The sequence below is a fragment of the Pteronotus mesoamericanus genome, unplaced genomic scaffold, assembly GCF_021234165.1.
Source record: "Pteronotus mesoamericanus isolate MK-2021 breed Mesoamerican mustached bat unplaced genomic scaffold, CSHL_Meso_final scaffold_165, whole genome shotgun sequence".
Lineage (NCBI taxonomy): Eukaryota > Metazoa > Chordata > Mammalia > Chiroptera > Mormoopidae > Pteronotus > Pteronotus mesoamericanus.
In genome coordinates this window covers 6907733-7049857 of record NW_026555307.1, presented here as the reverse complement: position 1 = coordinate 7049857, position 142125 = coordinate 6907733, and the positions used below count along the sequence as shown (strand labels likewise).

The following is a 142125-nucleotide window of genomic DNA, read 5'->3' as shown; positions in this document are numbered from 1 at the left end:
GCTCCCGGGCTCCGCAGAGGGTTGTCGCGCACCTCTGTCCCTGCGACTCGTTGGGGAGCTAGGGCGAGGGGTGGCGGGGGGCGGGGGGGTTGGCGCAGGAGAAGCATGGGGAGGAAATGCGGAAGCGCCTGGGAGATCTGAAACAGGAGGGAGATCGCCTAAGAAGTATGTCCGAACCGCGGGAGCAAACCCCTCAAAAAGTAGGAGGAAAGACAGGCGTTGGTAGTAGTAATAGTAACAGTAATAACAGCAGCTTCCGCTTACTGAGCCCTTCCCCTGTACCACGCTTGTTGCGTCGTCTCATTGACTTCTAAATAATCCTGTGAGGCAGCCTGTTACTATCTCGGTAGGAAGCAAAGTCTCTTGCCCCACAGCGAGTATGGGCATAGCTGAGACTTTGAACTAGTTCTGGTGATAGTCCAGCATTCAAGGTACGCTACGATTAAATAGGGTTGATCTTGTAGATGTGGGATGGGGTCTAATGTGGTTATGTTGGCCCTGGTGTACTTCATCTATAAATGAGGGGGGTTTTTTTGGTTACTGATTTTTGTTTTGAACTTGAATCTGATCCTGAAGTCTACAGCACTCAGCACATATTTGCAACTCCTCAAACAGTTGGGCAAATGCATTTGCATTCTAGAAAAGGATATTTTTAAAAGTCAGCCGCGTAATATCTTTGCCACTTACGCTGAAGCAGACGAGTTTTAAATACTTAACATGCATCATTTGATTGAATCCTCATAACAAGCTCTATCAGATATTTTCTGTTATTTTTCTCACTTCACAGATAAGCAAATTGAGGTTGAGAGAAGAAATTGATTTACCTAAAATCTCACCAAAAGTAATTGCCAGAGCTGGAATTTGAACTAGGCTTGTTGCAATCTGACTCCAGAGCTTAAGCTTCTAACCATTGGTATTCACTGCCTCCCATCCTAACAGCTACAGTGTCCACAGTGGGCACACATGGTCCTGAGCAATCCTCAGCCACCCTAGGAAGAGGAATGATGACAAAACCCATTGGAACAGACAACCAAGATGCAAGGAGGTAAAGACACTCAGGTCATATAGCTGCTTCTTGGCAGAGCAAGGAGTAGGATGATGCATAAACTTCTGAATTCAAATCCACATTCTTAATCAGCCCTCTCACTGCTCCTTTCCCTTTTGACAGATTAACAAAATTAGGCCCTGAGCAGAAATCAGAGCTGGAATTCAGGCCTAGTTCTATCAGACCCAAGGGATCATGCCCTGAAACACACTTTGTCCAGGAAGTACTGGTCTGGTAGATCCTGGGTTGGATCAGGTGAGAAGTCCTCTCATCCAGCCAGTCTTGTGTGCAAACAATGAGTTAATAGGCTCCCAATTTTTGGCCCTAAAGGTGGTTAGGAGTGTTTATATAGTCTCAGGACCATTGGGAGCTTCTCATTGAAAGGCCCTACTCATAATAGTTACCATTTATCAAACACTTCTTATGGGCCAAGCAAGGTGGGAAGCATTCACATCATCTATGCAGCATCTCACTGAATCCCTATAATAACTCTAGGACATAAGTATTTTTATTGTCCCCATTTTACAGGTGAGAAAACTGAGACCCAGGAAGGGGTATAACATTTTGTTTATGGAGATCGTGAATGATAGAAACTGGATGGGAAACCAGAGAGCCTTACTCTAGAGTCCTGAAATCCAGTTACCCAGCATGTACAGGCATGAGAAGATGAAGTGACGGACTCTGGGCTTTGGCAAGGTGGAGTATAAAAGATTATTTGCTTCATTCTGGGGGTTGGATTGTAAGATTAGGAGAGTCAAATATCTGAGAACAGTAGAGAAATGACTAGCTCATTGAGTAATTACCCTGTGCCAGAACCTATGTTAAATGAATTTTAAAAACATCAAAAAGCAGAGAGCCTTTTGTTAAGAAGCTGAAAACTAGATCCAAACTGCCTGGATTCATATTCTGGTCCTGCTACTTACTAGTTGTGAGACCTTTGGCAAGTCACTTCACCTCTCTTAGCCTCAATATTCTCATCTGTAAAATGGGGATAATGACAGTTATCCTGCCCCTGTCAGGACTGTTGAGAGGATTAAATGAACTAATAGAAAAGTGGCATCTCTCCTCTTCCCTGATGCCCTAAAACTGAGGTGCTTCCTCACAGTCTCCATTGTGTGATTTGACTCTGGTGTAGACAGTGAAAATTAAGGCCAGATATCTGTCATGGGAAAGTTTGGGGGAAGTATGCTCCCAGAAGAGGTAGCAAGTTGCAAAGGCCTTGAGACAGGAGTGAACTTAGTATGTGTGAGGCACAGCAAGAAGTCAGTCTGGAGCCAGGCAGATGACTAAAGCTCAGGAGTTCAGTTCAACTGCACAAGTGTTCATAACAGATACAAAAATGATCCTGTACTTTTCAGAACATAAAAGTCTTTTCCCGAGCTTTGATCTCTGGATAAACCCAAGGCCATAGTTATTTTGAGGGTAAAGCTTAGAACTCAGGTCTCCCTGTTCTCTATCCAGGGCTCATGTGTAAGGGTCAGCAGACTTGCATTCATTCGAATGTTAAAGACTTTATTATTTGCTCCTAGAAAGACAGGGAGGGATGGAGAAAGGGAGAAATATCCATGTGTGAGAGATACATCGATTGGTTGCCCCCACCTCCTGCACACCCCAAGCCAGGGAATCCAGCCGAACTCAGGCATGTGCCCTGATCTTTTGGTTCGCGGGCCTGAGCTCAATCCATTGAACCATTCCAGCCAGGGCTCAAATATTTATTAAACTCTGTGAGCATACCCCATCTGTGCTGAGCTGTGGAGAAGACCAGTCCCCTTGAAATCTCTAAATTCAAAGATTTACCCTTTTAGAAAGGAATTATCCTTCCAGAACCAAATGAAAAGTATAGAAGCTAAAACCCATAAGGGGCACTTAAGCCAGGGAAGGGGAGGGAGAGAAGTGAGGGAAGACTCTCCAGAAAAGGTGGTGATGCCTGAATATATAATTTTGGAGTACTTACTATGTGCTAGACATGGTGTATAGCACAAAGTATATAATGGCAAACAAGAAGTCTGAATGTAGTAGTTTTCTATGGCTGACATAACAAAATACCACAGACTGTATGGTTTAAACAACAGAAATTGATTTCTCTCAGTTCTAGATGCTAGAAGTCCAATATCAAGGTGCTGACAAGACCTTCCCTGAGGCCTCCCTCTTTGGTTTGTAGATATCTGCTGCTCACTGTCTTCATATGGCCTTTTCTCTGTGTGTGCACACTCCTGGTGTCTCTTCGTCTTCTTATAAGGTGACATAGACTGAATGTACGCTCCCCTGCAAAAACAAAAACAAAAACAAAAACCCATATGTTAAAAATCCAAATGCCCCATGTGATGGTAATAGGAAACAGTACATTTGGGAGGGAAAGCGGACCCTCACCAGGTCCCAAATCTGCTAGAGCCTTGATCTTAGAACTTCTCAGTCTCCAGAACTGTGTACAATAAATTTCTGTTGTTTATAAGCTACCCAATTCATGGTGTTCTATTATAGCAGCCAAAATGGACTAAGACATAAGAACACCAGTTCTATTGGATTAGAGCCCTTCCCTTATGACTTCATTCAGCCTTGATTTCCTTCTTAAAGGCCCTATCTCCAAATGCAGTCACACTGAGGGTTGGAACTTCAACATATGAATTGGGGGACACAGTTTAGTCCATAACAGTGAATATCTGCCATTGAGGGCCTACAGTCTGGTATGGGAAATTATTATTACTTCAGAGGGAGGGAGCAGAACAGAATGGTTCAAATGTCAGCTCTGACAGGGTTTGGGTCCTACCTGTACCACTTAACTGTGTGACCTTGAGCAACTCTCACTTTCTGTGCCTTGAGAAAATCAAATGAGCAGACAGCTGTAGTACAGAATAAGTGCTCATTAAACGTTGGTTATTGTTATTAATTACAAGTAGAACTGCACTAAGTATTATGTGGTGGGGGGGCGGTAAACCACAAGATGGATACTTTAAGAAAGTAAAACAAGCCCTGGCTGGTGAGGTTCAGTGGATTGAGTGCTGGCCTGCGAACCAAAGGGTCCTCGGTTCGATTCCCAGCTAGGGCACATGCCTAGGTTGTGGGCCAGGTCCCCGGTGGGGGGCACACAAGAGGCAACCACACAGTGATGTTTCTCTCCCTCTCTCTAAAAATAAATAAAATCTTTTTTTTAAAAATTTGAAAACAGTAAAACAAGACTCTGGTCTGGCCAGGGTTTTTAAGGATGACTTCCTGGAGGAAGTGATGCTTGCACAGAGCTATGAAGGACAAAGACTAACCAGACTAGGGATTGGGAAGAGTCTTCTAGGCAGTAGAAAATTAGTCTCCAGAGCTTTGGGGCAGGAGGAAGCATGGCCTGGAATTTCAATGTTGATGGAGCAGAGAAAGCAAAGCAAGGGGAAGCAGGGAAGAGTGCGGCTGGGGGTGCCTGGCAGGATATAGCCTGGAAATCCATGCTCAGGATTGCTGGCATTCTCCTAGGAGCTGTGCAAAGTCACAGAATGAAGCATTTTTTAAAAAATAGAGAATGGTTTAATGGACCCCTATGTACCTATCACCCAGTTGTTAACAATGATCAACATTCTGCCTTTCTTATTTCATCAATGCTCCCTCAATTTTTTTTAATTGTTTTTCTCTTTGAACACATTCTAGTAATGAGAACTATTAGGACAAAAATTTCTTGAGAAGGGGAAACATAAATAAACATAGTTGACTTCATTATTAGGCAGTGATATGATTAATAGATAACAATGTTTCTTTTTACTGGTTCTTTTGGATTTTCTACACAATCATGTCATCGTTGAGCAAACAGAGTTTTATTTCTTCCTTCTCTATTTGTGTACCTTTGTTTCCTTTTTCATTCTTACTGCATTAGCTAAGACTCCCAACATGGTGTTGAAAAGGAGTGGTGAGATGGGACATTCTTGACCATTTGATCTTAAGTGAACAGCAAGTAGAACTGGAATACTAGGGACCTTCCTTTAATTATGTGTCCAACAGTACTGACGTAAAATTCTGAAGAGACTGTTTTCTTAAACTTTTACTTTTTCTATTTCTTTCCATTCCAGTGCCCATGTCATCTGAGAAGACATCTAAGAGGCAACTAAAGTAGTCTTCACATCCTTAATACTCCTTCTTGGATTTTGAAACATGAATTAGTTAGAGCATTGTTTCCTTAATCTTCTATGATATATGAAATTTTGAAAAAGATGCCTATTCATAGGAGAGCTTTTTGGTTACTGGAGGAATGGCCCAAGGGCCAGGCTGCTAATAGCATCAACTGTCTCCTATGTGGCTTCATCCTGGGAACAAAGGCTGTTTGAGGAGATCACAACTGTCTACACTCTCAGATAGAAGCATTTGTTTGACTAGGGGACTGATGGCATCTTTTTATCAACCTGCATCCCATGTTTGGTAGGTTGATTGTTAAAATAGCCTCCGTAATTCTCTTTCCTTTTGCACACCTCACACACTAATCCTGGCCCTAGCCATTGACTTGTTTTGACCAATTGGATAGTAGCAAATGTGATAAAAGCAAAGACTTAAAAATTGCTTGTTCACTTTGGAACTTTTCCTCTCTTGTGGCTCCTTGGGAACCTTGCAAGCACCACCATGTGAATAACCTTGGACTGGCCTGCTGTAGTCACATGATTCAGTCAGAGCCATCACTCCAGCCACCTACACAAATTGCCTGCCAGCCAGCTGTGAGGGTGGCCACTATAGACCAACCAGACCCCAGTCTTCCCACTAGCTGACTGCAGCTGCGAGTGAGCTGAGGTGAGACTAACAGAAGAACTGCCTGGCTCAGCTCAGCCCAAATGGTCCCATAGAATTAGAAGCTAAAAAATAAGTATTTAAAGCCACTGTGTTTTGGGATTGGTTAACAAAGGCTAACTAAATTACCCTGGACAAGAGTAGTTTCTAGGCAACAAATATCACTTGCCTTGACTCTGGGTATAGATCTTGGAAGTTCAAAAATTCCTTCAGTTTCTAGACTTGTCTCCTTAATTTTATTAATGAATTTTGTATTTTTTAATCTTTAAAAAAATATTTATTTATTTATTTTTAAAGAGACAGGAAGGGAGGGAGAAAGAGAGGGAGAGAAACATCGATGTGTGAGAGATACATCAACCAGTTGCCTCTCACACACTCCCAACCAGGGACCTGGCTTGTAATCCAGAAATGTGCCCTGACTGGAAATCAAACTGGCTACTCTTTGGTTCTCAGTCCACTGAGCCACACCAGCCAGAGCTGAATATTTTATGAGATGAGCTTTAGTACCAGGGATATTTTAAAAAAGATTTTATTTATTTATTTTTAGAGAGAAGGAAGGGGAGAAAAGGAGAGAAACATCGATATGAGAGAGAGACATCAATCCATTGCCTCACATACATGCCATGACAGGGGGACGGAACCCGCAACCCTGGACATGCCCTGACCTGAAATTGAACTGGCGACCTTTCACTTCACAGCATGATGTCCAACCAACTGGGCCACACCCGTCAGGGCCAGACTTTTTTTTTTTTAAATCATTTTCCCAGCTGGACTGAAAACAGCTCTTTGAAAAGCCCATTGCCTCTCTTTTGCATCTATTTCCATTTGCAGAACATCTGAAAAGACAGTCAATTCAGTGAGAAATCATAATTTTATTTCATGTTTTCAATAGATCTCTTGCTTGGTTTAAGTGAGGTGTCCCTAGCTGAGCTCAAGAATGTGCTGAAGGTGGTGGGCTACAAGGTAGAGAAGAGTAACAGCCACCTACTGGTCACAGGCAAGGTGGAACGAGAACAGAGCTTCGGAATCTGGAGAGGAGACTCCTAACTCCTGCAATGTCCTTCCAGCGCCCTCTACAGACAAGGTCTAACCTTGTGCCAGCAGATAAATTTTGGAATTAAGGCAATAAATTTGGGAATTGACACAGGTGACTCTATTATTAATAAAAATGACAGTGATGATATGGCTAACATTAAATTCTCAGTGCTTTCTGTGTCATTTGTCATCAGGTGGTAGGTTGATGAGAAGGGACAGTGGTCCTTTCTGCCTCCGGGGTCTGTTTACTTGTACAATATTATGACTGATTTAATTAGATGTACAGAGCAAAGTGTGTTATTAAGATTAAAAATATTTGATGGTACTTGCTCTTGTGTTTTGAATATTTTATTTATGAAACACTCAAACACTTTACAAAGTGCCGAGTAGGTAATGGTGATTCAACTTGTTTGCTAAATGAACATTTGTTTAAATCTGTACAGCTTCAGTGTTTATTTACACAAAAAAGTGTACATACTTTCAAATAATTTATTTAAAATGCTTTATATTATTTGGTTAGAAATTTCTGTTTTTAATAAATGTGAATTTTTTTAAAATAAAGATTTTTGCTCCTCACCCTGGCCCCCAAATCCCCAGCCTGATCCCAGTAACCTACTCCTCCCTGCTCCCAGCCTGGACCATTGGATGAAGCTGACTCCATTGCAGGGCACATGTCCCAGGAGTGGTCAGTCAGAGCTCACCACCCCCTTCCCCTGCCATGGCAAGGGACAGCACAGGATCTAATGAGGGTGATGGGAAGCAGCCTAGAGGGCGTACATGCCACTACTGGGAACTCACACATCCAGCCAGGATGAGGAAGTGGTGATGAAAATCCCTGCCTCCCTTCCGCACTAGTTTTTAAAATTCTTTCATTTTTACATTCTATTTTTCTACTTAGCACTTCCTACTTTTTAACATATCTATTTCCCTTATTGGTTTTCTCTCTCCTCCTCCAGAAGGTAAGCTTTATAAAGGGAGAGTGAGGTCTTGATTTGTTCCCTGCTGGATCCCTCAGAACCTAGAACAATGCCTAATGCACATGAAAAGCAAGAAATAAATATTAGAATGCATGAGTTAATGGTATTCACAAATTTATGTGAAAGGTATTTACAGTTTTACCCCCTGGGAGCGGCAGAAGCAACCTGTCTTAACAAAGCTTCCTAGGCCCTTTGGCATATGGGTATCAGTGACATTGTCTGCCTAAGATAGGTCTTCAATGGATCTGGAAAGTTGATTCTTATAACACTACAGCCCTTGAATCCCCAGGACTTATATCATCATTCTGGAAAACCTTACATGACAGTGTAAGCTTTTCTACATAAGGTAGGTTAACCCACACTGAATTCCTGCTTTTTACCCACAGCTCAGGATCAGCAAGGTTACATCGGAGAGCCAGCAAAGTCAGTGGCCAAATTTCCTGAAGGCTATTACTGTCTTCAGGTTCCTACCCTTTTGAGAAGCCTGTTGCCTATTGTTTGTCTTTGATGAAGGACACTTTCAGCCCAGTTGTTCTGAGGGGACCAAAGTTAAAAAAAAAAAAATCCATTTCCTTACAATCTGTGGAACCATTTTGGTTTATACTGTTAAAAGCATTTTTGATAAACTTAATGAGTGGGCCATTTGGTGACTTGAACATTTTGTGAGTTGGTTTCTAGTGAATTGTTTCCTTACTTTCACTCCATTCCTCCGCCTTGTATTATTTCTATCTGCAATTCAAAATGAAGACATTTGGATTGGAAATAATGCTATCAGATTAAAATTTTCAAATAATGACATTAGATACTCTGAAAAAATCATGATGCAAGTGTCAGTATAAAGTATTTTTAAAATATTTATCAACTGTCAAACTGGATAATCTTTCCTGAATTAAGAAAAATTAATCATCACAATAGGACAATTTACACAGGACAAACTTCTTTTCCTCCTCTTTTTATTGAAGGTTTTATTTATTTACTTTTAGAGAGAGAGGAAGGGAGGGAGAAAGAGAAGAAGAGAAACATCAATGTATGAAGAGATACATTAATTGGTTGCCTCTTGCCTGCCCTCAACCAGGGAGCTGGTCCGCAACTCAGGCACGTGCCCTGACAGGGAATCGAACCAGCAACCTTTCAGTTCACAGGCCAGTGCTCAAATCACAGAACCACACCAGCCAGGGGTTTTCCTCTTCTTTAGAGATCTACAAATATAGAAACACACAGCCAGGTTTTTCTTTTTTCCCATATAAAATTTTTATCTTGGAAGAATTTTAGATTTACAGAAAAGATGCAAAGCTAGTACAGAACACTTCTGTATACCCTTCTCCCAGTTTCCCCTAATGTTGGCATTTTACATAGCCATGGAACATTTGTCAAAATCATGAAATAAACATTGGTACAATGCCATTAATTAAACACTAGATTTTATTCAGATAGTACTAGTTTTTCCACTAATGTCTTTTTTTCTCTTGCAAGATCCAATCTAGGATTGCATTTAGCATACATTTAGTTTTGCACTTTGCCTTTTTCTCAGTGAACAATCTATCTTGGAGACGGTTTCATATCAGCAAATATGAACATGGTGATCTTTAAACTTAGCTACATAGTACTCCATAGTGTGAAGAAAAATTATATAACTGGTTTCCTTCTGACATGATTTAGGTTGTTTCTTAGTTATTGCTTTTCAGTTACCTCTGTACATAGGTATTTGTACAAACTTGTAAGTGTATATTCAGAATAAATTTTCAGAGGTGGAATCAGCTGTGTCAAGGGAAACATGTTTCACATTTTTGCCGTTGTGGAAGGTACAGTGGATGTAGACAGAGGTGCGTTCCTGCTTGTTTGCTATATAAGATTGTAGTTTATTCTCAGATGGTGAAAGAAAGATTGGTTCAGTAGGGCAAGAGAGAGAGATAAGCCTGGGGATGTGGCAAGGAGACAGGCCATAAGGGCCATTCAGGGCATGACTGAGGAGCTGGACTTTGTGCTGAGGGCACTGGGGAGCCATGTTAGGAACAGCCATTGAATGACTGTCTCTCTTATGTGTCTTCAAACTCATGTCTTTATTCTCCTCTCACCCACAGAAATGGGCCTCTGAGAGAAGGGATCAGGGCAGATAAACCTGTTTTGCTAGCTGAGGCCCACCTTGGACAGGTCAAACTGCTGCCAGTCTGGCTGAGCCACACTCTAAAGGTATGTGGCCAGATGAAGCCAGAGAAGGTAGTGGCAGACATGTGACTGAGGCGGAGAGGACTGCCTAATTGCTGCACAGAGGACACCTTGACTCTAAGACACAGCATCTGGCAAGGCCTGACCCATCTTGACTACTCATTTAAAGTTTAAAAATATTTAGTGATAATTTTTTTTTCTGAATGCCTATCTCATATCCAGCAGTGAGGTTTTTATAAACATTCTTTTTATTTTTATGGGAGGACAAAAGCAATAATCATCATAGGATATTTGGAAAATACCAAAATGCAAAAGGACTGAAATAAAAATCCCCTGAAAATGTCTCCTCTTCCTTAAAGACCAATGTTAACCTTTGGGAGACTTTGTTAACAACTTTAACGCAAATGTGCACATATTTATATTTTTTATCAGAAAAGCAATCACACTTGGCATACTATTTTGTAATCTTCTTTTTTCACATACCAATTTTAGAAGTATATTCCTATGACATTAAATATTCTTTTGCAGTGTAACTTTTAAGGGAAAAGCTGGTTTTATGCATATTAGTCTCCATTAGTTCCAAAAACATTCTTTAAAGATCCTCAGCCCAAAAAAATCATATTAATTCTAACATATGCTGAGATAATCTCTCAGAGAAAGCACCAGTCATTTTCAAGTATGACTTTACTTTTAGAAGTGCAGATGTCTGAGTCACTTCACTGAATCAGCTTCTATATGAGGATGATGGAGCCCCAAACATTTGAAATTGGGGTTTAGCAGAGACAGGTGCAACCTCAGCCCTCAGCATACAGTTTGTTTTGGCATTTGATTCTGATTACACAGGACTGAGGAAATTCCTGATTCATAATAAAAAGGTCTACCAGTTCCTGAACTCTTAGAATGTTTGGGCTGTGCGCTATGAACTAGGGACTGTGGGAACCCCCATTTCTCAAAAGGGCACATTGAGGCTCAGGGTGTAGTGGGGCTAGTGAGAACTCAGTGCTGCCTCTTTGCTTCTCTCAGAAATTCCTGGTCATAGACTACGTCACTGTGAACTTGTTCATGAGAACATATCTGTATTTAAAAGTAAGCAGATTAGGTCAGAATTCCACCCCCATGCCCCTTCCATTGACACTTCTACAAGGCAGCCAAATATGTCCCCAGGGATTGGGGAGAAGTTTCATTCCAGGGCCTGCAGAAAAACCAGTTAGGCCAGTTAACCTGGAGGGGCCCTTGTGTGTTAAAATATGGTGCATATCACATCTAAGTGGTGTTTTAAAATTCTGGCTTTGAAAGTAAAGCTGTATATTATTTAGTATTTTAGAAGCCCCTTTACTAGCCTTCATTTTTGAAAAGTAATAGATGATCTTTACAAAAATAGTTTTAAAGATATATATATATATATATATATATATATATATATATATATAAATAATGTGAAAATTCCTCCTCCTTTCACTCTCCATCCACTCCCCTTCTCAAAGGAGTCCTTCATGGGAAATATGTATACATAATTTTTATAAAAATAAAATCACTTATGCATACTGTTCTGCTCCTTGTTTAGCTTATCTAACAACAGATCATGATGATCTATGATACAGCTATACTCTGAAATATATTGCAATAAATAAAAAAAAAGAGGTGAATTCATATATACTGACAAGATGACCATACATATAGTTAAGTGAAGAAAGCAAGTTGCAAAGAAATGTTTACAGCATGGTTCTGTTAAACGTGTGTGCACTTATATAAGTATATCTAGTTCATATAAACTTTTGAAAAGTCAAAAAGGAAATTTATTACGTGTTAATAGCAATTATCTAGGTAGGGGGTTGGACCAGTCTTGGGGTGGGTGGAATTTACTATGAAGTAGAACATGGGACACTTCCATTTCTAAATTTTTATAAACTTTTAAGTAAAAAGGTTACATGTAATTTTTGTTTTAAAAAGTATTTTCCCTATTCTTTTAAACATTATTTTCAATACCTTGACAATTTTTTTAAATAAACAACCCTGCATATGTATGTACAGATATAAAAGTACTGTTCATGGGTTGCAAATTTTTCTACTTTGCATTTCTTGGAGATTTTTCTTTGTTAAAATATTATTTTTTTAGTATTGGGTGGTGTTCCAAAGTAAAGACATAGTATAGCTAATTTTACCCTACTGGTGTTCATTTAGGTTACTGTAATGAAATCCTTATATATACTTTCTTATTATTTATACCTTTATGACATCTTTTTGCATCAGCTCACATAGATCTATCATTTTTTTAACAGCCACAGAGAATTCCAGTCCAAGGATATAACATGAGTTGTACAACCCATCCCCTGTTGATGGGTAGTAGGCTGTTTCCAACTTTTCACCCGGCAGACTTCTTTGACCATTCCAGGTTTTTTAAAGCTGATACCTGAATGCAGCATTTGCAGACCATCAGCAGACCAGTGGAGTAAATGAGGACCTTGAGAAACTTCATCTGATGGGGAGGGAAGCCAGGCTCTCCTGGCAAGGTCTAATTGCTATAAAATGGCCAGAGGATGGGCTTACTTCAGGGAGGACAAGAGAACAATGATGAGATTCTTAAAGTTTGTTCTGTGTCATGTACGCCTTAGAGAACTTGCCAGATGTCTTAGTCCCTGATAGGAGGATGTCTATCACCTGTGCTGGCCCATCAGTCCTGCACGCTGATTTTCCTTTGGTAAACAAACCCTATCCCAACACCACATCCTTAGCAGGATCATTAGTCCATGTGCTCTTCCTTTCCTAAACAAAGGGTGGGCCTGGAACCTAAACCAAGACAGTGAGATATAATCCTTGACCTAAGCTAAGGCTATTGGGAACAGGTCCTTTCTCGTCACTGTGTTGCTTAGCTATAAAGATGTACATCTGGAGGATGTTGCAGAGAAATTCTGTTTTAGAATGAAGCAGGTTTCCTGGAAACCTAGTCTGAACTCCTGGATCCAGCCCTGTTAACTCAGTTACGTGAGCCAATAAATTTCATTTTATATTTCAGTCAGTACCAGTTGGGTTTCTGACACTTTTTTTGGAAGAGTTCTTTTTCATTCACCTTTGTCCCAGAAGAAAACAAATTAACGCCTTCGAACAGTATTTATTGAACATCTGTGCTCAGTCTAGTACTGGATGATGCCAGGGACAATAAATGACCATGAATTTGTCCCTCCCCTCATAGCAATCACAGTCTACCAGAGCTTATACAGATAATCACAAACCACTCAGTTACAATGGTAATATCCACCATGAAGGAGGCATCCGTGAATGGGGTGGTGAGGTCAAAAGACAAGACTTTAAATTGACACTGATATATAGGTCAAGAATCAACCAAATGAAATGAGGTTAAGAGCTAAAGGTCCAGGTGTACATATGCCCAGGTGTTTCAGGGCATCCCCAATTCCTAGCAGAACTCAGAAATCTGGTAAAATATATTGGGAGTAGAAGGAGGAAAGGGTGAGGGAGGTGGAAAGGGGAGAGGTGAGGCAGCCGGCCAAGCCTCAGCCGAGGACGCAGGAGCAGGAGCAGGAGCAGGAGGAGGCTGAGGTGTACATGGAGCCATCCCTTCTCGTTCCTCAGAGTGTGGTGTAGAAATACATGGCTATCAGCATCACAGGGAGCTGGAGGAGGAGGCCGCCCAGTTAGGAGCACTCCAGCCCTACACCCACATACCACCCAACCACAGGCTCCCTGCTTCTCACCGTCCACATCAGGATGGCAAATCCAAACCACGAGATGCCCCATGTGTAGCTGTCGATGGCATGGCCAATGTGTTCGAAACAGCCCTGGGCACAGGGAAAATGAGAGTTTGAGAAAACTCCCAGGGAGGCTGGCTGCTGAAAGCGACTCCGACAAGTCCTCAAAGAAGTCACTTCCTTCCTTGTCTTGTCTTTTTCACTTGTGCAATGGGGACCATGGCAGTGTCTACCTCATGGGGTAGTTTCAGGGAGCAAGGGATGTGACCTCGAACCCAGGCCCTGTATAAGTAGGTGCTACCCTAGTGGTGATTACGACAGCCTGGGGGTGATTTTGTTTAGAGCTGGCTTTCCATGCTGCCCACAAGTTCAATGGGTTTGAAACATGCCTTTAGGATAACTCCACTTGTGACATCTCCGTATTGAGAGAGAACGCTGAGTGGATCCAGAGCCCCACATCTTCACGTAGACCCCTGCTGCAACTTGGAAGGAGCCAAGAACAAAGGTTTAGGGTGTATGCCCTGGATTGAGCAGGGGGCTAGCTCTACCCTTCATTGGCTATGGGGAGGGAGTACATGTGACTCTGCTCCTCTGAGCCTCAATTTTCTGATCTGTGAAGTGGTGATCTTAACAGCACTGCCCTCCGAAAGCAGTTGTGAGATTCACTGAGAATGCAAGGTAAGCACTCTGCACAGTCAGGGCCGGGAATATGCCTGTCTGATTTTGAGGGTGACGGTGGTTTGCACACCTGATCTAAGACTGATGGGCCCCAGGCAGCCAAGAGCAACCAGAGGGCCACTGGGACCCTTTCTTCTAGTCCAACCTCCTCTGGTTTCTTTCTCTGTCTCTGCACTTCCTTTGCAGTAGTTAAAGCACCTGGTTTGAGCCTAACTACCTGAAATCAAACCCCAGTTCCACCCCTCACTAGTGAGTTACCTCTCAGTTTCATCATCTGTAAAATGACATAATTATCATCTTTACTTCATCAGGCTATGGTGATAAATAAGATAAAAACTTAGCTCTGGCTGAGTGGCTCAGCTGGTTAGAGCATCATGCCATACATTAAAAGGTTACAGATTTGATACTTGGTAAGGGCACATACTTAGGCTGTGGGTTTGATCCCCAGCTGGGGAGCATAAAGGAGGCAACTGATGTTTCTCTCTCTCTCCCTCTCTCCCTTCCTACCTCTCAAAAATAAATATATCCTCAGGTGAGGATTAAAAAATAATAATAAGATAAAAACCTAAAACACTTAAAAGGATGCCTGATACAAAGTTAAAGCTCAATAAATGTGGGCTGTTATTAGTGTTGTGCTGTTGCTATTATTATTGTTGCTCACATTGCCAGACAGCCTGAGAAAAGTTGCAGGTGCTAGGTCTAAATCAGACAGACCCTGTTGTACATTCAGCTGATTTTCAGAGGGAGGGAGAGACAGATGGAAGGAGAGTTGAGAGAAGGGAGAGACAGAGAAAGTCAGAGAGGGGAGGAGGAAATAATAGATGGAGGGTGGGGGAGAGAGAAGAATCAGAGAGGGCCAGAGAGACCACAGACAGGTGCAGCAGGAGGGAGGAGAAATACCTTGGTGAAGAGGTAGTCCATGTGGCCCAGGCGGCAGCCCTCTTCATTGAGGGGGATGAAGTTGCCAGTCCGTCGACAGCACAGTGGGGGCCAGGGAAATACCGCCTCTGGGGTGGCAGCCCGGAAGGCTGACGTGAAGTTCACCCAGTCCATGGGACCAGAAGTGCCACAGCACTCTTGCTGGAGAGAAAGGCAGCGGGTCAGGCTCCAGCTCAGAGCAGAGAGCCGTTTGCTGAGGTCAGACAGTGAGAAACGGCGAGGCCATCCTGTGCCACTGCTGGGCCCAACATCGCCGCGTACTGGGCCTCAAAGAGGAGGGCAGGGCCTGTGTGTGTGAGTAGGAACCAGAAGATATTTGTTCCAGGGCCAAGAGGCTGATGGGGGATTTGGATCAAGCCTACACTTGTGACTTATTTTAAAATTCTTTTGAATTCACTGTCAACAAAACCTGAGCTTAATAACACCAAATGGCAGATTTCTGGCTTTTCCTAGTCCCTGTGGGTGTTTAATTTGTGGCCCTTGAAAGATGAAAGCATAAGCTCTTTCAAACATGGGTTCCAATCCTGGCTAGCTGTATGAGCCGAATTGGGACTTCATTTTCCCTTGAATCCTCAAAATTCTCCTCTGTGCTGCCATGTCGTGTTGGATTTAGCTAAGAATGTGGTTTACTGGAAACTGGCATCTTGGATTTGAATCCTTCTGGCTCTGTGAACTACCAGCTATGTGACCTCATGCAAACCCCTCAATCCCTTGCCTCATTTTCTTATTGCTAAAAAGCTGATCTCTTTTATGGGGTAGTTGTAAGGATTAAATAAGCTTTCAAAGTTCTTTGGACAGTGCTAAACAGAAATTAGTGCTCATTATATGTTTGCTGCTGTTGTTGATACAATATAAGTCTTGATTAAGAGCACAGATTCTGGATCTAGGCTGCCAGGTTTGGATCCCAGCTCAGCCACTTACCTTGGGCAAGTCACTTTCCCTTTTTTGGGCCTGTTTACTCATCTGGAAAATGACAACCACCAGAACATCTCTCCTAAGAGCCACATGAGTAGATATCATATACCAGTGTGAGCATAGTAGGAGCCTTATCTACCTCTGTGGGCAGAGCCCCAGGCCCCCCAGGCCTCCCTGCTCACCCTTGCCCATCTTTGCTCACCTCGATCATGATGCGGTCCCAGAGGCGAGTCAGTTCTTGGCCCTGGTCTGTGCCTGCACTGTAGAATGTCAGCATCTGCTTGGTGATCAGAGATGGGTTGGATACCATCTGTGGAGAGCCAGGAAGAATAGGGTCCAGCGGGAATGGGTGGGGAGAGAAGTCAACCTGCACCCTCAGCCTGAGACCCTCACCACACTACCCCTGGAAGTCATGCCCTTCCCTTGGCCTCTGCCTGGCTTACATAGTCCCGGTGGGTGTAGGAGGTGATGCAGGAGGCGCACTCGAAGACGTAGACGATGAGCATGAGCACCAGGTACTGGGGGGAGAGAGAGAGAGGGACAAAAGAACAGCCTAGTCAGGGCAAAGCCTGTGAAATCACACTCCCTCAAGAGATGGATTGATGGATAGAGATGCAATTTTTAAAAAAATGTATAGGACAATGTGAATGGTAGCATCTATACACAAGTAAGTGTTTGCTGTTCAAGTCTTTCACATTTTCTATATGTTTGAAAACTGCCATAATAAAATCTTAGGGGAAAATGAAATGAAACATATGTAAAGTATTTCCTGAAGTTGACAATATGCTTGGATACAATAAAATAAATGTCTACTTTAGAAAGAAAAAAAGACATTCTTGAGACAAGCAGGGACATTTGAACAGAGTGGGTATTGGAAGGTAGATATGAAGGAACTAAGGTGAATTTTGCAGGTATGCCAGTGGCACAGTGACTGTGCAAAAAAGAAAAATCTCTTTGACCTGTGTTTAATGAAAATTATTTTCCTGTCCTCACCACTTCCTCTCACCCTTAAAGCAACATGGTGTGGGGTGTGGATTTGCCAGCCCCACTGCCTAGAGATGTTTTGATGTGGCATAACATGCCTGATTATTTTAAACAATATCTTTATCAGTCAGAGAAATGTGCACTCAGGTATTTATAGGTAAGTGACCTGGTGTCTGGAATGTGCTTTAAAATACCCCAGGAAAGAAAAATGTGGGCAGGCAGAGAGTGGAGTAGAGGACACAAAGTTCGCCAGTCTGTGATAGATGTGTTGAAACCAGGTGATAGGTACATAGGGTTCATCAGGACATTCTCTCTACTCTAGTCTATGTTTGAAATTTCCCATAATAATTTTTTAAAAACTTCTTTGTCTTAGTTAATGACAAACTAATAGACAGACACAAAATTTTTTTTACTAGTTGGGTGAGCTTCTAGGGCTTTGGTTAAATTGTAATGCCAGAGAATTAAATGCAGGAAAGAAATAAAAAAGGAGGAAAACAGGAAAGGAAAGGAAAAGAGGCTTTTCATGTCTCCATCTCACAGTAAACCCAAAGTCCTTACCAAGGACCATAAGACCCACCTGACAGGCCTCCATACTTTTCCTTCCCCATCCTCCACGCCCACTGCCTATTGTCCTCTCCTTCACTCCCATCTGTCCTCAACTCATTTCCTCTCTCACTCTTACCCCAACTTGGTTCCAGCCACACTGGTCTCCTAGCCTCCTCTGGTTTCAGAGCATTTGCTCTTGCTGTTCCCTCCACCCGGAATGTTCTTTCTGATGATTCACACACAAGTTCACTCCTCATTTCCTCCAGGCCTTTGCTTTCACTGGCCGCAAGGTCTCCACACCCCCTTCTCCAGTTCCAGCTCCACACTTCCCTGGTCACTGTCTCCCCCCATCAGGGAATCCTCCCAATGATAACAGTTTTGTGTTTTGCTTACTACATAGCTCTGGTGCCTAGCATAGGGTTTGGCAGGTGGTTCTTGCTTAATAAGCATTTGTTGGTTGAATAAACAGGTGCTCCGGGGAGTTTAAAGCTCTGTCAACTGTAGAGGAAGCACAGTGTTGGCTCTGTGTCACTGGGCCAGGATTGGAATTCCTGCTCTCCCTACCACATGGACTTTGCCCTCTTTGAACCTCAGTTTCCTCATCTAGTAAATGGGTAGAGAAGCAGTAACTTCAGAGGGATTCTGAGGGGATTGAGGGAGCTCATTTTCTAAACTTAGACTCATGTCAGACACATGAGAGGTCCTTAGGAAGTGTGGATATTATTGTTACAATTATTAATGTTGGCAGAGACTGAGAGCACAGGCTCAATTGCTGAACTTTTCAGGTTTGAATCTTCCTGGCTCTGTCACTCACTGTGCAACCCTGGATAAGTAACTTCACTTCTCTGAGCCTCAATTTCAGCTGTCAAGTGGGTTCATGGTGATGATGATGATGATGATGATGATGATGGTGGTGGTGGTGGTGGTGATGGTGGTATCTCATGGTGGGTTGTGAGGAATAAATTAACTAATCCATGTAAAGCACTTAGAAAGTAGTGAGCACTCATAAAATAGTACCTGATCTGCTATTATTATTGTCTTTATCAACAGCACTTATGAGACCAGGCTCTGGAGACCAACTAGCTGAGGTTCAAATCCTAGTCCTGCTACTCAAAAGCTGTCCTCCTGTGCAGAGAGTTTTCTTCCCTTCCTCCCCTGTGTCCCAGTTTTCTTTCTGAAATGATGGAGACAGACAGCCAAATCTGTTATTGGGTAATGGGAAGGTGAAATAAAATGATTTCCATGAGACCTGGGTGTGGTGCCATGCTGAACACACACTAGTGGCTGCAGTGATGGTTACTATTAAGGTTCTACAAGGACGATCTTTGTGCCCACCTATCCACATTCCCTCCTCCTGGGGCCTCACCGTGAGGATCATGGACTGCCGGCGGCAGAGCGCTGCCCCCACTCCAAAGCTGGCCACGACAAAGAAGGAGAAGCCGCAGAAGATGGCGATCCAGGCACCAGCGAAGACATCATCCTTGCCTGAGATGCCCATCAGTGGGTACACACGGTACTGGTCAGCTGTTACCCATACTGTCTCAGCAAAGAGAGCCAGACCTGACAGCTAGACAGAGAAGCCAGTTAGAAAGACCTGCTCAGGGGCAGCAGCCCCAGCTGCTTGGGCCTCCATGAGCAAGTTCCTTCCTCATTCTGAGCCCCCACTGCCTGTTCAGAAAAGTGGGCACATAAGAAGAATGGCAAAGAGCTCTGGCTGGGTGGTTCAGTTAGTTGAAGTGTCGTCCTGTACATCAAAAGGCTACAGGTTTGATTTCTGGTCATGGCCCATAGCTAGCTTTGGATGGGAGGCAACCAACTGATGTTTCTCTTTCACATCAAATGTTGTCTCACATTGATGTTTCTGTTTCTCTTTCTCTCTTCCTTCTCTCTCTTTAAAATCAATAAACATATCCTTGGGTGAAGATTTAAACAATTTATTTAAAAAGTAAGTGGCAAAGACATCACCTTTCATGAGCAGGGATGAGGCTAGGCAGAGGTCAGGAGGAGAGGGCCCAGTCAGGACCCACTGCCCCCTGCCACTGCCAGTTGCTTCAAAGATGGAAGGAGATGCCACATGCAAAGCCTAGAGCACATGACTGGCACAGAGGAGATGCTCAGTCAAGCTGCCTTCCCTTACTAGTGTTATTCCCAGAAGTGCAGAATCTGGTCATTACCAGAAAAATTTTAAATACATCAATCCTTTGATCCAGCAAATCCGCTTGGTGAAGTCAATCCTACACATACACCTGCCCATGCAGGAAAATCACAAACCCGCAAGGTGATCCCCTGTAGCACTGCGGGTAGAGGAAGCAGGATGTCACACAATGGCGTGCTATGCAGTTGTGAAAAAGGGCAGGGAGGCTCTCTTGAGGACAGCTGTGGAGTGGCCTACAGCCTGTGTGAGTAGGAAGAAATGGGAGGCATGAAAAAGGACATGGAATGAGCTACATTTTAGGCATGAAAGGAGAGAAAGTAGTTATATATGCTACTATTGCTTGCATTTGTAGCATGCTGAAAACACTGAACATCTGATTACCTATGGGATGAGGGATACAGAACAAAAGAGAGAAAATGCTTGGTGGATTCTTTTGACAACACTAAAACTAACACTCTTAAAGTACTTTCTGTGTGCCAGGCATTAGGCCTTGTAACTGGTTTCTGTGTAATAATCATAAATTGCTAACTTTAGTGGACATTGTTGTTATGGCTAATACAACGAGTAACCATGTGTGTAAAACTGGTCTAAGAACATAATCCAAAGCTCATTTTATCCTCTTAGCATTAATATTTTATCTCCATCTTTAAAAAAATTTCTATTGACTGATTTGAGAGAGAGAGAGAAGGAGTGGGGGAGAGAGAGAGAGAGAGAGAGAGAGAGAGAGAGAGAGAAACATTGCTTTCCCACTCTATCCACACATCATTGGTTGCCTCTTGTATGTGCATATCAGGACGATCCTCTAACTGAGCTACTTGGCCAGGGTGAGTCTCCATCTTACAGATGAGAAAATTGAGGCTCAGAGAGGTGACCCCAAGTCTACAATAGAACATGGCAGAGCTGGGATTTGAACCCAGGCTGTCTTGCCTCAGAGCCATGTACAAGTATCACATATTTTTTTAAAAAAAACATTGAATGTTAAGTAAAAGACTTTGTTATTATTTATTATCATGGGCTTGCTGTGTGCCAAGCAGGTATTTTATGTCCATAATCACATTAATGTTCATAGCTAGCATTTGTTAATCATTTTTTTCTGAGCTGCGGATGATACATAGATTAATCTACACAAATATCCCCCACAATGCAGTCATAATCTATAGATGGGGAAACAGGCACAGAGAAATAAAGTCACTTGCTGAAGGTCACACAGCTGAGGAGAGGCAGAGCTGAGATTCAAATCCAGGATGCTCTGACTAGAGAGCCTGCAGCACTGGCCTGCTGGGGAGTCCTGGACCCTCGCCCTCCACCCCAGGCTCAAGACTGCCCTCTTCGCCCCACCCACCCACCCACTCGGCTCCCAGCACTGGGGGATGTCTCACCAGAATAATGATGTTGCCCACGACCAGCATCCCCACCACAACCGGAGACCCCTTCTCCACCTCTGCTGCTGCAGAAGCCATAGTCCTGTCTGTGACACATGAGCAGGGATGACGCCATGCAAATGCCAGGAGGGGAGGGAGTGCCCACTGCCCCCACTCCACTCCTCAGTTGCAAGGGGCTGCTCCTGGCTCTCTGCTAGGCCCAGGCGGTACTGAGTGTGCCCAGTTTCTCACTCCCTCATAGTGGGCCATTTTAGAGTAGAGGACAGTGAGGCCCAGGCAGGGCAGTCACCGGCCAGAGCTCAGCAATGGCCTTCCTTGAGCCTCAGCCCACTCCAGCTCCTTCTGCCCATCCAAACCCCCAGAGCTCCCTTCTCACCTTCTCTACCTGAAGCTTCTCTGGCCCGGCCCTCCCACAGTGGCTCTCTATATATGCCCAGGTCTCTCTTCGGGCCAGTCTCCCAGGAGGTGAGGAAGCTATCTGGAGAAAGGGACAAGAGGTCAAACAGGCAAACCAGCATTGGAGACAGCTTTATGTGCCCCACCCGCAAGTGATTTATAGACTTGACTTTCCAGATTGTGCTAGTATCTGACCACATGAGCAGGGTGATGTGCCCCTGGGAAGGCTGCTGTGGTGTTGGACAGGAGTGGGGTTGGGAAAGTAAGTGTACCCCTTGATGTCTTTCATTAAGACATGGGCCTTCCTGGGAGAAGAGAAATCCAAGTTGGACCTGGACAGGAATCCTAAATCACAGAATTCCCTCCTCTTCTGGTGGTTCCACCTGTCCAAGGATAGGAGCCCATGGGGAGGCCCAGGTAGGGACCCTGGTGAGGACAGGGGTAGGCCGTGGCAGGGAGGTGGAGAGGAGATGAGGAGGCAGGTGGGCTGAGAAGGCTGATTTTATGGGCTGTAAGCTCAGGGGAGAGGATGGGAGGAGATGGGTGTGTGAGGGGAGTTTGAGAGGAGTGTTCAACGAGAGGGAAGAGAAGTGTGTTAGAAAAAAGGACGAGGCACACTGAATGGGCTTGGTGGGGGAAAAGTCCCCCTTCCTCCTTCTCCTCTCCCTCCGCCACCCCCCCCCCCCCCCCCAACACACACACGTAGTGAAAAAGCAGGGTTACAGTGAGGAGCCAAAGGGTGGAAACGTCTTCAGGCTGCAGAAGCATTGACCTAGAATCAAATCTCAGTTCAGTTTTCTCTGTGCTGAGCGACTTGGCCTGCCCGTTTGCCCATTTGCCGAAGGGGTGTCAATCAACAGACCGCTTTCCTGGGTGGCAATGAGAGCAGACTGCGGGGATGTGTTCCAAAGACGTCTTTCAGTCCCGGTGCGCAAGTGGCCGAGCCTCAGCAGCTGCGCTTCCCAGAGGCCCACGTTCTCTCCGATGGCGCCCCCTAGTATCGGGAGGCTGGTTCTGCAGGCGAAAGTGGTGGCTTAAGGACTCCAGTCCTCGTCCGGAATTTCTTTAGACTGGGGGTGGGGAAATTTACTGTGTTCTCTCTCTGAACAGCAGCTCGACGGGTGTATGAGCAACTGGCAAACAAATATAACTTAAAATTCTATTGTTAAGACACTGGCTTGGTATTAAAATACATGTCATGTATTCTAATTAAAATGGATAATTGGTTTTTAGTCAATTCACCTTACATTTAAAATAAGTTTTCTCTGTTGATTTACATTTATATTAAAGACTAATGAGAAATTGTAAATAATAATGTACATGACCTATCAAGTACATCTTATAAATTTTAGCTAAAATAACTTGCCAAACAATAAGGCCAGGCTAATAATATGAAATTTTTAAATTTTCAAATAGTTGATAACTGTTGGTAGTTAGAAGTTATATAAAATGTCTAGGAAAGGCAAAAGGGTGTCATCAATAGTACATTAATATATCACCAGTCATAAAAGGGATCCATCTTGTTCTGAAGCATGAAGCCAATGTACTTTGTCAAACTTGAATTTTCAATATCCTTTCTTATTACTATGTATACTATATAAGCCTGTCTTCAAACAATGCATTTTGAAGTGCTAATTTCTTCCTTTAAAAAAATATCACAGTGCCACCCTGGCTGCTGTGGCTCAATGGATTGAGCGCCGGCATGTGAACTGAAAGGTCACCACTTTGATTTCCAGTCAGGGCACATGCCTGGGTTGTAGGCCAGGTCCCCAGTTGGGGGCGTGTGAGAGGCAACCAACTTTTTGCATATTGATGTTTCTCACCCTCTCTTCCCCTCTTGCTAAAAATAAATAAATGGAATCTTTAAAAAAATTATTTAAAAAAATCACAATGCCAAGAAGTCCTAAAGATGACCTCCCTACCATTTGCCCCTACCAGATACTTTGAATGTTTTCATAATAACCCCAAACTGGAAACAATCCAAATGCCCCTTAACAGTAGAATGGATGAGTACACTAATGTACCTGTATACAATGGATACTATTCAGCAATAAAAGGCAACAAACTATTGATATATAAAACTACAGGGATGAATCTCTAAAATATTATACTAAATGAAAACAGCCATACACAAAAGACTACAACTGAAGGATACTAGATGTGAAGTTCTAGAACAGGAAAACCAATCTAAAGTGATGAAAGCCAGGGGAGAGGTTACCCTTGGGGCATTGTGACTAGGAGGGACAGGAAGGGACTTCTCTTTCTTGATCTGAACACTTGTTACACAGAGGCATTCAGATTGTGAGACTTCATCAAGCTGTACAGTTACAGTAAGTGTACGTGTGTGTGTGTGTGTGTATGTCTTCTAAAGAGGGTAAATCCTTTCAAAGAGACACAGTCAATGTGTTAAAGTGGTATTTCCCAAAGGCAGCATATGAGATGATTTTAGGGTGTCTATGGACATCAATAGAAATAGCATAAAATGATATAAAACTCAGGTGATGAGGAAATGATCAAGTTTAATCCTGATTGGTGACGTGGGGAAAAGGTCAGGAGTTTGATGCTACTGTGTCTTAAACATGTTTTTAGCCTTGCCTAGAGCAGCTCTCAACCAGCCTCAATGTCTGACTACAATTTAAAAATATATTTTCATTTTATTTATTTTTAAGACTAGGTGTTTTGTTTTCTTCTTAATTATATCTTATTGATTTTGCTATTATAGTTGTCCCAGTTTTTACCCCTTTGCTCACCTCCACCCAGCACTCTCTCACTCCCTCAGGCAATCCCCACACCACTGTTCATGTCCATGGGTCATATGTATAAGTTCTTTTGCTACTCCATTTCCTATATTGTACTTTACATCCCCATGGTTGTTCTGTGACTATCTATTTGTACTTCTTAATCCCCTCACCTCTTCACCCATTCCCCTAAACACCCCCTCTCATCTGGCAACCATCAAAACGCTCTCATATCCATGATTCTGTCTCTGTTCTTGTTTGCTTAGTTTGTCTTTAAGAGCCAATTGTTGATAGATTTGTATTTATTGTCATTTATTGTTCATAGTTTTGATCTTCTTTTTCTTAAATAATTCCCTTTAACGTTTCATATAATAATAATGTGATGTTGATAAACTCCTTTAATTTTTTCTTGTCTGGGAAGCTCTTTATCTGCACTTTGATCCTAAATGATAGCTTTGCTGGGCAGAGCAATCTTGGCTGTAGGTTCCTACTTTTCATGATTTTGAATATTTCTTGCCAGTCCCTTCTTCTGCAAAGTTTCTTTGGAGAAATCAGCTGACGGTCTTATGGGAACTCTCTTGTAGGTAACTAACTGCTTTTCTCTTGCTGCCTTTCTGAGTCTCTATCTTTAACCTTTGGCATATTAGTTATAATGTGTCTTGGAGTGGACCTTTTGCATCCATCTTGTTTGGGACTCTCTGCATTTCCTGGACTTGCATGTCTATTTCCTTGACTTGCATGTCTATTTCTTTCACCAAATTAGGGAAGTTTTCTTTCATTAGTTTTTCAAATAGATTTCCAATCTCTTGCTTTTTCTCTTCTCCTTCTGGAACCCATATGATGCGAAAGTTGGAATACTTGAAGTTGTCCCAGAGGCTGCTTACATTATTTTCATTTTTTTAATTCTTTTTTCATCTTGTTCTGATTGGTTGTTTTTTGATTTCTTATATTCCAAATCATTGTGATCCTCAGCTTCATCCACTCTATTGTTGTTTCCCTGTAAGTTGTTATTTATTTCAATTAGTGAATCCTTTGTCTCTGATTGGATCTTTTTTATGCTGTTGAGGTCCCCATTAAGTTCCTTGAGCATCCTTACAAAACCAGTATTTTGAACTCTGCATCTGATAGATTGCTTATCTTCATTTTGTTTAGTTTTTTCTGGAGTTTTGATATGTTTTTTCATTTGGGTCATTTTTTTTTTTTTTGGTCTCCTTAATTTGGCAGCCTCCGTGTGCTTGTTTCTATATATTAGGTAGAGCTGCTATGAATTCCTGTCTTGGCAGTGTTGCCTAATGTAGTAGGTGTCCAGTAGGGTCCAGTGGCACAGTGTCCTCTATTACCCAAGCTAGGTACTCAAGGTGTACCATTCATGTGGGCTGAGTACACCTTCATCTTGTAGTTGAGCCTAGATAGTTGTTGGTAGGTCAATGAGAGGGATTTACTCAGGCCAATCAGCTGTAAGGACTGGCTGTGTCCACTGACCACCAAACCAGCCCTCCATGGAGGATCAGCTGTGCAAGGGCAGGATGGTCGTGCTCCAATGTGCTCTGTATCTGTCCACCAGCTGCACAGGTTCTGGGTTTTCCCAGGTGGTGCCAGCCAAGGTCAGCCCTGACTTGTGTTCTGTCTGGGGCCACTCTGCATGAGCTATCTGATATGGCTGCTACTTGTGCTGGGCTTGGAGATTCCCAAGAAAATCCAAGCTATGAATCTAGGCTGGCTGCTGCTAGTGCTGGTCCTGGGGCCACTTAGTAAGAGGTACAAGGGCTGGAGGCTTGCTGAGGCCAGCTCTTGCTTGTTTGATAGGATTTAGGAAGTTGTGAAGCATGAGCCAAGACCAGCCATTCACATGGAAAAGCCACTTTTAACAGCTTGGGTGGGCCTATAAGTTGGGTGGGGCAGAGTATCAGGGGTTCTCCAGGACAGGGCAAACAGCATTAGCCAGGTCGATGGAGTCTCAGATATGGCACCAGCCTGCCAGCTCTATTGCTCTGTTGGCAGGAGGTGGGTTCAGAAAAGGGAATAATTTTCTCTGCCTGCCTTTCTATCTGGGAGAAAGCTGTTTCCCAGCTCTTGCCTTGATGCCATACACTTTAGTTCCTCCCTGTGTGCCACTGGTGCCTTTCAAGCTGCTACTCCAGTGCTCGAGCTCAGAGAGAGTGTGAGTAGGTCTGTGTGTGGATTCTTTAAGAGTAACTGCTTGGGACTCTAGAAGTTTCTTCCACCCAGTCCCCACTGGTTTTTGCAGCCAGGAGTTATGGGGACTTAACTTCCTGGCACTGGAATCCTGAGCTGGAGGGCCTGCTGTGGGGCTGTGACTCCTCACTCCCAAGATATCCTTCCTGAATTTTTATCCACCACATGTGGATGTGGGACCAGCCCGTTCCATGTCTCACCCCTCTGGATGGATCTGGTTTCTTTAATTCTGTAGTTGTTGGACTTCCATTCAACTCGATTTCTGACAGTTCTGAATGACTGTTGTTCTATAATTTAGTTGTCATTTTGATGTGGTTATGCGAGGAGGCAATCCGTGTTTACCTATGCCACCTTCTTGACCAGGAGTTGGTGTTCTGTTTTCAATGGTAAGTAGTGAAAGGAATGTTTTCTTAAAATGGTCAAGTATACAAGAAAATGTAGAAAATAAACTAACAACAACCTACATCTTCACCACCCAGCTTTGTCCTAAGTAATTGTCTATATTCACTGCAGATTTTTTTATTTTTAGGTGGCATACATTGCAGACAGCATTTGAAGCCACCTGATCTCACCCCAGAGATAAATTCACTACTAAACTTGGAACTCATCATCCTCCACTCCCCTTCCTTCTCTTCTTTTTCAGATCTCAGGTGTCATTGGCTGAGTTAATCCCATACCCTCAGTTTTATTATTTATTTATTTATTTATTTATTTTAAAGATTTTATTTTTAGAGAGATGGGAAGGGAAGGAGAAAGAGAGGGAGAGAAACATGAATGTGCAGGAGCTTCTTGCAGGTCCCCAGCTAGGGCCCCGCCCCGCAACCCAGGCATGTGCCCTGATTGGGAATCGAACTGGTACCTTTCAGTTCTTGGGCCAGCACTCAATCCATTGAGCTGCACCAGCCAGAGCCTATATCCTCAGTTTATAGCTCATTGTACCCCCCAGGACACCTCTTGTTTTGAATTTAATATATTCCCTTATATCCCCATATTCCAATCGTTTTCAGTGTCCTCTGCTGGCAAATATTCTAATATGTTCATATATATTTTTTTTGGGGGGGGTGTTTTTGTAAACTAGGTATCATTATTTCCTTTGCATATATTTTCTAATTTACATACCCATAATTATATTAAGTATCTCATCATAGTCTTACCTTTTTTTTGCTCAGCACTACGATTTTAAAACCCATCCATGTTAATCTGGGAATGAGTCCACAGCTTCTTGGTTGCTTGGGACACGTGTTGTGCAACCTCCAGTTTACTGTCTCCTCCCCAGTGAGGAAACCCCGGGTACTTCCAACTCCCTCTCCCCCTCCACTACCACTATAAGTAATGCTGCAGTGAACATCCTCATGCACATCCCCTTAGAGACCTATATATATGTCCTTTTCTTAGGGAGCAGAATTGCTGGGTCATCAATATGTATGTACCAGGTTGCTTTTCACAATGGCTGTCCCCTCTGCCCTCCAAATGAGAATTCATGAGGGTTCCTGCATCCTTCCACTACCACCTACACTTGGCATTATCCAACATTGTAGTTTTTGAGAGTAAATCAGTATAAAGTGATACCTGGCATTATTTCAATTCTCACTTATTACTAATGATTTTGAGCATCTTTCCAAATATTTGTTAGCCTTTTAACATGTTTTCATTTTTAACATATAGGCATATATTCATCAACTATGTATAGAATAGTTTAAGATGTTTGGTAAACTTTATACATATAGTTTGTACATATCCTCATGTAATTGACTTTTTTCACCTCAAAATTATGCTTTTGAGACTTATTCATCACATATGTAGCTGTAGCTCATCCATTTTTTTGCAAGAACACTTCATAAGTTAAATTTTCCTTTGGGGATGAATTTATTTTACCAAAGATGTTATCAATGGCAGCATACAGGTATGCAGACTTAGCAACACTCTGAAACCTTAAGTTTGGGCACTAAGGTAATATGTAAAGGCTGGGACCTCAGACGTTCCTTTGGGTCAACTGGGCAAAGGAGGGCCTAAAGTTCATTGGTGGGGAGGACAGCTAAATACTGTGGCCAAGAAAGGGAAACTTCAGAGCTAGATGGGACCAGTGTGAATCTTGAGATGAGGAGGAGAGAGGAATGAAAGGTTGGGAAAAGAGAGATCCAGGGAGATGAGGACATGGTGTGTGGTCGTGAAACAAAGGGGAAAACTCTAGTGTGGGAGTAGTCAAAATGTATTTTTATTTTTTTCTCAAATTTATTAGCACCATGTATATGATCAGGCCTACACTAAGCATTAAAGGTGTGTCACACATAATGAGCTTTCTCATGTCTAGCCCTGGGCAGGCAATGCTGGGAACACAACAGTGATCAAGGCAGCTCAGTTCCTGCTTTCATAGGAGAGAGATGTTTACCCGAGCAGGATAGCCCAGAGGGATCAGGGGAATGTTGAAGTGACCATGGCATTGAGAGAGGAAGTGCACATCAGAGTGATCAAGGCTACAATGGGAAAACAAAGGTAGGTCCAGAAGCATCAGCTGACCCAGGCTGGGGCATAGAGGAAGGCTTCCTGAAGAAGGGGACATTGGAGGAAAAGTCTGTGCCCAGCAGGTAAAAGGCAGGAAAGATATTTCTGACAGAGGGAATGTGGTACATACATACAATGGAAAATTTTAGCCTTAGAAAAGAATATTGCAATATACAACAACATGGAAGAACTTAAAGGACATTATGCTAAGTGCAATAAGCCAGCCTCAGAAGAGCGAAGTGCATAATTCCACCTGTATGAGGTATCTAAAATAGTCAAACTCATTAAAGTAGAGAGTAAAATGGCAGTTGCCAGGGCCTAGGAGGGTCGGGGAAATGGGGAGTTGCTAATTAATGGATATAAACATTCCAGTTACCCAAGATAAGTTTGTTCTTGAGAGCTGATGTACATTTTACTGCCTCTCTGTGTGTATACTGACTGTTGGAGTACTTTCCTTTTTTTTCAACTGGGTGAATATATTCATGTATTACTTGTAAAATTTGAAAAGTTTAAAAGTATCAGGTGACAAGAAATGATCTCTAAGTACAGTCATATCTCGGTATTCGTTGGCTTCGGAACTCACCAAACCCTGTACTCATCGCATTTTGACAAAAAAATGTTTCAGCACTTGGTGCTTGCAGTTGCTAGAACTTGTATGAGCCACAATACCACCCCACAAGAGAAAATGCTTTATTGTTCGGTACTCATCGGTTTCGGCACTCATGACAAGTTCCAGGACAAATTAATGATGAGTACCAAGGTACCACTGTACTATTATTAATGGATAAAATTAAGGTTCAGAACAGCAGGAACAGGAGGCTACTATGATACGTAGGCAGGTTGGAGGGAAGGTTTGCTTGCAAATGTATATCATCTTTGGAAGGGTACACAAGAAACCAGTAATGGCAGTCACTTCCTTATGGCTAGAGGAGAAGGTGAGGAATAAGCTGATTTTTCTTGAATGTTTTTTGTACCTTTGAAAGGGTTGAGATATTATTCAAATGATGTTATTCAAATGGCTAAATAGGAGTTATTCTACCATCTTCCCTTAAAGGACATTGATTTTGAAAATCACCCATGGATGAGAGGTCCAGGAGTCCAGCACAGAAGTTCCAGCACACCACTGGAGAAAAAAGAATTGAGATTAGATGCATTAAAGAGGAACACTGACTGAGGAGTTCTGTACAGCAGGGGATAGGGTGAGAAGCAGCTGGGAGAACAGCAGCCAGGGCTCTCAGAAAGCATTAGAGGGAGCTGGATCCTAGTAGCCACATCACAGACATCAGAAGATTGTGCATGAATCACTGGGAATAGAATGTTTTGCCTGTGGATACCCACAACTGGACCACAGTCATCTCTAGCACTCTGTGAACCTCACCCACACCTCTAGCACTCTGTGAACCTCACCCACACCTGTCCCCAACCCAAGGCTGGCTCCCTGTGTACATGCTGAGGACTGAGAATGAGCCTTTGCAGATAGCTAGAGAGCATGTACAGAAGTCAGCCCGCTCTGTAGGATTGGGAGAAAGTACAGAAACTTGTGCATTCAGCACAGAACTAGAGGAAGCAAGTGGGAGGCTGTCAGCATTTGGTCTGGCTTTGCAGGACTAAGAAAAGACACACAATCTTCTCTCCTCTTCAAGAGGAAATGGACACTCCGCAAGAAGGAACAAGAAATGTGGAGCAGGTGTATCCATAGAAGGGTTCTGAGAAAGCTTCAGAATCCTTACCAAGGCTCAAGTAAGACTGGAGGAATTGACTGAGTGCTCAAATGTGAAGGCAGCAATGCAAGACTTCAAGGAGTATGAAAAATCAAGGAAATATACCACCACCAAAAATTGTTAAAACAACAATTTTCCAGTAATCGACCCTAAAGAAATGGAAATCTGTGATTTGCCTAATAAAGAATTAAAAATAGTTGTTTTAAGAAAGCTTAGTGAGCTACAAGAAAACATAGGAAGACAATTTAATGAAATCAGAAAAACAATATACAAACAAAATGAGAAGTTTAACAGAGAGATAGAAATAATAAAAATAAATAAAATAAAAGCCAAACAAATTTTGGAGTTAAGGAGCACAGCGATTACATTGAAAAACAGAATAGAAAGTGCCAACAGCAGCCTAGTAAAAGAAAAAATTTGTGAAGTAGAAGAAAGGTTAATTGAAATGACCCAGGCAGAAGAGAACAAAGAAAAAAGAATGAAAATGAGTGAAGAAAGGCCATGTAAACTAGGGGATATCATTAAGAGAAATAAACTGCATTATTGGAATCCCAGAGGAGAAGGGAGGGAGAAAGAGGGAGAAAGCTTATTTAAACAAAAAAATGGCAGAGAGTTCCCCAAGTCTGGGAAATGATTTGGACTTCCAAGTTCATGAAACTCATAAGCTCCTCTGATTTCAACTCAAAAAGATCTTCTCCAAGACACATTATAATAAAACTATCTAAAATAATAAAACAAAGACAGAATTTTAAAAGTGGCAAGAAAAACAAATATCCTCACATACTAAAGAACTCCTGTAAAACTGTATCAGTGGATTTCTCAGTAGAAACTTTGCATGCCAGGAGAGAGTGGGATGATATGCTGAAAGAAAAAAACTCAACCAAGAATAGTTAACCAGAAAAGCTGTCCTTTAAAATGGAGAGATATGTAATAGATTTTCAGACAAACAAAAGCTGAGGTAGTTTATCATCACTAGACCTGCCTTACTAGAAATGCTGGAAGGAGTTCTACGAACTGAAATGAGAGGATGCTAACTAGTAACATGAAAATATAGACACACTGGTAAAGTTAAGTATATAGTTAAATTCAAATACAGTTGATTCTTAAACAACACAGATTTCAATGGTGCAGGTCCACTTATATGCAATTTTTTCCAACAAAGATACTGTTGACTCTCCATATTCCAGGGTTTCACATCTGCAGATCCAACCAACTGCAATTGAAAGCAGTATTTTAAATCTGCAGTTGAGAATTTGTGTATGTGGAGGGCTAACTTATACACAGATTTTTGACTGCAGGGTCAGGGGAGGGTGTCAGTGCCCCAATCCCTGCATTGTTCAAGGGTTAACTGTACCCTAATACTGTAATAAGTGATGTGTTAATCATTTAACTCTAGTGTAAAGGTTAAAGGGCAAAAAGTATTAAAAATAACTATAGCTAGGACTTCTGGCCTCCATCTAGGCCAGAAGTCCTTCTCACACACTTTGCCTCCTCACACAACCAAAAGAAGGACAACTTTAAAAACAAAAAATAACTAGAACTGCCAGAAAATCAAACTGTATGGAAGTCTGAAAACCAAGGAGCTCAAGAAGAAACATTAACCCAGACTGGTAGGAGGGGCGGAGAGGCTGCACAGCAAGGTGGTGGCTGGCAGACAGGGCAGTCCCACATTTGTGTGTTGATAAACCTTGAGGAACAGCTCGGGAGAGAGACAGACCGCACAATCCAGGGTTCCAGTGTGGAAAAAGAAAGCCTCAAAACCCCTGGAGGTAAAAACTTATAGGGGTTGTGACGGCAGGAGAAACTCCCAGCCTCACAGGAGAGTCTGTTAGAGAGACCCATCAGAGTCCTAGAACGTACACAAACCCACCCACCCGGGAGCACCAGATGGGCCCAATTTGCTTGGGGGTAGCGGGGGAAGTGACTGAAAGTGGGGTGAGAGCCCAGCAAGTGGCATTGTTCCCTCTTGGACCTCCCCCAGACACAGTGTCACAATGCGGCGACTGGGTTGCCCCTCCCTAGTGAATACCTAAGACTGCCCCTTCCAGTGTAACAGGCATGCGAGTCAAAGAAATATGGCCCAAATGAAAGAATAGAATCAAAGCTCCAAAAATAGAACTAAGTGATAAACAGATAGCCAACCTATCAGATGCAGAGTTCAAAACACTGGTAATCTGGATGTTCACTGAACTGGTTGAGTATAGTCGCAAAACGGAGGAAAAAGTGAAGGCTATGCAAAGTGAAATAAAGGAAAATATACAGGGAACCAACAGTGAAGGGAAGGAAACCGGGACTCAAATCAATGATTGGGAGCAGAAAGAAGAGATAAACATTCAACCAGCACAGAATGAAGAACCAAGAATTCAAAAAAATGAGGAGAGGCTTAGGAACCTCTGGGACAACTTTAAATGTTCCAACATCTGAATCACAGGGGTGCCAGAAGGAGAAGAGGAAGGGGAAAAGCAAGAAATTGAAAGCTTATCTGAAAAAATAATGAAAGAGAACTCCCCCAATCTGGTGAAGGAAATAGATTTCCAGGAGATCCAGGAAACTCAGAGTCCCAAAGAAGCTGGACCCAAGGAAGCACACACCAAGGCACATCATAATTACATTACCCAAGATTAAAGAAAAGGAGAGAATCTTAAAAGCAGCAAGAGAAATGGGAGACAGTTACCTACAAAGGAGTGCCCATAAGACTATCAGCTGATTTCTCAAAAGAAACCTTGCAGGCAACAAGGGGCCTGCAAGAAGTTTTCAAAGTCATGAAAGACAGGGACCTACATCCAAGATTACTCTATCCAGCAAAGCTATCATTAAGAATGGAAGGGCAGATCAAGTGCTTCCCAGATAAGGTCCAGTTAAAGGAGTTCATCATCACCAAGCCCTTCTTATATGAAATGTTAAAGGAACTTATCTAAGAAAAAGATCAAAAACTGTGAACAGTAAAATGACAACAAACTCATAACTATCAACAACTGAACCTAAAAAGAAACAAAAACGAACTAGGCCAACAACTAGAACAGGAACAGATCATAGAAACGGACATGAGAGGGGAGGGGGGAGGGGGAGAATGGGGGAAATGGCACAAGGAATAAGCAGCATAAATAGGAGGTACAAAATAGGCAGGGGGAGGTTAAGAGTAGTATAGGAAATGGAGAAGCCAAAGAACTTACATGTACAACCCATAGACATGAACTAAGGGCAGCAGGGTGGTGGGGGTAGGGGGGCGGATACTGGGGAGAGGGGCAGTCCAGGGTGGAGGGGAATAAAGGGGAGGAAAAACAAAATGGGACAACTGTAATAACATAATCAATAAGATACATATTTAAAAGCAAAAAAATAACTATAGCTATAATAATGTGTCAATGGATGCACAATATAAAAAGATGTAAATTGTGGTATCAAAAATATAAAATGAGAGGAAATAAAATGGTAGTTTTTGTATGCAAAGTTTTCAGCAACTTTATTGAATTTGAATTTACTGAAAAGTTCTAACACTTTTTTGGTAGTCTTTAGGACCTTTTATATGTAAAGTCATCATCTTCAAAGAGAGACCATTTTATTTGTTCCTTTCTGATTTGGATGATTTTATTTCTCCTTCTCCTTCTCCTCCTCCTCCGCCTCCTCCTTCTCCCCCACTTCCTCCTTTGCTTTCTCCTTCTTCTCCTTTTTTTGCCTAATTTATTTGGCTAGAACTTCCAGTACTATGTTAATAGGAGTGGTGGGAGTGGGCACCCTGGTCTTGTTCCTGGTCTTAAAAGAAAAGCTCTCAACCTTTCACGCTATGGCTTTGTCATTTATAGCCTTCATTATGTTGAGGTATGTTCCTGCTTTATCCAAATGTTGAATTTTTATTATGAAAGAATGTTGAATTTTTTCAAATACATTTTCTGCAACAATTGAAAATTATCATGTTTTTTTATCATTCATTTTGTAATATGGTGTAATGGAAAGATAGCTTTGTAGAAGCTCAGCATCTCACGTTCATGGATAATGATGAGTGCTTCCATTTGGAGGCACATCATGTGTGGTTGTCTTTCTTTTGGTCATCTTTGCAGCCATTGATATAAGGCTTAGATTCATTATGGGTTGCAAAATGCTGATATTCTAATTCTCTATTCTTCTTCATTTGTTGTCTGGAATGCTTTTTTAAAGTAATATAAAACCCTACTATAGAGCTATATTTAATCCTGTAAAATATGGGGTCATGTTTAGTTGAATACTATGAAATGAGGGTATATTTCCCCCATTTCCAAATGGTTGGATTATATCCAAATTCATATTATCAGTTTTACTGTACCAAATTCCTCATAGTAAATCTCTTTCCACTTAATATGCCTTAAGAGGTCTCTGTTTCCTCCACTGATCTCTCCTCTATGTAGATACACTAAAAGGAAACCCACAGCCACACAAACCCACTGGGGAACAAAAGTGTCAGTTTCCTTATTTGTAAAATAGGGGTCCTAAAAACATATGGCTCATTGAGTTGTTGGAAGGCCTGAGGTAAGTCAGGTAAGGTAATTAGCATGGTAGCTTTAGAGCAGTTTTGCAGCCTGCAGCTATACCCTGAGGAGGAGGGAGGTAGAGTCCTATGCTCAGTTGAAACAAGAGATGGATGATAAATGTTCCTTGGCAGTGTCCTGCAAGAGAGGCAAATGGATGAGAAACTGCCTCATTGTAGCTCTTTACAAGACTGCTTATATCCCTTTGTTTCAGGAGGAATCACCAGGAATTCTGGTAAGGTTCAGGTCAGGCCATATTTAAGTCTTGCCTATGAGGTTTATGTGGAGATGGGTAAGGCTATCAGGGTGCCGTGGTGGAACTGCTCCCCATAGTATCATCTCACTGGTCATTTGCCCATGGCAAAAAGGTAAAACAGATCTTTCCAGAGGAGACAGTTAGTAGCCATTACCTTTCCCAGGGATTAGACTCAACCACCACTAATAGGGCAACTCAGCATCAGGTTCCTCCTGATGGGAAGCAGTAAGATATACACAGGAAGGATTCCTGCCAAAAATACTTAACCTGCTTCTAATCAAGCGGGTTCTTCTAAGGAGCTAATTTTTGTTTTTAAGAACTACAGAAGACAGTAGAAACTAAATGACACATTGAGGAAACAAGGCAAATCCAGAATGGGAGACATTCTACAAGACAGCTGGCCTGGCCTCTTTAAAAATTCCAACTTACCGAGGGTGGGCAGGGTGGGGGGGTGTTGGCTATTCTAGAATTTTAGGAGGACTAGATAACTAAAAACTGAATGTGAACCTTGAGTGAATCCTAGTACAAAAATAAGCAAAAATAAGAAAGACTTGGGGTACAATTTGGGAAATTTGAATACAAGACATTAGGGAATTAGTTTTTCTCAGGAGAGATAATAGTATGAAGGACTATGTGTTTTTCAGAGATACACGCTTAAATATTTAGAAGTAGTGTCAAGATGTTTGGAAACCACTTTTAAATGGTTCAGTAAAAACATGTGTACACATAAACAAAGTAAATATGACACAATGTTAAAACTGTTAAACACAGGTGGCGGGAATAAAGGCAAGCATTGTCTACTTTTTATATATCCTTGAAAATTTTCATCATAAAATGTTGAGAGGCAGAGTAATACACATATTTTTAAAAACTTACTATCCCCCCTGTCCTGGCTGGTGTCATAGGTTTGATTTCAAGTCAGGGCACATGCCTGGGTTATGACCCAGGTCCCCAGTTGGGGGATACGAGAGGCAATGGATTGATGTTTCTCTCCCTCTCTTTCTCCCTCCCTTCTCTCTGAAAAATAAAATCTTTTAAAAATCAATAAAAATAAATTAAAAATAAAAATTACTACCCCAATGGCAATTGCATTCTAGTGGTAGTGGTACAATTTCAAGGATGAAAAAGTAAAATACAGGGAATATTAAAGGTTAAGTGCTTAGGAAACAGAAGGAGTGAATGGGTAAGTTATGTCTGTGGAAGACCTGAATGCAGGAGCAAGTGAGCTGTGTGGAAAAGCATTCCTGACAGAGCAAACAGCAAGTGCACAGGCCTTGAGGCTGGAGCCAGGCTGATGTGTTCACCTTCTCATTTGTTGACAGTTCCTGTCACCCTGAAGAGTCCAGGGCAGTAGGAACTGCACGAGCAAATGGTAGATCAGAGAAGTAGGAGACTATACCAAATCTTCATCAAACCAAATACATATACAATATATACAATATGTATTTACCAGATGAACCCCTGAAGTCTGCAGACACAGCTTAGATGCAGCAGCAGAGTCCAGAGCCTAAGGAGTCTCCCCAGAGAATCACAACCGTCAAAATCCAGACTGAAGAGCAGAAATTAGCCTTCGCACTGAGCTTCCCTGACCCTGAGCTACCTTGTGGGGGTCACCCTAGCCAAGTCCAGTGCACCCATAGATAGATTTAGGGCAACCTCTGCAGAGATCAAACTTGGCAAGAACAGGACAGAAGCCAAGGTGAAGTGGGACTCAGAGGAAAAGGACACTCAAGAAGGAAGAAATTTGGGGGTACATGACTCAGCTCCAAAAAGACAAACGGGAGCTAAAACAGACCCTATTAAAATATACAGATAAGGGAGTCCTGGCTAGCCTGGAGCAGAAGCTGAAGGAAACTGAGGAGGGTAGGATGGAGAGCAGGTATGTGAATCTTGAGCTCCACTTCATGGAGGTTAAGGACAACCTGGAGAAGGCCAAGGCCAGGCCTGTGCCACTGGGCACCACCATGGACACCACCCATGTGGAGATCATGAGCCCTGACCCAAAGAAAGCTGCTGCCCCCATCCCTGCTCCAACTCTGTCAACTCTGCAACAGCACTCAAGAAAAGACCTCTTTCCATTATGGTCACAGGCAAAGGTACTGTCCTCCAGAAAGCCAAGGAATGGGAGGAGAAAGGTCCAAGTGAGCAAACAAGCTTCATATAGACTCCTGCCAATACGGACTTCGGGGACAATCCTGCTTTGTTGAAGTCTGTGGTTAAGCAGCAGCTCTGTGAAAGGGAAGGTGAGAGTGACATCTGGGGCTGAAGCCAAGAATTGCATATGCAGCTTCCCGCCTCCCGCCTCTCTAGAGAAATCAAGCTACTACAGAGCAATGTTCTCCAGAGCTCCCTCAAATGGTGTGTCACAAAATCAACTTCATGGGGAGTGAAACTGAAAAATATCAGAACACGTTCAGGAAAAAAGGGTAAGCATTGTTTCATGGAAAGTTTGTTTCAGTATATGTATGTGTGTATTAGGAATGCACATTTCTGTGAGCTGCCACCAAAGAAGCTGGGAAGCTGCTCTTCTAGAGTATGCTTATTAGATTATAAGCTCCTTGTTAACAGTAATAATAAATAATGATTAATAATAAATAGAAACGCCTACATAAAATATGTATTAAAGCACTTCTAGACTGCTAATAGCAGCAGCCCCTGGGCAAAATTAGGTGCCTGGGGTCAGCGAAGTCCCACATCTTCACTTTTAACTGCATGTCCTATTTCATTTCAAATTTTCACCATGTTCCTTTTAAATCCTTCATTCTTCCCAATGTGTGCCATAAGCTCTACAGCCCCTCAAAGTTCCTATGCACGCACAATGGTCCTGTTTTCAGCCCCTCCTCCTCATAGGCAGCCATTACAGATCCTTCCCTAGGGCCATTTTCCTCAACCAAAAATCATCTCTCTGCACATTTGAATATCCTTATCCTTCAGACAAGTCTGTCACATAACCATCTGAGTGGTCTTGAAGAAACACCAATTTGGCCATGCATGGTGCTCTAGCTGGCAACACTGTCTCAGCAGTTCCCCGTCAACCAGTTTTGAGGATGATTGGTGAGAGAGAGAGAGAGGGGGCGGGGGGAGAGGGAGGGAGAGGCAGAGAGAGAAAAACCAATTTGTTGTTCCACTTATTTGTGTATTCATTAGTTAATTCTTGTATGTGCCTTCACCAGGGATCGAACCCACAACCTTGACATTATCAGGACGGCACTCTAACCAACTGAGGTAGCCGGCCAGGGCAAGAACCTTTCATTCATTCATTCATTCATTCATTCAAAGATTTTATTTATTTACTTTTTTAGAGAGGGGGGAAGAGAGGGAGAGACATCAATGTGTGAGAGATACATGGATTGGTTGCCTCTAGCATGTCCCTAACTGGGGACCTGGCCTGCAACCAAGGGATATGCCCTGATTGAGAATCAAACCAGCAACCTTTTGGTTCCCAAGTGGGCACTCAATCCACTGAGCCACACCAGCCAGAGCACATTTCTTAATTCAGCCTACTTAAATGACATCCAGTCATCACCATGCTCTACATGAAAGAGGAGGCCCAGAACACACAGAGAATTACATATTGTGCAGAAGACTGCTTATCAGATGATATTAAGTATTGTTAATTTTTTTATCAGTTTTCTTTTAAAGATTTTATTTATTTTTAGAGAAGGGAAGCGAGGGAGGGAAACATCAATGTGTGGGTGCCTCTTGTGTGCCCCCTACTGGGGACCTGGCCTGCAAGCCAGACATGTGCCTGAGACTGGGAATTGAATCGGTGACCCTTTGGTTCACAGGTCAGTGCTCAATCTAACAATACCAGCCAGTGCAGTATTGTTAATTCCTTAGGTGTAGTAACAGTAGTGTGATTATGTTTTATAAAAAACTTATCTCTGCTCTGACTGGTGTGGCTCAGTGGACTGAATGCTGGGCCTGTGAATTGAAAGGTCACTGGTTCAATTCCCCATCAGGGCACATGCCTGGGTTGCAGGCCAGGTTCCCAGTTGGGGGCATGCAAGAGGCAACTGACTGATGTTTTCCTCCCTCTCCCTTCCCCTTTCTTGAAAATAAATAAAATCTTTAAAAAAAAAACCCTCAAATACATGTATCTCTAGTAGATATATACACTTACCTATTTCTAGATAAACTATGATCTCTAAGGTTTACTTTAAAATTACCTTGATAAAATTACCTAGAGGGGGGAGGAGAATAATTAAAGATGAAACTAGTCATTTGTTGATAATTGTTGAAGCTAGGTGAGGTACTTATGTGTTTTTATTATACTAAGAAAAGTTTTAAAAATTATACAGATAATTAAGGGATCATACAGATAAATTTTAGCACATACTGGGGCTTGAGGCTATTTCATATAACCATTCACTCTATTGTCTAGCACAAGAGAGGTGGTCAAATTTTGATAAAATAAAAATTAAAAACAAAACAAAACAAAATACTCACTTAGAAGCCCCTTGTCCTGGTCTAGGTATTATTCTCAATCCAGTGTCTTAACCAATCATCCAGCTCTTTACACATACACAGTCTTACACTTTTCCAACAAGTATTTATTATTAGTTAAACCATGATTCAGGATCCTAGGGTGGGATGTGCCCAGGTCCCCCTTCACCTCCCTGGAAAAAGGATGGAAGACAGAGGACAGGTGCGGTGGAGCCACTTCAGATCTTCCCAGGAAATGTGCCTTCTGCCCGGCGGTCATCCCAGGCCGACACCTGTGGAAAGACAGCCAGTGTTAACTCCCTTTCTCTGTGAGGAAACCAGATGGGTGGACCTTTGTCTTCCTCACTTTGCCCACCTATTCATTTCTTTAGTCAGTCAACAAGTAACCCCAGTACCTACACTGTGCCAGGAGCTGGGGAACCAACAGTGATCCAGGAAGACAAGAATCACTGTCCTAAATGAGCTGACACAAGCTGGTTCCCTGAGGGGGAATAGAGAGAAGTAACATGCAGAAAAATCCCAGGCTCACTACAGGGCTGTCTATGAGGAGATATGTGAGGTACAGAGCTTCAAGAGAGTGGCTATGCCCTGCTTCAGGAACCCCAGAGCCAATACTCAATGATGTGTGTCAGAACAGAGGAAAGAAGGAATACTAGGCAGCTGTGAAAAAAGGTGGCAAATGGACTGTAGAGTGGGATACTACTGTTGGTCACAGATGTACGCATACACATAAAAAATGATGGATCGGTGTCACATTGCTAACATTCCCCAGACGTAACACTCTGCTCCTTGCAAACCCCTCTACAGGCAATTAGAAGCATATTCATTTTTATACACAGACATATGCAAACACGCATTTATATGCTATTATATAGCAGAGGAAGTGGATAAAAGCATGGATAAAGGAGACCAAATATAAATACTCATTCTATCATTTTCTAGCTGTATGACCTTGGGCCTCAGTTTCCAATTCTGCAAAATGAGGATACTGATAATATTACCTACCTCATCCTGTCTTTTTGGCATGTTTGCTCTTATGTGCTATAAAGTGCTTACAATGTCATTGGCCCATATGGTAAGTGCCATGTATGTGCTTATATTTTTTAAAAAGATTTTATTTAGTTATTTTTAGAGAGGGAAAGGGAGAAAGAGAGGGAGAGAAACATGAATGTGTGGTTGCCTCTCGAGCACCCCTTACTGAGGACCTGGCCTGCAACCCACACATGTGTCCTGACTGGCAACTGAACTGGCTACCCTGCCTGTGGTTAGCAGGCGAGTGCTCAAACCACTGAGCCACACCAACCATGGCATATGTGCCTATTTTATTTACATAGACATATGCATTGCAAATATTCTGTACTTCAAAATACACATACACATACAAGTTGGGTCATAATATATAGACTGTCCTGTAGCTTGTCCTGTAGTTTTCCCACAACTCTCAGAAATCTTTTTGTATTCTGTCATGTAGATCAATATAAATGTAACATTTTTCTAACCTGGGTTGTTTCTGAATCTTCCCCATTACAAAAAACTGCAATGGACACCTTTGCATACATTTTTGTAGGTGTCTATGATTTTTTGAAAAGTATGTCCCATCTAGAGTATGATTTTTTTTTTATTTTGAAATAGCCTGACAAACTGACCTCAAAAGTGACTGGAACAATTTATAGAACCACCAATATTTAATACTATCAACATTTATCGTTCTTGCAGCAGTCTGAAAGGTAAAAAACAAAACAAAACAAAATAAAAACATCTCTGTTGTTTTAGGCTGCATTTCCCTGAGTGGGGATGAACATCTTTTCATGTTTAGAATTCACCTATATTCCCTCATACTGGACTTGAACTGTCTACAATCCACAGTTCTCTAAGTGTGAATTTCTTAGGTTCTGAGTTTATGTCCCCACTCCCTTTTAAAGTTTAAAGGGTGAGTCTGGTCTGGTCCTTTGGCAAATAACACTTTGTCCATGTTATTGGACATCATATTTGTCCAATAATTTCTCTTCATGGATAGAAAACTAAAGAAACCATTCAAATGGAGGGGAAACTATATCTTGTATATCTAGAATCGTTTAGTAAAAAAAGGATGAGTCTAGCCAAAGAGGAAGGGAATATTTTTTAACTATGAAACCTGATGGCTACCCAATAATTGAGCATTGTGCACTGAAGTTTAAAAAAAAAAGGCAAAATTCAAAACAGTATCTAGAGTATGACTCATAAAGTACATAAAAAACACACCTACACATACACATACATTGGCACACAGAAAAGTAAGGGGAAGATTTACCCCAAATTTCTAAGGAAAGTTAATTTTAGGACTCAGAAGGGGTGACAAGGAGGCTTACTTCCTACATAAAATATAAATCTCTCATTTAAAGATTCTACAAAAAGCCAATGCTACTTTTTATGGAGAAACTAAAGATTTATATATTTGTTTATTTTTAAAAATTTTATAAGAGTTTATTTGAGCCTAACATGCCAGGAAGCAAGATCTCAAATGCTCCTAAATGTTTGTTTTTTTTTTTTAAACCAGAAAATAAAAGATGGTTGGGGAAAAAGTCTTAAATGCTCGTATAGGAAGTGTTGGACTCCTGCCCCTACCTCTCCAAAAATATACATACTGAGATTAGAGACTGAATTGATTACATTGTTTATGAAAAACAAATACAACAGCAACAACTAAACATTACTATTTGTACTTCATCACATTTTTGAAATAAAGAAGCCAGGGCTGCTGGGTATAAAGGGGCATGTGCAGAATACATTTATATCAAACCCTAATAGGCCAGACACAGTGGGCACCTGAATGGAAGAACCACACAATCTGATGATTCTCAGGTAAGGGTAGGCCCAGGTCCTAAAGAGTGGGGTGTAGGGCAGCATCAAGACCAAAAGCATGATCCTAGTACCCTGTCCAGCATGTACCCAATGCAAGCCCTGAGGTTGGAAGTGGGATGTTAGAAGATCAAAACATCATGTTACCAGCCCTGGCTGGGTGACTCAGTTGGTTGGAGTTTTGTCCCATGCACCAAAAGGTTGTGGGTTTGATCCCCGGTCAGGGAACATACCTAGGCTGCAGGTTCAATTCCTGGAGGTGGGGCATACGGGAGACAACTGATTTATGTCTGTCTATCTCTCTCTGGTTCTCTCCCTTCCTCTCTAAAATCAATAAATAGATCCTTAGGTGAGGATTAAACACAAACAACAACAAATAACAAAACCCATCATGTTACCCAAGATTACCCAGGGTTGGTAAGAAATCCTAGGAGGGCACAGGGTACTTAAGGAACATGAGACAGTGTGGCCACGGAGGGAAAGGAAAACAAAGTGGGGTGAAGAAGAATGCCATTAAGACAACTTGTTCTTCAGAAATAAGCCCCAAACATGTACATCAAGGATGCTTAAAATAGTGAAAAATTAAAACATAATCTCCATCAAAAGGGGATCAATTAAATGAAAGCACCTGTTAAGTTATTAAAATAACTCTGCATTGCCATAAAAAGAGGTTCTAAGATACACTACTAAGCCAAAACAAGTCATTGAACAAAATATATAGCATGAACTGTTCATATACATAAAGTGCCACAGGCTTATGTAAGATAAATTTATATAGAGAAAAGGGAATCGGTTAACAGCAGTTATACCTCATGGGAGGAGGACTGGGCTACTACTTTTTATTTTACTGTTCTGTTCACATCTCCTGCCTTTCTTTTTTTTTAATGAGCATTACTTTTGCAATAGTATCATATTTTGATTCTAAGACAAATGGTATTTCATTTTGACATCTCAGAAATTAGTACGCTTGTTACATTCATTTCCAGCATTTTAAAAAAGATTTGAGCACCTCTCAATATTTCTTGCACTTCATAGGGACTTTGATTTGAAGAAATATAATGTTTTTATTTTTATTTTTTAAAGATTTTATTTATCTATTTTTAGAGACAAAGGAAGTGAGGGAGAAAGAGAGGGAGATGTGCAAGAGAAATATCAATCCGTTGCTTCAAGCAAGTGCCCTGACCGGTACCTTCTGGTTTGTGGGACAACGCCCAACCCACTGAACCTCACCAGTCAGGGCTGTTTTTATTTTATTTTATTTAAAATTTTAACTTATTGATTTTAGAGAAAGAAATGGAGAGGGAGGGAGGGAGAAACACTGTTTTGTTGTTACACTTATTTATAAATTTATTGGTTGCTTCTTGTATTTGCCCTGACCAGAGATAGAAACTGCAACCTTGGCGTATCAGGAGAGAAACTCATGTTAAACATAAATCATTTATTTTAAAAGAGGGTATGGCAAAGAGTATTAAATGGTGACAAAAGGTCTGGTAAGATCAGGGCTAAAAGCACTGCCTTATCATGTTCATATTTTTTAGAGATGCACACTGAAGTAGGCAGGGGTGAAATGATATGTCTGGGATTTGCTTCAAAATACTTCAGCAAAGGAAAGAAGAAAGAGAAAAGAGAAAGATGAAGGAAACATGGAAAAATCTTGATATTATTCAATTTGGGTAATGGGTCTATTTCGTGGTCACTGAATTATTCTATTTTTATGTAAATTTCAAAATATTCTAATGAGGCCCTGACTGGTATGGCTCAAGTGGCTGGGCATCATCCTGCAAGGAGAAAAGCAGCCGGTTTGATTCCTGGTCAGGACACTTGCCTAGGTTATGGGTTTGGTCCCCAGGTGTGGCACATGTGTGAGGCAACCGGTTGTTTCTCTCTCATACTGATGTTTCTCTCCCTTTCTTTCTCCCTCCCTTCCCCTCTCTCTAAAAATAAATGAAATCTTCAAAAAAAATAATGTTCATAATGAAAAAGGACAGGAGTGCACAAGACAATGAGCTCCACAGGGACAGGGACTCAGCACTGAGTATACTCGTCTATCTGTAGAGTGCTGAGTGGGATGAATTTATCAAGGAGACAGCCCTGGTCACCTTGGCGGAGAGTCCTGACTTGCTGAGAATACTGGTGAAAGAAGGAAAGAAAGGCAGTTCTAGGAAGAAAAGGCCAAGTCCCATGAAAAGTGTGATGCTGTCTTCCCTCTGCCTCTTGCATCCAAACTTCCACCAAGTTACCAAACTCCTCTCTCCTAAGACCCCACGCCAGCACTCCAAGGGCCCCCGTAGGAGTCACTTACCCAGGATACGGGGCAAAGGGACTTGTACACACGCCGGTACCATTCGCACACGGAAACATCACCCCCTTTCGCAGTCATTGCCTTCTCACAGCGGTGAAAATCTGTGAAAAAAGGGATTCAGGGTCAGCCCAAAGGGCTAGGACACGTTTTTGAACAAAACTCACAGAAATACTTTTTACCTCACAACCAGTTACACGCACACATACACTTTACAAAGATTGTATACCTTTAGTATACAAGTATACTAAAAAGGGTAGCTATAAATCAGTAAGTTGACTTTGCAATCCCTAGAGAACTGCTGTTCAACTTGAAAACTGTGGGGTCAGGACTGGTGGGGTAAAATGACAGGCATGTGTAGGGATTATGGAAACCCAAACCAGGGCAAGGGAAGGAGAAGAGAGTATTGATCCTAAGATGCTGGAGTCCAAGAGAGGAAGACAGAAGGGGGGAAATCTGGCTTTTAAGAGCAAGCAAATAATTTTTTAAAAATTAATCCAGGTATTCTACTTCAGGGCATATTTCCTAGAGAGAAAAAAAGCACTCACATGGATTTAAAATTGCAACTATAAGAGTGTATATAGCACCATCATTCATAAAAGCCCCAAATTGGAAACCACACAAATGTCCATGAATAAACCACGGAAAACTTTACAGCAATAAAAATAACCACACTTATATGTCACAGCACAGATGAATCTTCAAAACTGTTGAATTAAAGAATCCAAACACAAGAAAACACATACAGAATTTATAAAGTTCACACAGAGGCAAACTAAACATGGTGAATAAACCAAAATGTGACTGCCTTCAGTCAGTGGGGTTACATCTCTGCTGGGGAAGAGTAGGGTGTTGTGGTCAATACAGGGTGTGCAGTAGGCAGGGGAGTTCAGAGTTCAGGCAATATCTACTTTTTTATCCAGGTTATAGTTACTCAGGTGTTCACTTCAGAGTTATTCATTTAGCTGTATGCTATGTTTTCTGTACTTCCTGTATGCATGTTCTCTCTCCCCCCCGCCCCCACACACAAATCTTTAAAAAAAGAAATCATTGTAGGAACCAGAGTTTGTGACACTGGCCCAAATCCTGAACACAGCTGCTGATAAGGAGCCTAGGCCCTGCGAGGTAGAATGTCCAAAAACAAAAAAGGCCTGGAATACGTCGGTCCCTGAGGAGGCCAAGAGGTGAGCAACTTCAGGTGTGGGAACAGGGGAAGATCAGCATTCCCCCAACTACCATGCCCTGTTTACCCAGGTAGTTCTGCCAGCAGTTCCTGGTCTGGTTCTGGTTGGGGAAGCGGCTATCAAAAGGGGCAGTCTTGTAGTTCTTGATTTTGGTCTTGATGTCTTCTGCCATGTTGCTGATTTCTGGAGGCAAAGAGAGTGGGTGTTAGCATGGATTCTACAGGACCTGAACCTGGGCATGTCAGCCCACTTGGGTCCTCAGGGGACCAAACAAAGACAAAGTCTGGGTGTGAATAAGCTACTGCCCCCTCCCTTTCAACATACACAGAGAGGTGAAAGGCAGGGCAAATCCATACATCTAAACATGGAAATGACAACAAGGTTTGGAGAGAGGATCAAGTCCTTGGTAAAATCAAGCCTTATCTGTCACAAAATAACAATAGATGAGACTCACTGAGTGCTGACCACAAGCCAGGTGCTATCCTATACTCTTACAGATTTACTTCTATAGCTAATCTAATAAAAGGTAAGAACTATTACTATCACTGTTTTACAAACAAGGGACGACTGATGTCTAAATTATTTCTCAAGGTCACAAAGCATACAAATGGTGGATCTGCACTCAGTCACTGACAAAAGGCACAATGCAGAATTTCTTAATGAATTTGGTATCATGAACTCTTCAGGGTTCTAATGATCTCTTTCTCAAAATATGTTTAAGTGCTTTAAAAAATTGCACAAGCTCAAAAAAATAAATAAATAAAACAACAAATCCCACTTACATGAAGCTGAGGATTCATTAACTACCATGGTTTTGAAGTAATCATAAGTGAAGATATTTTGTACTATCCGCAACCATAATGTGATATAAGAAGACATATGATTTTGATGCTGACATAGTCACAGATGCTAATACTCCTTAAGCTGTTACCTCCATACCTAATTGAAGCAAATGCTACATTTCAATTTGAGGTTATTAAAAATATAGATGTAACCCCCCCCCCAATCCGAGTACTAGAACCCCTTGAATTCTATAGAGTCTGTGGACTCAGGGTTAAAAAAGAAACAAAACCCTTTGCTATAATGTCTCTTATGAGACGACACATTTTTCACCAGGGAATGTGAAAGTCCTTCTATTCCAGAGAATTCAAAGAGTCGTAGAGTTATATAGAGATGCGCAAGCCAGTGTTAAATGGAAGCCATCCAAGGCAGTGGTGGGGATCTGGGACCCCAGCGTAGCGTGGGGGGAGGGGGTACAGATATCGGAAGCGGGTTGTAGAACACCAGCCGCGGGGACGCGGGCACGGTCGAACAGTAATTTGAGACGAGATTTTGACCCGCTATCTGGAGTGAGGGTGGATCAGAATGACTCTGCGGCCCCTCCAACGTCGGAGGGAGAGAGAAGGGGCCAAACACCAGAGAGCTAGGCTGCGGCCGGGCAAGCTGCAGGAGTTACGCCTGCGGCCCGACAATTAAGGGCATCGCAGGCCAAACTACTGAGTCCAAACTACTTAGCCTGGTCGCTAGCTAAGTGGTTTTATATCTCTGAGCTTCAGTTGCCTCAGTGTCAAAAGGGACACAGGTTGGTGGGAGGACTAAATGACTTAACATAAATCATTTGGAATTTTGCCCGGCCTTAAGGAAGAATCGTTATCTATGACTACTAAACACAACAGGGCCCCGGAAGGCCGAAAGCCGCCGGCCGGAAACCTCTCGTTCTCGGGGAAGCTACGGTCCGGTTCTTCAGTCACCCAGGATGGGGTCCCGGGTTCCCGACCCTCGACACTCACCTAAAGACGCCCCTGAAGCCGCTCGCAGCTCAATGTGACCCTCAGCAAAGACACATCCGCCTAGCCGGAAGCGGAATTTAGACGGACCGGAAGCCGGGCGGGTTATTGCTGAGTCTTCCATTCAGCTCCAGCGCCGAGGGGAGGCGGTCTCTAAGGCGATTAAGGCCCCACCCATTCATGCGAACTGTAACCTTCTATTGGGCTAAGTAGCTGTTCATCATTATTCCAGACCCAGTCAAGAGCTTGCATAGTATTTGGAAGGGCTCCGAGCTGGGGCTTGGTACACCTCCTAGTTACAGTTGTCCTCTTTCCCCTGGCATTACCTGGAGAAAGGATTTCTGTCTGGGTCCTGGAACTTGCTCAAGAGTGGGCCTGGGGAGATACCCAAGCGAAAGTACTCTTATTCGTGCAAGTATTATTTATTGAATGCCAAGTACTAAGGGCTGGGGATGCATCATTGAACAAAAGACAACAAACAATCCTTACCCTCATTATGATTATTATGGGGTCAATTGTTACGGTATTGAAAAGGCACCAGTCTTTTTTTCCCAGGGTCATTTTTCGTGTTAAGAATGCCCAGACTCCACCTACAAACCGCGGCAAGATTTGAGTGGCTGAGGACTCAGAAATCAGTCCTGCATCACGGAGAGGAGGGCTTAAGAATTAAACTTGCTTCTGTGAAGGGTCTGGCAGAAATCAGTCCGTCTGCGAAAAGGTCGACTCTTCGTCTGGACAACTCTTCTTCTATTTTACTCTCACACCCCATAGCTGATCTTATCAAGAAATGCTGTTGGCTTTGCCTTTAAAAATATACTCAGGATCTTCTGCTGCATCTGGTTCAAGCCACCAGCAGCACCAGCCTGGACTACAGCAGCAGCCCACTCCCTGGCCTCCTGGCTTCCCTGCCTCCCTCCACGGTCAGTCCATTCAGCCAGAGGGACCCTGTTAACACCTCAGTCAGATCAGATCCCTTCCTTAGCCTAGAAACCTACCCTGGTGTCTAGTCTGACTTTTAGTCTAAAGTCCTTACAGATAACCTACACAATTGGACCCCCTTTATACCCTCATCTTTGTAAAAACTGATGGAGGAAACCATATTCAAAATTGAGTTGGGAAGCCCTGAAGGAAGAGCTCTTGAGCCCTGTATTATTCGTTGCAGCATGCACAACAAAAAAGGAAGATAAGAATTATTTTAACAAAGTCTGTTTATCAACTTCTTGTCTGTGATAAGAATGTTACCTTTAAGGCGAAAGTGGTGACAGGAAAACCGAGACAACTATACTTGAACAACAATAAAAAAAAAGAAAAAAATGTTACTTCTTATCTGGTTCAAAGGAGGATATTTTTCACAGGAGAATTTATCTCTTGCTTAAAAGAAAAAAAGAAAGAAAAAAGAAGGTCCCTCTCTGCCCTTAGCAACAACACTCTGTGCTGCCAGTGGCAGCTAATTAGAAACTACCACAACCTCAAACTCTTGTTCTCTTCTAATGGACTGTGTTCAAAATAGCCCTCCCTAATTTCCTCTTTAAATGTAATAAAAGCTGAACTCCCCTTTTGTCTCTTTGGACTTGCCTGTAGCTTGCTACAGTTTGTCTCAAATTGCAATTCCTCCGTTATTCCAAATAAACTCAGTTTTTGTGGCTTGCCTCAGTTTACCTCTTTGTTTAAGTGAACATCTACGTGTATTCTGACTCTCACTGCTCCAGCCTGGGAGCTGCCCTCCTCAAAGTTCCTTAAAGATGCAGCCTGGCTTCCCCCTAAGGGCCTTTGCACTTGTTCCTTTGGCCTGAAGTGCTCTTCCCACAGCTGGCTCCCTGCCTCACCTCCTTCAGTTTTTTGCTCAAATGTCACCTTCTCAGGGAGCACTTCTCAGAGAGCCCTTCTCAGATCAAATATTTTAAGTTGCCTCCTTGTCAGTCTCTGTCTCCTTTCCCTATATTACTTCTCCATAGCACTTACCTTCTCAAATACAATAGCCTTCCTTTTATTCTGTTTACCTTCTTTTGTCTCCCTACATATAATAGAAGATTATAGAGGGGCAATTTTTTTTTTTATTCACCATTGTATCTCCAGCACCTGAAACAACACCTGGCACATTGAAGGAGTGAATAAAGTGCCTGATGGAGACTGGATGAAGGAGTTTTGTAAAGAGAGTTGCTTTCACCCTCCTCTTGGTCTTGGCCTCCAAAGCTTCCCATATACTATGTTGGGTGTGATACCCAGGCCTTATTGGGTCAGGGGCTTCTTAAATATTCTGTGTTCATCAACATTGTTACTATTGGTGGAACTACCTGTTTGCATGCTTTCATTCACTCCCTTCAATGATATCTTCCTAAAGCCAAAATCCTTTCCCTCTGTAACCCCTCCATAGCTCCCCTGTGACCTCTGGACAAAGTCCAGGCTCCTCACCATGACCCCAACAGATTCTTTGTGCAATGATCCATGGTCCCTTCTCCAACCACACTGACATTTCAGTTCATTGAACAGCGCTGTGAGATCTTTTACCTCCAGGTCTTTGTTCTTGCTGTTTCTTCTGCCTGGAACATTCTTTGCCTGACTTCTCAAATCAGCCGTTTTTACCTCTGGGAAGCCTTTCCTGGCCTTCCGTTCCCTAGGCTAGGTCAGGTCCCTCTTTTCGGATCTCCTCAACCCCATGGAGTTTCCTCATCCCAGCACTGACCACTCTAGGCTGTCCCTGTCTGGTGATGGGTCTTTCTCCCCACTGAATTGTGAACTTCCCCGGGGGCAGGGCCCAGAGTTGTCTTGGTCACTGCTGAATCCCTAGCATTGTCAACAGGAAGACCACTGAACAGGCTTTGTAGGAGCTCAGCAGTTCCCAGAATGTGGTAGACTCTGCTTGGGGTCTAGGTCTGGGTTCTATGTCCCCCTCCTTGGGTGGGGAAATAGAATAAATGGTTTTTGCAGGGTAAGCACTACGGGTAATTCCTTGATAGTCCCTAGCACTGTGGGGGTACACAGTAAGCCCTGTTTGGAGCCTCAGTTCTCTTTTCAAGGGGGACACAGTAGGTAAAGTCACAAGTAAATGATTGGGTCTCATTCTTTATGAGTCCCAGCACGGGGCAGGCGGGGGAAATGAGTTAGATTCTTTTGCCTGTCCCATCACAATGAGCACACAGTAAGTCCCTTAAGGGCCTACGTTTGTTTTGGTTTGTTTTGATCTTCGGATCACACAGGCAGTGGGGGAGGGGTGATGGTGCATGGGGATGCACGCAGGCTCCCCAGTAGGTCTAAGGGTCGTTGGGAAGGATGCAGACATCATGCGAAGGAGGTTTGACCGGATATTTTTATTGGGTTGCTGCTCCCTGTCCGCCCCCGGCGCGGTCAGGATAAGCTAGGCCGGGCACCCGGCACCCGAAGCGGTACGTGTACTTGCTCCTGCCGCTCTTGTGCACAATATCGCGGCGGTAATAGTAACGCAGGCCTCGGCTCAGCTTCTCGTAATTCATGCCAGGTTTCCTCTTGCGCTCGCCCCACAGCCGCGCCACCTAGGGCAAAGGCCTGATTTAGTCGAGGAGGTGGGAGGGGGAGGGCGTGGCAATAGATGGGTGGTGGGCGGGGTTCGGTTGTATTCTGGACTCCGGTTAGGTGGCGCAGAGCAGGGTTGAGGTGAGGGCGCGTCTGGGGAGGGGCCAAGGACCAGGCGAAATGAATGGCGGGAGTAGGCTGAACCGGAGGAGACTGGGGCTGAATTTGGTGGGTCTGGGAAGCTGCCCCACCTCTTTGGGGTCACACAGCTGGAACTCGAGGCTGTTGCCCGTCCAGCGGATGCAGCTGCTACGGGCCCCGTCTTGCAGTAACTCCAGGAGGAACTGCCACAGCTGAATGGGACCTGCGGGGTGGAGGCAGGTGAACACTCAGGTTTTCTGGCCCCCGTCCATGTCGTTCGATGACCCAGGAGTCTGGGCTCCCTCCTCCTCAGGGACCAGCGAGTCCAAATCCTTCAGTGTACGGGACCCAAAGATCGGCCTCGGGGTCCCAGGCTGCCCCATCTCGGAGACCCAGTCATCCAGACTCATGTCTTCCCTTCTCACCTAATCCAGGAGCGTAGGTCCTCGTTCCTTGCTCTCTAGAAGACTACTAACCCTCCCAGCCCTTAGGACTCAGGAGTGAGGGCAACCGCCACCTCCACTCTCCAGTGCTTAGGTGTCTAAGTCCAGCCGGCTCGCTGCCAGTTTCCCCGGTACCTCCCCCTTAGGCGCGCAGGCCCCTCCTCACTAGACTGCCGATTTGCTTATTCCGAGCGAAGTCTGGCAGACCTCTCACCTCGGTGGTTAGTTTTGGGGTAACGAGCCAAGGTTGCGCCGTCCGACTGCTGGCTCGGTTCGGAGGAAGTAGTGAGATCTGAACTCTGGTACTCATTCGAAGACGTGGTGCGATCTGTTTGCAACCCCAAATCCCAGGAAGTGGGATAGTCCGAGCCCTCTGGCTCACCACAATAGGTAGCGCCGTCGCAGCCAATTGAACAGTCCCAGCTGCTGGAGCTGGCTGCAGCCGTTGCGCGCGACCAAGAGTTGGCACCTCCCGCGGCAGTGGTGTTCTGGCCGGTGAACCCTAAAGACCCAGCAAAGGGGGCAGGGCCCAGGCCGGGAGGGGCGGGGCTCAGGGCCGGCAAGACTGGGCTCCAAGCGTCCCAGCCGGTGCACTCCAGTTGTGACCAGTCTCCTGACCACTGAAGAGCCTGAGAGGCGTGCTCTGCGAGGAGGAACGAACCCCAGTGAGCGGAGCCCCGATGTCTCTTTCCCTGGCCCCCTCGAGAGTTCGAGAAGTCGAAGCTCTCTATCCCTGCTGTCTGAGGCCCCTGGCTCCCGGATCTGGGAGAGGCCACCTGGAGAACACAGGTGTCCCCGGCTCTATCTCCATTCTCTCTCAAAGATTAGGGAGGCTAAACTTCAACCACAGTGGAGGAACCCAGACTCTTTCTTCCCTGTCTCCGCACACACTCACCCTCTCCCCATGGAGTTTCTGGGTGCGGTGACATAGAGCCCCAGTCCCGCTGTGGAAATCCTGCGAGGGATAAGGATGTAGCTGAATTTAGGAAGGGTGTGAGCAATGACTAAAGACTTCCCTCAATCACTCACCCGGTAGTCTTTTATTTGCCTGGGACGGAGAGTCACTATTACCCCCCACCCCCTACTCACTCACATCTAGGACTCAAGGACTCCATCCCCCTCTTCATCCTCAGGAGTTCAAGCCCGAAGCCCTCTCCCCATTAAACCTCGGGAGTCCAGGCACAGTCCCTTACTCCCTCAGACCTAACCTTCCCCAGCACCCCGGGGTCCCAACTCATAAACACCTTTCCAGCATGTCTCCTCTGTCAGCGTGTCCCCTTGGAGTGCCACTTCACGGAAATAGCCGAACTCAGCTCTTTCTGTAGACAAATCAGGAGGTTAGGGCGGGTCAGGGCCATCGGAGTTCCCCCGCCTCGGTACCCACCCCCAAACATATACACATTGTTTTAGCCCCAGCAGCCTACCCAGCCTCGACAGCCTGTTCCCTGGAGGTACTTCCTGTGGTGATGCTTCATCCCACTTCCACAAGTCCATGGATGCTCTTTGTGAATGTTCTGGGTTGGGGGTGGGGGTGGGATGGGGAAGGCACAGGGTGAGCTGGTGACACTTAGGGACCCTGCAGTCTGGGCCCCAGCCCTTGCTTCCCTCAGACCCAGAAGTCCAGGCCTCTGTGCCCTTCTTCCCCAAGACCCTGGAATCTTGGCCTCTGGGGTCCTTTTCTCTCAGACCAGGAGTGAGGGACCTCAACCTTCTTTTTCCTCAGACCCAGAAGTCTAGGCCCCCAGACTTCCAGTCCCCAGTTCATGGCTCACCTCTGGCGGGTTCCTCTGCCCCCAGCTGAGGGTCTCAGCCCCATTTCATACCATGCACCCCCTCCCCTGGGGACCTGGGCAGGAGGGAATTTTCCAAGACGTCAGAGCTGTGGGTCAAAGCTAGGGTCGAGTTGCAGGGGGTGGGGTGGGGCTGAGCTACACTCCCCCACAACCCAGGGATGGCCTCCTGCCTCCTAGTAGCTGGGGCTTTCCTGTTGGAGTGGCGTGGGGAACAGCAGCCTGGGTGACAAGGGGTGAAGGGGGTGTTTATGGGGTGATGGTGATGGGGCAGGGGGCTGGGTGGGCATCTTGGGGACTTAATCCTGCAACATGGGGGGTGGAGAGTCTGGGTGCAGCTGGGCTGCGCCAGACTTATCTGCAACAGGAAGGGGGGATTTCCGGCCAGACCCTCGGTTGGCCTACGTCACAATCCACAGGGCAACTGAGGGGGGAGGGAGTGGGGAGAGGCTGATTGCGATCCCTGACCAGCCAGAGTTCTCCTATTCCCAGGGCTTTGAGGACATTCTGGAGGAACATCAATCATGGTAACAATAGCATCAACAGAATAAACAGTAACAAGAGTAGCTTCAACATATGTTGAGGGCTCATTGCATGCCACCAACAATGCCATGGGCCTTTAATTTTCTTATGAGGTAGATACTAGTCTTATTTCCATTTTATGAAAGAGGAAATTGAAGCAGGCTTCCTCCCACTTTTCTTCACCTCCAGAGTCTGTGCCCTTCCATGCTGTAATAGTTTGTGACAAATGGGAAATTTGAGTATAAACTGAGATACAGAATTACTTTTCTTAGATGTGATAATGGTATTATAGTATAGTTTCTATAATAAACACTGAGATATTTAGGGGTGAAGTGCTGTCATGTCTGTAACTTGCTTCAAAAGGTTCATCAGCCCTCTCCATGTCTGTTTTTGAGTGTTTCCCTCTCCCTCCCTCCCTCTCTCTCGGTTTTCTGCCCGTTCCCAGTCTCATTGTACTGCTTCACAGTTCTCGCCTCTCTTCATCCTTTGGCCTCCCTCCCCACCCCTCCATCCCTGTCCATCTCAACCCATGATCCATTTTCCTCTCCCTGTCCTCAGGAAGACTTAAATGCACACTTTGAAAGCATTTCTGTCATGATTCACCTTCCTATCTCCTCCCTTGCCCCATGGTTAGTGAGCAGAAGCAGAACAGGAGTAGGGAGGGCTAGTAATGTGGCCATGGGTCTTGATGGTCCCCGGGCTGCGTGGTCCTGAGGTGGTGGTGAGGGGGGCGTTGAAGTGCACTTCCTGCTGGGGGAGGAGGTCCTCATCCCCTGACCAAACTGGAAAATGTGACGTCAGAGGGGGCAGGAAAGGAGAAAAACAGGAACAGAGGAAATCTGACACCTCTCTAGGGTGACAGGCTCTCCTGAGAGGCCTGGGCACTTTCCTTCCTCCTCCCTTGTCCCCTACTAATCCAGGGTTCTGATCACTACACCCATGGGAGACCCCCATCCCCACATGCTGGAACCATGCTATCTCCCTCTTCATTTCTGCCCCAGCCCCTTTCCAGACCCCCAGCCCACAGTAGCTTCAGGGCTCTTTTTAAAGTGCGGATCTGTGAGGCCAGTTCCCTGTTGGAACTGTCTCAGCTTCTTGAGACTGGTTGCTGCCCTCAGGGCAAAGTCTAAGCTCTTAGTCTGGTGTTCAGGATCCTGCATGGATACTTCCTTGGACAGGTAGAGACAAGCTTGGAACTGGAAAAAGAGATGGGGGAAGAGACCCATAGATACAGAGATTTGACTCAGAAAGATACAGATGCAAAGAAAGAGACAAACCGGGGAGCACTCACAGAGACAGAGAAGCATTCAAGGAGACCCCCCCACCCAGAGACATACATAGGCCGGGGTTCAGCAGAGTGAAGAAACTGGGAAATAGCCTCAGAGATCCAGAGGGTGAGAACTGCAGACTGGGAGAGAATGACAGAAGAGAATGAGACAGTGTCAGAAATGGCCAGTTCCTTTAGGAAGCCCTCCTTGACTCCCAGGTCACACCCTGAGCTCACCCACCCCAACCCTGACTGCTCTGAGCTGTCGCTGTTTGGCAATGGGCCCCTCTTCTGCCACTGGACCAGGAGCTCCAAGGAAACAGGGCCTGGGACCATTCCAGTCACCAGTGTGTCTCCAGTGCTGTGTAGGCCCTAGGTAAGTTTGCTGAAAGCCTCTCTTAGTAGAAGGCTGTGAACTCTAGAAGGGAAGAGCTCAGTAGAACCCCCTACCTTGGTACTGAGAACACAGGCTAGAGTCAGAAGAGCATAGGTCTGAATCTCAGCTTGGCTTCAGCCCTGCCATAGGCCTCAGCTTCCTCTTCAGTGAAATGGGTTGTACTCAGCAAGCACTTAAGAGGTTTCCAGATGTAATGGGCGCTCAATAGGGACTGAAAAATGACCATCTGCATTTCTATCTGGGTAAACTTCCAAGGCTCACCACTACTCCCAGGTGGGGAGATGCAAAACCTTGTACCCCAAAAAGCGTTTCCAAGCCCAGCCAGGGATGGAAATAAACAAAAATTTATTGAAACTGGTTTTGAGGAGGATGGTTGGGTGGATAGTTGGGGGTTTTCCAAAGAGAACACTGGGGAGGAGCCAGTGCCCCGCCAGGTGGGAGCGGGTGCCCAGCCACAGACCCTATCTCAGGCCCAACTTCTTCTTCTCCTTCTGCTTCTTGCGTACCACATCCAGGTTCCGGTCCTTCCACATGCTCTTGCGCAGCTTGATGGGGCGTGAGCCCACATACTTCCCTGTGGTAATGGAAGGTTCAAGGTCAGGTTTGGGGTTGGGATTAGGCCAGATACCTGCCACACCCACTGTCCCTAGGGGAGGCCTCACCCACCATTCATCTCACGCATGGCGCGTACATAGTCGCTAGGGTCCTTAAAGCTGACGAAGCCATAGCCCTTGGTCTTGCCTGTGCGCTTGTCACGGATCACCTTAGCCTTTAGGAAGGATGGGAAGCGGCTGAAAGCCCGTGCCAAGATGTCATCATTCACCTCATTGCCCAGATCTCCACAGAAGATCCGGAAGTCATCTGGGGTGGGAAGAGAGGAGGTCAGAGGATGCTGATGCTCGGCCCAGTGTTGCCCCTATTTAAAGGGCCCCATCTTCTCTGGAGGCACCTCCTCCCACCGCATCCCTAGCAGTCTCTGCCTGTAGCCCCCTTAGTAACAACAGCCAACACCTGTTAAGGTACTTACCCTCTCCTCAGCACTCGTAAGCGTTTAACACATCGGGCACTCTTAACAGACCTTTTACACTGAGGCACAGAGAGAGCAAGTCACCTGCCCAAAGTTACTCAACCAGTAGTAGGAGAGTTGAGATCAGAACCCAGGCATCTGACTCCAGAGTGGTTACTTTTAATTAATTGCACTACCCTTCCTCACCCTAGGATCATCTCACCCTTTCCCATGATTAAGCCCCTAACTCTGCCCCAGCCTTGGCCTCTTCTCTCAGCTCCTGGCATCCTTTGTTCTCCTGGACACCTCCCCATGGACATACCCTAGGTACCTGACACCACTGGCTCCCATAATGGCATCCCAGTACCACAGACTTCATCTTTCCTCAGTTGTTTCCTGAGTGCAAAGCCCACTCTTAATTCCCACTTGAGTCCCTGAAACCTGAACACACTTCCCAATCTTTCTCTAAGGCTGACCCTGGTTGCCATGTCTGGGCATATCCCCCACGGTGGGCCTGAACCTCAACTGAACATGCTCACACCCAAAGAATCCGTTCCCCATGAAGCACACACTACTATTATCCCCTTGTTGGAAATGAGAAAGATGAGACTGGAAAGGCTAAGTGACTCGCGCATGTCACAAAACTAGGGTCTATAGCTAGTACTGGCCACATCTGGGCCCACACTGCCATGATCCTAGCCTGGGGTGGTAGACCATCTTGGGAGAAGAGGCAGAAGTCAAGGACTGGGATGGCAGATAAGTCACTTTTCTTGGCTACAACTGGAGTCGCGCCCATGGTTTCTGTGGTAATTAAGGACAGTCTCTGAGAACAAAATAGACCAGTCCAGGAGAAAATAATCTGAGAAACTCAGAGGGTGATACCTTCTACATGACAACTCGTCTGGACACTTCAAATAACTATTATATACAAGACAAGGCAGTGGGAAACAGACCATCCTCATTAAAAGGTAATTTGAGGCATAAAATTGCATGTATCCTGATTTGGGGAAAAAGAGTTATAACAGATAGTTTGGGGGAGCTGAGTAAATCTGAATATAAATGGAATGAGAAACCATAGAATTATTGTTAATTTTCTTAGATGTGTTAATGGTATTGACATGGAAGAGACTGTCATTTTTCTTAGGAGGTAAATATTGCGGTATTTAGGAATGATGTAATAATTTATAACTTGCTTTAAATGATTGAGCAAAATGTCCCCAAACACACATACATACAGATAAAGTAAATATAGCAAAATACTGATTGCTGAATCTAGGTGGTAGATATATGGCTGTTCATTGTGCAGTTTAGTGTTTAACATTTTTTATAAAAAGTTGGGAAGAAAGCCCTGGCCGGTGTGGCTCAGTGGATTAAGCACCAGCCTGCGAACCAAAAGGTCCCAGGTTTGATTCCCATTCAGGATACATGCCTGGGTTGCAGGCCACATTCCTCATTTGGGGATGTGCGAGAGGCAAGCAACTGATGTATCTCTTGGACATGGATGTTTTTCTCCCTCCCTTCCCCTAAGAATAAAAAAAAAAAAAAAAAAAAAAAAAAGGTGTAAAAAAGGATGCTCTTTTACCTTTAGCAAGCCAGGCCCCTCATGAATAAAAAACAGGCTAGAAGGTCCTAAGTGTCAATCACCTCCACCAAGTTCTGTTCAGTGGCTGGGTGAGGGACTGCCTCTCTCTCCAAGCCACAACCTATTCCTCCATGGTGTGTGCTATCAACAGTGTCTGCCCTACAGAAAGGAGGCAGTTGTGGAGTTACCTGGTTCACCTTCCTTACTTCTGCCCAAAGGAAGCGAGTCCGGCCTGAATGGCTGAGCAATGCCTGAGCCTGGACATTGGCCCACTTACCTGCATCCCACTCCAGCAGGCTGGGGTCTTCCCAGCTGCTACCGGCTGCCGTGCGAATGCAGCGTTTCAATTTCTCTGGCTTTCCTTTCTTCTTGTCCTCACCCAGTGGCTCTGGGACCTGCAAAAGAAAGAGCAGCCGCCCTGACTAGCATGGCTCAGTGGGTTGGGCATCATCCCACAAAGCAAAAGGTCGCTGGTTTGATTCCAGTCAGGGCATGGGCCTGGATTACAGGCCAGGTCCCTGGCTGGGGGTGTGCAAGAGGCAACCGATCAATGTTTCTGTCTCATATTGATGTCTCTCTCCCCCTCCCCCCTCTCTAAAAATAAATATATAAAATCTTTAGAGAAAAAAAGGGGAGCAAAGGCTTGGTGTTAAGAGTCTTTGGACCCATTAGTCCCTCTCCCACCTTTCTTTGCTCCCTGGTCCTCCTGCCTCCAGAGCAAAAGCACTGGATATGCTCCTGGGTGCAGAGTATATGTGTCTGCCCCCTTCTCCCTGATGTCTTCCCAGCCCCTCCAACTTCCTGGGTCTCTTGTATCTCCACTGATAGAGGACTACATGTGTTTCTGTGTGTACAAGCCCATGGGCTCCTGTCTGTCCTCCTAGTCCTCTCTATCCCCTCACTGTAGTGCTTTGCTTACCTCAAGAGCCATGAGGCCAGGGGGTGGCTCAGGCCGTGGGGGCCGGGGTCGTGGACGCAAGGACAGGAGCTCAGGAATGCGCAGTGGCGGCAGCAAGCCTCGCACAACTTCCAGAGGAAGGGGCAGGGGTTCAGGCTCAGGCAAAGGCATGGCCAAGGCCAGTGGTAGGCTGGGCCCAATGACAGCAGGGCCAGTTGGGGCACCTCCTGCCCCAACAGCTACCGCTGCGCTAGCATCCTCCAGCCCGGCTGCTGTCGCCACCACTGCCTCCTCCTTCTCTTTCAGGCCCAACCCCAGGCCTAGACCCAGCTCTCGCGGTGTTGCTGGTTCTTCCTGTGGGCAAGGGGAGGAAATGAAGGGCTCAGATCAAGGCTCAGACCTTACTCCCATTCCCAGCCTGTACAACAAAACAAGAGCCTGGAGTCAGAGGGTAGGCAAGAGATATCTAGATAGGGAAAGGAGTCTCTAGTCAGAGACAGACACAGGGATAGAGAAACACAGAGGTACATACATACACATGCAAAGGCACAAAGACAAAGAAAGACATCAAGACAGAAAAACAGAGGGACAATCCAAGGAAAAATGGAGATGTAGAGATAAAAAATACATCCACAGTTCGTGTTTCTCTTCATACTTTTCTCAAAATAGTACAGAAAAACAAAAATTCGGCCACAGAAGTACAAGGAAAGACAGAGACAGAGAATGAGAAGGCAGAGACACAAAACACCAGGGAAAAGGCAGACTTAGACACAGTCCATCAGGCCAGAATCAAGGATCTCCGTACCCACTGCACCTCTGACAATCAGCTCCCTGTCCACACTTACCAGAGGCGGCCTCAGAGCAGCCATGGAGCCCAAGGGAGGCCCTGGGGCCCGAGCCATTGGTGGTAACATCATAGGTGGCCCAGGGGGCCCAGGGAGAGGGGGGCCCACGAGGGCCTGGTGAGGGGGCCTCAGGGCCATAGGGCGAGGACCACCTGCTGCAGAAGGAAGAACAGAATCTGTTAGGGTGTTAGTAGGGGAGTTAGAGGGCTTGGGGGGTGGTTATGTGGCAGGGATGATGACCCTGGTCCCTCACCTGCTCTCTGAAGCACATGGGGGACAAAGGCTGGACGCAGGATAGGGGCCCTCTGGGGGCCCACAGCTGTGGGAGAGAGAGATGGATGTGTGTGTCATGGGGGACCAGGGCACCCGGGGCAAGGTGTGTGTGTGGAGGGGGGAGGGGGGAGGTACTCTCAACATCCAAGAACCATGGAGAAGAGTGTAGGGAGCCTTCTGACAAAGCAGGGGTCTTTTCATTTGTTCACTCAACAGAAATTCATCATTGAGGATCTCCTCTGTGCCTGTCCCTGACCTGGGTAATGCCAGGGACACACCAAAAGACCAAGGGTTTTTAAGGAGCTCCTGGTCCAGAGTAGGAGGGAATAAACAAACCCATTACTACAGAGTGACAGCCCAGAGTGATTAGAGTCGGGATGGGGGAAAGTCTAGGTGTGGTGACTGGAGCTAGAAGAGGGAAGCCCAGGGAATAGTGGGAGCCCAGAGGAGCCCTCTAACCTATCCAGAGAGACTAGAGAAGACTTCCTAAAGGAAGGGACCTGGGAGCTAAAACCCAAAGGATGAAGACTTAGGCAAAACTTGAATGGAAAAAATATTGGCAAAACAGAACATTTATAAACAAAATAATTTTCCCTTTTCAGTTTAGTATAATTGTAATAGAGGAGGTTGGGGTTGGAGAACATAAGAGAGTGGTCAAGAGGTCAGCAGGTATCCAAACACGGCCTTATTGAGTGACACATGAATGTCCTCCTGAGGGCACTGAGGAGTCACAGCAGGGTTGGAAGCTGGGTAGGGTGACTAGGTCAGATTTGCATTTTGATCAAAACCATACTAAAGAGTAAGAGATGTTAAAATTTCTCAGTTATCAGCTCTGGCTGGTGTGGCTCAGTGGATTGAGAAAACAGCCTGCAAGCTGAAAGGTCGCTGGTTCAATTCCCAGTCAGGGCACATACCCAGGTTGTGGACCAGGTCCCTTTCCCTCTCTCAAAAAATAAACAAATAAAATCTTAAAAAAAATTTTCTCAGATATCAGATAAAAAAGTATAACAGGACTTAAAATAACACATTTGATCTCATAGAAATTATACCAGAAATTTAGGCAAGACTTAAGGAAGTAATATCACAAAAAACATGTGTATAAAGTTCACCTCAACAACAAAAAAGGATGGCCTGTGGAGAGGACAGATTTTAGCTGATTTTGGTTAGTTTGATTTTGGTTTAGTTGATAGGTTTTAGAAGGGTATAGATGGGCAACAGTGAGCTAGGGAGGGAACTTCAACATGAGCATTGCAGGCATGTTCCAGCAATGTTTAAAGCTTCTGGGGAGGATGTGGGGATCTCTCTGAAAGCAGCCAGGTGATGTAAGGTTTTGACTGCCAGGTGAACAGCTTGGTGCTTGTTTGATGGTTCATCTCGTCAACAGATAGTATGTAATGCTTACCATGTGGCAGACACCAAGACTTCTGCTCCTCATGGAGCTTATATTTTAGAGAAAACAAAAGATAATAAATAAGTAAATTGTACAGCTTGTTATGAGGTGTTAAGTGCTAGGAAACACAGCAGAGCAGGGATTAGGAGCGACAGCAGGAGGCTGGTTTGCAATGATCAAGTTAAGCCTTATTAAGGATAAAATGACTTGAAGTATTTAATCAGTTTTGTACTTTAGGAAGATGACAACATCAGGGTGGGAAAAAAATGGACAGGGTGAGTTTGAGCAATGAATCAGGCAGGAGGCTTAAGTAGTTGAAATAAGAGTGCTTGGTTAAATGTGTGTTTCCTGGCCCTAGAACTACCTGCTCGCCGCAAAAACATGGCTTCTCGAGCCTCTGGACTGTCCAGGTGACTCCGATCGCCAGGGCCAAAGCCAACTGTTGGGAGAGGAGAGAAAAGGATGGTGGGGGGAAGAGTCCTCATCATTCCTTCTTACCACCCTCCCTAATCCCCTGGCTCCCTCATCTCACCAATCCTTACTTACCTGGACCCACAAAAGGAGGACCACCCACCATGGGAGAAACCACTGTGGCTGCAGCAGCTGCCCGGGCCTCCAGAGTCTGTTGGACCTGTTGGGGAGTTGGTTGGGGTAAGGGGCCTGACTTAGTGCTCCCAAACTGCCCCGGATGGTTCACCCTGGGAGGTCAAGGGTTTCATTCTTTGCACTGTATGGGGCTGACTACCTGTCAACCTTCAGGGCTTAGTTAAAACGGCACTTTTCAGGGAGGCTTTTGGGATCACATCAGCTACAGCTGTCTTTGGTTCATCCTTAGTGACAACTCTCACTATCCTGCTGTTTCATCTGCCCCACAGCATGTAGCACTATCTGAAATTATGTCCAGCCTGTCCTCCCCATGCCCCATGCTGCCACTATTGTCTCTTGCCTTGATCATTACAGTAGCCTCTTACTCAGTCTCCTTGATTCTGCCCTTCCCCACTACAGTCTGTTCTTCAAATACAGCCAGAGGGACCCTGTTAATTTCTAAGTCGGACCATATCACCTCTTTGCTCAAAATCCCTCAGTGGTTTCCTATCTCAGAGTGAAAACCAAAGTCCTTATCATAGCCCACAAAGCCCTACCAGATCTGGTCTATCACCTCTCTAACCTCATCTTCTCCCACCCTTCCCCTGCTCACTCCACTCCAGCCACACTGTTCTTCTCCCTGCTGTTCCTTGAACATGTCAGGTGTGTACCTGCCTCATGGCTCTCGCACTAGCAGTTCTCTCTACTGGAAATGCTCTTTCCCCAGATATCTGTATGGTTTCCTCCACCATGTCCTTTATATCTTTGCTTAAATGTCACCTCCTCAAAAAGGCCTTCCCTGACTGCGCTGATAAATCTCTGTCCCAACTGTACTTTGACCTGTCTCTCCCAAGTAAAATGTAAACTCCAAAAAAGTAGCGATTGTTCTGTTTTGTCCTGTGCTATATATGCCTAATTCCTCGAATCGTGCCTGGTATATAGAAGGCACCCAATAATTTTTTGTTGACATAATGAACAAGTTTCATTTAATTGTTTTCTTTTTAGTATTCTTTTTCTCCACTAGTCATATATAGCTAGCTATTGATCACTTGAATTTGACTAATAAGATTTAGGAACTATTTAACTCAAATATATATTTTAAATAGACACATTTCTATCATTGCATAAAGTTCTACTAACAACATGCTTTAGAATGTAAGCTCTCAAGGGCAGAAATACTGTTTGCCTTTGTCATTATTTGTCATGCAAATTAATCAACAAGCCAACATGTCAATAGTTTTCTGTACATAAACACCTAGTTTCAGGCACTCTGCTCTCTTGACTTAGATGCCACAGCTCAAACTTACCTGCTGGTATGTGTTGGTTGCGATAATTGGGCGGATCACAGGAGCTGCTGGGACCTGCATCGCTTCTACTGTGGGGACCGTAGGCACTGCAGGCATAGCGGCTGGGATTCCGGTTACTGGGGCCCCCAGAACTTCCTGCTCAAACCTGGGGGTACAGGACAGACATCACAACTCAGGACCTTGCACCAATTCTGGAATGATGGTTATATCGAAACAGAGCCGTCACCCCTGCCAAGTTCTTACTCTCGCCCCCACAATCCCGAAGGTCCCATTTCCTCAGCAAAGAGCCATATGTCGGGCCTACTGCGGCCTGGAGGCCACCGGGTTCGGCAGCTCTGGCTCTAGGACTACTTTTATTCTACCCTGTTGCGGGCCTTACAGGGCCATCTCCGCCTCCATCTCCTTCAGGCGTTCTTCGCCGCTCTTGCCCGGAACGCTGGCGCCAGGGCCTGGGACCACAGGTCCTCCCGCACCCGGGAGTCCCGGGGCCGGCCCCGCCCCAGCCATTGCTACTGCTTTCGCTGTCGCCGCTACTACCCCTGCGCTTCGCCGGTTCCGCTCTCTACTCTCCGGCTGCGTCAGTGTAGACGCCCGCGGATGACCTATAAGCGAAAGCGACCGGCGCTTGAACGTGACATCATGCGCCAACGGGGGTCAATCTTTAGAGCGAGGGCCAGTGAGAGCCTGGCCGCACTCAGAGGGCCCACCCAAGGAAAAGTATAGGCCAATCACAGTGCTGGAAGAACGAACCAATGGAAGACTCTGAGTCTGTGGGTCTGTGGGAGGGCAGTCATGGAGGCGGCAATGCCCTTACGGGAAAAAACTGGTGAGTGAGAGCTCTCTGAAGTCATAGGCTCTGTCTGTAAAGTAGAAACTGGACCTTTGAGATCTCCGGAAAGTTTGGAGACCCTCCCGGAAGTGTTAAAACACATTAATCCCTGTTCGGGTAGCTCAGTTGGTTAGTGTTGTCCCCATACACCAAAGTTCCGGTTCCATACCAGGTCAGGGCACGTACAAAAAGCTATCAGTGAATGCAAAAAGAAGCGTAACAACGAATCGATCTCTCTCTATCATCAATCATCATCATCATCATCATCATCATCATCATCATCATCTTTTAAAACACGTTTAAGTCCACATCAGCTCAGGCTGTGGGCAAGGCAGGAGACAGCTCAGTATCCGTGCGCTCCCAGTCTACCAGGCAGTGACTCCCAGAAAGAATAGAGAAATGATGTGAGAAACTCAGAGGAGGCGCTTCCTGGAGAATGTGATAGCTGGAGGTTTTTGCTAGATGAAATGGGATGAGATATATTGGATAGGAAGAATAGTTCATGTAAAGGCCAAGAGAAAGTCAAATTCGTCAACTCAGAAGGTCACGTGTGTAGGTTTGATCTATGCCCTTTCTTGTGATACAGCTGACCCTCCTGTGTTGGTAGTCCTCAAAATGTTTTATTATGAATATTTTAAACAATATGCAATAGTAGAGCAAATAATACAACGAAATTTCCTACCTCTCCACAATTACTAGTAGTCTACCCTTCTTGTTTCATCTATACTTCTCTTATTTTTGTTTATTTTTTGCTGAAGTATATTAAATTCCAGCCATCTGTCAATTCATGCTTCATGATGTTTCTCTAATAGAGGACTATTAAAAACATTTTCAAATCCAAGAAAATTAATTTCTAAGTATCAGCTAACACCCAGACTGTTCAATTTCCTCTGCTTCGAAATGTCTTTATACATTAGTATTGTAAATTCTGGATCCAAATAGGACCCACGTATTGCATTTGGTTAGTTAGTTGGGTTTTTTGTTTGTTTGTTTGTTTTTGTCAAACAATTTTATTGGCTCTCTTGGTTTCCTGAAGTGTCAGTCTGAGTCAGTACAAATGAATGCCTTGTTTAAATGGTGACTTTTGTTTGTTTCTGTGCTAGAGATCTGCTAAGAGGATAGGAAGCTTTTTAACAGCATTGTTATTAACTGACGTTCATATTGTATTCAGATTTCCTTAGTGTTTACCTAATCTCTCTTTTCTGTGTGAGCATTTTTTTTTTTTAGATTTAAAAAATGTATTTATTTATTTTTAGACAGAGAGGAAGGGAGGGAGAAAGAGAGGGAGAGAAACATCAATGTGTGGTTGCCTCTCAAGTGCCCCCTGCTGGGGACTTGGCCAGTGACCCAGACATGTGCCCTGACTGGGAATTGAACTGGTGACCCTTTGGTTTACAAACTGGTGCTCAATCCACTGAGCCACACCAGCCAAGGCTATTTAAGCATTCTAACCAGGATACCGCCTTACATATAGTTATATTTCCTTTGGCTTCTCTGCTTGGGACAATTTCTTACACTATCCTTGTTTTTTATGGCTTCAGCAGTTTTGAGGAGTACTGGTCAGGTATTTTGTAGAATCTTCTTCATTTGGGATCTGTCTGATGATTTTCTCATTATTATACTAAGTTTATGGGTTTTTTTGAGGGGAGGGGGTGAGTCCACATAAGTAAAGTGCAATTCTCATCATAGTGCATCAAGGATATACACTATCAACATGACTGAGCACTGTTCATGTTAAATCTGATCCTTTCTTTTTATCAATTACTTTAATATAATTTTATAGATTATGCTATTACAGTTGTCCCATTTTATTCTCCCCTTTATTCCCCTCCACTCTGCACTGCCCCTCCCCCCATCATTTCCCGCATCTCTTAGTTCATGTCCATGAGTTATACATATAAGTTCTTTGGCTTCTCCATTTCCTATACTACTCTTAACCTCCCCCTGCCTATTTTGTACCTCTTATTTATGCTGCTTATTCCTTGTGCCATTTCCCCCATTCTCCCCCTCCCCCCTCCCCTCTCATGTCCGTTTCTATGATCTGTTCCTGTTCTAGTTGTTGGCCTAGTTCGTTTTTGTTTCTTTTTAGGTTCAGTTGTTGATAGTTATGAGTTTGTTGTCATTTTACTGTTCACAGTTTTTGATCTTTTTCTTAGATAAGTTCCTTTAACATTTCATATAAGAAGGGCTTGGTGATGATGAACTCCTTTAACTGGACCTTATCTGGGAAGCACTTGATCTGCCCTTCCATTCTTAATGATAGCTTTGCTGGATAGAGTAATCTTGGATGTAGGTCCCTGTCTTTCATGACTTTGAAAACTTCTTGCAGGCCCCTTGTTGCCTGCAAGGTTTCTTTTGAGAAATCAGCTGATAGTCTTATGGGCACTCCTTTGTAGGTAACTGTCTCCCATTTCTCTTGCTGCTTTTAAGATTCTCTCCTTTTCTTTAATCTTGGGTAATGTAATTATGATGTGCCTTGGTGTGTGCTTCCTTGGGTCCAGCTTCTTTGGGACTCTGAGTTTCCTGGATCTCCTGGAAATCTATTTCCTTCACCAGATTGGGGGAGTTCTCTTTCATTATTTTTTCAGATAAGCTTTCAATTTCTTGCTTTTCCCCTTCCTCTTCTCCTTCTGGCACCCCTGTGATTCAGATGTTGGAACATTTAAAGTTGTCCCAGAGGTTCCTAAGCCTCTCCTCATTTTTTTGAATTCTTGGTTCTTCATTCTGTGCTGGTTGAATGTTTATCTCTTCTTTCTGCTCCCAATCATTGATTTGAGTCCCGGTTTCCTTCCCTTCACTGTTGGTTCCCTGTATATTTTCCTTTATTTCACTTTGCATAGCCTTCACTTTTTCCTCCGTTTTGCGACTATACTCAACCAGTTCAGTGAACATCCAGATTACCAGTGTTTTGAACTCTGCATCTGATAGGTTGGCTATCTGTTTATCACTTAGTTCTATTTTTGGAGCTTTGATTCTATTCTTTCATTTGGGCCATATTTCTTTGACTCGCATGCCTGTTACACTGGAAGGGGCAGTCTTAGGTATTCACTAGGGAGGGGTAACCCAGGTTGCTGCATTGTGGCACTTTATGTGGGGGAGGGGTCCAGGAGGGAACAATGCCGCTTGCTTGGTTCTTGCCCCATTTCCAGTCACTTCCCCCGCTACCCACAAGCAAATGTGGCCCTTTTGGTGCTGATTCTTGGGTGGGTGGATTTGTATACGTTCTAAGACCCTGTGGGTCTCTCCAACAGACTCTCCTGTGAGGCTAGGAGTTTCTCCCACTGCCACAACCCCCACAGATTTTTACAGCCAGAGGTTTTGAGGCTTTCTTTTCCCACACCGGAACCCTGGGTTATGTGGTTCATCTCACTTCTCAGCTGTTCCTCCAGGTTTATCCACCCACAAATGTGAGACCACCTGGTCCACCAGCCATTGCCTCGCCCACCTGGGCCTCCAGCTGCTGCCTTGCCACGCATTGTCTCCACCCTGGCTTCCTGTCTCCACCCCTCCTACCAGTCTGGATGAAAGTTTCTTTAATTCCTTGGTTGGACTTCCATACAGTTCAATTTTCTGGCAGTTCTGGTTATTTTTTGTTTTTAAAATTTGTTGTTGTCCTTCTTTTGGTTGTGCGAGGCGGCAAAGTGTGTCTGCCTATGCCTCCATCTTGGCCAGAAGTCCCCTAGCACATTTCTTTTTAAAAAAATATTTTCTTTATTTATTTTTAGAGAGAGGTGAAGGGAAGAAGAAGGAGAGGGAGAGAAACATTGATGTGTGAGAGACATCAATCAGTTGCCTATTATACGCCCCCAACTGGGTACCTGGCCCTCAAACCTGGATGTGCCCTGACTGGGAATTGAACCAGTGACCTTTTGATTTGCAGGCTGGTGCTCAAACTACTGAGCAACACCAGCTAGGGCCCTAGTGCCTTTCATGGGTGACCAATGAAGTATATGTGTGTAAGTGTAACTGAACAACCTGTGGGGTCCTACCACTTACCACCAATTGGCAAAAACTCTAGGGGCAGAGTTTGGTGGGAAGGGAAAGTCATCTTTTATTCAAAGGCTGTAAAGTTTGAAATAATGGAAGTTTTTGCCTCAAAGCCCATTTCCTCTAAGACACCCAAAGAAAATCACCCAGGCAGCTTAGTTCAAGGATATGCCAGGAACCTATTCTCCACTCAAAAGTACGGTCCTGTAAGAAGCACAGGTGGCTTAGCTTGTTTCCAGTTGCTCTATGGCCTCAGGCATTTTTCAGTGTCTGGGCATCCTACTCATGGCCTACTGCCTTCTTCCTCCAGCCACTTCCTTCTGCTTCCCTCCAGTGTGTCCGTGTGCCTGGCCGCGCAGGGCCCACCCAGTGCAACTCCAGTCACCAGCACTGCTGTGGCTTCCTGTGCAGGGCAAGGGTGCAGATCTTGTCGCTTGGCCTCCAGGGCCCACGGGCCCAGGCTTATTCCCTTTCTGCCCTACCAGCCCAGCTCCTGCTGTGCCCCCAGCCAGGCAGGCCTTGCAGTGCTCAGGGACTGGCACAGGGAACATTCCCAGACCATGTGGTCTCCAGGGACTGCTGACCCAGGAACTTGGCCCTCAGTGGCCAGGGAAAGGGGAAAATAAGGAGAGTGGCTCTCAGCGTTACGTAGTCTGGACCCAAATCCTCTGCATGGCAGAAGCACTTAGGAGGGTATTTTTCCTCCTTCATGCTGCACTGCCCGGTTGCTGGGACAACTGCTCATGCACAGTCCTCTGTGCTTCCCTACCCCTACCCCATGGGGGAGGTGGTGCAGCCTCTTATGCTGTTCCTGGGGACTCTGCTCCATTCTGCCCAGTGATCTGGCCAGACTCCACTCCTGTTATATAAGTATCAATATTAACTTATATTTTCAAACATATTTGGCATGCTTCAAATCATTGCAGTCATCCTTACTGCTACTTAATATCTTAGGCCTGTGGCAGCCCCTTTGGATTGCCTCCTGAGTTCTTTTGATTCAACTCCAGTAGTCTTGGAGGTGTTCTTTGCTTTCTTGAACAAGATGCCCCATACTCATCTTGTACATTTCCTTCTCCAATCCTGGAATCAGCTAGACCCCTGGTTCCTTATAGTCAGAAATAGTATTTAGAGACCACAATCTGGGCATTACTGTTACTGAGTTGTCATTATATTTAGACCTTTTCTGTGGACTTAGCTAGGGAACTATATATATTTTCTATTTCCTATTCAAATGAAAGATTATGAGGTGTTCACTTCTTTGATTTTATATATGTATTTCTTCATTTACATTAAAAAATCTTGGTCTCTAGTAACATTAGCAAAGCTATATACTTGCTTTAGTCTAATATATAATTTCAAAATAAGATAATGTAGGATCTCGAAATATTAAACCATATATTTTTTCAAAATAAAAATACCAGTATTATATGAACAATAAAGACTATTGAATTTCGTTTAAAATTTCATTGCAGTTCTTTTTCTCTTAGGACCTATGTACCACTGGAAGCATCAACTAAAAGTATTGTTTTAACATCACCCAAAATAATTCTTATCTGAAACAGTTGTGCCACCAACTTTATATAGAATCAGGACGTTTATTTCAGTTTGTTTTGAATATTTAGGTATTTCTTTTTTCCTTTTCTCATTTAAAAAATTATCAGATGTTTCTAGTCAAAAGTATGAAACAGGAGCATTTAAGGTCTTGATTCTGGTCATTATCAGTTTTGGCTCAAATAAATGCTTATAAAATTTTTTTAAAAGTATGAAACAATGTACATTTAGAGATGTCTGGCTTCTATCCCTCTACTTTCTAAATTATTGTCTCCTGGCTTGATTTATTTGAAAATAAGTTGCAGATATCACCCTCAGTAGTTCAACACACATCCTCTAAGAACATTCTTCCATATGACCACAATACCATTATTCTACCAAAGATATTTAAACAAGATTCAATACTCTCCAATACACAAATTTCCCCAGTTGTCCCAGAGATGTACTTCAAATCATTTTTTAAACTTTAAATTTTTTAAAAATGTATTTTAGAGGGAGAGAGAAACATGAATTTGTTGTTCCACTTATGCATTTATTGGTTGATTCTTTTTTTAATAAAACTTTTATTTATTTACTTTTAGAGAGAAGGGAAGGGAAGGAGAAAGAGAGAGAGAAACACCAATCTGTTGCCTCTCACACAACCCCAACTAGGGACCTGGCCTGCAACCCAGGCATGTGCCCTGACTGGGAATCAAACCAACAACCTTTTGGTTTGCAGACCGAAAATCAATCCACTGAGCCACACCACCCAGGGCTATTTTATTCTTGTATGTGGATCCCACATTGCATTTGGCTGTCAATCTGCAACAGTGTTGGGGACTGTTCCGCCTGGTTTCAGGGACTGTAGCCTCGTCAACAGAGGAGAGTGCCCCAAGGCTGGAGCTGAGCAAGGAGGCCTTGGGAAAATAGGCCACTGAGGAGAAAAAACCTGTCCTCCTGGCAGGGCCGCAGCCCCTGCCTCCCTCACATCACCCTTCTTGGCCCCAGAGGATGACTGGTTAGTCAATGGTGGGTAAGATCCCTCAATGGCAGGAGCAACCTAAGACGGGCACAGTTGCATAGGGGCCATCAGGGAAGGACCTGGGGGACAAGGAAAAGGGGCAAAAGATCTTCACCCCTAGGCTTTGTCATGGCCAGAGTCCTCATTCTCTCTGAAAGAAGTCTCCGTATATCTTGGCTGCTCTGCTCCACCTGCCTGACCGGGTCAGTGAAACAATACTAAAGACTGGTACAGCCCTAAACTGGATCAGGCGGTTCCCCAGGGGCCATTTGGCCTGGAAAAGGAATGCATTAAATCCTATGAAACTTACTTTTCTAAGAATGCCCTCGAGTTAATGAGTACTGATGTTTGGGGTCCAAGCATAGAATGAGATCAGTTTCCCAGGTTTCAGGGCCAAATGGGTGCCACCCTGTTTATCAGACCTGACCCAAGGAAAATCTCTGTGTTCCTTCAATTGTTATCTATGATCTCTATCTGTTTTCTGTAAACATAGCCTTTAGGCTTTGATTGATAAGCTTTGCATGCAAGCTGTATACCCCTGTGCATATCTTTCTCAATAAAAGCCACTTCAAGAGAAGGGCTTGGGGCATTCTCCACTAGAAGGAATCACCACCCCCTTTTCCTGGCAGACTGAGAGTGTCTGGAATGACTTATTTTCTTCATCTGCAGCAACCGAGGGGACCCTGCGGGATGGGGTACCCCCCTCACAACAGACCCAACCTATCCCCATTGATCTGAAGAATACAGTCTACTTGTTTTATACAAGGTCCCACAACTTGTATTTCACCCAGGATAGATTCTTAACAGTGGGATTGCTTGGGCAAAGAGTAAACACATACCTAGTTTTGTAACAGAGACCCCCAGAAATGGGAAGAGTGGAGAAGCGCCAAAGACAGTGTATGCATGTGTCACTGGAGCAACCAGGATGACGCACGCATAATGCAGCAAAAAGAGGCATGTATGGCTGATGCCAAAAGCTAAGGTGGTGATTGGATGGGAGGGACATACCCTCCCTTCTACTTCCACTATGCGGGAGATTATGGGGTCTTTAAAAGTAGAGCACATAGAAATGCCATGTGCTTTTGCTCCCCTTTACTCTGGCTGGTGGATCTGTTGCTGGGGGCTAAGGCTCCTGAGCTGGTGGGCCTTGCTGGGAGGATTCCCCATACTCCTGCCTGAGAGCTCCAGGACCTGCCTGGCTGGGAGCAGCAGGTTCTGGTAAGAGGATGGGGGGAGGCCCTGGCTGGAAGGCAAGGCCCATGTCCCTTCCCCATATAGGAAGCCATAGTGTCTGCCACCTGCCCATGGCCTGTGCCATTGCGGGCCTTTTGGGTATGGCCCCAGGACAGCCTAGGGTCAGGCCCTGCACCGTTCCCCAAGCACTCTGGGCCTGATCAGGAGCACTGCAGATGCTGGGCTGGTAAGGAGGTTGGGGAGGAAGTTTGGGCTGGCAGGTGCTGGGAGGCAGTGCAGCCAGGTGGCAAGCCCTATTCCCCTCATGAAGCCACTGCTGTAGCCACCCACCAGCTGCCCACATGCTCCTCTGGGGGGTGGGAGCATCAAGAAACCTGCTGTGCATATTTCTAAATAAAAAAATTCCTTTCCACCAGACTCTGTCTCTGGAGTTATTGCTCATGGGAGGCGAGTGGTAGGACTCCACCAGTTTGGTTACAATAGTGGCACCCAACATGGGGCCCTAGCCACTTATGGCAGGTCAACACACACAAGTAGTGGGACCATGGGGATTCCCAGCTGCTGGGAATTTCTCTGCATGCCTGCGAGAGGTATCGGCAGCTTAAACATGCCTGGCAGGTGGAAAGGAAATGGGTCTGGAAAGGAGGAGGGAGCATGTAAATTTTAGGTCTGTGAACCAGGGTCCAGGTGAGAACTGGAAGAGTTTTGGGGAGGCCATTGCTTGAGGATCACTGTTATGGGATCAATTGGCAGAAAACTCGCTTCTGAGCACTAGTTTAGAATAATAGAGTCAATGCTAGTTGTATTTATATGTTCCCAGTTTGCCTGGGGTTTTGTTGTGCTCATACCTATGGTTCTGTACATCTGGACCTTCAGGAGCTGTTACGTTTCAACTCTTGGAGGAAGCCCATGGATCATATTTTAGAGAGATTTATTATTTTTTTATTTTTTTTTACTGCAACAGTGTATATTTTAGTCTGCAGGGAAAAATGGCTCCTAAATTGTTCCCTAAAGTACTGTACCATCATACAGTTGAACCTATATTGCCAATAGGAAAATGGGACAAGATACCTTACATTAATGCATTTATCTCATTGCATAATAAAATTTCACCAGGGGCAGGGAACCACTTGATAGTGCAGAGAAGGGAAGTGGCCTCAAACCCCCTCCCTGACTGTGAGACAAAGGAAGGTCTCAATAATGTCCTGATCCCAGGGTATACAAGATTGGTAGTAGGAAGACCTCTTCCCTGGCCTCCCGTAAGGCTGGACCAGTGGCTCTCCTCCATGGATGCAGAGCTCCATCAGGAAAATGCGGCTAGAGCAGCTGATCACCACAGCTAGAGCTGCGGAATGCTGTTAAATCAGCCGAGAGGAATTGTGGGCATTCAGGACCCTTCTTTCCTTCATGAAACTCTGAATGGTGACATCACTCTGGCAGCCAGTCTTCAAATCTAAAAACAGAGTTAAGGAACCCAGTCAAGATACTTGCTACAGAACCACCTGAAGTAAAGGGGATGCTGCCAACAAAAAAGTATTAGCAAAAGTAATAGGCCTTACTCATGAAAACAAAGATGACCAGGCTACCATTGCTTTGAGTCTACTGAAGTGCCCCAAAGTTCAGGCTGGTGGAAGAAATCTTAATGAATGTATGACATAACCTCTGCAGAAACTAAATGAAAGCACTGTGAAGTCTGTGGAGAAAACCCAGTCCCAATGACTGGAGGCAAGTTGATGATTGGCCTGTTGGGCTAAAAAATGTTGGCAATACATGTTGGTTTAGTGCTGTTACTTAGTCTCAGTTACAGTCTGCCACAGAATGTATTTGAAAGCTGTCCAAGTCACATAGAAAAGAGATATATCATGTTTATGCAAGAGCTTCAGTATTTGTTTGCTCTGTTGGGATCAAATTGCAAATTTCTTGACCCTTCAGTACAGCAGCACTGGATCTCTTATTGGGAGCATTCCAGTCAATTGAGAAACAACAGCAAGATGTGAGTGAATTCACACAGAAGTTCCTGGATCAACTAGAGGATGTGTTCTAGCTAGCTGTAATGCTAACAGCAATCTCAGGAACAGATCTGAAAATCCAATGGTGCAGCTTTTCTATGGTACTTTCCTCACTGAAGGGGTTCGGGAAGGAAAACCCTTTTGTACAGTGAGGCCTTTGGCCAGTATATCCTCAGGTAAATAGTTATTGCAAATTAGATGACTACTATGACTATTTGGAAGGGGCTATGGTGGAGGGTGATATTGAGCTGCTTCCTTTGATCATTCAGTGAAATATGGACAGGAGTGTTGGTTTACAAAACTACCTCCAGTGTTGTCCTTTGAACTCTCTAGATTTGAGTTCAATAAATCCCTTGGCCAGCCAGAAAAAAGTTTACAATAAGCTGGAATTTTCTCAGATTATTTATATGGACAGGTACATGTACAGAAACAAAAAGCTTGTTTGAAGTAAGAGAGAGTGTATTCAGAAGTTGAAGGAGGAACTAAAAGTCCTACAGCAAAAACTGGAAAGATATATAAAGTACAACTTGGACCCAGCTTGGTTCCCACTCCCAGACATGTTGACATCTCAGTGTGACACAAGCATGACATTACCACTTTCTTCAGTGGTAAGTAAAGAAAGCTCTTTTCAGGGTGTTGAAAGTATCTTTTCTGAAGATTGTCTACACAAGTTTACAACAATGGATAAACCCCTTACGTTTTCTTGGCCTTCTATGGAAATGTCTGCACACCCAGCTCCTTGAACAGTCACAGGTGAAGAGATAACCTTTGTTAAGACCTGTCTTCAGAGGCAGAGGAGTGAGACTGAACAAGATATACAAGATTTAAAGAATTACATTGCAAGCACTACCCAGACTATTAAACAGATGTACTGTAATCCTCTCCTTAGTAAGGTGTCTTATCACTTGCATGCAGTTCTTGATCATGAAGGACAAGGAAATGCTGGACACTACTGGATCTATATTTATAATCAACCCCTACAAGTCTGGCTCAAGTACAATGACTTCTCTGCTACCAAATCTTCCTGGAAAGAACTTGAAAGAGATTCCTATGGAGGCTTGGGAAATGTTAGTGCTTACTGTCTAATGTACTCATACATTAATGACAAGCTACCCTACTTCTATGCAGAGACAGTCCCAAGTGAATCAGATCAGATGCTAGAACTGGAAGCCTTACCTGCTGAACTTAAGCATTACATTCAGGAAGATAACTGGAGATTTGAACAGGAAGTAGAGGAGTGGGAAGAAGAGCAGCCTTGTAAGATCCCTCAAATCTTTGGTGGATCCTCCACCAATTCAACATCAGAAGAGCCTTCAGCAGTCTCTTCTCATGGAGTTTGCTGCTTGTCATCTGTGCATGCTGTGATTGTCAAGGATCATACTGTCCAGGCCACTGCAAACACAACACATGCCTATAGGAAGAGTGGTGTGGAAGCAGTCTGGAATGAGGCATTTCACGAGAAATACTCCAGGCTCTATTAGCAAGGAATGGGACCTAAGAGCCTGTGTTTTAAGAAGTTAGAGACAGTGTGGGGATTTTCAAGGTTTTTATGTATTAGTATATTTTTGCTAGACCCTTAACAGTATTTCCAATTCATCCACTTCCTTACTTAAACCTGAGAAAAGGAATCATGTCACCTCATGTTCATTGGTTGTTCTTATATTCCTATATTATTTTCAAACTAAAGAAATTGAAATGTTTGGCAAAAAAAGAAAAAGGTAAAGTATGTTTTACATAGGAGAATGTGTTTGCAGATTTCAGGACTTCTAGTTGACAGATACTGAGTTAGAGTGTGGTCCTTTACATAATTAAGAAAGACAAGGACTGAAAGTGAGTTATGGTTATTCCCGAGCGAGTAAGAGGGTCTCTGAAGGTTGAAGAAAGTGTGTAGAAAGTTTTAAGGCATGTAGAAAGCTGAAAAAAGGTTTGAAAAGGTTGTAGAAGCCATAGAAGGGTGTGGAAGTTTTTATTTTTATTTTTGAAAGGAAGAAAAGCTCAGTGCATAGGTTTAGTTATTTAGGTTTTGTTTTGTGCCTTGCTTTCTGGTCTTTTGGGGATTTGGGGAACTTTGCTGTTTTGTGTATATTAGGGATCCTCTGTCTCTGCTACTGGGGCCTTGTGCCATTGTTGCTGATTAGAGTCTGGATAAGGTGAGATGTCATACCTCTGGCAGGAGACCAGTGGTCACACTGGTAGGACAGACAGCTCCTCTACTATTAGGGCTTTGTGCCATTGGTGTGCATAGAATCTGGCTGAGGTAAGAACATATCTCTGCTGTTTGGAGATTCGTGCTATTTAGACCTAGGAAAGGTCATCTGGTGCCAGTCAGGGCCAACTGGAGGGAGAGAATGTCTCTACCATTGGGGCTTTGTGCCATTTGGGACCTGGGAAAGGCCATCTGTGTGACTGGTTGGTGGGAGACAAGGTTCTAAGGCTGGTTGAAGTCCCCCTTTACCATTTTTTCTTTTTTTAGAACTCTGCCTTTGCTTTAGATTTTTGTTTTATTTCTCTTTTAGGAAGAAACTGAGTTTCCTAAGGGTTAAAACTTCACATTAGGTTAGGAAATAAAATAATGAAATACTCAAGGCATGGAAATGCAGTTTTGGTGGATATTGAAAGGACAAGGATTTCTCTTTTTGCTTTGTATTTTTCTCCATGCTTGCTCCTCTAGAATTGGGCATTCATAATGAGAAAGTAATGATATAAAATTTCCTTTGCATGAAACCAATAACACCAGTTTCAAACTATGGTTTTTAATAACCAAGATTCTGACTGGAATGTCATGCCTAAAGGAGTCAAGCCTGGTCTCTGGTTGTTACCAGAAGGCCTTGAGGAACTAAGACTGACTTTGGAAACTAATGAAAACCCACTGGAGAAATGGGTTGGTATGGTACCTTGTTCGGTCACATGGCTCATGGCAGTCTTTCCAGGGAAGGAACAAAGGTTGCTTTCCTGAAAAAGGGCAAGGAGGAATCTTAAGACGTGAGGGGAACCTTAAAGACTTGAGGAATATAGGTACTGCAGGCAAAGCTGATAGCATGTGTGGGGCTTGGCTTCTGTGCCCTTAAGGGTTGGCTAAGGCTCAGTCTTATGTTTCCTTGTGTAAGTTCCAGTAAAACATACTTAAAAAGCTTATGTGTTCAATTGCTGCTCTTGTTTTTATGCAAACAATAAGACAAATTTGAAGACAGTCTCTTTGAGGACAATGAGGGTGATCTTAGGGTCAGGATGCAGGTTTTAAGGAAAATCACAATGCTTAGTTGTGAACATTGGACTCTAGTGCAGTTGTTTGCAAAGTTGGTTTTCACCTCAGAGTTGAACTGATGTTACTTGATGCTATCTAATCATCTCTGCTTAGTATCTTTCCAGCAAAGATCTTGCACATGAAAGGGAGTGCCCATCAAGACAGTCTTGCAGAATCAGAAATGGTGCACTAGAAAAGCCCACCTGCACCACTGCCTCCTGGGACTCAAGAGTTTGAACTAAATGGTTGAGTTGGTGAAGTACATGGCAGCCAATTAGCTTCACATTAACACTGCCTTAATAGTTTGGACAGAAAGGGTCCAGAAGTGTTAAAAGTGCGTGTGTGTCGGGGGGGGTGGGGTGGGGGTATCTCAGGATATTCTCCTTAGCCTAATTTCGGTATAGTAGGCAATACGGCTTCAGACATGTGATACACCTTCTTCCAAGGAAGCCACTTTTTCTTGAGGACTCTAGAATTAGCCCCTACCTTTGTCATTTAGTTGTTATGGTTTTGATTGTGCCTCCTAACCCTTTTGCCAAACTTGTTGCTTTCAGAATATGATAAGGATGCCAACTTGTCCAGTAATGCCATCCTTTAAACATCACACATACCCTTTTCCAAGAACAACCAACTGACCTAGACTTTGCGAGATCCTTCTCACTCACATGAAGATTCTCCTCCACTCCAAACCTCCTTTTGTTAGGGGCCTCTGGACCATGGGATAGGTAGGACTATGCCTCTTGGTCAATAGGAAGTAGTTACAGTACAAGACCTTCATCCATCTGCCCTTGTAAGATTACAAGTGTCCGGACTGTTAAAGGGGGGAATTTTAAGGGGGAGGGATCACCCAGAAATGGAGAGGGGTGAAGTGCTGAAGCTGGCACATGCATGCATAGCCCTGGCAACCAGAATGACACATGCATCACACAGCAGAAAGGTGCATAGGGCTGGTGCCAAAAGCTAGGGAAGTGATTTGATGGAACATACTCCCATCTACTGCCACTGCACAGGGGATTACAGGGTGGAGGTGTCTTTAAAAGCGGAGTGTGTGGAAATGCCGTGTGCTTTTGCTCCCCCTCCCCTGGCTGGTGGTTCTGTGGCTGGGAGCTGAGGCTGCTGAACTAGTGGGCCTTGCCAGGACTCCTCATGCCCTTGTCTGAGCGCCCCAGGACCTGCCTGGCCAAAGTGCAGCAGGTTCTGATAAGAGGGCAGGGGCAAAGCTTGGGCCAGTGGACTCAGAAAGCATGGCTGGCCAGCAAGCCCCATGCCACTTCCCCAGGTGGGAAGCTGTGATGGCTGCTATATGTCTGTGGCCCAAATCAGTTCAGGCCTGTCAGGTACAGCCACAGCACACCCAGGAAATAGGCCCACACCCCTCCCTGAGCTCTGGGCCTGACCAGGATCACTGAGGGCACTAGGCTGGTAAGAGGGTGGTGGGGGGTAGGCTTGGGCTGGTGGATGCTGGGAGGTAAGCCCTGTGCCCCTTTCATGTGGGAAGTCACTGCAGGTGCCACCAGCCAGCTGCCCATGTACTCCTCAGACAGGGAGTTGGGGAGTGCCCATCAAGAAACCTGCTATGCATATTTTTGAATAAAAACATTCTCCCCCTCCCTCCGCCACGACTCTGTCTCTGGAGTTATTGCCTATGTGTGGCAAGCAGTAGGACCCCACTAGTTGTTCAGTTACAGCTTTGCTGGAGATTTTCTCATAGGTCATTTCCCATGTTGTATGTCCACTGATGTATGAGCTATTTTCCCATAGTCTTGCCAAGAGTGAGCTGTCAAAATCTTGGGTTTCCCAGTCGTATAGATTGGAAATATATCAGCGTTTTTTGAAGTTGCTTTTCTTCTATGATTTTCAGCATATTTTCTGGCAATAGTCCATTTATATATTTTGCCCATTTCTTCATGAACTTGGAATTTTTCTTTTCACATCTGTTAATACACACACGTGCGTGCACACACACACACCCTTTCAGGGCATAAGTTGCAAAGTTTATTCCTACTTTGTCATTTTTATTACTTTGCCTTTTTTATGATACAAAATTTTGTTTTTGTCAATTTCCCTCGATTGCATCTGGGTTTTGAATATTTCAGAAAGTTTGCCCAATGAAAGATAAAATAAAACACAGTATGTTAGAAGATACACTATGGAGAAAAACTAAGCAAGGAGTGGGGAAGGACTTCCATATTCAGCAGGGAGATGAGGATTGGGAGCTGAGAACAAGAAAGGGAGGAGGGGGCATATAGGAAAGAAAATGTATAAAGACTGGGGAAGAATAGCCAGGGATAGGAGGAGCATTGGGAGAGTGAGGGTACTTTGGAGGCCCTCACTGTCCTCCCTTGGGAGGAGGTGGAAAACCAGGTTCAAGATCACAAAGATGTCAAATCTGCCTAATTTATATGTTTACTACAACCCCACTAAACCTCCCATCTGTGTTTGTCTTTCTTCTGGAGCCAGGTAAGTTGGGTATAAAGTTCATTTCACTGGGAGAAAAAATTAGCAAGAGACAGGAAAACCTTGAATAATAAGACGGCAACCAGCCATTTCAGATATTAAAAGGTATTACAGCCCTGACCAGTGTGGCTAAGTTGGTTGGGCATTGCCCTGAAAAGCAAAAGGTTGCTGGTTTGATTCCTGGTCAGGGTACATGCCTGGATTGTGGACCAGGTCACCTGCTGGGGCATGTGCGAGAGGCAACCGATGGGTATTTCTCTCACATATCGATGTTTCTCTCCTTTCTCACTCCCTTCCCCTTTCTCTAAAAATAAATAAAAACAACTTAAGAAAAATAAAAATAAAAGGTATTACAAAGCCTGTATAATTAAAAAACCATGAGGATGGCACAAGTCAGACAATGGGCTTGGAGAGAACTCAGATATAGCTCAATTACTCATGGAAATTTAGTGTATGAAAAGGTAGCAACTCAAGTCACCCAAACTTTTACTTTATAAAGTTTAGGTGGGTAAAGTTTTACTTTATAAATTGAAGAATAATTCACACAGTAAAATGCACAGACCTAAAAAGTCCAGCTCAATGAGATCTGATGAATCTACATACCTGTGTAACCATACCACTCTCGCCATATACAGTTGACCCTTGAACAATATGGGTTTGAACTGTAGAGGTCCACTTATATGTGGATTTTTTCAATAAATACATATGGTTCTGTAAATGTACTTTCTCTTATGATTTTCTTAAGAACTTTTTTTCATAGCACACTTTATTGTAAGAATATAGTATATAATACATGAAACATACAAAATGTGTATTAATTGACTGTTTATGTTATCGGTAAGGCTTCTTTCCAGTCAAGAGCAGGCTATTAGTAAACGTTTTGGGGAGTCAAAAGTGAGTTATATGCAGATTTTCAATTGTGCCAGAGGGCTGGCATCCCTAACCCTAGCATTGTTCAAGGGCAACTGCAATACATTTCCAGCTCTAGAAAGTTTCCTTGTCTCATTTGTTGATTCCTGCCACCTATCACTCCTTCAGAGGCAACCACTACTCTATTTTAATAAGTGCTATCGGGATATATGTAAAATGCATCCATTTGCATAAATTCCAAATGACTCAGAGATTTAAATATATAAAAAGAAACTATATAAAAACTAGAAGACAATCTCATCTCATCTCTTAACCCCCCGCCCCCTACCCATACCCCTAGCTGCACTGCCTCCTTGTCCGGCACACTAGCTAGCTCATCTGCACTCAGGACCTTTGCATGCCTCTCACATATACCAAGGGTGACCGTTACTTTGCAGCCCTCTATTTAAAATCATACTGTCTATAGCCTGCTTTATTTTTCTTTATGGCAGTTATCTTCCAGCATACTAGATATTTTGCTTACTTGTCAGTGGTCTGTTTTGTTGTTCTAGAACTTCCTGGAAATAGGGACTTTTGTCCATTTTATTTAATACTGGATACTCAGTGTTTGCAGCAGGTACTAAATTACTTTAGGCTGAGGGTGAAAGTGATGAGGGGAGTTTCAGGGGGACCTCAGGCAGGGTCCAGAGTGCTGCATTCTTTCAGCTTTGGTGGGATGAAAGGACAGGAGTAAGGCAGTTGAGAGGAAAAGCAGAACAGCCTGTGAGAGGAATGGCAAGTGTGGGTAGAGACAATGGGTAACACACTGGAGGCAACGCTGTCTTCCATATTGGGGGAGTTGAGGTGTCAGGGTGAACAAATGTGAAGCTCTTAACTCCTATTTAAGTCCCCTCTTCATTTGCACAGCTGCTGCAGGGTGCCTTGGGCTTGGACCCAGCGCAGCTGCCACTGGGGCAGGGACAGGCCCTGGCAGAGCTCCCCAGAGAGGGCGACTTGGCCTGGCTGATCCCACCTGGGGAAAAGGATGATGTCAGAGGAAAGGCCTGGGTCTCCAGACCCTCACTGGCTTCCCCACACCATGCCTACCTGTCACCAGCCCCTTCCCCTTCCTCCCCCCAGCCCTGCGTTTGGTCTGTCACACTCAGCTTAGCCATACCTCCCATCACCAGTCCCCCACAACCCGCTCTCACCAGTCCCCCACAACCCTCTGCAACTCGGGGATTCGCTCCAGAGCTTGTTTCAGCAGGTCCTGCAGCTGCTTCAGAGCCTGCCCCAGATTCTCTTTCTGCTCCTTTTCCTGGGATGCACGGATCTGCAGCAACTCTGCAGGTTAGAAACCCATGAGGTAGCACTGGATCCTCTGGTTCACTGGTGCCTTTTATCCAATGGGTTACCAAATAAATCTTCACTCACCTAGTCTTGACCTCAGCATCTCTCCCAAACCTTTCCCTCCTCTCAGGGACAAGCCCACTGCCTCCTTCTTGCCCAACCTCATCCTGGATGCCTATCTCCCTCTGATAGACCATCAGTTCCCATGGCCTATCCCCCAGCTTCCTCCCCCTTCCCTACTCACCCATTCCCAGCCTCCCTCCCAGGCTCCAGGCCTCAGCCTCCCACTCTGCTCCATCTTCTACATGGCAGCCAAAGTGATTCCTGAAGCCTAAACCTGATCCTCTCCCTTTCTTATTTGGAATCCTCCAAGGCTCCCCCGTGACCCCAAGACAGAGTCCAAACTCCTTGCCATTGTATTCTTTCTGAGCAAAACTTCACCTACCCCCCAGTGACCACTTGAGACACCATCTTTCCTCCTGGTCGTCCTTCCCAGCATTCCTCACCCCACGGCTTCCCCCTCAGACTGCTGCAGCCCTTCGCTCCAGCAGTGTTTTCCCCTGGGGGCTGTGATTAGGTCTAGCCCCTCTCCAGACCCGAAACAGGCCCAGCCTAGAGCAAGTGCAGGCCTGCAGTGTGATCAGACTCCTTGGGCCTGAATCCTGACTCCAACCCATCCTTGCCTTGTGACACTGGGCATAACACTTGCCCTTTCTTCAGTCATTTCTGTGGTCAGGTGTCTTTATCTGAGCCACAGGCTAGTGGGGTGGGGGCAGATTGGAGCACTCTGGAGAGAGGACCCGGGACTTGCTGACAGGCCAAAGATTAGGGACCTGGGGGAAATTAAGGATGACTCCTGGGTTTCTGGCTTCAGCACCTGGATGAGGAGGGTAGGGTCATTTATTGAGGGACAGAAACCAGGCCTAAGAAAAACAAAACTGCTTTAGGAGCAGAGAGAACTAAGTCCCATTTAGGTATGTTCAGAATGCCCGTGAGGTGGCATGCAGATGTTACGGCTCCTGGGCCATTCTTGCACACTGCTCCCTGACCACCAGAGAGGGGAAGGCAGAAAGCCTGACACTCAAAGGCCTGAAAATGGTCTTTTCCTACTTTGCTGATGGCACCCTGATTCATAATTTTACCTCTTCCATCTATTTATATCTATTTATTCTTCGATTCTTTGCTCTTTTGGTTCCACCAAAGTGCTCTTTGGGACACTCCTGGGGCTGTACTGCCTTCGCTCTTCTCCCCATTGAGCTGTTGGGGGCAGCACCTGGTAGGTACCCAGTTGAGTGCTTGCTGGGGGAATCCAGCAATGATCAACTTCTGAGTTTCTGCTTCCTCATTGGTAAATTGAGTCTTACTTCTTTTGCTCATGATAAGGACTGAGGAGACTGCGCTAAAGCAGACAAAATGATCACAATCTCACCAGAGGCACAGAGGGCTGACTGCATGTCCTGCATTGTTCAATGCCCTGTTTGGGTCACCTAACTGTGTCTTCCTAGCAACTCTGTAAGGTTGCTTACTCCACCTTATGCTTATTCCACTGAGGAAAACAGGCACAGGGAGATCACACAACAAGAGGTAGTGCGGAGAAGAGAATCTAGGTAGTTTAACTCTATAGCCCAGCTTTTAACTGCTCAAGTATACTATTGGATGGTGACAAATGAACACTTGGCAATTAGTGGGCCTTGTGGTTAGGATCAAAGACCCACCAGGAATCAGACTGCCTGGATTTAAATCCTAGCTCTGCCATCTTGGTAGCTCCCAGGCCCTCTGTGTCCAGGTGCCTCTCTTGTAAAAGGGAGAAAGGCAGCACTAATGCCCTGGGGCTGCAGTGCAGAAGAAAACAGTGAACGTGCTTAAAGCACTCGATGATCAGAAGGCTCTGTGTCAGCAATGGATGTCCTCTGTGGTTAGTTTTGGAGGCTGATGGTCCTGGGAATGGGCAGGAATGCTAGGTAGAAGCAAGGCAGGCCTACCCTGGGTGGATGGACCTGGCGGCAGGCTGGTCTTCATGTGGAGCTGATTCCAGCACCGGAGACTCCACTGGTCCTGGAAGAACAGAAGGTCCTGGCGAAGAGAGGCAGCCTTTGGGAGTAGCAGCTCTGAAGCCTTGAGGGAAGGGAAAAGGACAATCATTTCAGCTGGGGGTAGGGACAGAAAGATAGTTCCTAGGGGAGAGGCACTCACCTTCCCTGTAGGCAGCCCCAGCTTGTGGCTAAGCACTATGAGGCTGGAGCCCCTTGAGGACGCAGGATGAAGCTGGTGGATGGATGGCAGGATTGTGGGCAGGGGCTGCAGTCTGGGGGGAAAGTCCAGGTTGGATGCACTGAGAGGGAGTCTTGGGTTGAAGAGGCTCTGGGGGCAGAGGGGTGGTCTTGGGAGGTCCAGGAACTTGGAAGTGGGTCTGGTGACTAGAATTCCAGAGTGGGGCTGAACACCTACCTGAGGGTGAGATCTGGTAGCCTGGGAACACTGGGGTCTGGTATTATTTCTTTGGAGTGGGACAGTCAATTGAACAAGGGTATATAGGGGATGGCACTAGTCTCACCCTCCAGGCCTGTGCCGCAGCTGGGTGCCCAGCAGGTGGGACAGGTGCTGGGCCTCCTTCTCTAGACAGTGAAGCAGCTCCTGGCTCAGTGGTGTCACCGCCTCAGATGTGGGGACGACTTTTCGCTGAACCAGAGCCAACAGCTTTGGAGAAGGAAAAGGATGAGAGGGGCAGCCTGAGGTTACCCAACCCCATCCCTAGGAGACCTGGCCCTGCCCAGACCTCACTCCAAATCCCAACTCACCTCCCCTGGGCTCTGGTACAGGTGCGTCTTGCTGGCTGAGTTGCCCTTGACGAGCAGGCGAACCTGTTCTTGTGTCTCCCCCTGGACAACCAGCAGGCCATCAAGACAGGCCGTTTTCCTTCCCAATGCCCAGCCTGTGTCCCTGCTCTCCCCTTTCCACAGGTCTGCTTCCTCTTGGGAGACTCACCCTGGGCCTCTGCCCTGACCAGGAAGCCCAGTTCTAGATCATAAGGCTCCCAGACTCACTTTGACCTTCCATGCAGCCCTGCCATTTCTCCCAGAGCCTGCTTCTTACCACCAGCTGGCGCCAGCGCAGGATTCGTTGCTGTTTGGCCTGTAGCTCCTGCAGCAGAAGTTGCCGCTGTCCAGCTGCCTCCTCCAGCTCCTGGATCTGGGCACACAGGGCTTTGAGCTCTGCCCACAGGCCACAGTCTCGGAGCCCCAGCACCAACGCTTGCCTGGGGGACAAGCAGAAGAGAGCAATGGGGAGGAAGGTGACTAAGACTCACAGTGGAGGAGGAGAGATGAGATCTGCAAGGACGCACAAGGAGCCACAAGTGCACAGAGAGCAAGGAGGCAGAGATGAGAGCCACGAGGGCAGAAAAAGTCCAATATCCTGAGACCCCAGGGAGAGAGATGGCCTAGAGGCCTCTGGCCAGGGAGCCTCTCACCTCTTGCTTGATCCCAGGGTACATCTTTCTACTTCCTCCATCAGGCTCTGGAGGCGCCGGGTCAGGATTTGATGCTCCTTCAGGAGGGGGCCCCGCTGGGTGAGCAGCACACCCACAGCTTGCCAGGCCTCCTGGGGCAGGGGTACAAAGTCAGGGTGGCCATTGTCGCTGGGGGTGAGGGGACTGAGTGAGTCTTGGGATGGGAAGGGGACAGAGTCTGGGAAGGGTGCCTGGGGGTCACCTGGATGAGATGCACCACGGATGGCAGGGCCTGGCTGGCGTGTGGCTGGCCTGGTGCTTGGGACCTGGAGGTGGGGTGAAACTGCTGAGGGAGGAGCCCTGTCCCCTTGCCGGACCCTTGAGAGTAGTAAGCATCAGCCCACCTGAGTTTGGTCCTTGGATTTCAGTTCTGTCCCTATCAGCAGATCACTGTGCCTGGTCCCAGCCCTGACCCAGCTTACCCAGCCACCTGCCCTACCTGACTATGGGAGTACTCTACTACACACCTGGCTATCTCTGTATTTCGGAGCCTTTCTGGACTGCACAGGGACCGAATCTCTGCCTCCCGTTCTGCAGCCAGGTGTTCCAGGGCGGCCAAGATGTGGCCTGGAGGGTGGTTTGTCAGCAGATTCTGATGAGGGAAGGGGTGAAGTCAGGGTAGGATTGGGGCAGGGGATCACATGAGGATGGAGCAGGGTGAAGAATCAGGTCCTGGTACTCTGCGGTTTGATCATGGAGCACTGGGTGCGGTCTTTCCTGAGAGCCCCTCTTACCTCCACTGAGCTAAGCCACTGCTGGTAGGAAGTTCCAAAGTGGTCTTCTTGAGGGGTTCTGTGGGGTTGTGGGATGGGGAAGAGAATGTTACAAGACAACCAATTCTTCCCCTAATGATTACCACCACCTTACAAAGCAGGAGCTGTCTCTGTCCCCAGCTTACAGACGAAGAAGCCAAGTTCATCTATGCTTGCTAGACTTGACTTCCCTTCTTATACAACTTGCTGGCCACGGGCCCTTTCACATGTGCTGCTTGCTTGGAACGCCCTCTCAACCTTTTACCTTTGCTAAGCCTCCTCACCAGAAAACCCATCCTTCCTGCTCTTAGCTGGGTAGAGTTTCTCCTCTCCAGTACCAAGAGCCTCTGATGTTTCCCCACCCCCCAAGAGCCCTAACCATCTGTGTTGTCACTGTCTGCGATGGGTTTGTCTCTACCTCTTCCCAGCCTGGGAGCCCTGTCAGGGCAGGCCCTGGGGCTGACACAGATCAGAGGCCCAATGTCTGAGGAATTAACAGACAAGCAACTCTTCCCAAAGCCCAGGTTCTTTGCAGGGTTTCTGAGGACTGGGTGACACTCACGGGATGCTGCCTCTTTTGGCCTGAGGAGTCAGGAGGTTCTGCAGGAACTGGCTTCGGAGGGCACAGGCTGTTCGGACATCACTCTGGGAGGAGGATGGGGCATTAAGGGGAACTAGGGGCCTCCACCTGACCCCAGGCCTGCCCCTCCCCTCATGGCCCAGGACTCTTACCAGGACCACAGGCTCCAGGCTCAGGGTTGCTGATGTCAAGCGTCCAAAGGTCACATCCATTTTAGCCTTCCTGGAGAGAGGAGTGTAGTTGGGGCAGGGGTCCCTGGAAGGAGCTGGAGAACAGATGTCTGTGTCCCCCCCGCTGCTTCCAGCAGAGCTAGTCACAGGAATCACTGAGCCTGAATCTCAGGGGCCACCTCCAAAATTAGGCCACTGTTATCTCCTGGCTGGATGATTCTATTAGCCTCCTCGCTGGTCTCCCTGCTCTTGCTCTGTGCAGTCTGTTCTCTACCCAGTAGTTAAGCGATCCTGATAAAACCTCAGACAGATCATGTCATTGTTCTGCTCAAAATCCTCATAAACAATGTGCTATGTTCTCATCACCCACAGAATAACGGGTAATAGAAACTCTTCTAATAAGTGATTTAACTCACTTATCATATCTACCATATAAAGTAGGTATTATTAACTCCATTGCATAGATCTTAGAAACTGAGGCATAAAATTTGCCTAAGGTCACACAGCTGTAAGTGGTCAAACCAGGACATGAACTCAGCCTGAGAATTCCAGTGCCCCTGCGGTGCTACGTCCACCTCTCCAAGCTTACCTCCTCATGCTCTCCCTTTTGCCTATGAAACTTAGGCTGAATTGCCCTCCTGGCTGTTCTTCCCATACGTCAAGCTCAGGGCCTCTGCCCTTGCTGTCTGTCTTCATGGTAATTCCTTCTCCAACTCACAGGTTACCTCCTCAGAGAGGCCTTCTCTGACCATCCTACCTAGAGGAGCGTCTCCTTCTATTGTATCGCCTTTTCTTCATAGCACACATCTCTACCAGCAATTAGAGGGTTTGTTTGCTTTCTAGTTTATCATCTGTCTCCTCTGCATCAGAATGTAAACTCCATGAGGGCAGGGTTGTCTTATTGTTTACTGTTCTGTCCCAGCAGCGGTATTCTAGATATATAGGTGCTACCATTCTAGGCACAAATATAGGTAGCTGAGATAACAAAACTTCCCTGGTCTCATGGACTTTAAATCCTAAAGAGTGGAGCTCAGAACTCGAACTCAAGAAGGGGTCAGGGCAGAGCACTGAGGTTTCTGAGGAAAACACCTCTCCATTTAGCCTGGTGAAGGAGGGCCCTGGCCTACCTCTCTATGTCCTGCAGCTGCCTGAGCTGATTCTGTAGCCACTGCATGGGATGTTGGAGTCCACGCTGCTGTCTTCTCATGGCCCCAGCTTGGGCCCGGAGGAGAAGAGCACGCCGCTGGGTGTCTCGCATGCTCTGCAGCGCCTGCTCCATGGCCATGTCTGTGTGAGGAACAGGCGTGGCCATGAGTACCTCTGCAACATCCGTTCTGATGCCCATCTGTCCAGCCCCGTGAGTCACCCTGAGCCTCCGTCTCCTCATCCATCAGCTCCAAGGTCTGGTCTAACTCCTGGATCTCTGCCCGTAGGCGGGCAACAGCAGCTTCCAGCTCGAACTTCCGACAGGCCTGGTGGGATCAGGTACAGGGTCAGATAAATGGCCTGGCTGTGGCTCAGCCTGGCCTGACTGTCCTTTGTGGAGCACCAGTCTCTTCACCTGCCCAGCGGGGTGGCAGAAGATTTTTCCTAGGCAGTTAACTGTGTCTGAACCTCTAGGCCCAGAGGAGCACTAGGTGCTATCCTGGCCCCCCTCCGTCCTCCTGGCATTATATCACCCTCCTAACCTGTTTCCTGTCTCTGCATTGATGACACCATATCTCTGTCCCAGTCTTTATCTCCTTATAAGCCCCTCATCTAGAAGTCCTGAGGTCTTCTGGAAGCATTCCCCTATACGTCACCTGGACCGCTTGCACATACTGAGTCCCACCGGCCCCAGTACCACTCTCCCATCTACCCTCACCATATTTGGTGGCTCATATCTACGTCTTCCCCTCTCCGCCAGTCCATCCTGTGTCCCCTTGGACTGCACATCCTATGAATGCATGGGTCAAGGCTGTTTTGTGGTGCAGTACCCCCATTATCACCCAACACAAGGCTGAGCCAAGAGCAGAAGATCTACAAGTCCTCTTTTTGGATGAAAGAAAATCTTGTAGCACATGCTCTCACCTCTGGACTGGACTGGTGGCCATACCTGAGGAAATGAGACCAGAGTTAAGAGGATGACAGAGGCTTCCAGAAGCTGTGTGGCTGTGGGTGGGGCTGGACAGGACTGGGGAAGATAGAAAGGGATAGCTTTGAGGACCAGTTACCAGAGTAGGTTTCCCCGGATCTTCTTGACGTTCCTACATTGGACAGGTAGGAGGAAGAGGAGTTACTGTGGAACTCGCCTGTGTCCCCTCCCCTGCCACAGCCTCCCTTATGCAGTCAGGCTCACCTCTGGCTGTGCACATGCCGTAAGACATAGGCCCAGATGTCAGCCCCCTGGCCCAGACACAGCCTGTGGGGACAGCATATAAGGGTATGCCTGGGGTATCACAGGGTGGAGGATCTTCATTCCCAGGGTGGTGGTGGGGGAGAAAGTCTTTACTAGGGAATTCTTATTTCCAGGGGCAGGGGAGGAAGGATTCATATTTTTGGGGTCACGATATTCTTTCCTGGGTAGGTCAGGGAGATGGTGAGACTGTCACTGGGCGTGGGGGTAGTCTTATTCCCCGGTGGGGTGCTTCCTTTGGGTGGGGGGAGGTTATTTCCAGTCACTTCCAGAGGGGGGGATGACGGGTATACTGCCAGGAAGTGCTCTGTCATTAAAGTTTGTGAGCTATCACTCCTACAGATTTAATTTCCAGTGGGGTGGGGTCCTCGCTGGCTGGACTGGCTGGTGAGTGGGCAGCTGCTGCAAGGGCGGCCTTCCTTACCCAGGAGATCCTATTTACATATGGGAAGAGGGCTTTAGCAACTCGTGGAAGACTCTCACTCGTGCCAAGACCCTCTGGGTGCCCTTGCGGGGTGGGGGTGGAGTGTGAGGGTTACTGCCAGAACGTCCTCACTCAGATGCAGTGTCCTATTCCTGGGTATACTACGCGGGGTGAGGGCGCGCCCTTGGAGGTCTCACTGGCGCGGAGGAGGAGGAAGGTGCGTCTTCAGTAAAGACGAGGTTCGCACTCCGGAACACACTCTCTAAGCTGGGGAACCCTCACTCCCGAACGATCCCCACCTGCGCAGGGTCGACTCCGGGGCCCGGGCTGCCTCCGGCGCCTCCATCTCTTCCACCGCCCAGCAAACCAATTCCCGCGCTTGCTGCACAAACTCCATGACGGTGCCGCGGCCTCTGCCACCTCCCACAGCGTTTGAGTGGCGCCCGCCTCTGACGTCACCAGAGCGCGCGCCGACAGTGACCTGCTCGGTAGCCAGGCAAACCAGGGCCTCCTGGCTTTGCAGGGTCTCGGAGGTAGCTTGCACCTCTCACTCCTCCACGATGGATCCCTTTGAATGAAGATGAAAGGGGTGTGAAAAAACTATGGGACCCACTTGCTTTCTGCGTACTCCCTCTCACTACCAGCTGACTCCTAAGAGGCAAAAGGTTTTTAATGCCTCGCTTCATTTTCTTGACAAAATGGGACTTTCATTTTAGGAGAATGAGGGCCAAGCGAGGAGATGCCAAACTTACAGCTCTTTAATTCCAGAAACAGGGTATCTCAGGTCTGAGTGAAGGATAGAGGGCAGATACCATGACCCTAATATAGCCCTGGCATTCTTTCTTTCAGAGTCCTTTGTCCTTACCATTCCGTCACATTTATGAGCCAGCCCTGTGCAGGAGACACAGCGGTGGCTGAGACAGTCCCAGTCTTCATGCAATGGCACTCACAGTTCAGTGGGGGAATAGATGCATCATCAGGTAGGGAGGCAACAGGGGTGGGTCAATTTGGGATACAGAAAGTGCGAGAGGTCTGTGGGGTGCCTCAGAAGGCACTGGGTACTAGGCCTGGAGTTCTGGAGAGCCCATTTGGCCTCTGAGCCATGGAAAATTGCAACATTCAGGGACCTTTCATTCGACATGCTTGCCTAGGTCACACTCTGTCCTTAGTGTCTGATACAGATCCTGATTCTCTAAAAAGTTGCTGAAAAAACAAATGGAGGGGAGGGAGAGTTGGTGGGGCGACACTAAAGCTGGGAACCCAGGGAGGAGGGTGGAGCAGGATGAGGAGTAGGGGGCATGGAGATTGTTGGTCCACGGTAGCACAGGTCCACAGGGTACAGTGGAGCAGAGAGGAGAAGACAGTGGATGGGGTTGATTGGCTTTAGGGGAGGTGGGTGGTAACCACCATGAGGTCAAGGGCTCTGGGCTAGGGATTGGATGGAGCAGACCTGTAAAAAGGTCATGAAAGAAGGGGAAGTGTTGGGGGAGGTGCTGTTAACAATGTGGGACTCTATCCATATGAGGAACCAAGAATACATCCTGAGTCTCTGGCCCAGGGACAAGGGGACCATGGGATCATTATTGAGATAACAGGTTTTGAAGAGAAGCTGTGTCCAGCTTTCAAAGCTTCATAAGGGCAGAGAAGCAGAAGAGGGTGCCAGGGACTGATGTAACCCAGGTGGGCTTCCTGGAAGAAAGATTAACAGCTGCTATTCCATGATGCCTAATTTCTCAACAGCTGTCATTTCTCTCAAACGTCTCTAGTCTTCTGCCCCTTGTGGAGTATTTTTCTACTTAAACATCACTGGACAGCATATCTGCCACGAGTTTATGAGTCTTTCAAGGGGCTTTTAAAAATTATTGGCTGTTAAGAGAATGAAAAAAGTCACAGACTGGGGTAAAATATTTGCAAAACATATCTGATGATGAACCTGGATCCAAAATATACAAAGAACTCTTCAAACTCAACCATAAGATAATAAATAATCCAATTAAAAGTGGACAAAAGTTATGAACAGATGTCTCACCAAAGAAGATATACAGATGGCAAAGAAACATCTGAAAAATTGATCAATATCATATGTTATCAGGGAATTGCAGATCAAAACAATGATGGAAAATGTCTACATGTCCACTAAAATGTCTAAAATCCAAAATAACAACACTAAATGCTTTTGAGGCTGTGAAACAAGAGAACTCTCATTAGATGGGAATGCAAAATAATACAGCCACTTTGGAAGGCAATCTGAATAGTCAATGTGCTGTTTGATTCCATTTATATGGCATTCTGGAAAAGGCAAAATAGAGATCAGTAAAAAATATCTGTGATTGCCAGAGGAATCATGGGATGGGGTCAGGATGAAGAGGTGAAGCAAAGAACATTTTCAGATGAGTGAAACTATTTTGTGTGATATTGTAATGGTGGATACACCACATTATGCATTTGTAAAAAGACATAGGACTGTACAACACAGAGTGAGCCCTAATGTAAGATATGGATTTAATTAGTAGTAATGTTTCACTGTTGGTCATCAGTTGTAACAAAGGTGCAATACTTCTGCAACTCTAAAAAAATCCACTCAAGGGTTATTAGACTAAGATACCTAAGAGAGAGAAGAGCTGGTCATGTGACCATCTCCCCAGCAGTCACTCAACATCTTCTCACTATTCTCCAGTTTCTGTGTAGTGGCTTTGTGATGCATGTCAGCTTGACTAGAGTGAATTAACTATATCCCAGAATTACCTTCTCTCTGTGTGTCCAAACAGGACAGGCCAACAGATTCTTGGGCAAGATTTAGAGGTCAGAGGTAGAGCAGCTGCCGTTTTGTAGATTACACATGTTGTCTGGGTGGCTGGCTGCTGACTCATCATTTTTGCATAGGGCAGCAGCCAGGCCAACGATTATTCCCCCTTCTCCTGGATCTTCCTTCAACTTCTCCAACTCCTGGGCCAGGTGTGTGTTTAATCTATGATGAAGGATGCCATCTTCTCTTGTGTATGCTCATACCATCAAGGGCAAAAGTAAGTTTATTCCAGCTTGCGCTAGCTTTCCTGCACTTTACACACACAAAACAACAACTCTGTATTGTCAAGTTACCCACACATACTGAGTAAAAGTGAAAAATGCACACAGGAGTGATTCATGGAACTTGAGTTCAGGGACAGAAGGAGGGAGAAAGGGAACAGAGAAGAGGGGCCAGGGGCTTAATCTGTATTTATAGTATTTTATTTCTAGGAAGGAGAGATCTGATGCAGATATAAGAAAATGTTTACATCTGTTAAATCTGGATATAACATGGGGGCCAGTTAGACTATGTTTCAGTATAGTCTGTAGATTTGAAAGATTTTTAAAAACAGGCTTAATTTATTTTATTTTTCTTGTGTAAAATTATGTGGTGGCCACATCTGGAGCCTGGGTCCTCTGCACAGAAACTCTGCTGGGGGTCTTTACAAGATAGTCAGTGAATTCCTGATAGGAGGGCTGGGTGAACACGATCTCTTTCCAGGCGTCAGGGATGAGATAGCTGTAGGTCTTGGCGATGTCATCAAAGATGGCCTTGGAAAAGTTGCCCAAGGTGGTAGTGCAGCCCCTGGCTGAGAGGTTGCAGTTGTTGACACCGGCCATTAGCAGCAGCTTCTTGGGCCCAGGGACTGAGACAATACCAGTACCCCTGGGGGCAGGGATGAGACACTCCAGCACAGGGACACAGCAGCTGTCACCTTGTAAGGGACAGTGTGGGTCTTGCCAATCTTGTTCCTCCAATAACCTCGCTGCACAGGTCCAACTGAGAACTTGGGCAGGATGATGGCCGCTGATGGAGGGCAGTGGCTACTTCCTTGAATCACTTGAACCTGGTCCTCTGGCCAGATCAGGTCTGCTTTTGCACGGGCGTAATCTTCAAAACCTCCTTCTTGAGGGATGTCTCCAGGGAAGTCAATGACTCCTTGATGAGCAGGGAGAAGGGACAGATCCTCTCCAGGGATTCGACCTTCATGTCCTTGGCCAGGCAGCCCAGCTTGATCACAGGGATCCACTCCTGGTCCTTGGCTTTGCCTCTGTGAGTACCATGGCCTCAGCCGAGCCCCGACCACAGCCATGACCTTTGTTCTGGATGCTGCTGCCAAATCCTTCATGGAAGCTGCCACAGCTTCCCATTCGAGGGACCCCAGCGCTCCAGGCCCTCCTGCAGCATGAGTTCCATCATCATCTGGTGTGTCTTTGAAGCAGAAGCAGGTTTGGAATCTTTATCTAAATAGATTAAGAAATTAAAGTTTTTGAAAAGTGGGAAAGAACGTTCTGGTGGTTCTGTGGCGATTGGATCGTAGGAAGAGTCCGAGGCTGGGGCAGGGGACCAGAACAGTGATGACGGGATTAAAGCGTAGCAGGGGGCAGGTGAGAGAGATGATGAGGCCGAGTGGAGGGAACTTATCCATAGGTTAAAACTGTTCCAGGGAGGAGAGCAGTGTTCTCATTGGGGCAGTACCTCCCTTCCATTTCTGGGGTTTTATTCTTATAGATTTGATTCCTGTGCTCCTACCTCAATCACCCTTATTTCTTATCTTTAATAGCTATCTTGTCCTCAGATGTGCCCTCCCAGGAAAGCCTCTGCCCCACCTCCTCCACGTTTGTTGGATTACCGCCTTTGGACTCAGAGTTAAACTTCTTTTTGGATTATGACTGTCTGAAAACCCAACTCAAAGTAGTTTTTTCCCTCCTAAACAAGAAATATCTTAGCTGACATGGTTAAAAGAAAACTGGTTCAGGTGAGATGTGATACAGCAGCTCAAACACTGGAAAGCAGTTCTAATGAGCAAAGCCCCTGCAGTCGGACCAGTAAGGTTTGAATTCTAATTCCACCACTCACAATCTGGATAACTTGGACAAGTCTCTCGATCTTTCTGGCTTCAGTTTTTGCACTTATGAATCAGGGACAGTAACACCTACTTTTCAGTGTTGCAGCATTTAAATGAGATAATATGCATATGCTCTTTGAACAGTGTTTGAACACAATTTACTGTTCAATGACTATCATAGTGATGATGCTGGTGATGTTACTGAGGACCCAGCTTCCAGTTCCTTCACTTAAAAAAATTGGCACACATTATGTATATCGTATTTTTTCCATTACCATTTATTCCCCTTATAACCTCCTTCCCCCACAATGACCACACTGCTGTCTGCGTCCATGTGTCCTTTTTCCTTTTTGCTTGTCCCTCCACCCGCTAACCACCCCCACCCCAGAGCTGTCAGCCTGCTCTCTATGTATGAGTCTGCCTCTATTTTGCTTGTTAGTTCAGTTTGCTCATTAGATTCAGCATATGAGTGAAATCATATGGTATTTGCCTTTCTCTGACTGGCTTATGTCACTTTGCATAATGTTCTTCATGTCCATCCATGCTGTTACAAATGGTAAAATTTTCTTATTTTTTATGGCCAAGTAGTACTCCATTGTGTAAATGTACCATAGTTGTTTTATCCACTTATCTACTGATGGACACTTGGGCTGCTTCCTGATCTTGGCAATTGTAAGTAACACTGCAATGAACATAGAAGTACTTATATTCTTTTGAGTTAGTGTTTTGGGTTCCTTTGGATATATTCCCAGAAGTGGGATCACTGGGTCAAAAGGCAAACCCATTTTTAATTTTTTGAGGTATCTCCATACTGCTTTCCACAGTGGCTGCACCAGTCTGCAATCCCACCAAGAGTGCAAAAGGGTTCCCCTTTCTCCATGTCCTCACCAGCACCTGTTGTTTGTTGATTTTTTAATGACAGCCATTCTGACAGCTGTGAGATGATATCTTATTGTGGTTTTAATTTGCATTTCTCTGATGATTAGTTGAGTATCTTTTCATATGTCTATTGGTCATATGTATGTCCTCTTCAATGTCTATTCAGGTTCTTTGCCTATTTTTTAATTGGATTGTTTTTTTTTTGGTGTTGAGTTTTATCAGATATATTGGCAAATATGTTCTCCTATTCAATGGGCTGTCTTTTTATTTTGTTGATGGCTTCCTTTGCTGTGTAAAACATTTTTAGTTTGATGTAGTCCCATTTGTTTATTTTTTCTTCTGTTTCCCTTGCCTGAGGAGATATATTAGAAAAAATATTGCTGCAAGCAATGTCTGAGATTTTCCTGTCTATGTTTTCTTCTAGGATTTTTATAGCTTCAAGTCTAACAGTTACATTTTTAATCCATTTTGAATTTATTCTAGTGTGTGGTGTAAGAAGGTGGTCTACTTTCATTTTTCTTTTCATTTTCTTTTTTTTTCATTTAATTTATTTTATTTATTTTTTCAAATACATTTGTCTCTGCCTTCCCCCACCACCTTCCCCTGCCCCCTCCCCCCATCTTTTCATTTTCTTTGCACATATCTGTCCAATTTTCCTAACACCATTTATTGAATAAACTGTCTTTTACTCATTGTATGTGCTTGCTTCCTCTATCAAATATTGACTATAAAGGTGTTTTTTTTTTTCCCTGGGTGCTCTCTTCTGTTCCATTGATCTATGTGTCTGTTTTTATGCCAGTACTATGCTGTTTTCTACTTTCTATTGTTTGCTTCCTTGGCTCCTCCTTCATCTGGCAACCCCAGGTTCTTCCACGTGGTTACAAATGAGATTACCCTACACCCTCCAAGGTGGGGGAGAAAGATGTGGTTTTATAGGTTAACAAGGAAGAGGCAAGCTGCTTCTCTTTAGTAAATGCTTCCAGAGAAACTAAGACTTATTGGCTCAGGAATGTTCACATGTGCACTGTTGAACCAACCTCTGAGCCAGAATAAGGCTCCCAAACCCTATATTAACTGCTACACCATACCTCTCCAGACTTATTTCTCATACCCTTCCCAAGATCAGACAAGGGGAGCTCTGTCTTTCCAGCTCCTGATGCCATGAGACTCATTTTGTCCAATGGACTGAGAGCAATAGTTTAGGGCATTTTAGGGCCAAGGCTGAATTGTAACAATTTGCCACCTGCTTTACTGAGGTAAAATTGTAATATATTTAAAGTGTATAACGTGGTGATTTAATATATGGATACATTGAGAAATTATTACCATAATCAAGTTAATTAATACACCCATCACCTCACATAGTTACTTTTTGTTTTTTATTTTGGTGAAAATGCTTAAGATCTACTGTCTTAGCCCTGGCTGGTGTGGCTCAGTGGATTGGGCGCCGGCCTGCAAACCGAAGTGTTGCCAGTTTGATTTCCAGTACAGGGCACATGCCTGGGTTGCAGGCCAGGACTCCAGTAGAGGGAGTGAGAGAGGAAACCACACACTGATGTTTCTCATCCTCTCTTTCTCCCTCCCTTCCCCTCTATCTAAAAATCAATAAATTAATTTAGAAAAAAAAACTACCTTCTAAGCTTATTTTAGCATACAATATATTATTGTTAATCACATTCACCAAGTTATACATTAGATCCTCTAAACTTATTTATCTTATAACTGAAAGGTTTTACCTTTTTACCAGCTTGTCCTCATTCCCCTCGCCCCCTAGCCCCTGGCAACCACCATTTTACATTCTGTTTCTATGATTCCACATATAAGTGACATCACACAGTAATTGTCTTTCTCTGACTTATTTCACTTAACATAACACCCTTAAGGTTCTTTTATGCTGCTGGAAATGGCAGGATTTCATAGTTCTCATGGCTGAATAATATCCCTTTGAGTATATATTCCACTTCTTTTTTAATCCATGTATTTGTTGTCAGACACTTAGGTTGTTTCCATATCTTGGCTATGGTGAATGATGCTTGCACAGGAGGAGTGCAAATACCTCTTTGAAACAGTGATTTTATTTCCTTTGGATATATAACCAGAAGTGAGATTGCTGGATCATATGGTACTTCTATTCTGAGGAAACTCTCTACTGTTTTCCACAGTGGCTGTACAAATTTACATTCTGCCAACAGTGCACAAAGTTTCACTTTCATGACAAGGCTTTAAAAAAAAGAATTTGATTGTTTATTTTTAGAGAGAGGGGAAGGGAGGGAGAACGAGAGGAAGAGAAACATCAATGTGCGAGAGGTACATTGATTGGTTGCCTCTTGAATGCCCCCAACTGGGGACTTGGCCTGCAACCCAGGCCTGTGCCCTGACTAGGAATCCGACTGGTGACCTTTTGGTTCGCAGGCCGGTGCTCAGTCCACTGAGCCACACCAGCCATGGCTCAGGCTCAGGTTTCCAAGAAGAAGGTGTGAGTTCTTCACTCTCTCTTCTTCTGTCTGGACTGTGAGCCCTTAGGAGATGGTGTAATAACTAAGTGAAAGGAGCCTGGATCCCTGACTTAATATGTGGATCACCAGATATGTCCCATTGGTGGGTTCTGTGAGGAAGAATAAACTAGTTTTTGAGCTACTTATTTGGTGGAGTCTATTTGTTACAGCTGCTAGCAAGGCCCTAAACAATATACCCTCTAGATCTCGTTCCTTCCTCCCATTGTATCTCAAACCATCTGTGGTTGCGGAGTAGGACTCATATTTTGATTTCTCCAATGAGTCATGGACTGATACTTTGTTTTATACCCAATTTGACAAGACAAGTCTCTTGATAATATACTTGAATGTCATGGCAAATTGCTGTAACCACTTACTGGCAATTTCTTCACTTATCTTGTTGCAGACCATTAATAGTGGTGGACCACTACTGGCGCTGCTTTAGCTTATGGCCTTTTTTATTTTTTCCTCTATAATGTTTTCCATTCTCTGTAGTTATCTTGCTTATTTAAAGATCTATGTATTTATGGCTTTCTTCCCCACTGGAATTGTAAGCTCCTTCAGAAAGAGGTCTTATTTATTTTTCTCTGTTGTGTTTCTAGCTCCTAGTGCAGTGCTTGGTATATTGTAGATGCCTAGAATGTATTTATTGAATGAACTTGATGGCTGGGGAAAGGGGGGAGAGAAGACAATTTATACCTGTTACAGAAGCTCTCTACAATCAGAATATGAACCAAATTCTCACCAGTTCACTGACAGCTGCTTGACTTCCTGGTTTGCTGATAGACAGTCAGCACCTCAGATTAGGTCTAGCTTTTACAACCCACCTCCTTAAGTTTCCCCCATTAGAAATTAGACTGTTGTGGGCTGTAACTGTCTGGTGATATGTTTGTCTTCTACCCTGGTTTACAAGTTCTGTGAGGGGTGAGGTTGGACCTTAAATACTTACTGCTATGTCCCTAGAGTCAGGCAGCACAGTCAGGGCCCTTGGTAAACATAAATAAATGTGTGGCATGAACACATGATTGTAGGCAGGAGGGGAGGCTGTCCTGGGGGAAACAGTGCCCTTATCCTGTCTCCCATGGCCCTTATCCCTTGCCAGGGTCTCAGGGTTGGCCTTGAGCTCTGGTCCAATGGGCTGCCTGAGCTACCACTTCCTTCCTCATCAACCACCGCAAATTGCAGGCTCATACTGGCAACATTTGGCACTTCAGACATGGAGGAGCAGGAGTTCCATTTAGCCCAAGTAGACATTAAGAGCCAAGGGCAGTAGCATAGCTGTATGTATTTGTTAGTTTGTTCATGAGCTGAAGAGGATGTTACCGAGAAAATAAGTCCATCATGTAGAAAATCAAGAGGATGAATGTGATGAAGCTTCCCATAACAATCCCCAAGACTGCAATGTAGAAGACTTGGTGAGAGGTCTCAGCTGCCAAGGCTCGTTCATTCCATTTGTTGCTGTGCCTTGTCTGATTTGGGGGGAGAGGTAGAACAGGGATAGATGGGCTTAAAAGCGTTTTTGTATGGGGGTAAACCGTGGAACTGTATGGACATAGGGTAGGGACCTGAACCCATGGGAGGGAAACAAGGAAGAGTTTGAATTAGGGTCATAGCCAGGATGAAGAGGAAGGGGAGGGTGAGGATTGGCATGATTCAGATTCCCACCTGGATAGAGAAGATCAAGGCTACAATGCCTATGGGAAAACACAAGAGGAAGGCCAAAATCGACAGGCACATGTAATCTTTGGGGGGCTTGTCAGGCAAAATTTCAAACACCTGGGGGCAGAGAGTGGGTTATCGCTTAGTATGGCTTCTGGACTCTACAATGCCCTCTGACCTCATCCCTTTTCACACTAACATGTCTCCTTGACTCCTGTGAATTCTTCCTTTAAAACTCTTACTGACTCTATTAAACTTCCACCATATCCCTTTTAGCCTCTGCCCATCCCCTTTAATATCTTCCTGTCCCCTAGAACTCCAGCCCCCACCTGTCCCCATGCCCTATTCCCTCTCTGTTCCTTGTCTCCTGTAACCTCCTTTCTGTCCTCTGTAACTGCCTTGCAAACTCCTGCAGCATGTTTTTCTTGGCCCCATCCTGTCAACCCAAATCCGTTTTTGACTCTGATGACTCTCACTTTATCCTCCCTGAAACCTCAACTGATCCACTATCACGCATTGTTTCTATAATTGCCTCATTGTCACCCAAGCAACTGTCTTTGCCTCTATAAAACACCCTACTATGAAGATCCTCACCCAACACTTTAAGTCTCACTTTTCACCTGTAAAACTTTCATTGTTCCTTATAAAACGCTTATCCTATGAAATGTCTAATGTCACCAGTAATTCTTTGCTTCTGCAATTTATCCCTCACTTTGTCCCTCTGAATCTGTCTGAACTTGCTGTGATCCAAAAACTGCTCCCCTACCTCCACATAAACTCTCACTGGGCTCCTCTAAGAACTTCTTTGACCACCTATGAATTTTAAGTCCCTTTCATGCCACTCATAGCCTTTTCTCTGTCCCTTTATAAAGTCCTGCCCTTCTTCCCTCTAAAATCTCTCTACCTCTCCAGCTAGCTTCCTGACTTTTGAGCTCCTTCTGTGTCCACCTATTACAGCCTCTCTTCTCTCCTGAAACTGTGCTCCCTCTAAATACTAATCTACTTATAACACTCTCTCTGCCTGTTTATGAAGCCTTCCTTGCTCCCTTTTTCCCCCTCTAACTCCTTCCCACCTGTCCCCCCATAAATTCCCTCCCTGCCCCTCTCAAACACCCCCATTAGGGCATCGGGCTCTGGCTGCGTGCAGCCTCTCCCTCACTCCAATCCTCCAGGATTACCATGGAGACCATGCAGGCCCCTCCTCTTATCCTGGCTTTCTACTTCTATTGGTTGATTGGAGGTTGTCTGTGATTAGGAGAAGAGGATAATACTTGCCTGCCCACTGATTGGTCTGATGAAGTGCCTGTCCTTCCTACTGTCTTGAGTGATTGGTTAATCCAGGGAGTTATTTTTACCACAATTTAGACCCCAAATTTTAGAGGGTGTTTACATATTTTGGATACAGCCCTTTGCCAGATTTGCAAATATATTTTTGTGGCCTGTAGCTTATCCTTTAATTTTCTAGCAGTATTATTTACAGAGCAAAATTTTTTAATATTTATAGAATCTAAATTATTATATTTATTCTTTTAAGGAAGTGCTTTTGGTGTCATGTTTAAGAACTTCGCTTAACTCAGGGTCAGAAAGATTTTGTCCTATGTTTTCTTCTAATTTTAGATCTGTGATTCACATTGAGTAAATATTTGTATAAGATGTGAAGTTTTAGTGGATATTAATTTTTTTTCACATGGCTTTTTATTGAATTTAACACTATTGCAGAAAAAGCTATTCTTTCTTAAATAGTCTTTGGATTTATTTTAAAAATAAATTGGGCTACTGATACAGACTTCCAGCCAAGATGGAGGTGTAGACAGATACACTTTGCCTCCTTGCACAACTGAAATAAAGACAACAACAAATTTAAAAACAAAAAACAACCAGAACTGCCGGAAAATCAAATTGTATGGAAGACCTACAACCAAAGAGTTCAAGAAGAAATGTTCATTCAAGCTATTAGCAGGGGCAGAGACAGACAGCCAGGGAGGAGAAGATGCAGGGCAAGGTGGTAGCTGGAGGACTGGGTGGGTGAGATGGTGGTTGGTGGTCCCGCATTTGCATGCAGATAAACTGGGGAGAACAACAGGGGAGCAAGACAGACCCAGCGTTCCAGCACAGGAAAAGAAAACCTGAAAGCCTCTGGCAATAAAAATCTGTGGGGGTTGCGCTGGTGGGAGAAACTCCCAGCCTTATAGGAGTGTTTGTTGGAGAGGCCCACAGGGTTCTAGAATGTACACTAACCCACTCACCTGGGAATCAGCACCGAAGGGCCCAATTTGCTTGTGGGTAGTGGGGGAAGTGACTGAAAGCCAGCAGAGATCTGAGCAAGTGCCATTGTTTCATCTCAGACCCCTCACCCACATACAGCACCATAACGCAATGAAGTGGGTTGCCCTGCCCTGGCGAATAACTAAGGCTCCACCCCTTACAACATAACAGGTGCACTGAATCAAGGAAATATGGCCCAAATGAAAGAAGAGATCGAAACTCCAAAAATAGAACTAAGTGGAAGAGATAACTAACCTATCAGATGCAGAGTTCAAAACACTGGTAATGAGGATGCTCACAGAAATGGTTGAGTATTGTTGCAAGATGGAGAAAAAAGTGAAGGCAATGCAAAGTGAAATAAAGAAAAATATACAGGGAATCAACAGTGAAGAGAAGGAAACCGGGACTCAAATGAACAAAAGGAAGAGATAAACATTCAACCAAGCACAGAATGAAGAACCAAGAATTCAAAAAAAATGAGGAGAGGCTTAGGAACCTCTGGGACAACTTTAAACATTCCAACATCTGAATCATAGGGGTGCCAGAAGGAGGAGAGTAAGAGCAAGAAATTAAAAACTTACTTGAAAAAATAATAAAGGAGAACTTCCCCAATCTGGCAAAGGGAATAGACTTCCCAGAGACCCAGGAAGCTCAGAGAGTCCCAAAGAAGTTGGACCCAAGGAAGTACGCACCAGAGCACATCATAATTACATTACCCAAGGTTAAATAAAAGGAGAGAATCTTAAAAGCAGCAAGAGAAAAGGAGACAGTTACCTACAAAGGAGTTCCCATAAGAATTATCAGCTGATTTCTCAAAAGAAACCTTTCAGGCAAGAAGAGGCTGGCAAGAAGTATTCAAAGTCATGAAAGACAGGGACCTACATCCAAGATTACTCTTTTCAGCAAAGCTTCATTTAGAATGGAAGGGCAGATAAAGTGCATCCCAGATAAATTCAAGTTAAAGTAGTTCATCTTCACCAAGCCCTTACTATATGAAATGTTCAAGGGACTTATCTCAGAAAAAGAAGATCAAAAACTACGAGCAATAAAATGACAACAAACTCATAACTATCAACAACTGAACCTAAAAAAACAAAAACAAACTAAGAAAACAACAAGAACAGGGACAGAATCATAGAAATGGAGATCACATGGAGGGTTATCAAGGGGGAGGGGAAGGAGAAAGAATGCGGGAAAAGGTACAAGGAATAAGGAGCATAGTTGGTAGGTACAAAATAGACAGGGGGAGGTTAAGAATAGTATAGGAAATGGAGAAGCCAAAGAACTTATATGTACAACCCATGGACATGAAACCAAGAGTGGGGGAGAGCTGGAGGAAGGGGGGGGGTGCAGGGTGGAGGGGAATAAAGGGGAGAAAAAAATGGGACAACTGTAATAGCATAATCAATAAAATATACTTTAAAAAAAGAAAAAAAAAAAGAATAGAGCTACCATATGACCCAGCAACTCTTCTTCTGGGAATCTACCCAAAACATTTGAAAACATTTATTTGTAAAGATATATATACTCCTATGTTCACTGCAGCATTATTCGTGGTGCCAAGACATGGAAACAACCTAAGTGTCCTCTGCTAGATGATTGGATTAAAAAGATGTAGTACATATATACAACGGAATACTATTCAGCTGTAAGAAAGGATGAAATACTGCCATTTGTGACATGGATGGATCCTGAGAGTATCATGCCAAGGCAAAAAAGCTGGAAAAGAAGAAGAACTATATGATTTCATTCTTGTGGGATATAAAGCAGAAAGCAAAAAACAAACAAACAAAAAACCAAACTCAGACACAAACAACGGTATGGTGGGAAGGGTGTGAAGGGAGGATGAAGAGAGTAAAGAGATGGTGGTGGGCACACAATGCGATATACTGATGATGTGTTATAGAATTGTACACTTGAAACCTGTATAATGTTTTCTTTTTTTTATATGAACCATTTTTATTTATTTTTTTAATTTATTTTTTCAAATACATTTGTCTCTGTCTACCCTCCACCACTTTCCCTTGTCCCCGCTCTCTTTTCCTCCCTCAGCTCTTCCCCTTTGGTTTTGTCCATGAGTCCTTGCTATATGTTCCTTGACTTTCCCCTTCCCTTCCTTTTCCCCGCCCCCCTCCCTCCTTCCCTCTTGTCTCTGTTGATTTCTTTTCCTTTCAGTGCTGGTCTTATTTTCCTTGCATCTTTGTATTGTTGGTTAGGTTCCACTTATAGGTGAGATCATATGGTATTTGTCTTTCGCCCCCTGGCTTATTTCGCTGAGCATAATGCTCTCCAGTTCCATCCATGCTGTCGCGAAGTTTAGTAGTTCTTTTTTTTTTTTGTTTCTGCTGCATAGTATTCCATTGTGTATATGTACCATAACTTTTTGATCCAATCATCTACTGATGGGCATTTAGGTTGCTTCCAACACTTGGCTATTGTAGATTGTGCTGCTATGAACTATACTACAAAGCCACTATACTCAAAACAATCTGGTACTGACACAAGAACAGATCCATAGACCAGTGGAACAGAATAGAAAGCCCAGAAATAAGCCTAGGTCTATACGGGCATCTAATATTTTACAAAGGGGGCAGAAGCATAAAATGGAGCAATAATAGTCTCTTCTCTGCCCAGGCTTGTGCCCTGAATGGGAATTGAACTGACAACCCTTTGCCTCACAAGCTGGTGCTCAATCCACTTAGCCACACCAGCCAAGGCTGAGCCCTCAATTCATGATGGTTAGAAGCTTCTCCATTTTTTAAAATAGACTTTATTTATTTTTAGAGAGAGGGGAAGAGAGAGAGAAAGAGAGGAAGAGAAACATCAGCGTGTGGGTTGCCTCTCACACCCCCAGCCCCTACTGGGGACCTGGCCCGCAACCCAGGCATGTGCTCTGACTGGGAATCAAACTGAGGGCCCTTTGGTTTTCAGGCTGGCACTCAATCTACTGAGCCACACCAGCCAGGGAGGTTCTCCATTTTTTAAGGTGTTCTTTTATTTCTATCATCAGCAGCTATAATTGAAACATAAAAGCCCATATACACACAAAATAATTTAGATTTATACACACCTACTTGATTTTTTTGGATGATACTGAAATAGTATTAAAATTTTTTGGTTTCTGATTGTTCATTGCTAGTATGTGAAAATACAATCGTTTTTTTGCGTGTGTTGATGATGCAACCTGAGATTTTGCTAACTCATTATATTAATTCTAAGAGTGGTTTTCTTTGGTATATTACTTGTAATTTTTCTACATAGATGATCGTGTCATATACAATTAAGGTTAACTTTATTTTTTCCTTTATAATTTATGCATCCTTTTTTTCTTTTTCTAACTTCTTGTGCTGGTTGGGACTTGAGTCTGATGTGGAGTTGGAATGGTGAGAGTGGACATCCTTGTTACAAATTTTAGGGAAAATCCGTTCCCTTTTTTGGGGGAAGAGGAAACCCAGTTTGTGATAGTGTATTCTATTTATATACTTCTGTTTTTGATTTTCTAGTGTTTCATTAAGAAATTTTCTGTCTATATTCATGAGAGATACTGGTTTATAATGTTTTGTAGAGTCTCTATTGGGTTTTAGTGTTAAGATAATGATGGCCTGAGATGAATTAGGAAATATTCTCCCCTCTTCTATTTTCTGGAAGAGATTGTGTGGAAATGGTGGTATTCGTTTGGTATAATTTACCAACAAAGTCATCTGGGTCTGGAGATTTCTTTTCCAGAAAGTGTTTAGTTACAGAATCAATTTCTTCAGTAGATATTAAATTACTCAGATAATCTTTTTATCCTTGATCAGTTTTTGGATTTTGTTTGTAAAAAATGGTTTAATTTTTATGTAAGTTGTAAATTTTATGTAAAGTGTTGTTTGTAATTGTCCCTTGCTTTTCCTTTACTATCTCAAGGGTCTGTAGTGATATTCTCTAATTTTTTTAAAAAAATTATTTATTGGGGATTAAGATGGCGGAAGAGTGAATGGGAGTCACGCTGACCTCCTCCCCACAAGACCAAACTGGAATTGCGACTAAATAGTGGAGTAATCACCTGGAAAACAATGGAACAATAGTGGGAGAGGAGCCTTGGAGCCGCGGACAGACAGTGGATTTGACTTTCACACATCACAATGGGTGAGAAGTGCGGTGGAGGCTTGAGAGGGTGGGCTGGGTGCCCACAGGCACTAGCACCAGAGGGACATTGAAACGGCCAGTTAGCTCCCCCCGAGAAGAACGGGGTCTGAATCATAAACAGGGACCCCTAAATTACAGCAGCTAAAACCAAGAAAATACAGACAAAACGCAATCTCGAAAAGCTTAGGGGTGCTCTCTGCCAGAGACAGGTGGCTGGGGATGCAAAGAGACATTAAAAGGGCCAACGCAAAAATTGCAGTGGCAGCCACCCTCCTTGATCTCTGGGTAGAGGCGGCAGCAGGGTGGGCTGGTGCCTGGGAAAAGACTGGTGAGGAAAACTTTGTGAAGAGAACTGACACGGTGGCCGGTGGAGCCCGGGTGATGGCGCGCCTCCCACTCTGCAGCTACCATCTCGCTCAGGCATAAGGGAATCAATGAACCTGCCTTTTGTGTGCTCCACACACAGCTTGTGTGCATGTGACCTGGGGGGACGAGTGCAGACTGGCTGGGAGAGCCTTGAGGAGAGACTGGAGACAGAGGTGTTGGGGAAAGAACGGGAGGAGGAACCAGGGAGTCCCGACTCCCTCCCCTTTCCGTAGTCTCCATTGTGGGCTGGAAAGGCGCACCCCCAAAGAGGCAGAAGAGGGGCACGCAGGAACCAGACTGCCTGCGATTGAAACGCAGTTCGCACAGGGGGTGGATCCTTGGCCGAAGGGGTCACAGAACTGCCCAGAGACTCCTGAGGAGAGACTGGAAATGGAGGCATTGGGGAAAGAACGGGAAGAGGAACCGGGGAGTCCCGACTCCTTCTCCTTTCCATAGTCTCCATTGTGCGGGAAGAGGCCACATCCCCAAAGAGCCAAAAGCCGAAAAGCACACATAGACACCCCAAAACCACCCAGTGCAGGCGTGCACACTTGTGCCGAGTGGCCAGCGAGGGTTGGCGAGCGTGTGTGTGGACCTGTGCGGGCTGGCGAGGGCTTGCACGGGCTGGCAAGGCCTCCCACAGATTGGCACCGAAATGGCCTGCAAGGGAGTGGGCAGAGCAGCGAGGGCAGGCGTAAATTGACCCGCGCGGCCCGCGATTGCGGAGCAGCTCACAGAATTAGTAGATCCTGGGCCGAAGGGGTCACAGAGCTGCCCAGAGTCCCTGGAGGAGAGACCGGAGACAGGATTAACCGGAGAGTCCTGGAGCTGACTTCCTCCCACTTCCATAGTCTCCATTTGGAGAGGGCAAGCAACGCACCCAAAGAGCTAAAAGCGGGGAAAGCACACAATAGAAGACCCTAAACTGACCAGTGCCGGGGTGCCTGCCAGCCAGGGGGGCCAGATGAGTACGCAAGGTTGCAAATAAGCCCCCTAGGCTGGGGCAAGCACACGAGAGCCCAGGCGGGCGAAGGATCCTGCCGTGCTGGGGAGCACGCTCAAGGAGCCGGAGTGAGAGTGCAGAGCGATCCAAAGAAATAGTCCATCCCTGACCAAAGGGGTCACAGAGCTGTCCCAAGCAGGAGTCAGACACAGACAGTAGACTCCTGGAAGGCTCAAACAAATGACCCAAGGTCATGTAGGGTCAACAACTGACATCTCCAGAGGCAGGCCCAGAAAGAAAAGTAAAGGGAAAAATAACTAACTAACTAACTAACTAACTAAATAAAACCCACCTACTACCATAGAAATTTAATCCACAAAGTCAGGAAATCTAGACAGCCCAATTGAAGCAGAAGCAAAAATAAATAAATAAATAAATAAGTAAATTACTTAACAGACTCTCACAAAAATGGGAAGAAAAAGAAGTTCCCCCCAAATGAGTGGAAAAAGGGAATCCCCACAGAGAGAGGTCAATGAAATAGAGGCAAGAGAACTATCAGATACTGAATTCAAAACAATGATTCTAAGGAAGCTCAATGAGCTCAGCCAGCTCAAAGATAACTATGAGAAACTGCAGGGAAACCATCAGGATCTTACAGCAAACTATATCAGCCTGGAAGAAGACAGAGAAACTATCAAGAAGACACAAGAGGATATGAAGAATACCATTTCTGAATTGAAGAACACAGTAGAAGGAATCCAAAGCAGGCTGGATGAAGCTGAGGATCGAATCAGTGAGATGGAGGATAAGGTAGAAAAAAGCTCCCAGAAAGAACAAGAAATGGAAAAAAGACTCAAAAAGAATGAAGAGGCATTTAGGGAAATGCAGGACAACCTGAAATGCAATAATATCCGTAAAACAGGGACCAGAAGGAGAAGAAGAGGAGCAAGGGATAGAGAAACTCCTTGAAAAAGTAATGGTAGAACATTTCCCTAATTTGAGGAGAAAAAGGCTCTCATGGATCCAGGAGGCACAGAGGACCCCATTCATGAGGGATTCAAGGAGGTCCACTCCAAGACACATCATGGCAACTATCAAAGACAAAGAGAGAATCCTCAAGGCAGCAAGGGAGAAGGAGAAAGTAACATACAAGGGGGCCCCGATACGCCTAGGAGCTGACTTCTCAACAGAAACACTACGAGCCAGAAGGGAATGGCAACAAATATTCCAAGCCATGAAAAGCAAGGGCCTACAGCCAAGGCTGCTTTACCCAGCAAGGCTCTCAATTAAAATAGAAGGGGAAATACGGAGTTTCCCAGACAAGAGAAGGCTAAAAGAATACATCTCTACCAAACCAGCACTCCAAGATATGCTAAGGGGACTGGTTTAAGCAGATGAAGGAAAAGAATGAGAGAGAGAGGAACACAGGCACAAAGAGAAAAGATGAGTAAGTTTCTATCAGTAATATCTCTCAATGTGAATGGACTAAATGCCCCAATCAAAAGACACAGGGTAGCTGAATGGATAAGAAAACATGACCCACACATATGCTGCCTACAAGAGACCCACCTCAGAGCAAGAGACCTACACAGATTGAAAGTAAAGGGATGGAAAATAATATTCCAAGCAAATGGACATGAGAAAAAGGCTGGCGTTGCCATACTTGTATCAGACAAAGTAGATTTCAAAACAAAGGCCATAAAGAGAGACCCAGAGGGGCACTTTATCATACTTAAAGGAAGAATCTATCAAGAAGACATCAACATTGTAAACTTATATGCTCCCAATATAGGAGCCCCCAAGTTTATAAGGAAATTGTTGGATGACTTCAAAAAAGATATAGACAGCAACACACTGATAGTAGGGGATTTCAACACCCCACTGTCAAAAATGGACAGATCTTCCAAACAAAACATTAATAAACATATCGTGGCGCTGAATGACACACTGAATCAAAGAGACTTAACTGGCATATATAGAACCTTACATCCCAAAGAAGCAACATACACATTCTTTTCAAATGCTCATGGCAGTTTTTCAAAGATAGACCACATGATAGGACACAAAGCAAGCCTCAGTAAATTCAGGAAAATTGAAATAATACCAAACTTTTTCTCAGACCACAAGGCCTTGAAACTCGAAATCAACCTCAAAGAGAAACTTCAAAAACTTGCAAACTCATGGAGACTGAACAGTAGACTATTAAACAATGAATGGGTCAATAAGGAGATACGAGAAGAAATCAAAAAATTTCTGGAAACAAATGAAAATGAACATCACAACTGTCCAAAACCTATGGGACACAGCAAAGGCGGTCCTGGAAGGGAAGTTCATAGCAATACAGGCTTACCTAAAAAAGATAGAAACATTTCAAATAAAAGACCTAACACTACAACTTCAAGAACTGCAGAAACAACAACAAATAAATCCGAGAGCAAGTAGAAGGAAGGAAACAGTCAAGATTAGAGCAGAACTGAATGACATAGAGACAAAAAGAACAATTCAGAGGATCAACCAATCCAGAAGCTGGTTCTTTGAAAAGATTCATAAAGTGGACAAACCTTTGAGCAGACTCATCAAGAAAAAAAGGGAGAGGACCCAAATTAATAATATCAGAAACGAAAGAGGAGAAATAACAACTGATACCACAGAAATACAAAGGATCGTCAGACACTACTATGAACAATTATATGCCAAGAAATTTGAAAATCTTGATGAAATGGACAAATTTTTAGAAAAGTATAATCTTCCAACACTGAAGGAGGAAGAAACAGAAAGCTTGAACAGATCGATAACAGCTGGGGAAATTGAAGCAGAAATCAAGAAACTCCCAGCACACAAAAGCCCAGGGCCAGACGGTTTCACAGGAGAATTTTACAAAACATCTAAGGAAGAGCTAACCCCTGTCCTTCTCAGACTATTCCAAAAAATCCAAGAGGAGGGAAGACTCCCAGACTCCTTCTATGAGGCCAGCATCACCCTGATCCCAAAACCAGATAAAGACCCTACAAAGAAAGAAAACTACAGGCCAATTTCTCTGATGAACATAGATGCTAAAATCCTGAACAAAATATTGGCAAACCTCATCCAGCAATACATTAAAAGATTATCCACCACAATCAAGTGGTATTCATCCCAGGGATGCAGGGGTGGTTCAATATACTCAAGTCAATAAACGTGATACGTTACATAAAGAAAAGAAAAGACAAAAACCACATGATCATCTCGATAGATGCAGAAAAAGCATTTGATAGGGTACAGCACCCATTTATGATCAAAACACTCAGCAAAATGGGAATAAATGGGGCATTCCTCAACGTAATAAAGGCCATATATGAAAAACGTACAGCCAACATCATACTCAATGGGCAAAAACTGAAAGCTTTCCCACTAAGATTGGGAACACGTAAGGATGTCCGCTCTCACCGCTTCTTTTCAACATTGTATTGGAAGTCGTAGCCACAGCGGTCAGACATGAAAAAGAAATAATAGGCATCCAAATAGGAAAGGAGGAAGTAAAGCTATCCTTGTTTGCAGATGACATGATAGTGTACATAGAGAACCCTGTAGACTCTACCAAAAAACTCCTCAACCTAATAAGTGAATTTGGCAAAACAGCAGGATACAAAGTCAACATTCAGAAATCAACGGCATTTTTGTACACCAGCAATGAAATAGAAGAAGAAATCCGAAAAAAAAAAACCAGTCAATATAATAAGGAGAAAAATAAAGTACTAGGAATAAATTTAACCAAAGAGGTAAAAGACCTGTATGCAGAAAACTATACAACATTAAAGAAAGAAATTAAGGAAGACACAAATAAATGAAAGCATATACCATGCTCATGGATTGGAAGAATTAGCATCATCAAAATGTCCATACTACCCAAAGTAATTTATAGATTCAACGCAATCTCTATTAAGATACCAATGACGTATTTCACAGAAATAGAAGACATTTCAAAAATTTATATGGAACGATAAACGACCCCGATTAGCCACAGCAATTTTGAGAAAGAAACACAAAGGAGGAGGGATCACAGTACCGGACATCAAACTGTACTGCAAAGCTACTATACTCAAAACAACCTGGTACTGGCACAAGAACAGACCCAATGACCAGTGGAACAGAATAGAAAGCCCAGAAATAAGTCCAGGTCTCTATGGGCATCTAATATTTGACAAAGGGGGCAGAAGCATAAAATGGAGCAATAATAGCCTCTTCAACAAATGGCGCTGGGAGAGCTGGATGGCTACATGAGAAAAATTGAAATTGAATCATCAGCTGACACCATACACAAAAATAAACTCAAGATGGATAAAAGACTTAAATATAAGCCACAACATCATAAAAGTCCTAGGGGAGAACATTGGCAGGAAACTCTCAGATATCCCACGCAGCAATTTTTTCACCGATATATCTCCTAAAGCAAGGGACATAAAGGAAAGAATAAAAAAGTGGGACCTCATCAAAATAAGAAGCTTCTGCATGGCGAAAGAAAACATCAGTAAAATGAAAAGGGAACCAACCGTATGGGAAAATATATTCGCTAATGATACATCAGATAGAGATTTGTTCTCCAAGATATATAAAGAACTCACTCGACTCCACTCCAAGAAGACAAATGATCCAATCAAAAAATGGGCAAAAGACCTGGGCAGACACTTTTCCAAGGAGGAGATACAGAGGGCCCAGAGATATTTGAAAGGATGCTCAGCATCACTAGCCATCGGAGAAATGCAGATCAAAACCACCATGAGGTACCACCTCACACCGGTCAAAATGGCCTTCATAAACGACAGGTGCTGGCGAGGCTGTGGAGAAAAGGGAACCGTAGTACACTGTTGGTGGGAATGCAGACTGGTGCAGCCACTGTGGAAAGCAGTGTGGAATTTCCTCAAAAAGCTGAAAATGGAAGTGCCTTTTGATCCAGTGATTCCCCTGCTGGGACTATACCCTAAGAATACGAGAACGCCAATTCAAAAGAACCTATGCACCCCAATGTTCATAGCAGCACAATTTACAATAGCCAAGTGTTGGGAGCAACCTAGATGCCCATCAGTAGAAGATTGGATCAAAAAGTCATGGTACATATACACAATGGAATACTATGCAGCAGAAAGAAAAAAAGAACTACTAAACTTCGCGACAGCATGGATGGAACTGGAGAGCATTATGCTCAGCGAAATAAGCCAGGGAGCGAAAGACAAATACCATATGATCTCACCTATAAGTGGAACCTAACCAACAATACAAAGATGCAAGGAAAATAAGACCAGCGACACTGAAAGGAAAAGAAATCAACAGAGACAAGAGTGAAGGAGGGAGTGGGGCGGGGCAGGGAAAAGGAAGGGAAGGGGAAAGTCAAGGAACATATAGCAAGGACTCATGGACAAAACCAAAGGGGAAGAGCTGAGGGAGGGAAGGAGGGCGGGGACAAGGGAAAGTGGTGGAGGGTAGGCAGAGACAAATGTATTTGAAAAATAAATTAAAAAAAAGAAAATAACAATTTCTAGATCAGCACCACATTCTCCCTTTTTGAGGGTATTCTAGGTTTGTCTAACTTCTTAACTTCAAAGCATCAGATGACCTGACTTTTGCTTTGTATTGTCCAAATCTAGATAAAGAATAAATTAATTTCTTAAGGCTTCTCCTTAAAAAAATATTTATTTATTTACTTTTAGAGAGAAGGGAAAGGAGGGAGGGAAACATCAATGTTCAAGAGATGCATCAGTGGGTTGCCTCTGGCTTGCCTCCAACTGGGGACCTGGCCTGCAACACAGGCATGTGCCCTGATTGGGAATTGAACCAGTGATCCTTTGGTTTGCAGGCTGGCACTCAATCCACTGAGCCACAACAGCCAGGGTTGTCTTTCATTTTTGATATTGGTCATATGTGTCTTCCCTCTTGTTTTGTCAGTCTTATGAGAGGTTTATCAATTTTACTGGTCTTTTCAAAATAACTTTTGGTTATACTAATTTTTAAAATTGTTTTCCTTTTTCAGTTTTATTGCTTTCCAATCATATCTCTTATTTCTTCCCTTTGCTTTGAGTTTGTTTTGCTCTTACTTTTCTGGTTTCTTAAATTGGAAGCTTAGGTTGCTAACTGGAGACATTAAAAAATTAGATTTATGAAGGTGGCATACGTTAATAATTATATAAGTTCAAGTGTATAATTCAATAATGCATTATCTATATATTGCATTGTGTGTTCATCACCCCAAGTCTACTTTCCTTTCATCACAGTATATTTGACCCCCTTTACCTCCACCATCCATCTTACCCTCTGGTAACCACCACACTGTTATCTATGTCTATGAGTTTGTTTTGTTTGTTGTTTTTTTCTGTTTTCTATCACACATGAGTGAGATCATATGGTTCTTGTCACTTTCCATCTGACTTGTTTTAGCACAATACTCTCAAGATTCACCCTTGTTGACACAAATGGCAGTATTTCTCCTTTCTTATGACTAAGTAATATTCCATTGAAGGACAGACACTTAGGCTGCTTCCTTGTCTTGGCTACTGTGAATAACGCTGCAATGATCATAGGGGTACATATAACTTTACAAATACATGTTTTTAAAGTTTTTAGGTAGATACCCAGAAGAGGGATTGCTGAATCATAAAGTAGCTCTATTCTTAATTTTTGAGGAATCTCCGTACCGTTTTCCATAGTGGCTGTACAAGTTTACTGTACCACGAGCCATGTATGAGAGCTCCTTTTTTTCCACATCCTCTCAAACACTTATTTCTTGTCTTCTTGATAATAGCCATTCTAACAGGTATGAGTTGCTATCTCATTGTGGTTTTGATATGTATTTCTCTAATAGCTAGTGAAGTTGAGCATCTTTTCATATATTTGTTGTTCATTTGTATGTCTTTGGGGAGAAGTGTCTGTTCAGGTCCTCTACCCATTGCTTAATTGGATTGTTAGTTTTTTGTTGTTGAATTGTATGAGTTCTTTACATGTTTTGAATATTAGCCCCTTATCAGACATGTGTGTGCATGTGTGTTTTTGTTTTTGTTTTTACTGTGCAGAAGCTTTTTAGCTTGATATAGTCCCATTCATTTATTTTTACTTTTAGTTCCTTTGACTTTGGGGCCAAATTTATAAAATCCTTTCTGAGACCAATGTCTATAAGTTTAGTACCTATGGTTTCTTTTATGTTTTTTTGTTTCAAATTGTATATTTAAATATTTAATCCATTTTGAGTTAATTTTTGCGTATGGTTTCAAATAGCAGTCTAGTTTTATTCTTTTGCACGTGGCTATCCAGTTTTGCCAACACCATTATTGAAGAGGCTTTCTTTTCTCCATTGTATGTTTTTGACTTCTTTGTTGAAGATTAGTTGCCCGTCCATATGGGGTCTCGATCGATCCCCTTTGTCCGTGTGTCTATTTATCTTCCAATATTACACTGCTTTGATTATTGTACCTTCTAGTATAATTTGCATCTGGGATTGTGATATCTCCAGCTTTGTTCCTTTTTCTCAGGATTGCCCTGCTTATTTGGAGTCTTTTGTGATTCCATATGAATTTGATGATTTTTTGGTTCTAGTTTTTTCTGGAAAAATTCCATTGGTATTTTGATGGGGATGTCATTTAATTTGTATATTGCTTTAGGTAATAAAGCCCTTTTAATTAACTATACTGATTTTTTCCAGTCCATGAACATGAAATATCTTTCCATTTCTTTGTGTGTACTTCAATTTCTTTCAACAATGTCTTAAGAGTTTTCACTGTATAGGTCCTTCACATCCTTTAGGCTTAGATATAGGTATTTTATACTTTTTGTTACAACTGTAAATGCAATTGTTTCTTTATTCCTTTTTCAAGTATTCCATTATTAGTATATAGGAATGCAACAGGTTTTTGTACATTGATTTTGTATCCTGAAATTTTACGGTTTATTGTTTTCTAGTTGGTTTTTGGTGTAGTCTTTAGGTTTTCTATATATAGAATCATGTCACCTGTAAAAAGTGAGTTTTACTTCTTCATTCCCAGATTCCATGCCTTCAAAAGTTTTCTTATTGAATTTATTGGGGTGACATTGATTAATAAAATTACACAGGTATCAAGTATACAATTTTATAATACATCATTTGTATATTGCAATATGGATTGACCACCCAAAGTCAAATCTCTTTCCATCATATATTTGACCTCCTTTACCCTATACTACCTCTTCCCCACTCCCTCTTCACTCTAATAAACACCATACTCTTGTGTCTATGAGTTTTTGTTTGTCTTAATTGTTCATTTGTTGCTTTCACCTTTATATCCCACACATGAGTGAAATCATATGGTTCTTGATTTTTTTCTTAGTTCACTTAGCATGTTATTCTCAAGATCCATCCATGTTGTTGCAAATGGCAGTATTTCATCTTTTCTTATGGCTAAGTAATATTGCATAGTATTTATGTACCACATCTTCTTTATCCAATCATCCATCAAAGGACACTTTTATTGTTCCCATGTCTTGGCCACTATGAATAATGCTACAGTGAACATAGGGGTACATACATCTTTATAAATAAATGTTTTCAACTTTTTTGGGTAGATTCCTAGAGGAGGTATTGCTGGGTCATATGGTAACTCTATTCATAATTTTTTGAGGAACCTCCATGCTGTTTTCCACGGTAGGTGTACCTATTTACAATTCTACTAGCAGTAAATGAAGGTTTCTTTTTCTCCACAACCTCTCCAACACTTGTTATTGTCTTGTTGATAATAGCCATTCTAACAGGGGTGAGGTGGTATCTCATTGTAGTTTTGCTTTGCATTTTACTAATAACTAGTGAAGTTGAGCATCTTTTCATATGTCTGTTGCCCTTTTGTATGTCTTCTTGGGGCAAGTGTCTGTTTGAGTCCTCTATCCATTCTTAAAGTGGATTTTTTTTTGTTGTTGATCTGTATGTTCTTACATGTATTTTTAAAAAAGATTTTATTTATTTATTTTTTTAAGAGAAAAGGGAAAGGAGGGAGAAAGAGAGGGAAAGAAACATCAATGTGTGGTTGTCTCTTGCTCCCCTGCCACCGGGGACTGGCCTGAAACCCAGGCATGTGTTATGAGTGGGAATCAAACTGGTGATCCTTTGGTTCTCAGGCTGGCACTCAGTCCACTGAGCCACACCAGCCAAGGTAAGTTCTTTATGCATTTTGAATATTAGCCCCTCATTGGAGGTATTGTTTACAAATATCTTCTCCCATTCGGTTGGTTGCCTTTGTGTTTTGTGGATGATTTCTTTTGCAGTGCAGAAGCTTTTTAGTTTGATATAGTCCTATTCATTTATTTTTACTTTTACTTCCCTTGATCTGGAGTCAAATTTCATAAAATCGTCCTTAAGAACAAGGTCCATAAATTTGGTGTCTATGTTTTCTTCTATGTATTTTATTGTTTCAGGCCTTATATTTTGGTCTTTGATCCATTTTGAGTTAATTTTTGTGATTGGTGGCAAATAGCAATATAATTTCATTCTTTAGCATTTGGCTTTCCAATTTTCCCAACGCCATTTATTGAGCAGGCTTTCTTTTCTCCATTGTATGTTTTTGGTTTTTTGTTGAAAATTATTTACCCATATATATATGGGCTTATTTCTGGGGTCTCAATTCTGTCCCATTGGTCTGTGTGTCTGTTTTTCTGTCAATACCAAGCTGTTTTGATTATTGTAACTTTGTAGTATAATTTGAAATTAGGGAGTGTGATATCTCTTGCTTTGTTCTTTTTAAAAAATTTTTTTAAAGTTGAGGAGTTTACTAGTGAAATATCAGAGGCAGACACCCCAAATGACAGGAAGAAAACTGAAAATGTCCCTTCAAGCCAAGTAGGGGCCTGGCCTTGACCTCCCAGAAGGACAAAAAACTGGAGTTAACAATATTCTCTGGCAGCCACCTTGCCAGGGCATGAATGTCTCAGCCAGGACTGCCTGCCACCCCCAAATAAAGGTGGGGAGGAGACAAGGCTGTTTACAGAATCAATTCAGAGGCAATGAAAACTGTAAGGGAAGTCAGAGACAGAGAGAAAGTGAGAGGTGGAGAGGACCTTCACCAGCAGTCCCAGGCTTCTGGCTCTGAGCGCCTCAAATACATTGATCAGTAGTTCTACAAAATGTTACTGAAAAGATAAAATGCCTAATGTTTTCAAGAGTTCCCCTGGACTTCTCCCCACATGCCATATTACACTGTCAGATGTACATGGCAGAGCCCAAAGGCCACATTATCGAAGGAAGAAAAACAAGAATAAGCCCTGTTGTTCTTTAAGGAGAGAGGAAGGAGTTCAAGGCTGCTAGGACTCTTCCCACGGAGGCTTGTGTTCTGTAAAGCAACTTCCCAGCAGCAGCCTGGCACAGTTCTAGGTGAGGGTCTCAACTTTTGTCACCGTGCTTCATTGTTCTCTATTCTCTGTTCAAGGGCTGTCAATTTCTCATTTAATGCTGTGAGTCTTGAACGACAAGATATATCAAATGAGTTGAGAAAGTCCAGGATTTTCTTGATGCTGCTGGTGATGAGCTCAATGTAATCCTGATTCGCCCGGTCCCGGTGAATTTCCCGCTGCACTGGATCCTCCTAATAATGTCATAGCTGCCGCCTAAGGAAGCTCTTTGTTCTTTTTTTCGCAGGATTTATCTGGGCATTTGAGGGTGTTCTGGTGCTTTTTTTTTTGAAAAATTCCATTGGGATTTTGATGGTGATTGCATTAAATCTGTAAATTGCTTTGGGTAATAAGGCCGTTTTAACTATGTTGATTCTTCAAATCCATGAACATGGAATACCTTTCCTTCTCTTTGTGTCTTCTAAAATTTTTTTTTAATGGTGTTTTGAAGTTTTCAGTATACAGGTCTTTTATACCCTTTTAACGTTTATTTCTAGTTCTATTCTTTTTGTTGCAATTACAAAAGAATTTTTCATGTATTTTCCTGAAATTTTATTGTTAGTATATAGGAATGCAATGGATTTTTGTTCATTGAATTTTTGTTCTGCAACTTTACTTATTTATTGTTTCTAATAGTTTTTTTTTTTTGGTGGAATCATTAGGGTTTTCTATATAAAGAATTATTTCATCTGCAAAAAGTGACAATTTTACTGCTTCCCTGCCAATTTAGATGCCTTTTATTTCATTCTCTTGCCTGATTGCTCTGCCTAAGAGCAATCCAGTACTATGTTAAATAACAATTGTGAGAATGGGCCTCCTTGTCTTGTTCCTGACTTAGAGAAAAAACTTTCAGTTTTTCACTTTTGAGAATGATATTACTCATACTGAGGTGAGGGTTTGTCCCAATAGTCTTTGTTATGGTGAGGTACTTTCTTTCTATACCCATTTTGAGTATTTTAATCACAAATAGATGCCGAATTTTGTCAAATGCTTTTTCTGCATCTATTGATATGATTTTTTATCCTTTATTTTGTTAATATGGTGTATTATATTGATTGGTTTATATAGATCGAACCATTCTTGAGCCCTTGGAATAAACTCGATTTGATTGTGATATATTATCTTTTTAATGTATTGCTGTGTTTGGTTTGCTAGTATTTTGTTTAGAGTTTTTTCATCTAGGTTCATCACATATGTTGGCCTGTAATTTCCTTTGGCAATTTTTGGTATCAGGGTAATTTTGGCCTCATAAAACAAATTAGAAAGTACTGCTTCTTTTTCATTATTATGGAAGAGTTTGAGAGGTATGGTATTAAATCTTTGAATGTTTGGTAGAATTCACTAGTGAAACCACCTCGTTTTGGACTTTTGTTTTTTGAGAGTTTTTTGATAGCTGTTTTAATTTCCTCACTGTTGATTAGGCTATTTAGGTTTTCCAGTTCTTCCTGATTCAGTCTGTGAAGGTTATATATTCCTAAGAATTTGTCCATTTCTTTTAGGTTATCAAATCTGGTGGCGTATTCCTGTATAGTCCTTTGTATTTCTGTGATGTCTGTTGTAACTTTTCTTCTTTTAAGCCTGACTTTGTGTCTTTTCTCCTTTTTCCTTAATGAGTTTTGCCAGAGGTTTGTCAATTTTATCTATCTTTACAAAGAACTAGCTCTTTGTTGTGTTAATTTTTCTATTTTCTTTTTTTTGTGTTTTCTATGTCTTTTAATTCTGCTTTAATTTTTATTATTTCCTTCCTCCTACTGACTTTGGGCTTCATTTGTTCTTCTTTTTCCAGTTCTTTAAAGTGAAATGTTAGATTGTGTATTTGACATTTTTCTTGTTTTTTTAAGGCAGGCCTATAATGCTGTAAACTCCTCTTTTGTTAAAACTTTTTCTGCATCCCCAAAATTTTGATGTTGTAATGTCATTCTCACTTGTCTCTATGTATCCTTCAGTTTCTTCTTTTATTTCTTCATTAACCCAGTATTTGTTCAGTAGCTTGTTGTTTAATCTCCACATATTTGTGGATTTTCAAGCTTTGTTTTTGCAGTTGATTTCCAGTTTCAAATAATTGTGTCCAGAGAATATGCTTGGTGTAATTTCAATCTTCTTTTTTCATAGTGTATATAGTCATCTTTATTATAATAATTCATAAGTACATTAGAACGGATCTTGAATAAGAAGACATCTAGGTTCTCATGGGTTTCTGCTTTCTGTTCATTCAGCAGTGCAGCTAGAAAATCAACTTTGAAGATTTGAAAACACCAAGAATCATCTTAAGTTTCAAAACTTCATCTGAAGTTTTACCTCAGGAATTCTGAAAAGTTCTCTGGGATGCCCAGGTCCAAGGACAATACTGTTTTAATAGACCTTCTCATACTAAAGTGCATTCTGCAATTCCTTATAAATTTATATGGACCACCTGGCCATTGGAATATTCTATTAGTCTATCAATTCTTAATACAGATCTGGAGCTATGACTAAAAATGCGTGTTTCTGTCCTCCTCTTTCCCCTTTACCTCAAAGGGCAATTACTAATCTTCCAAAAATAGCATTTCTTTGCAAACTTTCCTGGTCAAATAAAGGACCCAAAAAGCATTGCTGGCTGCTAAACATTAAGCCAAGGCTCCTCTTTTCTCCTGAATGAAAATAGAAAAAAAGATTAAACTCATATTCATGAGGTCTGTCCAGAGAGTATCCAGCCATTTACTATGAAAAATGGAGACATTTATTGAAGACACAAGATACAAGAAACATTGTATATAGGACAATGATGCCTCAGTCCCTTTCAAAGTAGGCACCTTGGGACCTCCCACAGTTGTCCCAGCATCTCTTCCACTATTCAAAACACTTTGCAAAATCCTTTGTTGAAATCGCCATTAGTTGACCAGTCATATTTTCCTGAATCTCATCAACAGTTTGAAATCTCTTCCCTTTCAAAGGTAATTTTAGTTTTGGGAAAAGCCAGAAGTCACAGAGTGCCAAATCTGGGCTGTAGGGAGGCTGAGTCACCTGGCTTATTTGTTGTTTCACCAAAAAACTCTGCATGAGACAAGATGCATGAGTAGGCACGTTGTCATGAAGAAGCTGCCAACTACCAGTTGCCCATAGCTGCAGCCATTTTCATTGTATGGCTTTTCTCCACTGATGAAGAACATTGAGGTAGTACTCTTTATTGTTTGGCCTGGGTGGGGGGGGGTGGTGAACTTGTGATGGACAACATCTTTCATTGGGATGACTGGGCCTTTGTTTTTGGATCATAGCCCTGGACCCACCATTCATCTCCTGTTATGACTTTTTTGAGGAAATCTGGTTCATTGGTTGTGGTTTGAATCAAGTCATTAGCAACTGCAGCACTATGTTCCTTCTGCTCTGGTAGCAGAAGCCATGGAACAAGTTATGCTACCACATATTTCATGTTAAGATCATGTGTCAAAATCTCAAACAGTAGTTTTTGGAATCCCCAGATCAGCTGCTGCTTCTCGCACTGTCAGTTGCAGATCGTTGGTGATTGCAGCCCGCACATGCTCAACATTTTCAGGTGTTCTGCTTGTTTCAGGTCTTCCAGAACATGGATCACTTTCAACAGATTTTTGACCACGTTTCAAGTGTTTGTGCCACACTTTTATTTGCGCTGCATTCACTGCATTGTTCCCAAAAGCCTTCTGAAACATCAGAATAGTTTCTGCAGAGAAATGTTCAAATTTAATGCAAAATTTGATGCAGATTCGTTGCTCTACTCACTCAGTCATTTTGAGTGTGATAGCCAGAGTACAGATGCTCACTCACTGGCGTCTACTGCCAACTGACTAGTACAATGAAGTCTTCATTGTTCATGTATGTGCATTCTATTCTTCTTTCCCTGGCTGCCAGGTAACATCAGTTCTTTTTATATTAACAATGGTGGGCTTTTTATGGACAGACCTTGTAGATTCCCAAACCAAGTTTCTTGGGATCTTGACTGAAGACCTGAATCAAGTTATTTGGAATCTTGACTGAAGGCGAACACCATGAACACTGAACAGAGGTTTTCTGATTTCAATCTTCTTAAATTTGTTAAGACTAGTTTTGTGTTCCAACATGGTCTGTCCTTGAACATGTTTTATGTGAACTAGAGAAGAATGTATATTTTGATGTTATGGAATGAAAAGCTCTATAATATCAATTATGTCCAGTTGGTCTAATGTGTCATTTGAGGCTGTTATTTCCTTATTGATTTTATGTTTGGATATTCTAGTACTGTAAATGGGAGTATTTAGGTACTCTACTATAATTGTATTTTTTTGACAGTTTCTCCCTTTAGTTCTGTTAGTAATTGCTTTATATATTTTGGTGCTCCCAGGTTGGGGGTATATATAAAAAATGTTTTCTTGATGTATTTTCCCCTTTATCATTATAAAATGTCCATCTTTGTCTTTTGTTACCTTTTTGAAAATCTCGAAATCAATTTTTTTAAACATAAGTACAGCTATACCTGCTTTTCACATGATGTCATTTGCTTGGAGTATCATCTTTCACCCTTTCTCTTGGAGTCTGTGTTTGTCTTTGTAGCTGAGAAGGGTTCCCTATGCCATTGTAAAGTGGGGTCTTGTTTTTTCAAATTTTTTTAATTTTTAAATCATGTTTATTCTATTACAGTTGTCTCTATTTCCCCCCCTTTGCCCTCCTCCACCCATCCCACCCTGCCCTCCTCACCCACAGTCAATTCCCATTCTGTTGTCCATCCATGTCCATGGGTCACTCATACATGTTCTTTGTTTAGTCCCTTCTCCTTCTTTCTACCATTGCCCTTCTTCCTCATCCCCTCTAGGCACTTTCAGTCTGCTCCATGTTTCCTTGCCTGTGGTTTATTTTGTTTGTTAGTTCATTTTTTTAAATAGATTCCACTTATAGGTGAGGTCATATGGCATTTGTCTTTCACTGACTGGCTTATTTCACTTAACATAAAATTCTCCAGTTCCACCCATGATGTCACAAAAGGTAGGAGATCCTTCTTTCGTTCTTTCTTTTTTTAAAATGCAGATTGATTCTATTTATTTACCTTTTAAATGTCAAGATCCATTATAAAATATTAAAAAGTTTAAAACCATTATAAAGTCTCAGCAATTAAACCAACATGACACCACCACAGAAATAATCAAAGATCAATGAACTAAAATGAGCATTCTAGAGACAAATGTATATATATCTGTCTAACAATGTAATATATGATTAAATTGATATTTCAAATCAATGGGGAAAATAGGGCTTATTTAACAAATAAGGAGCATGGACCACTATTACTTGAAATAAAACAAATATGCAGCCCTATTTCACACATTATACAAGAAATATTCTGGTGAGGTAAAAGTCAATATGTAAAATCTAAGGAGCTTTAGGAGAAAATACACACAAGAATATTTTTCTTACTCTGAAGTAACATATTCAAACCCAGAAACTCTAAAGTAAAATATTGACAATATGACTATATTAAACATTTAAGGCTATTTAGTAATATACGAACAAAAAAAGTTAAAGGACAAGTAATAGAATAGGAAAATATTTGCAACACATCTAAAACAGGGTTAATAGGGGTTTTTTTTTTTTAGGGCAAATATTTTACAAACCTTTAATCAAAAAATGGATAAAAAATACAAAAAATTCATTTAAAGCTTTTTAAAAATAATAGAAATAGGCAAGAAACACACAAAAAGAGGTTTAGTTTCAATAATAAAGTAACAATTAGAAAACACATCATTGTCACAATCAGATTAATACGTATTAAAAATATTGGTAATATTGGTGACTGTGAAAGGAACTGGGTATTCATAGGCTCTTTTTCTTTATCTTCTTAAAGCAACCCCTTTAGCATATTTTGCAATGCTAGTTTGGTGGAAGTGTATTAGTTTAGCCTTCTTTTGTGTGGGAACCTCCTTATTTCACGTTCCGTTTTAATTGAGAGCCTTGCTGGGTAGAGCAGTCTTGCTTGCGGGCCTTTGCTTTTCATAACTTGGAATATTTCTTGCCACTCCCTTCTGGCTTGCAGTGTTTCTGTTGCAAAGTCAGATGTTAGCCGTATCGGGGCTCCCTTATAAGTTACTAGCTCTTCCTCCCTTGCTTCCTTTAGGATTCTCTGTTTGTCTTTGATATTTGCCATTTTGATGATGACGTGTCTTGGAGTGGGCCTCATTGGGTTCCTCTCGAATGAGATCCTCTGTGCTTCCTGGACTTGTGTGACTTTTTCTCTCCTCCAATTAGGTAAGTTTTCCATCATTACTTTTTCCAACAGGCTCTCTATCCCTTCCTCATCCTCTTCTCTTTCTGGTATCCCTATTAAACAGATATTATTACTTTTCACTTTGGCTTGCATTTCCCTCAATGCCTCTTCATTCTTTTTGAGCCCTTTTTCATTTTCTTGCTCTTTCTGGAGCTTTTTTTGTACCTTGTCCTCCAGCTCACTGATTTGTTCCTCGACTTCATCTAGCCTGCTTTTGATTCCTTCTACTGTGTTCTTCAATTTAGAAAGTGTATTCTTCCTTTCCTCTTGTCTCTTATTGATAATTTCTATGTCCTTTTTCATGCTGCTATAGTTTGCAGTAAGTTCCTCGTAGTTTCCCTGCATTTTTTGGAATTCTCTCTGAGCTCACTGAGCTTATTGAGCTTCCTTAGAACCGTTGTTTTGAACTCAATATCTGATTGTTTACTTGCTTCTATTTCATTTATTTCTCTTTCTGGGGATTCCTCCTTTCCCTTTGACTGGGGGTATTTCTTTGTCTTCCCCTTAGTTGTGAGACTCTTCTCTTTTGCTTCTGCTTCTTAAATTGATCTGTCTTGATTTCCTGACTTTGTGGTGTGAACCTGACTTCTATCTCTTGATAACCTCCTTTCTTTGCATTTGTGTCTGTGCTCACCATTTTCAGATGAATTTAGTTGCGCTCTTCCTTTCTCAGAAGAATGTTGTTTGTCATTATGTTCCTCAGACTTGTGTTTCTTAGCCAATTTATCTCTGGATTCATGTCTTCTTGCCTCTTTGCTTCTGCTCTGGCTCCTGTGTTTTCTTCCTTTGTTGTCTGACTTTCATTTTCTTTCTCTTCACCTTGCTTGTGATCTTGAATAATGATGTTTTGAAGCTGTAGGAGAAACAGATGCATTTGACTGCTCTTTTTTCTTATCACTATCTGGGGATGCCTTTTCTGGGGCTAGTCCATATCATTCTGTATCACTAGCCACCATAGGTCAGAGTCCTGGCCACTAGGCTGGCACCTCTACTTGCTGCTCTAAACCATACAGGCCTCCCTGATGCATCACAACAGACTAAATAGCTCAGGCAACAGACCGGTTGGCAGGGAGGAGATGAGGCCCAGCTCGTTGCACAGCTTGCTGGGATAGATTTCTTTTATGTCACTATTTCTTCCATCTGGTCTTCCCTATTTATTAAGTCCTCTAATTCATTTTTCATCTCATTTATTGAGTCCTTCAGCTCCAGAATTTCTTCTCATTTTTATTGTATTTTCCCATTACCATTTATCTTCCTTATACCTTTTCTACCTCCTCTCCCCCCACTCCCAGCCCTGCAATCACCACACTGTATTCTATTTCCATGACAGAATTTCTGATTCTTTCTTTTTTATGTTTCAATCTCTTTGGTCATGTACTCCTTTTGTTCATTGATTTTTATTTCTAAGATCATTGGGCTAATTTCTAAGTTTTTGTTAGTATCTCACTGAGGTTCTTTTTTTAGAAGTGCAATCTTGAATTCTCTGTCATTTAAATTTACTTTCTGGAGATTTTTCATTTTCTTTTTGAACTACCTTGTTACCTTGGTTATTCATGGCATTTGATGAATTATTTCTCTGCTTGGTTATTTGAGGGGAATGATATCTTCTTTTTATTGTTGGACTGTTACAGTTGTCCCAATTTTCCCATTGCTCTCCCCTGACCAGCCCCCAGCCCACAGTCAATCACCAACCCATTGTCCACGTCCATGGGTCATTTATACTTGTTTTTAACTAGGCCCTTCCCCTTCTTTCCTCCCTTATCCCCCTTCTTCCTCCCCTTTGGTCCCTGTCAGTTTGTTCCTTGTTTCCACACCTCTGGTTCTATTTTGTTAGTTTGTTTTGTTCATTAAGTACCTGTTACAGGTGAGATCATATGGTATTTCTTTTGCTACCTGCATGATACTCTCCAGTTCCATCCATACTGTTGTGAAAAGGCAGGAGTTCCTTCTTTCTTTCTGCTGCATAGTATTCCATTGTGTAAATGTGCCACAGGTTTTTGATCCACTCATTTACTGATGGGCACTTAGTCTGTTTCCAGCACTTGGCTATTGTAAATTGTACTGCTATGAATATAGGGGTGCATAGGTTGTTTTGAATTGGTGTTTCAGGATTCTTAGGGTGTATAATCCCAGCAGTGAAATTGCTGGGTCAAATGGCAGCTCCATTTTTAGTTTTCTGAGGAAATTTCATACTGTTTTCCATGATGGCTGTACCAGTCTGCATTCCTACCAACAGTGCACTAGGGTTCCCTATTCTCCACAACCTTGCCAGTACTTGTGTTTGTTGGCTTGTTTATGTTGTCCATTCTGACTGGTGTGAGGTGTTATCTCATTGTGGTTTTAATTTGCATCTCTCTGATGGCTAGTACTATTGAGCATCCTTTCATAAGCCTATGGGCCCTCTATTTGTCCTTCTTGGAGAAGCGTCTTTCAGGTCCTTTGCCCATTTTTTAATTGGATTGTTTGTCTTACTGGTGTTGAGTCATATGAATTCTTTATGTATTTTTGGAGATCAACCCATGTCTGAGGTATAATTGGCAAATATATTTTCCCATATGGTTGGTCCCCTTTTCATATTGATGGTGTTTTCTTTAGTCATGGAGAAGATTTTTAATTTGATGTAGTCCCGTTTGTTTATTCTTTCTTTTATTTCTCTTGCCCCAGAGGTTGTACCAGCAACAATATTTCTGCATGAGATATATGAAATTTTTCTGCCCATGTTTTCCTCTAAGACTTTTATGGTGTTGCAGCTTAAGTTTAGGTCTTTTATCCATCTTGAATTTATTCTGGTGTAGGGTGTAAATTAGTGGCCTAGTTTCACTTTTTTTATGCATGAAGCTGTCCAGATCTCCTAGTACCATTTGTTGAAGAGGCTATTTTTACTCCATTTTATGCTTCTGCACTCTTTGTCGAATAATTAATTGACCATAGAGACATGGGTTTATTTCTGGGTTCTCTATTCTGTTCCATTGATCTAGTGTCTGTTCTTATGCCAGTACCAGACTGTTTTGATTACAGTGGCCTTGTAGTATAGTTTGATATCAACTATTGTGATCCCTACTGCTTTGTTCTTCTTTGTCAGTATTGCTGCATCTATTCAGGGTCATTTTTGGTTCCATATGATTTTTTGAAATATTTGTTCTATGTCTGTGAAATATGTCATTGATATTTAATAAGAATTGCATTGAATCTATAAATTGCTTTGGGTGGGTAGTATGGACATTTTAATGATGTTGACTCTTCCAATCCATGAACACAATATATGTTTCCATTTGGTATCTTCCTTAATTTCTTTCTTCAGTGTTCTGTAGTTTTCCGAATATAGGGTTTTACCTCTTTGGTTAAGTTTATTCCTAAGTATTTCATTTTTCTTGTTGCTAGAGTAAATTGGATTGTTTTCATAGTTTTTGATATTTCATTGTTAGTGTGCAAAAATGCCTTCAATTTCTGAATATTTACTTTGTATCCTGCTTTTTTGCTGAGTAGTTTTTATTAGGTCGAGTAGTTTTTTGGTGGTGCCTATGTGGTTTTCTATGTACACTATCATGTTGTCTGCAACTAATAACAATTTACTTCCTTCTTTCCAATTTGGATGTTTTCTATTTCTTCATCTTGTCTGATCGCTATGGCTAGAACTTCCAGTACTATGTTAAATAACAGTGGTGAAAGTGGACATCCTTGTCTTGTTTCTGATCTTAGGGGGACAGCTTTTAGTTTTTGCCTGTTGAATATGATGTTGGCTGCAGGTTTCTCATATATGGCCTTTATTTCTTTGAGGTATGCTCCCTCTATTCCCACTTGCTGAGCATTTTTTATCATAAATGGGTGCTGTATTTCATCAAATGCTTTTTTAGCATCTATTGATATGATCTTGTGATTTTTGTCTTTCATTTTGTTTATATGGTGTGTTATGTTTATTGATTTGTGAATATTGTACTATCTTGCATCTGTGTGATGAATACCACTTGATAATGGTGTATGATATTTTTAATGTATTGCTGGATGCAGTTTGCCAATATTTTATTGAGGATTTTAGCATCTATGTTCATCAGTGATATTGGCCTGTAGTTTTCTTTCTTTCTTGTGTCTTTGCCTGGTTTTGGAAATAGTATAATACTGGCCTCATAAAAAGAGTTTGGGAGTCTTACCTCTTCTTGAATTTTTGAATAGTTTGAGAAGGATAGGAGTTAGCTCTTCCCTAAATGTTTGGTAAAATTAGCCTGTGAAGCTGTCAGTTCCAGGGCTTTTGAGTGCCAGGAGGTTTTTGATTACTACTTTAACGTCAAGAATTGTTATCAGTTTATTCAGGCTTTCTGCTTCTTCTTGACTCAGTTTTGGAAGATTATATGTTTCTAGAAATCAGTACATTTTGCCCAGTTGTCAGATGTCTTGGCACATAGTTGTTCATAGTAATTTCTTACAATCATTTGTATTTCTGTAGTATTGGTTGTGATTTCTCCTCTTTTGTTTCTGATTTTGTTTATTTGGGTCCCGTATCTTTCTTTTTGATGAGTTTTGTTAAAGGAATGTTGATTTTGTTTATCTTTTCAAAGAACCAGCTCCTGGATTAATTGATTTTTTGAATTGTTCTTTTAGTCTCTATGTCATTTAATTCTGCTCTGATCTTTATTATTTCCTTCCTTCTACTTGCCCTGGGCTTTGTTTGTTGTTGTTCCTCTAGATCTCGTAGATGTAGGGTTAGGTTGTTTATTTGAAATGTTTCTATCTTTTTTTAGGTAGGCCTGTATTGCTACAAACTTCCCTCCCAGGGTAGCCTTCACTGTGTCCCATCTGTTTTGGACTGTTGTGTTATTATTTTCATTTGTTTCCAGAAATTTTTGATTTCTTCCTTGATCTCACTGTTAACCCATTCGTTATTTAATAACATGTTATTCAATCTCCATGATTTTGAATGTTTTCTAGTTTTAAGCCATTGTGATCTGAGAAGATGTTTGATATAATTTCAGTTTTCTTTAATTTGTTGAGTCTTGTTTGTGACTTACCATGTGGCCTGTTTTTGATAATGTTCCAGGTGCCTTTGGAAGAATGTATATTTTGCTTCTTTGGGGTGAAAGGCTCTGTATTAATTAAGTCCATTTGATCTAGAGTGTTGTTCAATGCCACGATATCCTTGTTGATGCTTCGCTTGGAAGATCTATCCATTGTTGACAGTGGGGTGTTAAAATCCCCTAGAATAAGTATGTGGCCGTCAGTATCTTTCTTGAAGTCCTCCAAGATTTTCCTTATATATTTGGGTATTCCTATGTTGGGTGCATATTTGTTTACAAGGGTTATATCTTCCTGATAGAGTCTTCCCTTGAGTATTATGAAGGTTCCTTCTGTCTCTTTTTATGGCCTTTGTTTTGAAATCTATTTTGTCTGATATAAGTATTGCTATCCCAGATTTTTTTTTTTTTAGGTCCATTTGCTTGGAGTATTTTTTTTTCCACCTCTTCACTTTCAGTCTGTGTAGGTCTTTTGTTCTGAGGTGGGTCTCTTGTAGATAGCATATGTGTGGGTTATGTTTTCTTATCCATTCAATTACTCTATGTCTTTTGATTGGAGCTTTTAATCCATTTACATTTAAGGTTATTATCTATAAGTACTCATTCATTGCCCTTCCCTCCCCCTTTGTTCTTGTGTTTCTCTCTGTCTCCTTTTCTTCATCTTCTTAAAGCAGTCCTTTTAGCATCTCTTGCAATGCTGGTTTGGTGGAGACGTTTTCTTTTAGCCTTTCATATTTGTCTGGGAAGCTCCTTATTGCGCCTTTTATTCTAAACGAGAGTCTTGCTGGGTAAAGTAGTCTTGGTCGCAGGTCTTTGCTCTTCATTATTTGGAATATTCCTTGCCATTCCCTTCTGGCTTGTAATGTTTCTGTTAAGAAATCAGCTGCTAGCCGTATCAGAGCTCTCTTGTGTGTTACTAGTTTCTTCCTTGCTGCCTTTTAGTTTCTCTCTTTGTATTTAAACATTGCCATTTTAATTATGATGTGTCCTGAGTAGGCCTCTTTGGAGTCATCTTGATTGGGACCCTCTGTGCTTCCTGGACTTGTGTGACTTTTTCTCTCATCAAGTTAGGGAAGTTTTTTTGTCATTACTTTTTCAAATGGGTTTTCTATTTCTTGCTCCTCTTCTCCTTTTGGTATTCCTATGATATGGATATTATTACATTTCATGTTGTCATGCCATTCCCTTAAATCTTCTTCATTCTTTTGAGTCTTTTTTTATTTTGTTGTTCCGTCTGAGAATTTTTTCTATTTTGTCTTCTAGTTCGCTGATTTGATCCTGTGATTAATCTAGCTTGTTTTTAATTCTTTCTACTGTGTTCTTCAATTCAGGAATTGTATTAATCATTTCTTCCTAGCTCTTATGGATAGTTTCTATGTTTTTTTCATGTTGATGTAGTTTGCAGTAAGTTCCTTGTAACTTCCCTGTAGTGCTTTGTAGTTCTCACTGAGCTCATTGAGCTTCCTTATAACCTTTATTTTGAACCCAATATCTGATAGTTTATTTGCCTCTATATCATATAGCATTCTTTCTGGGGATTCCTCCTTTCTTTTTGATTGGAGGTTGTTTCTTTGTGTCTCTATTTTAGGTACTCTTCTTTTTTCTGCTTCTTATATTGATCTACTTTGACTCCCTGAGTTTGTGGTGTGACATTCTATGGTAGGAGACCTGTGAAATTCAATGGTGTAGTCTTCTTGATCTCCTGAACTTGATGCTCTTGGGATACGCTTTATGCTGTTTATATTAGCTCTCTTGTTGTAATTGGGTTTTAAAAAATTATATTTTATTCCTTGTGCTATTACAGTTGTCCTGATTTCCCCCCCTTGCCTCCTCTGCTTCACACTCCCCCTTCCCTCAGGCAAACCTCCCACCATTGTTCATGCCCATGGGTCATATGTATAAATTCTTTGGCTATTCCATTTCATGTACTGTACTTTACATCCCCATGGCTATTCTGTAACTACCTATTTGTATTTCTTAATCCCCTCACCCCTCATCCATTTTCTGCACCCCCTCCCATCTGGCAACCATCTGGTAACTACTTTTCTCTTGCTGCCTTTAAGATTCTTTCTTTATCTTTACCCTTTAGCATTTTAATTATGATGTGTCTTAGATGGGTCTCTTGCATCCATCTTGTTTGGACTCTCTGTGGTTCCTGGACTTCCATGTCTATTTCCTTCACCAAATTAGGTGAAGTTTTTTTTCACTATTTTTTCAGATATATTTCCAATTTCTTGCTCTTTCTCTTCTCTTTCTGGAACCTCTGTGATGTGAATGTTGGATCTCTTGATGTTGTCCAAGATGCTGCTTATACTATCCTCATTTTTTTGGATTCTTTCTTCTTCTTCTTGTTCTGTGTGGTTGTTTTTTGCTTCCTTATTTTCCAAATCATTGATTCGATTCTCAGCTTCATCCACTCTACTGTTGTTTCCCTGTTAGTTGTTCATTATTTCAATTAGTGTTGGCTTTGATCTAATTAGATCTTTTTTTATGCTCTTGAGATCCTCACTAAGTTCCTTGAACATCCTTATAACCCGTGTTTTGAACTCTGCATCTGATAGATTGCTTATCTCCATTTTGTTTAGCTCTTTTTAGGGAGTTCTGATCTGTTCTTTCATTTGGGCCATGATTCTTTGTTTCCTCATTTTGGCAGCCTCCCTGACTTTGTTTCTATGTATTAAGTAGAGCTGCTATGATTCCCTGTCTTGGGAGCGTGACCTAATGTAGCAGGTGTCCTGTAAGGTTCAGTGGCACAGCTTAACCTATCACTCAAGCTGGGTACTTGAGGTACACCCTTTATGTGCACTGAGTACACCCTCCTCCTGTAGTTAAGCCTTGATTCCTGTTGGCAGGTCAATGGAAGTGGGGGGATTTACCCAGACCAGTCAGCTGTACAGATTACCTATGACCATTGACCACCAACCTCCACCCTCCATGGAGGATCAGCTGTGCAGGGGCAATGAGGTGGTACTCTGATGTGGTCTGTAGCTGTCCATTGGGTGTGCAGGCTCTGGGTTTCCCAGTTAGTGCAGGGCAAGATCAGCCCCAACCTGTGTTTTGCCCAGGGCCACCCTACCTGGGCTATAAAACAATCTGAGACGGCTTCTACTTTTGCTGGACTTGGAGATTCCCAGGCAAAGCCAAGCTCTAATCTTGGCTGGCTGCTGCTAGTCCCAGTCCTGGAGCCATTTAGCAAGAGGTAAGTGGGCCTGGGGTTGATTGAAGTCAGCTGTTGCTTGTTTGAGAGGACTTAGAAAGTTCTGAAACACGAGCAGAGATCAGCCATTCATATGGAGAGGTCACTAACAGCTTGGTTGGACCTGTAAGTTGGGTGGGATAGAGTTTCAGGGGATCTCCAGGGCAGGGAAAACCATGTTAGCCAGGTTGATTGACTATCAGATATGGCATCCACCTCCTGGCTCTGTGGTTCTGTTGGTGGTGGAGGAGGGGAATGTTCAGAAAAGGAACAGTGGCCTTTCACCACCTTTCTGTCTGGAAGAAAGCTGTCTCCCAGCTCTTGGCTTGATGCCAGACACTTCAGTTCCTCTATGTATGCCTCTGGTGCCTTTCAAGATGCCACTCTGGTGCTGGAGCTCAGGGGGAGTGATTCTGGGTAAGTCTATGTGTGAGTTCTTTAAGGGGATTTGCTTTGGGCTCAAGCATTTTCTTCCACTGACTTGATCTCTGCTGGTTTTTGCAGCCAATAGTTATGGGGACTTATCTTCCTGGCACTGGAACCCTGGGCTTGGGGTCCTGGGGTGGGGCTGGTGCTCCTCACTTCTGAGAGATCCCTCCTGGATTTTTATGCACTGTACTTCGATGCGGGACCAACCCATTCTGTATATCTGTGCCACCTATCATTTTGGATGGATGTTGTTTCTTTAATTCCATATTTGTCAGATTTCCATTCAAGTTGATTTCTGATGGTTCTGAGTGATGTTTTTTCTATCGTTTAGTTGTAATTTTGATGTGGTTGTACAAGGAAGTGACCTGTGTTTACTTATGCCACCATCTTGATGGGAAGTCCTTAATTCCTTCACATTTTCCACTGAGTCCCCCAAATTCCCTGTCTTCTGGCAACCATCTGTATCTGTGAATCTGTTCCTATTTTGGTTTATACTGTTCTTTTGATTCACACATAAGTGAAATTATATAATATTTGTCCCTCTCTGATTTATTTTACTTAGTATAACACCCTCTAAGTCCATTCATGCTTTTAAAATGGTAAGATTTCATTCCTTTTAATGGATGAATATATTCCACTGTATATATACACCACATCTTTTTTATCTACTCATTTATTGATGGGCACTTGGATTGTTTCTAAGTCTTGGCTATTATAAATAATGCTGCAATGAATATAGGGTGCACATATTCTTTTAAGTTGGGTTTCTTCAGATATATCCCCAGAAGTGGAATTGCTGCCTCATAAGGCAGTTCCATTTTTAATTTTTTGAGGAAATCTCTTATTGTTTTCCATAATGGCTGCACCAATCTGAATTCCCACCAAGAGTACACAGGTTTCCCTTTTATCTACATCCTCACCAAAACTTGTAATTTGTGGATTTATTGATGATAGTCATTCTGACAGGTGTGAGATCATATCTCATTGCGGCTTTAATTTGCATTTCTCTGATGATTAGTGATATTGAGCACATTTTCATATGTCCATTGTGCACTTGTATGTCCTCTTTGGAGAAGTGCCAATTCAGGTTCACTGCCCAATTTTTGATTGTTCATTTTTTTAGTGTTGAGTTTTGTGAGCTCTGTGTATATTTCAAATAGTACCCCTTTATTAGATGTATCATTGGCAAATATCTTCTTCCATTCAGTAGGTTGTCTTCATTTTGTTGATATTTTCCTTTGCTGTGCAAAACTTTTTAGTTTGATGCAGTCCCATTTGTTTATTTTTTCTTTTGTTTCCTTGCCTGAGGGTATATATGAGAAAAAATATTGCTAAAAGAAATCTCAGAGATTTTACTACTTATTTTCTCTTTTAGGAGTTTTTTTGAGTCTTACATTTAAATCTTTAATCCATTTTGGGTGTAAGAAAGTGATATTGTTTCATTTTATCTAGCATCTGCCTAATCTTCCCAACACCATTTATTGAATAGACTGTACCTTATTTTATGTTCTCATCCTGTGTTATAGATTAATTGACTATATAGTTGTGGTTTATTTCTGGGTTCTCTATTATATTTCATTGATCTATATGTCTTTTATTATACCAGTACCATTCTGTTTTGATTACTATTGGCTTGTAGTATAGTTTGATATCAGGTAGTGTGATACCTCACACTTTGTTCTTTTTCTTAAGATTGCTATGGCTATTCAGTCTTTTGTGGTTTTAGTTTTGTGAGGATATTTTGCTTGCTTGTTTGTTTCGTTGACTAGGTTCTACTTATAGGTGAGATTATATGGCATTTGTCCTTCACTGCCTGGCTTTTTTCACTTAGCACAATGCTTTCCAGTTCCGTCCATGCCATCGTGAAGGGTAGGAGCTTCCTTTTTCTTTCTGCTGTGTAATATTCCATTGTGTAAATGTACCACAGTTTTTTGATCCACTCATTTACTGATGGAAACTTAGGCTGTTTCCAATACTTGGATATTGTAAATAATGCTGCTATGAACATTGGTGTGCTTAAGTTTTTTTTGAATTGGTGTTTCAGGATTCTTAGGGTATAATTCCAGAAGTGGAACTGCTAGGTCAAAAGTCAGCTGCAGTTTTAATTTTTTGAGTAAATTCCATATTGTTTTCCACAGTCGCTGTGCCAATCTGAATTCCCACCAACAGTGTGCTAGGGTTCCCTTTTCTCCACAACCTCTCCAGCACTTGTTTGTTGATTTGTTTATGTTGGCCATTCTGGCAGGTGTGAAGTGGTATCTCACTGCAGTTTTAATTTGCATCTCTGATGGCTAGTGATGCTGAGCATCATTTCATATGCCTCTGGGCCCTGTGTATGTCCTCCTTGGAGAAGTGTTCATGTCCTTTGCCCATTTTCTAATTGGAGATTTTCCCCTTTTTCCTGGGGACAGATGCTTCCTGCCTCTTTAGAGTCACTAACTGATTTCTTTTGGGGGAACAATTTCTTCCTTTTGGGATGACTTCCACTGTTATCTGTCTTTTAAAGATCACTACTAACTAACTACTCCTTGGAAAAAGATTTTTTTCTTGCATTTGGAAAAAGAGATAGACAGGTTTTCCATTAAATTCTTCTGAGGAGCCTTTTTTTCTGGGGCATTTTTTCTTCTTTTTGGGTTTGTCACTTGTCTATTCAGCCTTCTCCAGGGTACTACTGCTGTTTGCAGAAGATGTGAGGACAATGTCAACCAGCCCTTTGTTTTACTTCTTCCATCGTTTTTCTCCTGTTTCTCCAGCTTCCAAGCAGTTTCAAACACCTCCTCTGCTGAGACCATTGCTTCCTGCATGGCATCCATACTCTTTCATGGAATCTCTCTAGTCTCATAGGAAGGCAGCTGTTCCTCCACTTGTTCCTGAAACTTCTACCCAAACCACTTTTGGCCATCTCAGAGAAACAATCAATTTGTGAGGCAATAATGCATTTGTTTGCCAGGTATCAGAAGACATGACCTTTGTTCTTGACAGCTGCTTAGCCAATGAAGGTGTAGTGGAAAATGTATCCATATTTTGCCCCTCCAATCTTTACTTTTAATCTACATACATCAGTATATTTAATGTAGGTTTCTTGTAGGATATAGTTGGGTATTTTTAAAAATTCATCCTGCAAATCTGTATATAACAATTTTGTGTTTAGATTTTGTGCATTTAATGTGATAATTGGTATGTTTGACCTTAAGTCTACCAATTTATTATTTGTTTTCTATTTGTTCCTTCTGTTTTCCATTCCTCTGTGTCCCCTTTCCTGCACTTTTGGAAAGTGATACTTGAATATCATTTTAGTACTTCATTTTAATTTATATCTTGCGAATTTTTCTTTTGCTTTTTTAAATTAATATTTAAATTGTTTATGTATATTTTATTGATTATGCTATTACATTTGTCCCATTTTTTTCTCCCCTTTATTCCCCTCTTCCATGAACCCTACTCCTGCCAGCATTCCCCCCACCCCTTAGTTCATGTCCATGAGTCATACATCTAAGTTCTTTGGCTTCTCCATTTCCTACACTATTTTTAACCTCCCTCTGTCTATTTTGTCCCTACTATTTATGCTTCTTATTCCCTGTACTTTCTCCCTCCATTCTTCCTCTTCCCCTCTCCACTAATAACCCTCCACGTGATCTCCATTTCTGTGATCCTGTTCTTGTTTTAGTTTGCTTAGTTTTTTTTTTTTTAGATTCAGTTGTTGATAGTTGTGAGCCTGTTGTCATTTTACTGTTCATAGTTTTTTATCTAGTTTTTCATAGGTAAGTCCCTTGAACATTTCATATAATAAGGGCTTGGTGATGATGAACTCCTTTAACTTGACCTTATCTGGGAAGCACTTTGTTGGGGACCACTTTGTGTGGTACTGGAGACTGTAGCCCCACACAAGTGAGGCCTTGAAAGAGGCCTGTAAGTCTTGACTGGAATGCCAGGAATGCAGGAGGCAGGCATGATCCGATGCTAGCACCGAGGGTTTCCGTGGGAAATCAGCCATAAAAAAGGCATTGTATCCTTTGAAGCTTGCTTTGCTTTGCATAGCTCTGTTGGTATAAACCAGAAGTTTAAGTTCAAAGCATAAGGAGTGAACTCCTGAATTCATGAACCATGACTTAAAGACCATCTGTCGCCAGCATGTCTGACAGACCCTGACCTGAGACAGATCTCTGTGTTCCTTCAGTTGTTATTTATAGTCTTCTGATATGGATTGATAAATTTTGCATGTATGCTGTATATCCCTCCACATACCTGATTCCAATAAAAGCCACTTCAGGGAAGGGTTCAGGGCATTCTCCGCTAGAGGGAATTGCCATCCCATTTCCTGCCAGACTGATTGTGTCTGGGACAACTCATTTCTTCTGCAACTGGGAGTACTCTGCAGGACGGGGTTCCCCTCACACTTTATCTGCTCTTCTACTGTAAATGATAACTTTGCTGGGTAGAGTAATCTTGGAGGTAGGTCCTTGCTTTTCATGACTTTGAATACTTCTTGCCAGCCCCTTCTTGCCTGTAAGATTTCTTTTGAGAAATCAGCTGATAGTCTTATGGGAACTCCTTTGTAGGTAACTGTCTCCTTTCCTCTTGCTACTTTTAATATTCTCTCCTTATCTTTAATCTTGGGTAATGTAATTATGATATGCCTTGGTATCTACTTTCTTGGGTCCAACTTCTCTGGAACCCTCTGAACTTCCTGGATCTCCTGGAAGTCTATTTCCTTTGCAAGATTGGAGAAGTTCTCCTTCATTATTTTTTCAAATAAGTTTTCAGTTTCTTGCTTTTCCTCTCCTCCTTCTGGCACCCCTATGATTCAGATGTTGGAATGTTTAAAGTTGTCCCAGAGGTTCCTAAACCTCTCTTCATTTTTTTGAATTCTTGTTTCTTCATTCTGTGCTGGTTGAATGTTTATCTCTTCCTTCTGCTCCGAATTGTTCTTTTGAGTCCGGTTTCCTTCTCTTCACTGTTGATTCCCTGTATATTTTTCTTTATTTCACTTTGCATAGCCTTCACTTTTTCCTCCATCTTGCAACAATACTCACTCATTTCTGTGAGCATCCTGATTACCAGTGTTTTGAACTCTGCATCTGATAGGTTGGTTATCTCTTCCACTTAGTTCTATTTTTAGAGTTTTGATCTCTTCTTTCATTTGGGCCATATTTCTTTGTCTCAGTGCACCTGTTATATTGTAAAGGGTGGAGATTTTGGTATTTGCCAGGGTGGAGCAACCCACATCACTGTTTTACGGTGTTGTATGTGGGTGAGGGGTCCGAGATTAAACAATCCCACTTGCTTGGTTCTTGACAAGCTTTCAGTCACTTCCCCCACTATTCACAAGCAAATTTGACCCTTCTGGTGCTGATTCCTGGGTAGGTGGGTTTGTGTACATTCTAGGACCTTGTGGGTATCTCCAACAAACTCTCCTGTGAGTCTGGGAGTTTCTCCTGCTGCTGCATCCACTACAGGTTTTCACAGCCAGAGCTTTTGAGATTTACTTTTCCTGCACTGGAACCGTGGATTTTGCAGTCTGTCTTACTCCACAGCTCTTTGTCTCCGTGTTTCCACATGCATATGTAGGACTGCCTGGTCTGCCAGTTGCCACCTTGCCACGCATCCTCTCTGCCCTGGCGGCCTGCCTCTGCCCCTCCCAGTGGTCTGGATGATTGTTTTTTTCTTTAACTCCTTGGTTGTTGGACTTCCATACAGTTCAATTTTCTGGCAGCTCTGGTTGATTTTTGTTTTTAAATTTATTGTTGTCCTTTTTGTTGTTGTTGTTGTGTGAGGAGGCTAAGTGTATCTACCTATACCTCCATCTTGTCTGGAAGTCCTCTTTTGCTTTTTAAAAATCCTCACCTGATGACTTTGTTTTCATGGATTTTTAGAAGAGAGGAAGGGAGAGAGAAAGGGAGAGAGAGAAACGTTGACATGAGAGAGAATATCGATTGATTGCCTCCCATATGTGCCTGGACAGAGGCATTGTAAGCTCCCAGACTGGGAAATGAATCAGCAACCTAGGTATGTGCCCTGGCTGGGAATCAAACCCACAATTTTTCAGTTATGGATGACACTCCAAGCAACTGAGCCACACTGGCCAGTGCTCTTTTGTGAATTTTGAGCACATATGTTTACTAGCTTTGTTAGTGGTTGCTCTAGGGATTAGAATAAACACACTTAAACTTTTTATAGTCTACCTATAATTAGTATTTTACAACTTTAAGTGGAATATAGCAACCTCCAGTCATGTTGTTTACTTCACTCTCTCCTCTTTATGTTTTACTTTTTATATATATTACATCTACATACATTGAAAATCTCACCAATGTCACAGTTTTTGTTTTCAACTATCATCTATATTTTTAAGAATAAAAAAGAGAATAGTCTATCTTGTTTACCCAGATTTTGACCATTTCTATTGCTTCCACTTCTTTCTGATGTTCCAAGTTTTCTTCTAGTATCATTTTCCTTCAAAGAATTTTTGGCATTTCTTTTTTAAAAATCCTCACCCAAGGACATGTTCACTGATTTTAGAGAGAGAGAGGAAGGAAGAGGAGGAGGGAGAGAGAGAAGGAGAAGAAGGGAGAGAGGGAAAGGGAGAAAGGGAGAGAGGGAGAGAGAGACAAACAGTGATGTGAGAGAGAAACGTTAATCAGTTGCCTCCTGTGCCTGCCCTGACTGGGAATCAAATGTGCAACCTATGTATGTGTTCTGACTAGGAATCGAACCTGCAACCATTTGGTGTATGGGACATTGTTCTAACCAACTGAGCCATGTGCCCAGGGCTTATCTTTTTTTTTTTTTAGAGCAGGTTTGTGACAAGGTGTTCTGTTTTTCTTCATCTGAAACTGTATTTCACCTTCATCTTGAAGGACATTTTCATTGTATATAGAATTTTAGGGTGAGAGTTTGTTTTTCTTCCAGCACTTAAAAAATATTGTTGCATTTCTTTCTGGTGGTCATGGTTTCTCATAATAAATTTATATTCATTTGAGTTTTTGTTTTACTGTGTGCAATGTGTAGTTTTCCCTTGGTGGCATTAATAACTTTTTCTTTGTTTCTAGTTTTTAGCAATTTGAGTACTATGTGTCTGAGCATGGATTTCTTTGAGTTGTTCTTTGAAGTTCTATGAGCTTCTTGAATCTGCAAATCTTTTTCCAAATTGGGAAATGTTTAGCCATCCTTTCTAGAAATATATCGTCTATGAACCACACTATTTTTCTTCCCCTTACAGGACTCTCACATCCATGTTAAAGCTTTTGGTATTATTTTCAGGTCCCTGAGTTTTTGGTAATTATTTACAATATTTTTTTCCCTTTCTGTTGTTCAGATTATGTAATTCCTATTTTCAAAGTTTTTGACTCTTTCTTCTGTCATCTCTGCCATGCATTTGGGACCTACAATAAGTGTTTAATTTGGATTATCATAGTTTTCAGTTTTATAATTTCCATCTAATTCTTCTTTTTTTAAAGAAAGATTTTATTTATTTATTTTTAGAGAGAGGGGAAGGCAGGAAGAAAGAGGTAGAGAGAACATCAATGTGTGGTTGCCTCTCACGAGCTCCCTACTGGGGACCTGGCCTGCACCCAGGCCTGTGTTATGACTGAGAATTGAACTGGTGACCCTTGGCTTCGCAGTCCAGTGCTCAATCCACCGAGCCACATCAGACGGCTGATTCTTATTTATATCCAGATGTTCAGCTTTTTTTCCTTACAAAAATCCCTAGAACCAATGAAATTAATGAATTTTGTTGTAGATACTACTGACTCAAAAACACCTGATAGATTTACATATTTTCCACAAAGTACCTGCTGATGAATACTATATAATGAATAACCACAGGCTCTATGCACTTTGCATATTTATAAGTTCTGTGATTTGTTCAACTCAGTCTTTTTCTGCTTTCATACCAACACCTACATGCAAACACACGTATATTTTACAATGATCAGTTGTAACAATCCTGATACAACTTAATGTTGTCTAGTGTTTTCTTAACTTATTAAAACATTCTCACTTCTTAATTGCTCCAAGCCAACTATTCATAGAGGCTGATTATCAGGTCACTGAAAACTCAGAATTGCCTCCTTGAAGAAATAACAGCTGAGCAGTATTGGTAATATCTGCCAGCTCATCATGAGCCGAGAAAAATCATTACAAGTAATATGCCCTTTTTGTTGTGGAAAAATACACACAAAATTTACCGTTTAGCCATTTTTAAGTGCATAGTTCAGTGGCATTAAGTATATTCACATTGCTGTTCAACCATCACCACCATCCAACTACAGAAAATTTAAATGATCTTGAATGAAACTCTATACCAGTTGATAAACAGTAATTCCCATTTCTCCTTTTCTGTAGGCTCTGGCACCACTTTCCTCCTCTAGCTTTATTGACATATAATTAACCTTATTGTTTCATTTTACAAAACAACAACATGTGTCACTTTCAGTATACACTGATATCATATGCCATGTGTTAATTTGATTCACTTTTATACATGCAATATTATTGCCACTGTAGTGCTATCTAGAACCTCCACCACTACAGATAATTATAATTTCTTTCTTATGGTGAGAACACTTAAGATCTACTCAATTAGCAACTTTAATCACATAATAATATTGTTATCTGAAATACAACTGTGCATTAAATGCCTATGACTTACTTATCTTCTAACTAGAAGTCTGTACCCTTTGAGCAACTACTTCCCACAATTCCCACCCCACAGCTTCTGGCAATCACTATTCTATACACTTTTTTTGAGTTTGGCTTTTTTAGATTCCATGTATCATTGATATCATATGGTATTGTCTTTGTCTGGTCTGACTTATCTCACCCAGCATAATGTTGCAAATGGGAGAATTTCAACCTTTTTAATGGATAAATAATAGTGCGTGTGTGGTATCTTTACTATCCC

General features: G+C 43.1%; 5 protein-coding genes and 2 pseudogenes across 10 annotated transcripts; 1 reads left to right on the top strand and 6 right to left on the bottom strand.

Moving 5' to 3' along the window:
• Positions 1 to 13559: 13559 nt before the first annotated feature.
• On the bottom strand, positions 13560 to 21360 carry UPK1A (uroplakin 1A). The gene is made up of 7 exons (XM_054588872.1): positions 21276 to 21360; positions 19108 to 19308; positions 16655 to 16729; positions 16414 to 16521; positions 15258 to 15437; positions 13686 to 13769; positions 13560 to 13604 (listed from the first exon to the last, which is right to left on the bottom strand). Exons 1-7 carry the CDS (start codon positions 21354 to 21356, stop codon positions 13560 to 13562), a joined length of 774 nt encoding a protein of 257 aa, XP_054444847.1. The 5' UTR covers positions 21357 to 21360.
• An 18761-nt stretch (positions 21361 to 40121) lies between these two features.
• Positions 40122 to 48269, bottom strand: LOC129083194 (cytochrome c oxidase subunit 6B1). Its single transcript, XM_054589036.1, has 4 exons — positions 48147 to 48269; positions 46423 to 46539; positions 45176 to 45276; positions 40122 to 40307 (listed from the first exon to the last, which is right to left on the bottom strand). The coding sequence occupies exons 1-4, from the start codon at positions 48265 to 48267 to the stop codon at positions 40254 to 40256; spliced, it is 393 nt and encodes a 130-aa protein (XP_054445011.1). The 5' UTR covers positions 48268 to 48269; the 3' UTR covers positions 40122 to 40253.
• Positions 48270 to 51451: 3182 nt separating this feature from the next.
• On the bottom strand, positions 51452 to 53710 carry ETV2 (ETS variant transcription factor 2). The gene is made up of 4 exons (XM_054588871.1): positions 53641 to 53710; positions 53461 to 53535; positions 51884 to 51996; positions 51452 to 51652 (listed from the first exon to the last, which is right to left on the bottom strand). The coding sequence occupies exons 1-4, from the start codon at positions 53708 to 53710 to the stop codon at positions 51452 to 51454; spliced, it is 459 nt and encodes a 152-aa protein (XP_054444846.1).
• A 2817-nt stretch (positions 53711 to 56527) lies between these two features.
• On the bottom strand, positions 56528 to 64699 carry RBM42 (RNA binding motif protein 42). Of its 4 annotated transcripts, none has more exons than XM_054589030.1 (10): positions 64458 to 64699; positions 64079 to 64223; positions 62733 to 62817; positions 62551 to 62625; positions 60777 to 60842; positions 60524 to 60699; positions 59700 to 60032; positions 59058 to 59175; positions 56859 to 57053; positions 56528 to 56766 (listed from the first exon to the last, which is right to left on the bottom strand). In XM_054589030.1, exons 1-10 carry the CDS (start codon positions 64583 to 64585, stop codon positions 56654 to 56656), a joined length of 1434 nt encoding a protein of 477 aa, XP_054445005.1. In that variant the 5' UTR covers positions 64586 to 64699; the 3' UTR covers positions 56528 to 56653. The 4 variants fall into 4 exon arrangements, with proteins under 4 accessions (XP_054445005.1, XP_054445008.1, XP_054445009.1 ...); XM_054589033.1 differs by having other exon boundaries at positions 60524 to 60678; XM_054589034.1 differs by lacking the exon at positions 60777 to 60842 and having other exon boundaries at positions 60524 to 60678; positions 64458 to 64698.
• A 9226-nt stretch (positions 64700 to 73925) lies between these two features.
• Positions 73926 to 76129, top strand: LOC129083095 (ubiquitin carboxyl-terminal hydrolase 28-like; annotated as a pseudogene).
• Positions 76130 to 79877: 3748 nt separating this feature from the next.
• HAUS5 (HAUS augmin like complex subunit 5) lies at positions 79878 to 90780 on the bottom strand. 3 transcript variants are annotated; one of them, XM_054589027.1, is made up of 19 exons: positions 90677 to 90780; positions 89897 to 89959; positions 89772 to 89804; positions 89629 to 89653; positions 88925 to 89030; positions 88686 to 88845; positions 87541 to 87610; positions 87371 to 87453; positions 86791 to 86848; positions 86524 to 86648; positions 86259 to 86322; positions 86018 to 86148; positions 85642 to 85804; positions 85347 to 85427; positions 85103 to 85245; positions 84742 to 84853; positions 84531 to 84663; positions 82410 to 82542; positions 79878 to 82231 (listed from the first exon to the last, which is right to left on the bottom strand). In XM_054589027.1, exons 1-19 carry the CDS (start codon positions 90772 to 90774, stop codon positions 82114 to 82116), a joined length of 1899 nt encoding a protein of 632 aa, XP_054445002.1. In that variant the 5' UTR covers positions 90775 to 90780; the 3' UTR covers positions 79878 to 82113. The 3 variants fall into 3 exon arrangements, with proteins under 3 accessions (XP_054445002.1, XP_054445003.1, XP_054445004.1); XM_054589028.1 differs by lacking the exon at positions 85347 to 85427; XM_054589029.1 differs by lacking the exons at positions 89629 to 89653; positions 89897 to 89959; positions 90677 to 90780 and having other exon boundaries at positions 89654 to 89800.
• Positions 90781 to 93767: 2987 nt separating this feature from the next.
• On the bottom strand, positions 93768 to 136033 carry LOC129083030 (40S ribosomal protein S2-like; annotated as a pseudogene).
• Between the last annotated feature and the right edge of the window lie 6092 nt (positions 136034 to 142125).

Bases quoted from the DNA above. Each gene is read 5' to 3' on its own strand.
- LOC129083194 (XM_054589036.1), bottom strand. From the start codon at position 48,267: ATGGAAGACTCAGCAATAACCCGCCCGGCTTCCGGTCCGTCTAAATTC. The intron at 46,540-48,146 runs GTGAGTGTCGAG...CTTTGCCTCCAG, and splicing joins GGCTTCAGGGGCGTCTTTAG to AAATCAGCAACATGGCAGAA. The intron at 40,308-45,175 runs GTAAGTGACTCC...GTCTTTCCACAG, and splicing joins CCCTTTGCCCCGTATCCTGG to GTGTCGGCCTGGGATGACCG.
- ETV2 (XM_054588871.1), bottom strand. From the start codon at position 53,710: ATGGACTTGTGGAAGTGGGATGAAGCATCACCACAGGAAGTACCTCCA. The intron at 53,536-53,640 runs GTAGGCTGCTGG...ATTTGTCTACAG, and splicing joins GAACAGGCTGTCGAGGCTGG to AAAGAGCTGAGTTCGGCTAT. The intron at 51,997-53,460 runs GTGTTTATGAGT...TCCACCCCGCAG, and splicing joins AGAGGAGACATGCTGGAAAG to GTCCCATTCAGCTGTGGCAG.
- RBM42 (XM_054589030.1), bottom strand. From the start codon at position 64,585: ATGGCTGGGGCGGGGCCGGCCCCGGGACTCCCGGGTGCGGGAGGACCT. The intron at 62,818-64,078 runs GTAAGTTTGAGC...ACTCCCCAACAG, and splicing joins CAACCAACACATACCAGCAG to GTCCAACAGACTCTGGAGGC. The intron at 56,767-56,858 runs GTGGGTGAGGCC...CCATTACCACAG, and splicing joins CGCCATGCGTGAGATGAATG to GGAAGTATGTGGGCTCACGC.
- HAUS5 (XM_054589027.1), bottom strand. From the start codon at position 90,774: ATGGAGTTTGTGCAGCAAGCGCGGGAATTGGTTTGCTGGGCGGTGGAA. The intron at 89,805-89,896 runs GTGAGCCTGACT...TGTCCAATGTAG, and splicing joins CGGCATGTGCACAGCCAGAG to GAACGTCAAGAAGATCCGGG. The intron at 89,031-89,628 runs GTGAGAGCATGT...TGATCCCACCAG, and splicing joins GCCACCAGTCCAGTCCAGAG to GCCTGTCGGAAGTTCGAGCT.
- UPK1A (XM_054588872.1), bottom strand. From the start codon at position 21,356: ATGGCTTCTGCAGCAGCAGAGGTGGAGAAGGGGTCTCCGGTTGTGGTG. The intron at 16,522-16,654 runs GTAAGCCAGGCA...GGCTCTCCACAG, and splicing joins CCTACACCCACCGGGACTAT to ATGGTATCCAACCCATCTCT. The intron at 13,605-13,685 runs GTGAGAAGCAGG...CTCCTCCTCCAG, and splicing joins TTGCCATCCTGATGTGGACG to CTCCCTGTGATGCTGATAGC.